The sequence below is a fragment of the Lissotriton vulgaris genome, unplaced genomic scaffold (assembly GCF_964263255.1).
Source record: "Lissotriton vulgaris unplaced genomic scaffold, aLisVul1.2 SCAFFOLD_4901, whole genome shotgun sequence".
Taxonomy (NCBI): Eukaryota; Metazoa; Chordata; class Amphibia; order Caudata; family Salamandridae; genus Lissotriton; species Lissotriton vulgaris.
Window position 1 is genome coordinate 596 of NW_028254548.1, and position 144179 is coordinate 144774.

Below are 144179 nucleotides of genomic sequence, written 5' to 3' on the forward strand. Positions count from 1 at the left end.
GGTCACATGACCTTTTACGCTTATGTTACACGTCCCATTACGCACCCGGAGCGCTTCCGTGGTGCTGCGCTTCATGCCTCGGTTCGCGCTCCGGAGCACTTCCGGGTGCGCTAACGCGGCGCGTCATAAGACGCATTACGCGGCAACGCGATACGTCGCGCTTACGCGACGCGTCACAATGTTGTTTTCCAACACGGTAGTTGCGCTAACGGAACGTTTCCCGGTGCGCGGACCGGGTCGCGGAACCAAATTGAGCTAACGGGAAGCTACCCGGTGCGCGGACCGGTAGCGAAACAAAAAAAAAATCAAAAAAATTATATACATTAAAAAATTTTTTAAAACAAATAAAATATATTTTTCCTTTAAAAGAAGAATACATTTTACAGCTTTTGTTATTTGCTATTAAAAAACCATTGAAATTCACTGAAAAAACCATAGGTTATAGACCATATATAGTTAGGAATTAGCATTTACAAAACCTTGAAAATTCACTGAAAAAACCATAGGTTATAGACCATATATAGTTAGGAATTAGCATTTACAAAACCTTGAAAATTCACTGAAAAAACCATAGGTTATAGACCATATATAGTTAGGAATTAGCATTTACAAAACCTTATTTTACTCACAGAAAACCATTGAAATTCGCATATATAGTTAGTTGCACTAACTATATATCGCGCACCCGCAATCCACTGCTGATGATGTCACATATTACATCATTCATGACATGGTCATTGACATCACTGATGACATCACTGATGACAACTCAAATGACATCACTGACAACATCACTGATGACATCATTCATGTGATAATACGATGAACCTCTTCAGACTCTAATATAACCTTAGATACACTCAGTGTAAACAGACACTCACAGATTGTCACTCATCCATGGAGTTACTCATACACCTAGTCAGTCATGCAAAGAATCAATCACACCTCCATCATATTCTAACACATATTTACTCTCTTATACAATTACTGATACAAGTTTTCAATGATCCATGCAGCCACTCACACATTCACTAGCTCTTATACACAGTAATTTATATATGTCAACTCTCACATGTACTGTGTTTTACATATGTACTTACTTTGACATGTAGCACTGAGATATCCATTCACTCACCAATACACTCATGCACACAGTCAACCACCCATACAGCTGTTTCCACATGCAGTTTTGAACCCATACATCTAGGGGGGCAAGCTCTACCTCAAACCCATGGAGAAACTCACAAAAGTAGATTGCAGAAAGGTCAGTCCAGTCCTTTAACTGCCCAGGACAGAAGCAGCCACTGCAGGCCAACACAGCAAAGTATGCAGCAATGTGGCAGTCTTCTTGGTCCAAAAGAGTTCTAACATTCATGGGTCTGGGCCCCAATATTTATATCCCAAAATCCTTTGATCTCTGGTGTGACTTCCTGGCAGGAGGTGGAGATGGCTTGGTCAGAGGCAGACCAGGCCCTTTGAGGTGCAAGGAAGTCTCCTCCCCCATCGCCAATTGCAGCCCAGGTCTATTCAGCCCTTTCCTGACCCAGCTAGACTATCTGGAGCCACTCCTGATCCCCAGCTTTCTGTCATCCAAAACCTAGACAGGCAATCCACATTCCAGCAGAGGCACACAGGATGACTGAGCAAGAAAATACCTACCTTCTAAAAGTGGTATTTTCAAAAATAGAATGTAAAAATCACTTTCACTAAAAGATGCATCTTTAGATTCTGAGTTCAGGCATACTAAACTATATTTCCCTACCTAATTCCCTGGGCCAGTTATGTTTATAAGATATATAAACAAACTCCCTGTTCTGTCCTATAGGGAACAGGTAGCCTTGCAATAGCGAAAAATGAAATTGGTCGTAATTAACTATCAGGACATGCCACACTCAGCACGGCATGTCTTACCTTTCACATACACTGCACCCGGCCTACAGGGGTACCTTGGGCCTACCTTAAGGGTGGTTGACATGTAAGAAAAGGGAAGGTGATGGACTGGTAAGTGTGTGTACTGGCCAATTCGACATGGCAGTTACAAACTGCATGCAGATTCCGACTTGGCGGGTCTGAGTTACCTTTTCAGGGCTACTCACGTGGGTGGCACAATCTGCGCTACAGGCCCACTAGTAGCATTTGATTCACAGGCCCTGGCACACTCAGTGCACTTTACTAGGGACTAACAAGTAAATCAAATATCCAATCATGGAAACACCAATCCATAAGACAATTTACCACAGGAGCAGTTAGAAATGTGTGTAGAAACACTACGCCAGCAAAAACAGAGTCTCCTCCATACCGTTGTAGGAGATACTGCGTGAGCTGTGCGGGCGGTGTGGCGGTGTGGTGAGATCTGCAGCGGGAGCTGTTGATTGGGACCCAGGAGACTCAGGGTCCAAAAGCTAGCCGTGGGAGCCGCTAAGAATTGAAACGCGGCCAGGAGCCGCCGAAAATCTGCAGAGCTCTGCAGAAAACCAAACGCGGCAGGAGCCGCTAACGACAAAAAAACTTCAAAGCGATTATTGCAGAGCGAATGCGGCAGGGGGCCGCCATTGCTTAAATTTCAAGGGCAGTTTCCGCTGAAGAAAAACAAACCGGACTGGAGCCGCCGTTACCTCCTGTAAGAAGCCTGTAAGAGCGAAATGCCAGCGATAAACATTGATAAACAATGAAGCGGCCCCTTACAATAACGAGGCTTGTGAGGTTTACAAAGTGGACACAGGCAGGAGCTACCGAGGAGAAGGTCTCCCTCATGGTATTTGCTGTGCTGCATTGTTCATTGTGCTACTTGCAGTACTTGCAGTGTCCCAGTTAGGATTAACAGTGCAAGACCCAGTGAGCAGTGAGCAGTGACCCACGAGTAGACGGGGACATAAGGAGACGAGGAGACGCGGTGGCAAGGAGGCGGCGAAACTGGTAAAACTGGTGAAACCAAAGTGCGGCTCCGACCAGGTGGAAGGCGGGACCTGGAAGCCTCAACACGGAGTCCGGCACCCAGCACCCAGCATTGAACACCGGGCGGTGAGCGACGAACAGACGGTAAGCAGGGGCAGACGGGGGAAAGACCCGCAGGCGCAGTACCCACGCGCATAGGAGCGGCGAACGTGAGGCCTGAGAGCAGCGAGACCTACGGGCGGCACTAGTACAGGTAGGGGAGCACAGGAGGGTTAAAGGGGCTGCTTTTGGGAGCTGCCCGACTAGGTTGCAGAGGATGTTGCCGCAGGCGTTGTAGACATTGTGCGAAGTACTATTGATTCAGAGCCCTGTGACTTTTGCCTGATAACCCTGCTAAAGATATAAAGATCTAAAACCAGCTAAGGAACCAACCTGAGAGTGTCTTAGGAAAGCTAACTACCCATTAGGAATAACCTACCAACCTTTAAGAAGACACAAGGCACAAGGACATTTAAAAGGACAAAACCAGCATTACTGGACTATCGGTGCTGGGTCATGGATGGGGCTCTCTGACATTGCCCCTTGAGAGAAGTAGGGTTTGTGTCTGTTGTGGAGGGTGGTTATTGGAAAAAAACAACTAAACCAGCAGTAAAGTAGCAAATACCAAAACCAACGCCACCACCATCAATAATCCATCAATAACCCAAAGAAAGGGTTAGCAATTAGAAAATGCGTTCTGGTAAAGAGAGAACAGTGAGCTCACCTAAGAAACGAGCTCGAAGAAACCAAGCACTCAACTCCCAAAAAAAGATCAGTGTTAAGGCGAAAACAAAGGGGTCGACTCAGTCATTAATTTCACCTATAGCAAGAATGTTTGAGAGATCGACAAAAATCCCACATAAATTTGACTTTATGAAAGATCCTACCACTGCACTAATGACTATCCAAACGGAGCAAGAATTAAACTCTTTACAGACCCCACTCAAACCAATAAAAGGTATGAAAGGGGGTTTGGATCTAAAAGCTGAAGTGGGAGCAGATCTGGACGCGAAACCCAATGAAAACCCAGAGGGATTAGATCTACGACTGGATCTAAGACCAGAATACCCAATACATAAAATACCTGTGCAGGAGAAGAAAAGTGGAATAACGGAAAGCTCAGAGGCCCACAATCACCTTAGCAATCCACAGGCAGCCAATAATGAACCTGCTCTAATACCCATAGAGGCCAACGTGGTCATAAAAAAGAATCAGGCTCAATTACATAAAGAATCGTTACTTAGCCTAGAGTGCCAAAATACCCTGGACGAAAAAAAGAGTTATCAATTATTGGGAAATTATCAAAAAATGAAAAAGGACGACCCATAATGGACAATTATGATCCACAAAAGGCAACTGAGCATGACAATACCTCCTATCCACAGACTGTAGAAAATACAAATACAAATATTGAAACATCAGGTAATATATGTCCACCAGTTGTAAACGGTATAGCAACAAAAAATAAATTATTACCAACAAATGGTCCCGCACCATTAAAGGAAGGTGCTCCAATCAAATGGAGACTTTTTTCTCCTACACACGCATTGTCAATAACACATAAAGATATTCCCGATACTAAAAGAAACGAGGAAGACAATAACACCACTACAAATACCAATCAATTAAAATCCAATCACAATGCAAACCAAACAGAAAAAATGGATGCTGGATCAATATGGGACATAAATTATCAAACTTCAGTATTAACTTTGGAAGCCTTAGTCGCACAGTCAAATAAAATGGACATTCAAATAGACATTTTGGGTCTTATGGCCAACACAGTTGCAGGAATTGAGGCCAAATTATCTGACCTAAACAATCTAATAATAAAAGCACAAAAGGAAAAAACGCCAACTTGCATAGAATGCACATGTGCACCAATAATAAACAAACTAGTACTCATACCGGAAGTTGTAAATACAATACTGGAGGATGCTAAAAAAGCTATACAAAAAAAGAAAGTGGGAAATAATAAGGAGGATGGATACCAAATTAATAAAAAACCAAGCTTAGAAGACAAACCGGAGGAACTGACAAAATTGTCTATTGAACACAGTAAAATGAAAAACGTGATTAATCAAGAGAAAACAATTTACGATATAAGTGAAAACAAACTAAGAAAAAAATCAGGAGATTCTATAAATAAACAGGATATAGAAGATGAAGATTTGAGGGCTTTTGAACTAACAAAAAGACAAAAAAAGAAACTTAGTAAAGCAAGAAACAAGGCAAATAAGGAAAGCTTTACGTATCCAGAAACAGAATTAACCAAACCTATTAAAGAAATAGAAAGAACTCCAGATCTCAAATATACTGGAATTACAAATTCTTTGGATCAAAAGAGAATAAAGAATAAAACATCTAGCGGAGGGGTCAAAGAGATGTCCGAAACAAAAGTGGCAAAAAATGCTGCAGGAGAGGAGAAATACTACAACATCTTCTCTAAGCCAGGTACAACCAGCTCCAAACAAAGTCAGACAGAAAGAAGCATTATTAGTTTAACTGAAACTTCTGACCTAACCACCGGTCCCGTCCCAGAGACGTCAGGCAAAATATAGAAAAGGCAGCTCAACCAATAATTAAAAATAACGGCCACGGCTGTATAATAAACGATCTCACTCTTCCAGGAATTCAAAGCCATGAAATCCAGAGTATGACTGAGGGAAATAGAACAAGGCCGTCACAGGAGTTAGGAATCATATCGGCTAACGAAAACGACGCACAGAGGCACATGTGTCCAATTAATCAAATTCCGAACGACTGGCACGAAAAAAACTTGCCCAGTGAACCCTTAACTTGTAACAAACAAGATGTTCTCCCCGAATGGAAAGAAATGGGGAATACTGGATTAACGCCAAACTGCCCCACAAGTAAAGAGATAACTGATGATCTGACATATGAAAAAATACAAGATAATTTACTTATTGTAAAAAAAGGTCTGAGCAGGCAGATTACCCTTACAGAAAACGGTAAAAAAAGGGAAAAAACAAGTGATGTAATGCCACATAAAAAAAGGACCGTACAACTAGTCCTCAAACCATTATATGAATCAAGAGGACCTCATGACATTCTTTTTTTATTTTTTTTATTTTATTTTTGTGCAGGTATAAAAGAGTACAGTCGCATCAGGTTCATATTCAGCATGGGGGAACATACATCATATTTCTATATCCACAGCCTTCATGCCCACAACCCGGAGGCCGGGCGGCGACATAATTTTCGTTAAGTAATGTGTAGTTATTCTATGACGGGCGAGCTCTTCACGTCTCTCCCCAAACCTGCATTTTGTGTTAAATTTTTCCCTCCCACAACTCCCACCCCCCCCCTATCTACAAAACTGGTTGGTTTCACCCCTTAACGTGGTAACAGTCCGATCACATGTTTAACAAACTAAATGCCACTAGTCCATCCGTGCCATTTGTGCCTACTCTACTGACGCTTTTCTCCTTCCCCATGTTACTGTATATCACCCTACCCGTGTGGTGTATCTAAGTTCCCAGTGTCTCAGTCTGCTACCGGGCCTAGATCGTGATCGAGTGCCCCCCCCTTCCGTTTCTGTTCCCTGTTTGTCTATGAAGCACCTCCCAAGTGCCCGGCTTCCAGGCCATGGTATTGTCTCCATTTACCCCATACCTTCCGGAATTTTTTGGGACAGCCTCTCGCTTTGTACGTCACTCGTTCTGCAGCCATATAGAGGTCCAACCCTCTCCTCCACTCTTCTACTTCCGGCCTTTCCGCTACCCCCCAGTATTTTGCAATGTCCCTTTTTGCCACTACTAATGCCAGTACCAGGAAAATAATATGTGGGCGCGGCAGGTCTACTTCGGTCACCATTCCCAGTAGTGCCAGTTTCGGGTCCAGTGTCAGCTCTACTCCCAGTACCTCCCCCAGCTCCGTGAAGACGTGGGACCAGTACGTTTGAATCTCCGCACAGGACCAGATAGTGTGGTAGAAGTCCCCTTGTTCGACCCTGCATCGAAGACATGTGTCGTCTGTTATCCTACCCATCTTGAGGAGACGTTTCCTATCAAAGTAGGTCCTGTGCAGTACATTCAATTGAATTAGCCGTAGCCGTGACTTAATGGCCACTTCTCGGGGGTGCATCAGGATCAGCTCCCAGTCTAAATCTTCGAATTGCCCCACTTCCGCCTCCCACACTCCCCTGAGTTTCGCCAAGTTTCCGAACATATTATTTGTGAGTGTTTTGTATGTGAGGGACACTGCCTGGTGTATTATTTGTTCCTGTAAGAGTCTGCCTTCTAGGGGTGAATATTCCGGTATATCTTGTAGTGATATCTTTTGTGCTTTCCAAGCATGTGCCAGCTGCAAGTATTTGTACTGTTGTGTGTGATGTAACCCAAACTCAGCCTGTAACATTGCGAATGTCTTCAGCTCACCTTGCCTGATCACGTCCCCAATAGTAGATATCCCTATGTCGTCCCACCTTTGGAAGCCTTTCAATTTTTGAAGTTCCGTGAACCAGTTGCAGTGCCACAGTGGTGTCTGACGCGTAGGTTTCTCCTCCCACCCCGTGGATCTCGTGGCCCGTGTCAATGCTCGAATCGTGATCATGGTAGCGGGTAGGAGCTTTCTCCCCGCCCTCCCCCCATACAAGAAGTGGAGTATATTGTGTGTAGACAATTTATGTCTCTCTAATGCATACGTCGGGTGGTCCGCTGGTGCATGTAACCAGTCGTTTATAGGGGTTAAGTGTTCCGCCCAGTAGTATGCCTCCAGGTTCGGCAGTGAGATCCCTCCACTATATTGGTGTCTTTGGAGTGTTTGGAGTGCTATGCGCGGTTGTTTGCCTAGCCATAGGAACGATCGCAGGTCTGCATGGATTTTGGTGATCGTGGTGGTCGGGAGCGGGTAGTATTCATTCTGAAGTGCATAGAGGAATTTGGGTAGGGTGATCATTTTGTACATGGCCGCCCTACCCAGTAGGGTGAGCGGTAGCTGCCTCCATCTCGTCATATCTTCTACTGCCTCTTTCATTATTCGTTCCACATTATTCTGAAACGAGAGGTTCTTGTCCAGAGTGATATAGACCCCAAGGTACTGGAACCCCTCCGTGGTAGTGAGTAAACGGTCCGGTAGCGTCACTTCCGTCACTGGTCCCCGCGGCGTATACAGGACAGATTTGTGCCAGTTGATGGTATGGCCTGCCATCGCCCCAAAGCCCTCTAACTCCCTAAACAATGTCCCTATTGAGACCTCGGGTTTCGTAATGTACAGTAATACATCGTCGGCATATAATGAAACTTTTTCCTGTGTTTCCCCCGAATCACTCCACATGAAACCATGTATCCCTGGGTTTTGCCGAATTTTGGCCGCCAATATTTCTATCGTGAGTGTAAAGAGTAGCGGGGACAGCAGGCATCCTTGTCTGGTGCCCCTCTCTACATGGAATTCACGTGATAACCATCCATTTACTCGTACCCGTGCTTTCGGTGTCGTGTACAGCAGCCCTATCCATTTCTGGAAATGTGGACCAAAACCAAACCGCCTCAACACCGCCATGAGAAAGGGCCAGTGTACTGCATCGAACGCTTTTTCAGCGTCTAAGGACAGGAACCAGTGGGGTTCCGTCCTATCTTTCACTTCTTGAAGCCAGTTGTGTGTCCGCCGGAGGTTGAGCTTTGTCCCTCTATCCGGCAGAAACCCTGATTGGTCCGTGTGTATAAGGTCTGGAACGACTGTCCGGAGACGTGCCGCTAGAATCGTGGCCAGCACCTTCACCTCCATGTTCAGCAGTGAGATGGGGCGGTATGAGGCACAGTCCTCCTCTGGCTTGCCCTGTTTGTGTATCGGTACTATGGTCGCCAATATTAGGTCTCGTGGGAGTGTCCCTATCTCGTAGGCTTACACATACATGGCCAACAGGTGACGCGTTAGCAGGTCTGCCGTTTTTTTAAAGAATTCCACCGGAAACCCGTTGGGTCCCGGTGTTTTCCCCGTTTTTAACTTATTTATGGCTATACTAATCTCCTCCAAAGTGATATCCGCCTCTAGTGGGGTGCTGAGTTCTGCATCTAGTAATGGGATGTCCACATTATCCATATACTGTAAGGCCTCGTCCACCGTTCCAAGGTCTCTGCCTCTATAGAAAGTCTCATAGTGGATTGCGAATGCCTCTGCTATGCCCTTGTCCGTGGTTTCCATGTCTCCCCCATCCCTCCTGATTTTTTCCACCCACCGTGCTGCGCGTTCTTTCCTGCTAAGCCATGCCAGAAGTTTGCCTGACTTGTCACCTACATCATATAGGCGGTGCAACGTTGCTAGCGATTGCGTCTGTGCCTCGTTAGAGACCAGTTGTCTATATTCCCTTTGTTTGTCCTGCAACTGCCGCAGTATGCCCTCCCCTTTGTGTACAAGGTGTTCCCTTTCTAGCGCTAGGATTTCAGTTTCTAGCCCTGTAGCCTCCCTGTGCTGGTTATTGCGTTCGTCCCTTAGTCTCCCTCTAATTCTGTCCCTCAACACCGGTTTCATGGCCTCCCAGAAGATAATATTGGAATCCACGGAACCCTTGTTCTCCGCCACATACACCTTAATATCCGCCCTCAATCCTCGTGTTACCTCGGGGGTTTGTAAATCCCATGCTGCCAATCGCCACTCTGTCTCCCGCCTCACCGTGTTTTTCCCTAAATGTGCATACAGAGGTGAGTGATCTGATATCCCCCTTGCTTTGTATGTGAACTCATCCCCCTCCGCCAGGTATTGCCTTGCAATGAAAATGTAGTCTAACCTGGAGAAGGCTTTATGAGCCCCTGAGTAAAAGGAGAATGCCTCCAGTGTCGGGTGTCGCCATCGCCATGTGTCTGTGAGTCCCATCTCCGCCATGTATTTTGCCAATGCCGTTTGCGTCCCCCCTCTGCGTGTTGTGCCTGAACGGTCCAATTCTTCCGACATGACGTCATTGAAGTCCCCCCCCACTATTTGCATCGTGTCTGCCGTTTCCAATAGGATGGATGCTACTGCTTTGAGTGTGCGCGATTGGAGTTTTGGCGGGGCGTATACAGAGATAACTGTCATGTTCCGTCTATTCCATGTCCCCTGTATGCCCACGTATGTACCCTGTGGATCACTCCATGCGCGTGTGACAGTAAAGGGGTGTGTTTTGTTAATTAGTATTGCGACTCCCCTAGCTCCCGACGTATAACCCGCGTGTGTCAGAACTTTATATCTCCCCCTCGCTATGAATGTACAGTGTCCCGCCCTAAGGTGTGTTTCCTGTAGGAGGATAAGGTCTGGGGCGACCCTTTTGATGTATGAATTTACCAACCCTCTCTTTATTTTGGACCCCAATCCATTAACATTCCATGTCAGAATGGAAATCCCCCTCTGCGGACTTGCCGTAGTCGCTAGTGTGTCTGCCATACTGTGTTGCTCGTCTGGAGGTCAGTAGGAGGCCATAGCAGCTGTGTGTGACAATGTTGATTCTCGTGCATCTGACTGTTTCCCAATGAGTGTTCCCGAATCCAACAACCCCCCCAATGTCCCCAACTTGTTTTCCTACCCACTCCCCCACCCCAACAAACTAGAAAACCCCTTCCCCCCTCCCCCTCCCCACCTCCCTCCCCTTCCAGATGTGCCCCTACGCGGGACATGACTTTCAGTAGGAGTAGGCCTGTCGCCCACCCACTATACCCTCCCTTACAAACTCTCAAAAACACCACAAAAGTGCAAAACAAAACATATGGGGGTGTCAACTTGCGTGCTTCCCTGCGACGAGCTGCCATTCCCGTCCCACGGAACTGTTTGGTCCCAAAGAGTCTGTCCACACCTCAATGCAATTGGGCGCTTGGATAATCGTAACTGCGGGTCCGCATCTGTTCACGATTTAGAGTCTGGAATCTCCGATTCTGGTGCGCTCTGTTGTCCTGACAAGTCCTGTTCCAGTACACGAATCTCTTGTACCAGTGGGTGGTCAGATTGTCCCTCTTCCTCCTCCTCCTCTCCGCCCGATGTGCGACTGTCCAGTACCTCGTCGTCGTCACCCTCCGAGCGGGCCGTGATGTGCAGTGCTGCAAATCTCGATCCTGAGCCTGTCGCCCCGTTTGGCGAGGCCGAGCGCCCCCTTCGCACCATTCCTGTTTCCTGACCCCTATATGGTGTCGCTGGGGTCCGCCTCTTGGATCTTCTGGCCTTCAGTCTCTGTGCCCTGGGGATTTCCCAGTGGGTGGCATTTCTCACGGACCTGTCCAGCAAATCTCGATTGGCTATCTCCCTGCTGTTTAGGATCGGTCGCTCCTCCAGCCACTGCCAGGCATCCTCCGGGTGTGCGAAGAAGAGGGCCTGTCCATGAAAGAGCACCTTGAGTTTCGCCGGGAACAGTAGCATATAGGCGATTTTCTGGTCTCTCAGTTTCGCCTTCACTGCATCAAAGGATCGCCTCTACTTCTGCACCTCCTGGCTATAGTCTGGGAAAATCATGATGTGCGTGTTTTCAAAGCGGATCTCTCCCAGCTTCCTTGCCTCTCTCAAGATCAAGTCCCTGTCGGCAAAGTTCAGGAAGCGTGCAATGATCGGACGTGGCCGTGCTCCCGTAGGCGGTTTGGCAAGGAGAGCCCTGTGCGCCCTCTCTATTACGAAACAGTTTGAGAATTGCGTCTCCGGGAAAGTGTCTACCAGCCATGTTTTCAGAAAGGCCACCATGTCGGACTTCTCGCATCCTTCTCTAAAACCCACGAAGCGCAGGTTGTTGCGACGTGCCCTGTTTTCGGCGTCGTCTACTTTCCAGAGGAGTTGGCGATGCGAAGCCTGTAGTTCCGCCATGTCTTTACGCAAGGCAGTGATAGAGTCCTCCGCCTCACCCATCCGCGTCTCCGCATTGGTGACCCTTTCTGATAGATTCCGAAAATCCTGTCGCAGGAGCATTACTTCCGATCCCACCTCGCCGATCTTGGTCTCCAGAGCCGCTCTCGACTCCTGTATGTCGGTACGCGACGCCCGGATGGCTTCCATGAGCCGGTCCGTGTCCGAGTGTGGACCCGAGGTCGTCGGGGGTCCAATCACCGCCTGTCGCGGGGCAGCGAAGTTATCCATTGGGCCTTGCTTTGGCCCTTTCGGTATTGTCTCCCTCTTGTCCATGATGAGTCGCGGTAGTCCGGGTCGTTCCCTTCCCACGTGCTGGTGGTCTATGGGCTAAGGTTGTTCCCGGGCTCCCCACGGGTGTTGGAGGCCCAAATCCCCTCAAGAGTATTGCTTAGATCCCAGTCTGTGGTTGCCCTGGGGGTCCCGGTGCCCCGCTTCAAGTGTCTGGCCCGTAGCGCCTGGGCCACCCGGGGGGGGGCCACCGCCACTGTCAATTTACCGGCGCCCCCGTGGTTTCAACTGCCTCCGGACCACGGGAACACTCCTGCCTGGATGTCCTTCGGGTTATGAAGGTCTCGGGGCCTCACTGGTCTCTGCCCACCTCCACGCAACGAACAGTTCAGGGGGGGAAAACAGCTCCCTCGCACTCACTCTTCCATGGTCCGGGGTCCGGACCTCGCTGGGGTTCCACAGTGGGGATAAGCCTGTCTCCGGGCTCAGTCACGCCTCCCGCCCTCAGTAGGTGCCGGCCGGTTGTGTGGGGGGGCGCACCCGCAGTTAGATGCACCCGCGGCGGTTGATGCCTCTCCTCAGCCGGGATTCCCGCCCAGGTGCTTTGCAATGAGCACCGCTCCCTTTAGGCATTCCGCACCAGGCCTCCGGGGATCAGGGTCGAGGATCGTGGTTGTGGGCGGGTCCCGATCCTCACCTCTAGGGTGCTTCGCTCGCCGCGCGGGTAGGTCGCCTCAGACCCGCGGCGGTGCTCCACTCAGTCCGCTGTATGCACTAGCCTCCTCGCGCCAAGCAGCCGGCAGGCCAGTCTGTGCCTCTCAGAGCCGACGGCTCGCATTTCTCGCTCCGGGCGCCATGTTGGTGTAGGTCCCCCTCTGATTCCCGGTCCCCCAGAGGACAGGGGGGGGCGGGGGGTGCGTCGGTGCTAGAGCTCGCCCTAGGTGCGGCTGTTCTCCCCTGCTTCCCTCACCTCGGCACACTCGATCGGGGTTGGAGCAGGAAACCAGGCTCACAGCGCACCGAGCACTCGGGAGCCGACGGCCGCCATGTTGGTGTAGTCAGGTGGGCGAGCAAGGGACTCCGGAGCGTTTTCTCGGTCTGTGGCGCCGGAGATCTCAGTTTTCTTGCCTCGTACCGGCTCAGGACACCTTCCGCCACAGATTAGTCGATTTTGGTGGGTGCAGGATGGGTTTCGACGTCGGATCATGAGGCAGCCGTATAGGAGCTCTGCAGTTGCACGTCCTAACCGGCCATGCTGTTGGCCACGCCCCGACCTCATGACATTCTTAACAGATGAAACATCCTCCGCCTTCTGAAAAATTTACCAACTCTTGCAATAATAACAACAGAAGACATCGAATCAGTGGGCTTCCATGCAAATCCTGAAGGCACACTGCCATTAACACTGATAACAGTCCCCACCGGGCCAATAGCGGATTCTATCCTGAAAGAGCATGGATGCTTTCGTGATTGGGGTATATTGATTAGTCAACTCCCGCCAGTAGTCTATCCAACACCCCTTTTAAATACGGGAAGCAATACAAAAAAAATCAGTCCAGTGAAAGGAACCCAGTTTTTCCATATTAAAAAATCCCTTGGGAAAATCAAATAACGAAGTTAGATTCTGTTCGATACCATTAGAGAAAGAGAACACAAAAGAGGTAAATAAACATTGGATTAGGGAATCCCTCCATGGAACAAAGGATAACTGACAAGAGCAAGTGCAAGAAAAGACCACGGCCTTCACGAAATTGAAGATTTGCTCATGGAACATAAATGGGATCTGTGGAGAAAGGAAGGAAGCAAAAATCCAAGGATTTTCAACAGAAACTCAAATAATACTACTCCAGGAAACTTGGTCAATAGACCCATTTATGTTGAAACATCATACGGGATACTTTGAACCTGCTGTTAAACATCACAAATTTGGACGCCCTTGTGGAGGGTTAGCAATATTTGTATCAAACGACCTACAAGCAAAACATGAGTTAATCCACACAAATAACTCAAACCTACTTGCATTAAAGATTTGCTATAAAGCTTGTAAAAGTACCCCTTAAAAAACACTGACTCTGGTAAATGTATACTTACCACCAAAGGGGGCCTTAAAGAGAGAGCTGATTACTACCTTAAATGATCTTCTATTGGAACAAATTTTAGAAGACCCACTGGCAGACTATATTGTAACAGGGGACTTTAATACAAACTTGCTAGTGCCTATGGTACGGAGTGACTTTGTTCAATCGCGAAACCATCAATGGGCAATCCCTGACCCAATAACGGGACTTAAAACCGATACTTGTCAAAATAAAATAGGGATAAACTTGGTGAAGGATATGGAAGCGTTGGTAGATTTCGAACGGATTCTCCACCGGCTTGCTCATTTCATTCAAAAAATGGCACTTCCCGAATTGACTATACGCTGAGGTCCTTATCTATCTTTAATAGGGTGATATCATATACCTTGAACAAAGTTACGGACAGTGATCATAGCCAACAAATTATTGCGATAAAATATCGTGCCCAAAATCTGAGACTTTCCAGACAATCCCTGGTGAGATCTGTACCATTAATTATAAAAAGCGTATATGGAAACCGGAAAATACGGATGAGATCACCGGAAGGGCAAAAAAATGAGTGAAAGAATGCATGGATGAAGAAACATGTATAGACCTTATGGAACGATGGGAAAATTTCACCCACAAAGTAGTCACTGATAATGTAAAAACAACAGGAATGCAAAGAAGGAAAGATGTGACCACCAATAAAAGAGAAGGTAGAGAAAGTTACATCTTTCTTCCATATGCTGTAAGAAAACTCAGATGTACACGAAATCAGCTGAGAAGACAATTAAAGAAGTCCCCATATAATAATGAATTAGCTGCTTTACTGAGAAACACAAACTCCAGATTAAACAAATTGATTTGGAATGAAAAAAAAAAAGCCAGACAAGATCTGTGGACAAAAATATTCCATGCAAGTACATCGGCAAATTCAAGGGAGTTCTGGAGTCTAATTAATGGCCTAGCTCGACCAAATAAACATGGAATTGGAACCAGTCTATCCGAAGAAGATTGGGTGATGTTTCTTAAAGCGCATTTAAATCCAAACCAACCGTCTTTGGCACAAAGCACAATCGCCTCAAGCTCCAGAAAAGTTGATAAAGAAGGGGATAGCGAGATCCTAATAACCAATAGTCAAGTGGCAAGTCTGATAAAAAAGCAAAGGGATGGCGCCCCCAGACCAAATGGCATTCCTTTTGCTCTTTTTAAAGAAGCGCCTGACTTTTGGTCAAACTACCTAACAAATGTTTTTGATGAAGTGGTCTAGAGGGAACAAATCCCGAAGTCATGGAAAGGATCATTTATAACCCCTATATATAAGAAAGGAAACTGGCAACAACCAGAAAACTATCGCTTAATTACCTTACAGGATACGGACGCAAAGCTGTTTGCTGGAATTTTATTGGCGAAACTAACTGACTGGGTAAAAGATAACCAGGTACTACCCCCAAATCAAACAGGTTTCGTCAAAGGCCTCGGTACGACCACAAATCTTTTAACATGAACAATATTAATTGAAAAAGCAATTCTAGCTAAACAACCCTTCTATTTGTGTTTCGTAGATTTCAAATCTGCCTTCGATTGTGTTGATAGAGAACTTCTATGGGTCAAACTAACTAAACAAGGTATATCAGAAAACCTACTAAAGATGATTAAGCTTTTGCATTCCGAAACCTGGGTTAGAGTCAGGACGGGTAATGGCTCAACATTGACTAAAATAGTTCCAACATCGAGTGGCCTTAAACAGGGATGTGTGTTGGCTCCCTTACTTTTCAATTTATTTCTAGCTGACCTTACCACGGAATTAAACACAATTAACGCCCATCCCCGAGGTTAGCTCAAACTCCAATATCGAATCTATTATATGCGGACGATGTCATACTTTTAAGTTGTACAAAGGTGGGGATGCAACGACTAATTGATGGCATATCTAAATACTCTGCGGCAAACGGTATGCAGATAAACGAAGCCAAATCCAAGGTGATGGTAATAACAAACGAAATACAAACGCACATAAATGGATCCTGCAAGGAAAAAACTTGGAGCGAGTAGCTGACTATAAGTATTTGGGAGTAACTTTCAACGATAATGGCAAGTTCGAGACTCAAAAACTTGACATAAAAAGGAAAGCATACTCCCTCATTGGTGAATTTAGATCAATCCAAAGAACCATTGGAGACTTGTCTTATCGTCCCTTACTAAAAACAATTGCAGCAAAATTATTGCCAACTCTAGCGTATGGCAGTGAGGTTCTCAACGGGAAAGACGTAGACATCATTAACACCTCAGTCGCTAAAACGTATAGTATTTTATTTTCCCTTCCGAAGAATGCCTCTCAAGCCCAAGTGAGATTGGAATTTGGGCTAATCAAACAATTTTATCCAAGGAAAGGGCACATAATGAAAGTGTGGAACAGAATAAAAAACGATAAGGACAACAAAATGTCTCGTTTACTGTGGCTTGAAATAAAAAATAACCGGTCGCTAACTGCCAGCTCTTACTTAAGTCTAGCAATCGAAAATTTGGTACAACACCCATCTGGAACACCACTGTTGTGCAGGAGAGTTTTAAGAAAGTAGTAAACAAACTAACTGATTATCTCTCCTTGATAAAAGACAAAGACATTTTCGTTAAACGAAAGCACGTATGGCCAATTGTGAATGGTTTAAAAAAGAAGAAGATCCAAACCTACCTGGAAACTTCATGGTCAAAAAAAACAAGCAAGTCTTTATGAATGCTAGGTTCAGTTACTTTCCAGGCTTATGTCACTTGGCACCGTGGAAATGATCTGACGAAAATTGCGTTTGTAGGCTATGTAAATCAGGTCAAGAAGCCATCTTACACTTATTGTGTCTTTGTCCTGACTTGGTAGCGGAAAGAAAAAGTATACTTAAGAAAAAGTTTAATGAACGTGGTATAAGGACTTGTAGGCAGGCACTAGTGGCTAGTTTAAATCCAGACGACTTACCAATGAATTCAGCTTTTGTTACATTTCTGTTTATGGTCCAAAAAAATTGGAAGCCTGTGCTTGACTAAATTAAGAGTTGTGTGAACATGAGCATATTGAATTAACCAAAAACCTAATTTTAAACGATTGATTTTTATATCAGATTGATGAAAAATATTTGAATATATGGAAAGTTTTCAGCATCTTATAATTGTATACGTTTTAACTTGTTTTTGTAAGATTTTAAATAATCAAATAAATTAAAAATAAAAATAAAAAATTGAGTCAAAAACCAGGAGGTCAGAAAGCAAAAACTCAGGGGAAACATGCCAAAAGAAGCCATGTCTAACACATGTCCCCTCCAGCTGAAAGTAGGGAGAACTACCAACCCTCCTGGGAGTTCTCTTCACTAAGGTGGAAGAACCTGGACAGACCATATGCATTGGCATATTCTGTGCCAGGACAGTATTCCAATGTAAAGTCCATTCCCTGTAGGAAGATGGACCACCCCAGCAGTTTTGGATTCTCACCCCTCATTTGCATTACCATCTGAGGGGCCTGCTGTCTATCTGAACCCGAAGTGAGTCCCAAACAGGTATGGACTCAGCTTCTTTAGTGCCCAGACCACAGCGAAAGCTTCCCTTTCTATGGCACTCCACCTCTGTTCTCTGGGGAGTAGTCTCTGGCTAATGAAGACTGCAGGCTGGTCTAGGCCCTCTTCGTTCAGTTGTGAGAGCACTGCTCCCACTCCATGCTCTGAAGCATCAGTCTGCACGACAAATTCCTTGGAGAAGTCGGGTGCCTTGAGCACGGGTGCTGTGAACATGGCGGCCTACAGGGCATCAAAAGCCTTCTGGCAGGATTCAGTCCAGATCAACTTCTTGGACTGCTTCCTGGAAGTCAGCTCTGTTAAGGGGGCAACAATGGTGCCATACCCCCTAGCAAATCTCCTGTAGTACCCGGTGAGTCCTAAGAAGGCCCTCACCTCTGTGTGGCTCTTGGGGGCTCTCAAGCCAGAATGGTGTCAATCTTGGGTTGTAGTGTCACCACCTGGCGGCTTCCTACCTGGTGTCCCAAATACAGCACCAAACCCTGCCCGATCTGGCACTTACTGGCCTTGATTGTGAGGCCTTCCCTCTGCAGCACCTTCAACACATCACCGAGGTGATGCAAGTGTTCTTCACATTTGGAAATGAACACTGCAATGGGATGTATGACGTTACAACGCATACTTTTACCACGCATACCATTACAACGCGTTTTTTACAATGCATACCATTACAACGCATAGCGCTTTGGGGTGCTGGATAGTGAATAGTTTAATTTACTATTCCAACTCCAGTCCCCGTGGACACTAGGGAAGGTGTTGGATAGTAAATTAAACGTATTCCCTATCCTAGAGCGTCCCCCAGCGCAGTGCGTTGTAATGGTTTGCGTTGTAATGACTGCATTGTAATGGTAGTGCGTGGTAAAAGATTCGTTGTAAGGGTTGTATACCCTGCAATTTCATCCAGGTAGGCGACACTGAAATCCTCCAGCCCAGCCAACACTTGGTTGACCAACCTCTGAAAGGTGGCAGTTGTATTCTTCAACCCAAAGGGCATCAACCGGAACTGGTAATGATCTTCTGGGGTTGAAAATTCTGACCTCTCCTTGGCCCCATCGGTTAAGGCAATCTGCTAGTACCCAGACGTTAAATCAAACGTGCTGAGGAACTTGGCAGCTCCCAACCGATCAATGAGCTCATCAGCTCTGGGGATGGGGTGTGCGTTAGTCCTGGGGATGGGATTGAGGCCACGGTAGTCCATACACATTCGCTGCTCTGAAGTGGCACCGTGTGCAGCAGCCTTTGGGACCAAGACCACTGGGCTGGCCCAAAGACTGTTGGAAGGCTTGATCACCCCTAACGCCAACATCTTAGAGAACTCCTCTTTATTGCTGGCCTTGACCCGGTCAGTCAACCTGTAAATCTTGTGCTTCATAGGAGAGCTGTCACCGGTGTCCACGTCATGGTTACACCAGTGAGTAACACCTGGGGTCACAGAGAACAGTGGAGCAAACTGTCCCAACAACTGGTGACAGTCGCTCTGCTGCTCTGGAGTCAGTGTAGGGGAGAGGATCACACCTTTCACTGACCCATGGCACTCCTTTGTAGACAGGAGGTCAGGGAGAGGTTCACTCTCCTCTCCCACCCCATCATCTGTGGCCAAGAGCATGCTTACTTTGGACCTCTCGAAGTGGGGCTTGAGGCGGTTCACGTGGAGGACCCTCAAAGGGTTCCTTGGAGCCCGCAAATCCACGAGGTAGGTGACATCACTTTTGTGCTCCACCACCTCATATGGCCCAGTCCACTTGTCCTGCAAGGCACAAGGTTCCACTGGGGCAATGATCCACATTTTTTGCCCAGGTTGAAATTCGACCGGAGTAGCATTCTGGTCATACCACTTCCTCATTTCTTCCTGACTTGGTTCTAGGTTTGCCAGATCGAGTTTCCAGAAGCAGGCAGTTTGGTTTCTGAAGGCCAGCATGTAACTTAACACATCCTGAGAGCTTTCCAGGGGGCTGCCTCCCAGCCTTCCTTCACCAAACTCAGAAATCCTCTCACAGGGTGACCATACAGAAGCTCAAAGGGACTGAGCACAAGAGACTTTTGTGGTACCTCCCTGTATGCACAGAGAAGGCACTGCAAGAGAGCGTCCCACTTACGCCTCATGGGTTCAGTTAGACCCTTCATCATGCCCTTTAAGGTCTGGTTGAATCTCTCCACCAGACCGTTACTTTGTGGGTGGCAAGGGGTGGTGAACTTGTAGGTTACACCACACTCCTTCCACAGGGATGTCATATACTTGGATATGAAATTGGTCCCCCTGTCAGAAACCACCTCTCTGGGGAACCCCACTTGGCAGAAGATCCCCATTAATGCCTGGCCCACCACTGGCTCCGTCGTTGTCCTGAGAGGGATTGCCTCCGGGTACCGGGTGGCATGGTCCACCAAGACCAGGATGTACCAGCTGCCCATGGCTGTCTTGTGATCCAGTGGCACCACAATGTCCATCCCTTCCCTTTCAAAGGGTGTTTCACCCACTGGAAAAGGTTGAAGAGGAGCTTTGACCTTCTTCCCACTCTTACCACTTGCTTGGCAAGTTTCACAAGACCTGCAATGTCCATTTGACTGCCTTCATATTTGGGGCCAGAAAAAGTGGGTGTCGGGCCTGTCAAAGGTCTTGTCCTGCCCCAAATGTCCTCCCAAAGGCACGTCATGAGCCAGACCCAGTAGGAAGGCCCTGAAAAGCTGGGCCAGGCTCAGCAACCTGAGGCTCACTATACAGGAGATCATTCTCCCAGTAGATCCAATGTGATCCGGACTGATCACCAGTTGCCTGGTCTGCAGCCTGCCACCGCAGACCCTCCAGAGAAGAGCACTCTTCTTGCTGCCAATGGGTCAGCTCAGAGATGTCCCCCAGTTCAGCTACCTGCTCCCCTGTAGGCTCCGGGGCGTCCCCCTTGAGGTCCACCTCCTCCTGGTCCGTGGGAACGTCAGGGGACAGTTTCCCACGCCCCTTGCCCTTTCTCTTGGCAGGGACTTGGCCCACTGTTTCAGGTTCCAAGTCCTCTTGATCACCCTCTCTGTCCGCCATTGACCGAGTGGACATGCATTCCAACTCTGGCAACCCAAGCATCTCCAAGTGAGACCTGAGCTCAACATCCTTCCATAAGGCCTGCTATAGGTTGTTACCTAGCAGACAGTCTACAGGCATGGAAGGGCTCACAACCACCCTTAAGGGCCCTGAGACCCCCCCACTCGAAGGGAACCTGCACCACCAGACACTGGCGCTCTGAATTTTCCACCACAATTACTTGGTGGAATGCCCCTAAGACTACCTGATTCTCAGAGACCAGGTGATACCGGACTGAGGTCACACTGGCTCCAGTATCTCTGAGAGCCTCTACCCTTTTCCCATTGATGGTCACCTAGGTGCTGTATTTCTTTGTGTTAGGGGGCACTGGGTTTCCTGGGATGATCTCACTGTCCCGTAGTGAGACGAGGGTCATTTCTGCTGGGTCCCCACCCTCCTGTGGGTACTCCTCCTCCCCAAGTGCTACACTAGCCAATACATTGGACTGCCCACCGGTAGGTGGCTGTGCCCCCTTAGGGCATTTGGGGTCCCCCTTCATGTCACCCACCTGGGCACATGCAAAACACTTGCGGGCCGGTCTCAGCAGGCTTTTCTGACGAGACCCCTTGTTTCTTATCTCCTGGGGGATGGGAACCTTTACCCTGGGTATTAGTTTGGGGCCCTTTAGATAACTCCTGTGTTTTACCCTTGTCTCCCCCACTTTTCTGCTGGGGACCCTGCCCACATTTGGCTGAGGCTCCCCCATACGTTTTCCTGTGGACCCTGGTACTCACCCAGCGTTCCGCCTCCATAGCAAGCTTCCTGGGGTCAGTCAGCTTACTATCAACTAGGTGCTGGCGCAGATCTGCAAAACATAGACTAGACAAGTGCTCCATGCAATCAAATTGTAGAGCCCCTGAAAATCTGTCACATTACTGCCCTTCACCCAGCCATCCAGTGACCTGCAAAACCTACCTACACATTCCAACCAAGTGTTGGCATCGGACTTCTTACTGGAGCTGAACTGATTCCTGTACTTTTCAGGAGCGAGACCATACTTAGTGAGAAGGGTGTCCTTCTTGTCTGGATAGGTGAGGTGATACCCCTTACCTAGAGCTATTAAAGTATTGCTTGCTTCTTCTGGGAAGAGAGGCAAAAATCCTGCTCCCCAATTCTCCTCAGCGCCCCCATTCATGTGTATCGCTGCCTCGTAACCCTGAAACCACCTTTGTATGTCATCCCCCTTGAATTCTTTGCCTACATTCTTAGGGAGGTGCACAATCCTGTCTGTCTGTCTTGACAGGTTGCTGCCACCATTTGAGCTGGCTCTACTCGTCTGATACAGCTCCTTTATCCTGAACTCATGCTCTAACATCATCCTTTTCTCCTCCATGGATAACTTAAGCTTCTCCAGTACTACTGCAACTCTCCTTGCTTCCTGCCTGTCCTCCAGCTCTCCTACGGACAGGCTAATGCTACCTGGCCCGGGTTCCCCCCTTCCAAAAGCACATCCACCCTAGGAATAGGCTCCTCCGCCTCTCCACTGAGATCACCTGACTTCTCGCTGGCATGCCTGGCTGCTACCCAGGTCCTCAGCGCATTTTGTACCTCCTACTTCCTCGTGAGGCCTCTGACTTGGACTTTTAGGTTTTTGCAAATTGATTTCAATTCCCTAACATTGTAAGATTCCAACCTATCCTCCTCAAAGGCAATTTCCGGGGATGCAACAGATGATGCTCTTGATTCAAGCATGATAAAATAGCAAGTTCAAACTGGCAAGATCAAAAATAGGCCAAAAAGAAAAAGAACCAGTATGTGGCACGTAATGGTCAGCGACATGGTAGTAGTGCACACCAATCACTGTAAGTCAAGTGCAAACGCAAGTCCTATCCTCACTGCTGACAAACAATGTTAGAAATGGGATTTATGGTAGGCTAGGGCATGCAAACAAAATACAAGTATAGAACACCTTAAGTCTAGGACATGTGTATGCAAGCCAATGTTTAGTGCCTCTCTCAAACGCAATGTTACAGGGGTAAAATGACAGGGGGAGACATCCCTTAAGGATAAGAACCCTCACTCACCCGAGGGTGACATGCTTCATCATATGGGTCCTCCTTACCAGTGTGGAAAACCTAGTCACCACTGGGAGCTACTACTTCGGTGTTTAAAGAAGGAGCTCAGAGATGTTTAAACAGGTAAGGAACAGGATGATAATCCCATATGTGAGATGATAGGTGTAGTAGGGTATGCAGCGCTGTGTGAAGGAGTGGGTAAGTGAGATTAAAACTGCCTAAGTGGAATCACTGAATAGCTTTATTAATGTGTTCAACTTGACAGGGTTAAAAAGAACAGCACAGTGGTATGGATATAGAACCACTGTCACTTGATGGTCGACATGTTTCAGCCTGTTGATCTAAACCAGAGTATCAGCGGCTTTCTTCAGGACCAGCTATACTACGTGCTAATGCTGCTGCAATTATGTGAAAATTATATAGTAATAAAGAAAAGTTTTATACAAAACCGGTATCCTGCTTTTCATTTTCTCTGTCAGGTCATACCCAGGTATCCTCAATTGTAGGATAGTCCTGCCTCACCTCTACCTGGCTGGCTGCTCTGGAAGGAGGCCCCGCACTGTCCGTCGGTACCTCGATACGTAGGAGAGCTACTGCTAGCTCTCCTACGTATCGAGGTACCGACGGACAGTGCGGGCCTCCTTCCAGAGCAGCCAGCCAGGTAGAGGTGAGGCAGGACTATCCTACAATTGAGGATACCTGGGTATGACCTGACAGAGAAAATGAAAAGCAGGATACCGGTTTTGTATACAACTTTTCTTTATTACTATATAATTTTCACATAATTGCAGCAGCATTAGCACGTAGTATATCTGGTCCTGAAGAAAGCCTGTGATACTCTGGTTTAGATCAACAGGCTAAAACATGTTGACCATCAAGTGACAGTGGTTCTATATCCATACCACTGTGCTGTTCTTTTTAACCCTGTCAAGTTGAACACATTAATAAAGCTATTCAGTGATTCCACTTAGGCAGTTTTAATCTCACTTACCCACTCCTTCACACAGCGCTGCATACCCTACTACACCTATCATCTCACATATGGGATTATCATCCTGTTCCTTACCTGTTTAAACATCTCTGAGCTCCTTCTTTAAACACCGAAGTAGTAGCTCCCAGTGGTGACTAGGTTTTCCACACTGGTAAGGAGGACCCATATGATGAAGCATGTCACCCTCGGGTGAGTGAGGGTTCTTATCCTTAAGAGATGTCTCCCCCAGTCATTTTACGCTTGTAGCATTGCGTTTGAGAGAGGCACTAAACAATTGCTTACATACACATGTCCTAGACTTAAGGTGTTCTATACTTGTATTTTGTTTACATGAGGGAACGCACACCTATTAGTCTATAATCTATCATCCCTCTAGACCCCCAATCTACGGTAGTGTTACATAACAGGCTAGGGCATGTGCCAAACCAGGCAGAAACCACCACTCTAGTCAGGATAAGGGAGTTACACTCCTAAAATAATGCCTGCTCACCCCCTTGGTAGCTTGGCATGAGCAGTCAGGCTTATCTATGAGGCAGTGTGTAAAGCATTTGCACCTAACGAACAGTAATACAGTGTACGCACTACAAAAGGACACCACACTAGTTTAGAAAAATTTCCAATATTTTTATATTCTTAAGACAAGACCAAAAACTATAAAAATCCACAATACAGTACTTAAAAATCATCGGATATCAAAATATGCTTGTAAAACAGTTCCTTGATCTTGATAGGTCCGTCAAGGACTATCACAGCGTCGTGAGCAAACATATCCAAACAGTTCCGGCTGACCGCGGTGTCGCGGGCCAGCTACGGTATCGGGAAGACCCACAAAGTACCTTTTAGAAATGCAGGTTGTCGGCGACCTCTTGTTGAGTTTCCGAAAGCACGGCATCCACAGGTGTCGTTTCTGGAGGCCGGTGCAGGAGTCGTCGGCCCTCGAAGTCACATGCGTTGCGGTCGAACTCCTCTCTGTTGAAGTCAGGAGCGCTGGCACGCATCGGGTGCTACGGTCGAAGTGCGGGGGTGCAGCGTGCAGTGCCTTCAGGTAACGCGCGAGCAGCAGCTCAGTAGCAGCATCAGCTGGCGTCATCGGTGAGACCAGGGTCGCTGTGCAAAGTGAATGCGGTGCTTGTCGCAGTGCTGGCAGGTCGTGGTGCAAGCACCGCCGTCATCGCTGCTGAAGCGCTGTCGTCAGCTGACAAACTGGAGTCAATGGCGCTGGCGTCGGTAGGCCCAGGCTGCGTTGCGTGATGAGGGCGGGGCTTCGTGTAACTTTGCAAGTGGTGCCCTCGAATCATGGTACAAGCAGCGACGTAGATTTCGGCGTGGAGCGGCGTTATCGGGAATACCAAAGCCTCGTTGTGAAGTGAGGTGGTGCGGAGTGTGGTGCCCACAGGTCGCGGTGCAAGCAGCAGCTCGGTGGCAGCATCAGCATGCTTCGTCGGTGAGACCAGGGTTGAGGTGCTGCGTGGCAGTGGTGCCCTCCGTGGTACCTCCAGGACACAGAGTCGGCAGCGGGTCGTCGGGTTGCTTCTGCTTCTGTTGCAGCACAAAACACACAGTCCCCAGTGCTCAGGGCAGAAGAGCTTGAAGTCTTTGCTGGTCCTGAGACTTCTTGAATAGGGGGCAAGCTCTACCTTAAGCTCCTTTTGCATTGGCCTCCAAACGGCAGTCGGCAGTTTCTGAGTTTTGCCTCTTTCTGAGCGTTCCGGGATTCGTGCTATGCTTCCAGTCCCCACCCCTCTTGCGTGAGCCTCGTCGCCTCATTATCCTGCATTTTAAAACCTGTGGAGAAAAGAACAAGAAAGACATTAAAGAACCCAAGCCTCTTCTAATGGTGGTAAAGCGCTTGCGCTGCATTTCAGTTCGAAAAGCTACTTACTAAGGCAAAGTTACTTATCTGATTATTAGCCTGTGTCTCTGTCTGAACGGCATCTGTATTCTTTTTGTTGCTTGTTGAAGGCTGAGTCTGAGGAATGCAGCCTGTGAATAGTTTTCCTGCTTAAACATATTATAGCCTGCACATTTTTGCACCTTTTGTTTTTGATTATGAATATGTGCATGTATCAACTGCACTCTGTGACTATATGTATCCAAGAGAATTATTTGTAGGCTATATTTTTTATTTCCCCATTCCTATTTCAAGAGTAAGCGAGTTGCAAAGCACTCTTTAATTGCATAGGGACATGTGGACACTGGCTTTTCTCTGTCTTTGTCTTTGCATCTTTCACTACAGATCTATATTGAACTCCTAGGGAATCATTTTTGGATTATAGTGGAAGAGGGAAATAAATCAGGTAGTACAGATATTAGGTACCTAGTTATTGCACACAATCTACTACCCATTTCCTCTTACCCAGTCTCACTCTCGTTCTCTATTTCAGGGCCACACATACCCCCCCCAGTGACAACTTTTTTCTATCCTGGTTTCTCTGAGGGACCTTCATCATTTCTATTTGCTTTGTTTCCCCTCTTCCCGTTGTGCACTGCTTTTGCTTTGACTGTGTTTGGCATTCTAGTGTTGAGTGGAAGTGGGGGCCTACTCTTCAGCTCCTTGCATCTCGTTCCTGCGGAAACTTCAGGTGAGTCCTGTTACCCATATAGACCAGAGTGACTTCCTGGTCAGGAATCCGTGACCATTGAACGGTTTTGTCTTAGTGAGGCTCAGTAGTTGCTGAGATCATCCCTGCTCCTACCTGAGAGAGGCTAAGAAGTGCTTGGAAAAGATTACAGCAGCGGGACCCACTGAACAATGTTGGTGGGCGCTGCGGTGGTGCGCGGCCTAAGCCTGTTTCACACAGGCTTAGGCCCATGCCCCCAATGTACTAAACCTCCGCACCTCACAGTGACATTTACTGTCTTTAGCCCTTTGCCATGGTTAAAACTGCTGTAGGTCCCAAGCTAGTGCCGCCATTCTCCACTCTGCATTTGAGGTAGTGAGGCACCTATGCAGGCACAGTGTCTTGGGTCACGTGGTGAATTTATAAGGCTGTGGGAAGACACATCAGAAGCAGGTGTAGGGAAGCTCAAACATCCAGCACAGAAGTATGTTTGCATGGCCCAAACCAAGGTGGCAACCTTTTCAGTTAACACACAAAAGACTTGGCAGTTCTAAGCAGCTGCTGTGCCTGCTTTCGTTTGTTACAGAGGATAGTCACGCCGTGTGTCTCCGGTTACTGCCCTTCCATTTCTGGTGCTTTGTAGCAGTTTTAAGATATTAGAGTTTCTTGTTGTTCAAATCGGTGTAACTTATGATATTAATATGTTTTCCTCATTTTCATTGCTTGATTTTGCTTGAGAAAGTGTCACTCCTAGTCGTTGAAATGTCACTTATAATTACACTGAAATTATGAAAATGTCACACATAGCTCTCTGAAACCTTGGCAGCTATGAATTGTTTCCTTAAGCAAGCATGTATTCCTGAATCAGACTGTTCTACCCAGTGTGTAGTAATTGCATAGATCATCAATCTCTGACGGCCCCGCTCCCAGAAAAATTGTGCTGCATGGCTAAACACTTAGAAAGTCCTAACCACGAGAACTATTGGCTATGCCAGTGCTTGTTTTTAAATTTTGGAAGTTCCGCCTGACTCTAACATGGCCGCTCTACAGGACAACACTCGAGAGCTTGTGGCGAGGATGAGTCGGAGAAATAACTAAAGGACAAATAGGTGTAAACTAGCTCAGTTGGTGCATGTTTTTGAATCGGCCATTTTTGAATGCTCTACTATACTACGTGTTTAGAGTTTCTCCAGAGTGTCTCGCAAAACTTGGTATATAAAAGTTCAGAGTGTCTCGCGAAACTTGGTATCTAAAAACACATTTTTAAAACGAGTTGAACCACTAAAAATATACATATAAAGTTATATCAGTATTTTTTGTTTGACTTATTCCACATTGTATATAATCTTTTTCATTTACGCATTTATTACGATTTAGGGAAATGTGTTTTTGGCGGCGTTCCTCACCCAAGTTATCGAGATGTATTCATTTGGAAATGGACGCAGGGATTGTTTTACTCGGAGGACAAGTAGAAACGAACCCCGTCCGTCTTCCATTTCTTATGGCTAGAGAGTAAACTGCAAAGAAAATTGTGAGAAACTGCACAGAAAATTGGGACGTGCTCCAGTCTGCAGTGTAACTGTGTGAATGAGTCCTGTGAATTAAAACAGAAGTCAATGTGAGAGAAGGGCTGCGGAATGGCCTGTGGGACTTGGGTACTGAGGAGCTGCAGAGCACGAGGCTGGATTCAGGACAGCCTGACACAGACACGGAACTACGAACACAGGTAACGGCGATGCCAGTGAGGAAGAGCCCCTCCCCCTGACCACCCTGGGCTGCAAAAGCTGAGCCTCGCCCCAGGTAGGGCATTTACTTAGTCTAGGATGCATGGTCACAAGCCGCTCACTAGATAGTGGAGGGGTGGTGGGCATGTCACTACAAGTAAAAAATTGTACAGCCTTCCCTGTCCTGGTGAAAACATAATAAGAATGTTGCCCCTAGAAGCAAGGTAATTCCATTAAAGTGATTGCAGGAAATAAAAAAATTAAAACATTTTTATGGATGGTGATGGAGGTTTACAAAGAATGTGAACTAATGTAAGTAAGTAGCCTTTATTGTTCGATTAATGAAAGTCATTACAATATGAATCATATCAGTTGAATACATGCAATAAAATGTGGCGTTCAGTGAAATAATTTTGAGATCAGAAATGTTAAAATCCTTCTGTACAGTTTGCAAATAAGCAGCGTATAAAGTGAAGTATCATTGTCAGTCCAATCATACAGTATGATTTGTCTAAAGGGCATTTGCATTTCTCTGTCTGACCCAAGTGGGGACAGGATCATTGTCGTCAAAACTTATAAACATGTCCCTACTTGAAGCCGGGATAGTTCAAGAGAAAAGTGCTTGTGCAAAAAAGAGAACTTGGGTAAAGGACTATTTTAAAGCAGCATTTAAAAGTGGTTGGCTGTACTGCAGTGCTATGGTGGGGGGACTAGTCCCAAGGCGAGCATGGTTTCGTATGGCGAGTTTAGATCCTGTCTACCCCAGATTGCCAATATGAGTTGTTTAAATGGTGACACTGGATGTTTTTATTTATTTATTTTTATTTATAGTATTTTATAAAGCGTGAACATGACCATCAAGGTATCGGAGAGCTGTACACAGCGAGCTGATGTGAGTTACAGTACAGTAAAGACATGTTTCACTTAAACCTTGGGTGCTAAGGGTTTTCCCCCCTGTGCGCTGAGAAATGCAGGATCCCATTGTTCATGACAAGGCCAACTCGTCATAAGCACAGGGCAGGTAAAACCCATGACGAGTTGACCTTGTCATGAGCACTGAAGAGGTTAACTCAATACATAGAGTTCAAAGAGCAAGGTATAAAACCATTTGCATACAATATCGAGTAGGGTGGATGACAGTTCTCTTATGACACATGTTTTTCTAGTAGTAAGGCTTTTGCTTCCTTTTTGAACAACCTGAATGAGGTAATTGAAGGGAGTTCCAAAATTACAGAGCAGTTCTGGCGAAAATGTGGCCTTGAGTTTTCTTTTTTTAAATCTGTCTGGGTCTAGTATGAGGGATTTAGCACTTTTGGAGTCTCTTCTGCCTCCTGATAGCTTGTTCCTGTTCACCATTGATTTTGGTCCTAAGTTGTGTAGAGCTTTGTGTGTTATGAAAGCAATTTTCAGTTGAATCATTGCTTCAACAGGGAGTCAGTTGAAGGCTCTGAGTGATCGGAACATATGATCACAACGACAAGTGCCTGTTAAAAGTCTTGCTGCAGCACTTATTGTTGCTTTCATTGAGGCTAGGCTGGCTTTCAGTAGACCAATAAGCGTAGCATTCTCATAGTCCCATTTTTTTTTAATAAATCATTTTTATTAAACATACGTCAGCATCAAAATATAGCATTATCATGAGTCTCATATTCTATGCATCCTCAGTACACTAGTGCACATTCGGCAATAAATATTCTTATATGACAATGAACACTTTACAATCAGAATCTCAATCTAACTTAAACCTCTTCTCCTACCCTCTCTCTCATATAGCTTCCTGAAATCTCCCAGTTGCCCCTATAAGATTCCCACTGTTGCCATACTTTTTCCCATTTCTTGGGACAACTCCTGCTTTCGTATATAGTCTTTTCTGCGGTACAGCACCAGTCCATGTCTCGCTTCCATTGTGTCGCTGTTGGTGTTTGCTTGGCCCTCCAAGCTCTGGCAGTGTTCCATTGGGCAACCATTGCGGCCACTAATAGCCATAGTTTTTGGTATTTAGGCCAAGCCTGTTCCCCTGGTACCCAAATTACATGCCACCGGGCTTCAAGAGGAACCTCCTGACCCACCACCTCTGACATTATGTGTATCACCTTCCGCCAATAACGCTGGATGACCGGGCATTCCCACACCATATGAAAGAAGGTACCTCTTTGATTGCATCCCCTCTGACATTGTTCCGTAGAAATGCACCCCAGATTGAACATAAGTATACTAGTGGAATAGGATCTGTGAATTATTCTTACTTGAACCAGCCTGAACTTTGCTCGAATCGCCACCGCCCAGTCGTCATCTTCTAGTAGGCCTAAATCAGTTTCCAAGGACTCACTTAACTTTATCAGGAGATCAGGGGCATTATTGATTATCTTTCTATAGGTGCATGGCAGTGCTTTTTCCGGTATTGGGTCCAGTAGCAATCTATTTTCAAGTGGGCTATATTTGGTTATCTGTTCCCCCTCCTTTAAATATTTGTTCAAAGTATGTCTCAACTGTAGATACCTGTAACGTTCTGTTTCCGCTAACTGGTAATCAGTCTGTAAATCAGAGAATGTAAGCATATGTTGCCCTGCCACACATCTCCCAGTCTTATTATGTCGATCAGTTTCCATTTTCCAAAACCCTGCAAGCTACCTACTTCACTGTCCCTGAGAGGGGTCTGTTCCGTTAGTTTATCAGCCCAAGCGAGAAACTGGTTGGCCTTTGCCCATATTTCAACAACTATCTGAGTATGTGGTGGCCTGCCTCCCGATTTTTTCCGACTATATAGTGCTCCCATTTGCCCAGTGGTCAACCCTATACGCTGGGTCGTTCCTATCTCCGAACACCCAGTCGTTAATTACCATTAGATGTGAGGCCCAGTAATATTTTAGCAAGTCCGGAATAGCCAGCCCACCCTTGTAGACATCCTTCTGTAGTTTGGCTAGCACGATTCTCGTACCCCCACCATCCCACAGCATCGTATCGTATCGTAGGGGGAACTTATAAAGCGCGCTGACACCATGGGTTTCCTGGCGCTGGTAAAGAGTACAGAAGGCAGAGAGACTAGACAGATTGGGGAAAGAGCCAGGTTTTTAAAGACTTGCGAAAGAGGGTTAGGGAGTTGGAAATTTTGAGGGGGAGAGGGAAAGAGTTCCAAAGCTTGGGGGCCAGGTGAGCAAATCTCCGGCCTCCAGATCTACAGAGCTTGAAGGGAGGAACAGTCAGAAGGTGAAGGTGAGAAGATCTCAGGGTACGGGATGGGCAGTAGGGACTGATGAGGGATTTGACAAAAGCAGGGCAGGGGCCGAGTAGTGACTTAAAGACAAGGCAGCCGGTCTTGAAGGCTGCCCTGGAGACGACAGGGAGCCAGTGGAGTTTGACAAGGAGGGGCCTGGCAGATTGCCACTTCGGAATCCCTAGAGCTAGTCTCGCCGCCTGATTTTGGACCACTTGTAGTCTAGCCATCGATGTTTTGGGCAGGCCGTGGTAGATCGAATTGGAAAAATCTAGGCGGGAGAGGACGAGGGCCATGATGATGTGCAGGAGGGCATCAGGTGTGAAGAGGTATGCCACTTTCCTGATCCTGCGCAGTTGGTAGATGCAGGACGAGACCACGGTCCCTACCTGCGGCCCTAGGGATAAGGCGGAGTCAATGGTGACCCCCAAGCTCTTCACCGAAGCTGCAGGGGTGGGAGGGGGGCCCATGTCCACCGGCCAGAATTGAGGCCCCCAAAAGGAGGCACTCTTGCCGGGGAGGAGAAGCTCCGTCTTTCCGGGATTCAGTTTTAACTGATTGTGGCCCATCCACTGGAGAATGTGGGACATGGCTGCTTGAAAGTTGGGGATAGCAGAGGGGGAATTAAGAGGAAAGATGAGTTGCAGGTCGTCCGCGTAGTTGAACACGGTGACGTCCCACTGCCTCAGAGAAGAAAGAAGGGGACGAAGATAAAGATTGAAAAGAAGAGCAGCGTCTTAAGTTCGCTGTCCACTTCTCCCAAAAATTTGTCAGGGATTGGGCACGGCGTGTTTTGTACAACATGGAGCATACGGGGTAATGATATAATCTTATATAGCACCGCCCTCCCCATCAGGGTCAGCGGCAGCTTTCTCCAATGAGTAATGTCCCTCCTGAGGCGCTCCAGCTGTGGTTGTAGGTTTTCAGTCAGGAAGTCTGGGTCAGTTTTTGTTATTCGTATACCCAAATACTTAAAACTATCTTTAACCATCAACTGTGTGTTGGCACCAGGCTGTGGAGGTGGCCCATCTGATAGCATGTACAATAGGGACTTATCCCAGTTAATTTGGTACCCAGAATACCCTTCAAAGAGTTTAAAGATCTGCACCAGTCTGCTTATAGTAAACCGCGGTCGCGTCGCATAAAGAAGGACATAGCCAGCGTAAAGCATGGGTACTCACAAACTTTCTATCAGGGGGCCAAATTTACAGTGTGGTTTGTGGCCGAGGGCCGCACCAGTGGGGGTGGGGTCAGAGGGGGAGGGGCGCTGCTAAAGAAGAAAAAAAACGGTGACCATGAGGCTGAACACAGGTCCCTGCAGCAGACGCCTTTGTCCACTGACCCGGCATACACATCTGTCACCCTCCCTCTCTCTCCCTCCCTCTCTCTATCTCCCGCCCTCTCTCTTTCTCCCTCTCTCTATCTCCCTCCCTCTCTCTATTTTCCTCACTCTCTGTCACTCTCTCTCTATCTCCCTCCCTCTCTGTCACCCTCTCTCTATCTCCCTCCCTCTCTGCCACCCTCTCTCTCTTTGTCTCCCTCTCTCCCTGTCTCTCACCCTCTGTCCCCCTCCCTGTCTCTCACCCTCTGCTCCCCTTCCTCTGTCTTCCTTTCACCCTCTCCCTACCTCCCTCTGTCTCCCTCCCCCTGTCTCCCTCTTTCCATCCCTCTCTGCCTCCATCTCTGTCTCCCTCTCTCTCTTTCTGTCTCCCTTCCTCCCCTTGCCTCTGTCACCCTCCGTCTCTCTCCCTCTGTCTCCCTCCCTCTGTCTTTCTTCCTGCCTTTCTCTCTCTCTCTCTCTCTCTCTCTCTCTCTCTCTCTCTCTCTCTCTCTCTCTCTCTCTCTCTCTCTCTCTCTCTCTCTCTCTCTCGCTCAATCTCTCTGTCTCCCTCCCTCTGTCTCCCCCTGACTGCCTCTCTCTGTCTCCCTCTCTCTGTCTCCCTCCCTCCCTCTCCCTCCTTCCCTCTCCCTCTGTCTCCCTCCCTCTGTCACCTCACCCCGCATGTGTGACCGCCAAGGCTGAGACAGTTTCCCCAGCGTGCACACAAACAGCCGCACCTGAGTACTTCACAGGTCTTTAAAATACCATTTACATGTTAATAAAGCGTTGTTGTATTTCACCTCTACTCAGCGCCCCTGCAGCTCCACTCTGACAATCACTGGAATCGCCAGGCCCCCACAGAGCAGAGTCTCTCAGTCTGGCTGGGCTGCTGCAACCTGCAGTGTCTGTAGAAAATGTAAATAACACAGGTACGATGTCTGCAAGGTCCGCCGGCCGCCAGGGAAGGCTTGCCGGGCCGCTGGCGGCCCATTGGCCGTACTATGAGTACCCGTGCCGTAGAGTGATATTCGTTCCTCCCACAGCTCCCCCCCAGCCCCCCTCCCCCGCCCCCCGGAATACCAGCGATCACCGGGTCACCTCTCACCCAGGCCGCAAGCCGCTCGAGTGCCAACGCGAATAAAATCGGTGATAGAGGACATCTCTGCCGAGTGCCCTTGTGGAGCACAAAGGCGCCCAAGACCGTACCATTTACCCGAACTCTGGCTAGAGGATGTGAGTATAATAACTTTACAAAAAAAGATCTGAAACATTCAGATCCAGAGAACCTAGCTAGCTACTGAGACATTACACCATTGGGTCTGTCTTAGGAAAAACAAAATAGGGCAGGGAAAGACATTTTTTTTCTTTTAGTCCCCTCACTCACCGGAGTTTCCTCACGGTGACATGCTTCATCATAGGGGCTTCCCAACCCGCTGCGGGTTGAGGCGTGCTACGACTAACGATATTGCGTAGGAGCACTTTTTTGTGAGGACTATGTGTCGTGTGATGTGAAAAGGGGAAAGTGAAGTGGAGTGATAAGGGTTAAAAATATCCTACTAGTGAGCTAAACTAACTTTATTCAGGCGCCTAGCGGATACATTAAAAATGGGGTGGTTTACTAGGTGAGCCGGTTCTATTATGAAACACAGTACCCTAGTAAAAACGACACATAGTCCTCACAAAAAAGTGCTCCTACGCAATATCGTTAGTCGTAGCACGCCTCAACCCGCAGCGGGTTGGGAAGCCCCTATGATGAAGCATGTCACCGTGAGGAAACTCCGGTGAATGAGGGGACTAAAAGAAATGCTTTTTCTTTCCCTGCCCTATTTTGTTTTTCCTAAAACAGACCCAATGGTGTAATGTCTCAGTAGCTAGCTAGGTTCTCTGGATCTGAATGTTTCAGATCTTTTTTTGTGTACTTAATGCTGTGGAGGGCGAACCTGGCCATTTTTTCCTCTACCTTCCCCCCTTTTTTGAATTTTTTTTATAATAACTTTAACCATGACTGGCAGTGTGGACCAAACTGCCCTAGGACCTCAAACAAGTAATGCCATTCTATACTATCAAACGCCATACAGGCGCTGCCTCCATCCCCGGGTTTGTCTTCACTTGGTACATCACCCTGTAAAGGTGTCTAAGATTGAGTCTGGTGCTTCTGCGGGGCATAAAGCCTGATTGGTCAGGGTGTATCAGGGTCGTAATGGGGACCTGTAAACGATTAACTAGGACCTTGGACAAAATGTTAATTTCCGCATTCAACAGGGTTATTGGTCTGTAAGAATTGCACTGGTCCGCCGGGTTTGGGAATAACCATGATGGAAGCCGTTCGCTGGTCAACCGGTAATCGTCCCCGTTTCCGCGCTTCATTGAACATGTCTAATAGGTATGGGGCCACCATACTTGCTGTACATTTAAAGAGCTTGATGGGCAGACCATTTGGACCAGGTGCCTTGCCAGCTTGTAAATCCTGTATAGCTCCTGCTATTTCTGCAGTAGTTATTTCCCTATCTAATCCATCTCTATCTTCCTCAGTTAGTTTTGGTAGTCGCCTTTATTCCAATAATTCTCTAGAATCAAGGGTTGACCTGGTGGGGCGGCGCTCAAAAAGTTCCTCATAGTAATCTGTGAATGCCTGCGACATCTCCTCCTCGGTATTATTTATCCGTCCCTGGCTGTCGCGTATTTCCACCACCCAGCTCCTGTCCCTGTCCCTCTTTTCGAACCAGGTGATCATTTTGTTGGCTTTATCCCCTGGGTCATAAATACGTTTCTGAGTTGTGATCGTAGCCGCTCTAGCCGCATTGTGACAATATAAAAAACAAGGGGACCCGTCTAGGTAGTTGAGGACCTCGGGTAGTACTTACACGGTTTATTTTAAACACTCGCGGTCTCACCGCCCAGCACCTAATTTCTTTGTATCTGTCCTTGGCAGATCACACCTCCTGCAAGACTCTTCTTGCTCACGTCGTGGCTGCACTACAAATCAGTGCATAGGTCAGTACTCCTGCACCATGTGACTCTGGGCAATAGCTTGCTTAATCTTCCCGACGGCCCCCAGAGCCTAGAGACCCTTACGGGTGATTGTCGCGCTTTACAAATGTGGATTATTAACTCAATTAACCATCACTATGTGAAAACACCACAAACCGGCCCTTTTGAACGTCCACACTAGTAACTGTAAATACGCCGTTTTGCTGAACCCTCACAATCCACATCCCATGTCTTGTCGTAACGTACCTATCATCATTAACGCGCCGAATTGTCGAACCTTCACTCACTTAGACATGGTCTTGCTCGCATTACATTAAGAGCAAGCACACGTTGTCATTCACTCCACCATCTACTTAAAAAATGAGCACAACTACACCTATGCCCTTTTAAGCAGTCATGCACCAGGTGTGCACACTGCACAGTTGTCTCCTTAATGTTTTTGCACTTTATGGCACAGAACGTTTGAATTACCAAAAGTGTGACTGACATGCTGTATGTAAACAGAAATTTCCCCTTGAGATAATTTGTCTCTTTTCCCTCTTCCTTCCTCCTGTTCAATCCCACAGGCTTTTATACAAACAATCAGGCAAAAAGTAAATTTGATAGTCCTGAAGATGATCCCAATTAATTTTTGGAGATAGGGATCGAAACGTCACTTCAACTGTTTTAACAGTACTGCTTCTTTCGATTGTGTAACATGTGTTGCAGTTACTGTTGGTTTGAGCTTACACAAGATTACATTGTATTGTAAGCCACCTCTTGCTCCAATCTGTTTGCCTGTTATTCTTTCCCCCATGTAATGTTTTCTCTTTTCTGACCTGGTACAGGCTTGTGCCCAGTTATCATTTAGTGGTTTGTTTCACTTAAACTCCGAATTTTTTTACTTAACCTTTTGAAATAAACATCCCTCTGTCCGGCTGGACATTGGAGAAAAAAGATACAGAATTCTTATTTCAAGTCTGTGCTCATTATTTTGCCTTGCATCAAAAAGTTTAGGACCTTTGTCTTTTCAAAAATCACTAGCCGCATTGTGAGCCATATCCTGTAGTTCTTGCTTCCTAAGTGCTATCCAATGTGCTGATTCCTTATCTGTCCCCCCCCCCCTTACCCCCCCCTTCCAGGTATGTTGCCTCCAGTTCCAACACTGTTGTCACTTCTAGGTTATCCCACTGCAACCTCTTCTCCTTATTAGCGCCCCTATACATGCTTGAACATAGCCCCTCATAACTTACTTGAAGGCCTCACGCAGAGTACATACCTCCGCCACTGTCCCTTCATTTTCCTGAAAGTAGAGCTGTGCCTGGTCCCGAACCTTTTGAGAATTGTCCTTATTTAAAAAAAAAAAAAAACAAGAAAAATCCTGTGGGCCAATATGAGCGTGTGAGAACCAAGCATCCTCCCCTCTGTGTGTTAGTATGTAATCAAGTCTGGAGTAACTTCCATGTGCGGCTGAGTAAAAAGTGGGTGCGAGGGTTGTGTAATCGCCAAAGGTCTGTCAGACCCATCGCATCGACAAATACACCCAATGTTCCCCCCCCCCCCTCTGGTCACCATGGATTCCCGATTAATCCCCAGGGCGATAGTGGAGTTCATAGCACCTCCCAACATTAAGAGTCCCCGCGGATGGTCAACGAACAATGCCCACAGGGCTTCCAATGCCTCAGATCGCATCGCTGGCGGAATGTAGCACAAGACCCTGTTAATCATTTGGCCTTCCCATGTCCCTGTGATTGCCAAGTATCTACCCAGAGGGTCGTGCCAAACTTTCCCCCCTACGAAAGGGAGAGCCGTTTTTATTAATATCCCAACACCGCGTGAACCAGTCGTGTAACCTGCATGTGCAATCATTTTATAGCCATACCTATCCGGTGCACAATATCTGTGGCCCTTTAGGTGTGTTTCCTGAATAAGTACAACTCCCGGGGAGTGTCTGTGCAGGTATTGTAGAACTATGCTTCATTTAATACGCCTCCCCAGACCATTAACGTTCCATGACAGAAGTTTGAGGCTGGTATGTCCCTGCTGGCACCCCCAGAATTTCCTATAGAAGCCTGATTCTGTTCCTGTCTTGGTCCTCTTGTGGGTGTCCCCATTTGTGTAGTTAGTGACCCTCTATCCCTAGCTGAGTGTATCTTCTCATCTTCTTGAGTGTGTAGTGTAGTGAAACTGACTGATCTAGCAATTCTCATAAAACGTAACATTCCTGTAATCCTCTCGAATTGTACCACTCTGTGAACCTGTTTGCACCTGATAGAATAGCTGACCTTACAACAAAAAATCCCTATAACACTTAACAGTACCCCACCTCTCCCCACCCCCCTCCTTGCTATCCTGCTGGCGGGTACAACAACTCCCACCACCCCAACTCGCAGAGTGCCTGTCGCCCTGAACATAACCATCAACAGTGGAGTTGGTCGGTGCCGAGCTCCTAAGGCTCCTGCCCCAGATCCCCATCCCCTATACAATAGCAACCAAGCGTTTCAATCTCTTAGTGGCAGCAATGACAATTTTGAGAGCAGCAGACCACACTGGTTATTTGGCTATATACATATATATATATATATATATATATATATATATATATATTCCAACCACCACCAAGCAATGTTCACCCCCTTATGACCTCAACTTTACAGTTCGTGGTTCATCTTGAGGCAGCTTCCGCCGGTTCCAGACCCTCCATACATCCCGACTCCAGTGCGACAATTAGGCCGTTAATCATTTTCTTTCAGGATAACATGGCGCGTTTGTTCTCCTAATGTTTTATTACCATCTCCGCCCTGTCTCAGGGAATTTTCTTAATGCCATTTTCAAGTTTTGATGGGCCCTTGACTAGTTGGAGTCAAACCATCTCACACCTGTACTTTCCCTCTGCCTGCAGGGTGGCACTAAGGTTGTTATCAATCTCTTTGCTAATTCTTCAATATGCTTTCAAAAGTAACTCCTCATCCCCAGAGTCTTTCAAACAGCACTGGAAGTCAGTTTCACAAGTAGCATGGAGGAAATGAAAGAAAGAGTATTGTGGGACCGTACTCTATTTTAATCTACGCCCCTGATCATAGGGGACAATCTCACTATAATTTGGGGGCGCAAAGGCAGGCCCGCCTGCGCCCATCCGCGACCTGCGCCAGGACCCCTGTTCCTCCGGCCCGCCAGAGCTACAGCTCCTCAGCGCTCCACACACTCACCGCTGGCAAGAACTACAACTGCAAGCTCTCATCACCTCTCGACACCTACGGACCCTTCACCTGCCATCACTCCCACCATCCCTTCACCTTTGCGGAGACCCAGGACCCTCCACCTCCCCCAGCAACAACTACATCGCACCGCAAACCCTAAGATGCATCCACCCCAATGTCCGCTCCCTCCGGAGACACGCCACAAAAATCTGGGACTTCCTTGACAGCATCGCCCCAGACATCGCCTTCCTCACTGAAACCTGCCTCCAGACCAGATATCGGGATCGCCATCTCTGAAGGATACAAGTTCACCCGAAGGATCGCCCCAATGCCCTGGAGGAGGCATCACCATCTCCGGCTAAGCACCTATTCCGACGGGCCCACAGACCTGATGGAACACCTCCATTTCAAAATCCAGACCAACCGGTCCTCCACCCTCTGAAGCTCCCCCATCTACAGAGCCCCCAGAACCTGCGCTCCTTTCTCTAACTCCATTACCGACGTCATCCTGCCGCATGCCATCACCTCCACCGATTATTTTTTTTTTTTTTTCTTTTTTTTTGTTGCTGCTAGGAGGCCTCAATTTCCACCTCAACAACCGCCAGGACCCCAACTCCGCATCCCTCATGTACAACCTCCACACCATAGGACTCCAGCAGATCGTACCAGAACCAACACACTTAGCTGGGCACATCCTCAATCCCGTTTTCACACCAGGGAACTCCCATCACCTTCACCCACACCTCCGAACTCCCATGGACGGACCACCGCTGTGTTCACCTAACCTTCAAATCCAACATCCCCCGCCAATGCCTGCATCAGCTCAAGCATTGGAAGAATATCTCCGACGACCAGCTTGCCGCCGCCCTCTGCAGCTCCGCTCCCACCACCACAGATGACCCCACCACCGTCGACCGCACTCTACACAACTGGATCACCGACTACGCCAACACCATCGCCCCCCTCAAGAAAGCCTCTGCGCCACACGCCAAGAAAGCCAGCTGGTTTTCCACAGAACTCCGAGACTCCAGACGCACCTGCAGACGGCTTGAAAAACTGTGGAGGAACTCCAAATCCCCGACAGATCTCGACAACTTCAAAACAACCACCGCTGCTCACCACATCTCATCAGACTCTCCAGGAGGAAAGCACTTGAGGACAGAATCTCCACCAATGCACACAACAGCAAGGAACTCTTAGCATCATCAAAGAGTTTACCCAACCCAACAGCAGGTCCACAGACCTCACTCCCTCCCAGGACCTCTGCGACAGACTCGGCGCTTTTTCCCATCACAAAATCAAGACAATCTATGACAACTTCAATGACAACCCCCCATGAGGAACCCACTCCCACCGATCCCAGCAGAATGCAGCTGACACTAGACCGCTGGACCGCCCTCTGCATCGAAGACACTCTGAGGATAATGAAGACCACCAACTCGGGGGCCCCCACGGACCCTGCACCAACCACATCTACCGCAAAGCTGCAGACATCATTGCCCCGAGCTTCAACGTATCATCAACCTATCATCCGAAACTGCCTCTTCCTCAACGACTGGAAACACGCAGAGATTAACCCTCTCCTGAAAAAACCTTCAGCGGACTCCACAGACCTCAAGAATTTCAGGCAGATCTCCCTACTCCCTTTTCCAGCCAAAGTCATGGAAAAAGCTGTCAACAGCCAACTTGCAGCCTTTTTCGAGGAAAACAACTACCACAGCAACAAAACCACACTTCTCGCTGCACCAGATGACATCCGCACCCTCCTTGACAGAGGAGACTTTGCCCTCATCCTCCTAGACCTCTCTGAGGCCTTCAACACAGTCTCTCACCGCACCCTAGCCAGCAGACTCCACAACGCTGGAATCCAGAACAAGGCCCTTGACTGGATCCTCTCTTTCCTCTCTGGCAGAAAGCAACGAGTCAGACTCCCTCCATTCAGCCCAACCCTGTTCAACATCTACATGGCCCCTCGCATCCATTGTCAGAGCACACAGACTCAACATCACATTGTACGCAGACGACACCCAACTCCTCTTCTCCCTATCAAACGAACCCAACATCACCAAACACAATTTTCAAGACGGAATGAAAGCCGTCGCCAGATGGATGAAGAACAGCTGCTTTCACCTAAACACAGACAAAACCGAGGTACTCATCATGGGCCCACACCCCGACGCCTGGAACGACACCTGGTGGCCCCCACCCTCGGAGTAACCCCCACGGACCACGCACGCAACCTCGGAATCATCCTGGACTCCAACCTCGAAATGGACCGCCAGATCAACACTATCATCACCTCCTGCTACCACACCCTCTACCTCCTCAGTAAGACCTTCAAGTGGATCCCACCCCAGAATACAGAAACGGTCACACATGCCCTCATCAGCAGCAGACTGGACTACGGCAATGCCCTCTACTCCAGGATCGCCAAGAATCTCACCTGCAAACTCCAGAACGCTGCCGCCAGACTAGTCCTCAACCTACTGCGCCAAAGCCACATCAGCGAACACCTACGGACCCTACACTGGCTCTCCGTCGAGAAAAGAATCGCCTTCAGGCTTTTCACCCACGCACACAAGACCCTCTACAACACCGGACCTGCCAACCTGAACCACCGCCTTGCTTTCCATGCTCTCTCTGCTCGGCCCAGCTCTCCCTCCCAGCAGTACTGAGGATCAAGAAAAGCAGAATAGGAGGGCACGCCTTCTCCCTCCTCGCTGCCAAGGCTTGGAAACCCCCCCCTCTACACATCCAACTGACTGCTTCGCTCTTTAAAATTCTAAAGGACCTCAAGACCTGGCACTTCGATGGAACTCGGTGAACCTCCAGGATCTGCGGATCCCCCCTGTCCCCCTTCCCTCACCACCTTGAGACCTGTTCCAGGTGAGTAGCTTGCGCTCTATAGACCCCTGATTGATTATTTGATTGATAGTTTATCAAGACATTGTCTCCCCCATTGCAGATCTAAAATTAAGGGGTTGTGGTCGGTAAACTCGGACCACTGAACTTTAAAATTAGGCACAAACTGGGCTAAGTAGGCCGAAACCAACAGGTAATTTATAACTGTGTTAGCCCCTCTTCCCTTAAAGGTCAAAATAACATTCACTTTCAGGCCTTCTCTAATGGAAACCAGATTAAATTCTGCCAGAACATCATCAAGCAAACTTCCTTCACTTCTGTAGAATGTTTAAAGTGGCCACCCCAATAGGGATCTGTTTTGAGGGAGCGAATGATAACCTAGCAGTCCAAGGGGCATAAATGTACACCCATGAAAATAACCAAATGAGGCAGTTTGTACTTCCTCTCAAACTGCCAAACGGACCTTGGAGCACATCAATATTCTGTAGGGGTAGATCGATTAAAGGAATTATAAAAAAGTTAGCAATAGAATGCTCTTTAGGCCCTCAAAATCATAATTGGACAGCGAGTAGATTCCTGTGTTCTGCAATAAGCTGGGTGGGCATACACCATATACACAATTATATCAGTGTGAGCAAGCTACCCCTTGCTCATCCTGCTGTTGAAGGGTTTGCTGGTAAAAAGAAAGAAGTGTACCCGTCTAGGTTATAAGAGTTATGAATGTTCCTTGTCTCTTGTAGAACCACAATCTGATATCTTCTAGTTGTTTCTGTCCATGCCTCAGACTTCTTTTTATTAGCGATCCCAGCGATGTTACAACTACATGTTTTTAGGGCTCGCTGATCCAACGTCCATGCGTTGGTCTGCAAGAGTTTAGAAGGGGCTCTCAAAAATGCTCCCAAAGTCTGCAGGCAGATCGGGCACAGTGCATGTGCGCCGGGAGCACGCACCATTTGTCCACCTGCAGACTTTGGGAGGACTTTCACGGCCGCTTTGATGTTCTCAGTGAGCCGCGCGGCCACTGAGAACATCAAAGCGGCCGCGAAAATGCTCACCATTTGCCACCCCCTCCCTTATTCCACTTCCTGCTTGTTACATTTCATTCTTCTCCCATTTCATCTTTCTTCATTCCTCCCATTTGTCTGCCCTTCTTCTCCCATCTGTTCCTTCCTTCTGTCATTCATTTCTATGTCCTTTTCTTGCTCTGTTCTTCGTCACTTTCTTTTTTTAATCTTTTTTCTCTCTCTCCTTTATTAATGCCTTCTTTTCATTTCTTCTCTAGATCTTTCTACTACCTCCTCTCTTTTTCCGCCTATCTTCTGCTATCTGACTCACTCTCTTAGCCTTCTTCCAGACTCTCCCTCTCACCTTTTGCCTTCTTTCCCTCCACCTTTCCTGTGCCCCTTTATTTTCTCTTCTTCTCCACCCGCCTTACTCTCTTTCACCCTATTTTTCGTTCTTCCACTCCTCACTTTTGTCTTTCTTTTCTCACGACGTTGTCCGGTTGTCTTTTCTTTTGCCGTTCCTATGTTCATCCTTTCTCTTTGATTTGCTTACACCTCTGACCTTGACCCCTCTGCTATCATACCCTTTTATTGATGTTATATATTAGCTTCCCTATGCAGCCTCTGCTCAGTGTTGATGCTCATATGACTTAGTGCGAATTAGAACATCTACATTTCTCTGCCTGATCCTGAGGGACAAGTGGCAACCCCTACTGTACATGCTGGAGGTTGCGCTTGACAACGCCACTGGGGCAAACACATTGAACTCAGTATGCACTATATGCCACATAATTACTGCACACAGATAACCAATTATAAGTGACTTAAAAAATACACTAAGGGGGCGGCCACTTGAATTATGCAGCAGGGGAAGACACATTTATGTGCCAGGATTGACTAAATTACGCGACCAGAAAAGGAAAGTTATGTGGTGTAATGTGGCACATTTTGTAAAGGTGTAACTTCATTATTGTGTTTTATTTTTTACATGTTAACCCCTTCGATGCTCATGACGGAACGGTTCCGTCATGAGCGTCGGTTGGCCTGTGCTCATGACGGAAGCGTTCCGTCATGAGTCCATAAGCCCAATGGAACGTTCAGCACAGCGCACGAATTTGCGCCGCGATGATGGGGTTAACACTGTTTGCACAGATGTTTCACTTCATTAGTATCAGTTTAAGACCCCGCTACAGCTCTAAGCAATTTAAAATTGACCAGTCAACTTTGCCAAGGACCTTCCACTACACGGCAACAAATAGTAACATGTGATCCGTTTCATCTAAACACAATTTTTTGGGTAAAATCTGCAATTTGTGATTATGTGGTAAATATTGCAAATCCATAATGATGAGGAAGAACGGCACAGCTTCAGAATTTCATAATTATAGTGGCTCTCTCTGACTATGGGGTTCATTTCAAGTTCAAGTGTAAAACGATTGGGCAATACCACGCCCATCATGAATGACACCACAAGATGTGGTGATACCCACTATCAATATTAAGGCTTTCTTTTTCCTGTCCAGGACAAGGTGTGGCATGCGGGACCGGAGTTCTGCACATCAATTATTGCATGTTTTTCCTTCTCTCCAGTTTCCTCCTTTCACATTTCACTAGTGTTTTTTTTTTCTTGGCGAAACTCGATAGGAGGAACATCTCAGAATTTCTTCTTTTCCCGTAAAATTCAGATTCCAATGCCGCGTGCCGATTTCCGGTGGTGCCCAAATCGGTAATCCGTATGCCTTAGAACTCAGGATGAGCATATGCGAAAATAGATTTCACAGCAGTGGCAGTTGAGTGCTATTCAACTGTCAGATAACACAACACAGTACGTTGTGGACAATGCCAGTAGTAAGAAGTGCAGTTCAAATGCCAAAACACAACACCATGACACAGCATAACATAAAGAATGCCACACTAGCGCTATAAAGCGCTGTACAAAAGCTACCATACAATAACATAAATACACATTATATAATGTAAACAACATGACATATTTTCGCTTGGGCAGGGAATGGATTTTCAGCACAAAGGTGAAATTTGCATTGTGCTGACTGTCTAATTTTCCAAACAGAGGTACAACGCCGCACATGGACTTGTGGGAGTGTTCGTATAAGAGGAAGCAGCTGGTAGCGCACGTTGTCATGCACACGTTCATTAGTGAAGACCTTGTCACATCTGTGCGCCTGGGGCTGTGTTAAGGCGCAACGCGTCTACCAGCCGCTCTCAATAAAACAACAATGTGCTCTTCGAAGTGCCGCACTGCGAGAAGCCACTGGGGACCACGCGGGGTGTGGGGGCGTGGCCTGCCATCTGCGTGCGCACGCGGACGGACAATTCCACAGAGGCTATATCGTTTATGGCGAATGGCGTGATAATACGCTCACATTAAGCCTCTATTTCAGATATGGCGGAATAAGCGTAGCAATTACCGCCAGGGTCGGACTGGACTATAGGCAGCGTTCCAAGGGCTGGTGTTAGTTGCAGTTTTATATTGCGGGAACTGGACCCAAAGGTATTGGAGCCTTTACATAAGCACCAGTTGCATGCTTAATTTGAGCCGGTGCTTTCCGTGCTCAGCTCCAGCATTGGTTTCCGGTGCTGGGCTCGGCATCTAATTGTCAACACCATACTTCGAACAGCCCACCACATGGGGTGGCAGAGTGGGCTAAAGAACGGTGATGTATTAGATCCAGATCTGTTGACTGGGTGTGAGTGTTTGATTGGTTCAGATGTTCCGTCCATCAAACCCCCTTTTGTACCACATGGTGGCAGCTGTTCATCTAATTTAGAGATGAGCAGAACAAGGGTAGTTTGGGACTAAAATATACATTAAAATTGCTAATACCTGCCGCCCCAGCCATTCCTTTAGCTTTGGGGACCTGTAATCTGAACTGTCGCATTTACATGCGAGAGAGATGGTTAGTAGTTGTTTTGGCAGATGGTTAGTAGTTGTTGCGGCATCCATGACAAAGGCATGGGTGGTGCAAGCTGCATTGGCCTTATGGGCAGAGCCCTGGCATTTAATAGTTTACAAATTCAATACTTAGATAGACACATTCATTTTTTTCTTAAACATCATTATTTTTAGGCATGGGGATTTTGTTTCTTTTATTGCCTGCTGAGCAGGTCTTTCCTGATATTAAAACAAACAATGTCTGCATCAAGCTTAAGTCCATGCAGTCTTCCATACCTTGCAAACCACTTACACAACATGCCTATACAAGTTCGCAATTGCCTTGATTTTCAAGTTTTTATGTATATAATTGTGAAATGGAGGCCACTCGTATCTATCGCCCTTACTCTATCTATCTATCCATCTATCGCCCTCACTCTATCCATCGCCCTCACTCACTCTATCTATCGCCCTCACTCACTCGTATCTATCGCCCTCACTCGTATCTATCGCCCTCACTCGTATCTATCGCCCTCACTCGTATCTATCGCCCTCACTCGTATCTATCTATCGCCCTCACTCGTATCTATCTATCGCCCTCACTCGTATCTATCTATCGCCCTCACTCTATCTATCTATCCATCTATCTATCGCCCTCACTCTATCCATCGCCCTCACTCACTCTATCTATCGCCCTCACTCACTCTATCTATCGCCCTCACTCACTCTATCTATCGCCCTCACTCTATCTATCTATCGCCCTCACTCGTATCTATCGCCCTCACTCGTATCTATCGCCCTCACTCGTATCTATCGCCCTCACTCGTATCTATCGCCCTCACTCGTATCTATCTATCGCCCTCACTCGTATCTATCTATCGCCCTCACTCGTATCTATCTATCGCCCTCACTCGTATCTATCTATCGCCCTCACTCGTATCTATCTATCGCCCTCACTCGTATCTATCTATCTATCTATCTATCTATCTATCTATCTATCTATCGCACTCACTCGATATATCTATCCGACCACCACAGCATCACTCAGCACCACCACTGCATCACTCGTCGCCACCACAACATCACTCGTCGCCACCACATCATCAATCTGTGCAACAATTCAACAACAACTGATTCAAATATGTTCTCTCAATGTTTCAAGCTTTATTACAAATGTCACGAAAAGATGTTAATATTTCACTTCTGTTCTTGGATTTTCGTCACAATAAAATACACTGAACATAATCTTCACAACAGTTATTTACAAAAGTTTAAGCTATTGCCATTATAAATTACAATAACTTTTATTTAAGTATTAGATAATAAAAAAAATTAAAAGCCATTGTTATTTGTAATATCAATACATCTAAGTCACGTAAATACAACACATATTGCATTACAAATGCTATAGGTGTCACATTTGCGAAAGTTAAAACTATTGGCATTGTAAATGACAAAGCTATTCAATTCGCTATTTTCAAAACCAACACATAAATACAAAATTTGTCATTTACAATACCAATAGCTCAAACTTTCCTAATGCGAGACCTATTGCATTGCAAATGCTTGTTATGGGGTCTAGTAGATTCTCATAGTCCTCGCCCATGGAAATCTTGGTTTACGGTGGTGGGACCAACCTTGCTCTGCTGGTGTCTCCCGGTTGCTGGAATAAATCAATCATTACAATCCAAGCCCCCCAGAGGTTGATACCTATTCCTCCACTCCACTGGTGAAACCAGACCTCTTATAAGGGGAGCTATCCTACCCATATTTTGATGAGACCTATACCTTCAATCCCTTGTCCCTTGCACAAAAACTTAGTGGTTAAAAAAAGTCTAGTGGAAGCACCTAGATACCTGGGCCTTGAGCCCCTTTGGGGAGATTGTGCTGGATCAGTCGTCTTACTGCTTCGGATCACCTAAAGTTTCACACAGTACGATCCCCTGTCAATGACTTTTTGCCAGGACCTAGCCAGCCCACTCGTCTGACCATGATTAAATCATCACAGTAATGACTACTAACTCCCCTGTTGAAGAAGCACCAATGTATGACTTTGCGAATTAGGTTGTTGGTGCATTCTGCCGCTCCCTGGGTTAAGGGGGGGACAGTAAACAAGATAGCCACAAAAGGGGTTGATTCAGGAGGACAGTGGAGACTTTGAGTGGGGTCACAGGGCTGCGTACGATCTCGTTTAGTGGGGATCACAGTTCCTTATTTACTTTGTTCAGTGGGAAGGGAGGATGCCATGCTAGAATGTGATAGTTGGAGTGGTTAGCGTATGCCCATCTCTGTCTCTTCCCCGATTGGGGCCCAAAGGGATCCTGTCTTAATGGGTAGGCTGTGTCTTATTTGCTGAAGTCTGTAAGAAAACACGTGTTTCCCCAAGATTAACCCATACACAATTAGTATTATTAGAGTGCCTTACCCCAGGATCAGACCGGTTCAGAGTATTGGAGTTAATTAACTCCCCTTTGGATGGATGATGATGGACTTTATATAAAGACACTAAGGGTGAATCTGGTAGGTCCAAGCATGCTTGGATAGGGCTGAGTTGGGCGTCTATGATTTCTACAAGCTGCGTAAACATTTCTTCTGGATCAATATTTCTCATAGTCAAAAGGGCTAACCCTTTTCCAGGGCCTTTATATCCAACTGTGACTTTAGCCCCTACAGGTTCAGAGGGGGATGCAGGGCTTTTGGGTCTCAAGGATACCCAAGAAGGGCCTATATTATCTTTGTATGGAGTGTTGCCTTGCCGGAACACCAGAGCGCCTAAATCTATTAGTACTCTGCTTTTCCTTTGGGCAGCTTCCTCTGTTGGACCACAATTGTTAATTTTGTCTAAGCAATTTGCAACTAGCTCAGTACTATTTGCCTGTCCCATTGACAGCCTACGGTCAGTCAGGTGAATTATCTTGGACACCACCTTGATAACTCGCTCAATCATGGTATCAATTCTAGTGGGCTTTTATTGCATGACAGGAACTCCATTTGCTTTGCGCTTACCCATACTACAGGAATAGGCGGGAGAAATGTGAAATAACTCGCCAATAAGGAACAAAGGGTCAAAAATGCCATGTCAGAAGGATGGCCTAACCTTGTCCGGCCATGTACAGGCGCAGATGAGCTCGCCCAGGGCCCGGGCTTCGCCTAGGTGCGCCCGTGCAAGTCTTGCATCACAGGACTTAGAAGGTGCTTTTTTAGAGCTTAGGTCCCACTAGTTGCAAGCAGTCACCGTAACAGGGCTCCACTTCCTGCTCTGATGCTGTCTGGTACAGGGAGCCCCTACTGTGTCTCTGCTGCTCCCGCGCCGCAGGACTTGGAAGGCGCTTTTCTAGCGCTTAGGGCCCACCAGGTGCAAGCAGTCGCCATAGAAGGGCTCCCCCTTCTTCCCTGATGCTGCCTGGAACAGGGAGTCCCCACCATGTGTCTCTCCTACTCCTCTGCTGTGTTACTTGCAAGGCATGTCTCTAGCGCTTCGGGCCCACCAGGTGCAAGCAGTCACTGAAGCAGAGCTTCGCCTCCTGCCCTGATACTGTCTGGGACGGGGAGTCCCCAATGTGTGTCTCTGTTTAGCACGTGATGGTGGCCCCTCTAGTTCAACAGGCGCAATATTGAGGTAGTGAGATTGGGAAGAAAAAAATATTTTGTCTAGCCAGTATTACAGTTTTGATATTCCCTTCAGGGCCACTGTAATAGTGAACCGCTCTTGAAAACAAGTTATATGCAGAATGGAGTTGCTCCGAATTTCGCTCACCTTGGTCTTCCTGCGACGGCTCTGACTGGCTCTTTGCTTTCCTGGGGTTCTTGCTGTGGTTTCCTCCCGCTGCCGCCGCCATTTGAGAACAGGCGCGGCCGCTGAGAGGGGGAACAGTCCCAGAGACTACATTGCCCAGGACCGTCCACTGCACCCACGGCCATAACGCGCCAGGAGGCGCTTAAAAACGCGTCAGATTTTCGGCGGAGAGGGTTGCTCCGAATTTCGCTCACCTTGGTCTTCCTGCGACGGCTCTGACGGGCTCTTTGCTTTCCTGGGGTTCTTGCTGTGGTTTCCTCCCGCTGCCGCCGCCATTTGAGAACAGGCGCGGCCGCCGAGAGGGTGAACAGTCCCAGAGACTGCATTTCGCAGGACCCGCCACCGCAACACAGCCCATAACGCACCAGGAGGCGCTTAAAAACGCGTCCAATTTCCTGCTTCATGGGACGCGCGCGGGACCAGCCGGGCTAAGCCCGGGCAAAGGGCAGGCCGTCTACGGCCATCCAAGGCAGAACAAGGCTAGGCTGGGCCACCCCCCGAACATTTTGAAAACTGTAAGACATTCCATTATTTATAACTTTGGCTTTTAATGTATTGTTGGGGCCTCGAGCACATGTGCATTGCTGTCAATATTGAATTTAGATAAAGTTTTGATATGATGCCTAGGGGGAAAAAATAGGGGTGGGGGGTTCGGTAAGTGGCACGCTGGACAACTTCATTACTAGGGCTGTATTAGTCCTTGAACACAAGATTGCCATCACCGAACGGCGTCTTTCTGCTGAACCGATGTATATCAGACGCTCATCACTGGGGCCGCTAATGAAAGCCATGTCCCCTACCGGCCCAGAAGGGCATATTAATTTACTCATTAATGAGCATGATAGACAATCTAGCCCAGGTGAAACTCCTTCGATAGCCCGGGCTCCCTCAATCGATGTTCAAAGTGAAATTATAGCTGCACATCCACAGACACAGGCTAACACGAGAGCAAATATAAAGAGGAAAAGAACGGAGGCCATAGATAAGGGGAGAAACCCTAAAGTATTGAAAATTACTCAGATTGCAACTTTGAATCCAGGCCCATCTCCGAGTACAAAGCCAGTATCATCGGATGACGATTCCCTTGTCGACATCCGAGCGAGCCCACTTGATAATGGGGTAACTAACTCTAATTCTATCCCTCTGCAAGTTGGAGGATCAGTTATACAGATAGAGCAAGTTGTAAGATCACTGATCCTCCCTCTCCTGGAGAGGATAAAGGGGGTAAGCGAAAGACTAGAGAGATTCGAGCAAACGACTTTAGATAACTTCTTCATTCTAAAAAAACCTGTTAAAAGCTGAGGCAAAAGAAAGAACGAAAAAGGATACCGCTCCTCTAAAAGAAATTGTAATGGCACCAATGGCTGTAATCAGTGAAATTGTCATACAACCCCAAGTTATTACGGCAAAACCTAGTTCTACCACCAATACACATACAAATATAGCTCTATAAATTTCGCGAAGGACCCAACAGTAAAACAAATCGATCCAAGTCGGGGGAGGTAAATAGCCAGAAAAATACAACTAAAGAGAAGGGCAACAACGATAGCAAATTAAAGCCATTGCTGGCCACTGTTGACCTGCCAGTAGCAAATATGATGGACCCCCTCAAGATTCAATCAGGCAGGTAAATAGCCAGAAAAATACAACTAAAGAGAAGGGCAACAACGATAGCAAATTAAAGCCATTGCTGGCCACTGTTGACCTGCCAGTAGCAAATATGATGGGACCCCCTCAAGATTCAATCAGGCCAGGGAAAGGAGGGGAATGAAATATCACAATGAAGAGAACAGATTTCCCTTAATGGCCACACAACTCTAATGCAAATATATCTCTAATTAATAATAAGATATTGGTAACAAAGGCACAACAATCTATTTCATCCTTTCAAAAGATATGAGTTTTATTTCATTTTCTCTAAATTATCATTGCTTTTTTTGAATGAAAATCTCTTTACTAATTTTTTCACAAATAGAAAATTACCATTTTTAAAAAAGTTTTTTATACATAGACTTTTTTTAAAATAAGACAAAGAAAAAGATGGAGGAAAAAAGCATGGTAAAATACATACAATACATGGCTATTTACAAAAACGAATTTGTTATACATTACACACAAATCATTATGCCCCTGGTAATAGACAATCCATCACAACATTCTCACACAATCACACCCTATCTACATACATCACCACACCATCTGAAACAAGGAAACGGAATCATAAATGCAGGTCTCAAGATTAAATGTGAGACCCCGCACTTGGTCGACGCGCGTTTCGGCGGCTCAAGGCCACCTTCTTCAGGACCTCTTCCAGTAAAACAACCCAGGTATCCAGGGGACATGAAAGGAATACATTTAAAGACTCAGGAAAGGTTTCTGTGATAATATCCTGTACTTATTTTGGGTTTCCTAATTTGTACGTCTTCCAGTATGGTTTTCCATATGGAGAATGTTGAAAGATCACGCTAAACCTCTTCATGTGGTAAAGTCATTGCATTCTCTTCAGCTCTGTGAGCAGGCTAGTATTTCCATAGTATCTTTTATGTACAGCTTCTTTTCCAATCCTACGTGAGTAGACGCCTACGGGTACCTCCAAACGTCTCACTATGTGTACCGGCGTGTCCTTCTCCTAGTCAGCCCGGTTGACCTGCCACCAGAGTCCTTACCTTGTGTGGTTTTCCTTACTGGTGTTCCCGAATTGAAGAGCGGAACGGTCGAATCCTACCAACAATTAAAAAATAAAGTGACATTCTGGCTAAACAGGAATAGGCCGCTCCCAAGAGATATGAATGGGGAAGTCCTGTTTGCCAGAAGAGCTCACTGGGTAGGTAGAAGATCTAAGGATATACCTGGGAACACAATCATTGTAAACTTTAGGGATAACCGCGTAGTGAGGTACATTTGTAACGAAAGACACCCTATGGACAGGAGTGGAATTGGTATGCAAAATCTAACTTATTTTTACAATGCGGAGGCTGCTCCATCACTGATCAACTGCCTTGAATGGGGGGTTCATGCAGGAGCAGCGGGTTGTTTAAACACTAATTTCACAGTGGCCACAAATAATCGTTTTGCAGAGCTATATGGCCTAGAGGAGGTGGATTGACTGGGCGCAGAAGAAGGGTGGAACCCAGTAGTTACAGGGGCAGCAGCGTTAAAGCAAGCCGACCCCTTTATAATTATCAGTGACCAAGAAATGACTAAGCAACACTAGGAAATGCTGACCCCAACATAGTAATGATTCCAGAAGCGCAGAACTCGGAAAGTAACATATTGGGCATTGGGTTACAAGGTGATGTTCATTTAACGTCCTGGAACATTGCGGGCATACGGAAAAATCTGAGTGATCCCGCATGGCGCGACTATATCGAAAGTAGGGATATTATTTTATTCCAAGAAACGTGGGGTGTGGAAAATCACTTTAAAATAGGTTACAGATCTTTTTATACTCCTGCAGTCAAATTGACTAAAGGAAGACCGTCTGGTGTTAATCTGGTTAAAGATCACACTGGGTATTAACTATAAACAAATAGATTGTAATAATCCTGATATCCTGGCTATAAAATTCAAAGATACTAATAACAAAGAAGTCTGTATCATTAATATCTATAACAGACCTATGTCTTCTCATAAGGAATCAGAGACTATAGCTCAATTGGATGCCATTATTTCCAGATTTGATCATAAGATCATGATGATCATAGGGGGTGATTTCAACCGGAGCTTTAAACCTCTATTGGGTTTAGAAAATATCACGGAGCTGGAAGATAACGCTAATAGCATTCCTGGTGCTGAGTCCAGCTCACCAGTACCGTGTTCAAAAGCTGCACTCCAATTACTTCGTCTGACAGTGGGATATGGCCTGCGTTCTTGTAATGGCCGCTTGCCGTCAGACTCCCCGAGAAAACCTACTTTTAGACGTGGTAGTTGTACCAGTTATCTGGACTATATAATGGTCTCAATAACTTTGTGGCCATAGATGATAGATTTGGGGGTAGATGACCGTACAGAGAGTGACCACTATCCTCTTAACTTGACTCTTTCAAAGTCATTATTTATGTTACCTACAAAGGGGCTACCCTACTCCAAAATTATGAGGATTGATCCCCTTATGTCCAACAACCGTAGAGCATTGAAGTGGCCTATAGTTCTGGGAAATGATTCCACTAATAAGAAAATTTATGAGATTTATGTGAAGTTAATGTCCCCATTAGATCTCAACCCAGCTGAGAAACTACTAATAGTAGATGTCCATGGAAGAATGACACTGGGGCTTCGCGAGATACTCACCAAAGTAGCTAAAAGGGCAAATACTGGACAAAGCAAGACACTGAAAAATGGGACATGGTATAACAAAACATGCCGTCCATTACCACCCCCTGTTGTACCGCTTTTGGCCGCCATAAGTGTGGCAGGGTATGCTCGGACGTGAGTCCCTTGCTCACTTTGCCACTGGATTCAAGCAAGCCGGGCTGAAGACGGCTGGAATGCCAGAAACCGGTCCTCGGAAGCTTGTTCCGGTCCAGGGAAGGCATGTCTTGGCAGTTCGGGCTGGACTGTTCTCATGAGGCACAGGGTCAGACTGATTTGCATATAGCCATGTCTGAACTGGGGTGGCAGAGTGGGCTAAAGAACGGTGATGGATTAAACCCAGATCTTTTGACTGGGTGTGAGTGTTTGATTGGTTCAGATGCTGCGTCCATTACCACCCCCTTTTGTACCGCCATGCCAAATCAGAACTGATAGAAGCTGTAAAAGGGAAAGATATAGTAGCCGTAAAAGAAAAAAGAAGGGAATACAAAAAAGTGTTAGTTACGGCTAAAAAGGGCTCGGATGAAAAAGTATGGTCAGAACTGTTGGAATCATGTAAATCAAAAGATCAATCCACATTTTGGGGTCTTATAGCCAGGGGAAAGAAAGAGGGTACACCATCTAGGGACTTGTTTTTAGAAGCAAACGTCTGGGTCACACATTTCTCTACATTATACTCTTACGATGGAAATGACCAAACGGGCAATGAAGAAGATGTAGGAGCAAACGTAAGAGGGACACCCCTATCGTTTACTATTGCAGATACTATATCAAACCAGGGAAAGCACCAGGTCCGGACAAGATTCCGGGGATCTCAGGAAACATGAGAATATGTTGTGGCCCCGTATATTAATCTACTTAGCAATGAAATTGCAAGAGGGGCGCCAATCCCGGAGCCATGGAGGGATGCTGAAATTGTGACTATTTTTAAAAAGGGGGACAGACTGAATCCAGCACATTACAGACCGATCAGTCTGATTGACGTTCTGCAAAAAATATATGCTTGTCAAGTTCTAAGTAAGCTAAATGACTGGATCCAAGAGAACTCTATTTTAACTAAGTACCAGGCCGGTTTTAGTGAGAAGATTAGCACTGTCGATCAGGTTTTTAGATTTTTATGTTTAATTTGGAAATACATAAATGTAAGGAACTCTCACCTTTACGTGTCATTTGTTGACTTCAGAGTGGCCTTTGATCTTGTTCCCAGGGACAAGCTGTGGACAAGATTAAAGAACCAGTGTGTCCCTATTGAAATAATCGAACAAATTGTTAGGCTCCATGAGGCCAACTATGCTAGGGTTAGGTGGGGTCCTAATGGGGAACTATCGGAGCGCATAGACATTAAAAGAGGTGTAAGGCAAGGCTGTGTGCTGGCGCCGACTCTTTTTTATTTGTATGTTGATGATATACCGACCACCCTCTTGGGCTGCGAGCAAGTTGGGTGGCCAAGCAGTGCCGGCTTTGCTATTTGCTGACAACACTATTTTAATCTCCCAGACCCCAAGAGGATTGCAGAATTTGCTTGACAAATTCCAATCCTATTGTGTGGATACAAAGTTGGAGATTAATTCGTCTAAAACAAAGTTTATGGCAATTAGCCCCCATAAGAGTTTTAAAAGATTAATTACTGTTAATGGTGAAATGATCGAGTACGTACAGAGTTTTAATTATCTGGGTATTACTCTGGATGTAAAAATGAATTGGAATCCACAAATTGATAAATCCAAAACAATTTTGATACAAAATTTAGCACCCATAACCAAAAGGCACAGGAATAGTTATTCCAGAGCCGTATCCCCGCAATTGAGCTGTTTAAGTATAAGGCTCAATCTGCCACACTTTACGGTGCGGAATTATGGGGCCATGCTGCAAAATAAGCCTTTTCAGTGCATGAAAATACTTTCCTCAGGCAATTGCTAGCAGTACCACGCCGTACACCTCTTATTCCATTGTTCCTTGACCTAAATATACATCGTACTGATGATCATGCCATTTTACGTCCATTATTATACTGGATCTGTCTGTGGGCAACGGACAAATTAATTGACTATAGAGAAGCCTTAAAAGAAATGATAACAATAAGGAACACAACCCGGTTGCTGTGGTTGGCCCATATTGAGAATTGGTTTTTCAAACTGGGGTTATAGCATTTTTGGACAGACCCAGGATCCCTGACCCTAACTTGCAAAAAAATACTGCGAGAAAGGTTCTGGGATTCTCTCCTAAACTCCACAACACACAATTCGAAAACTGGAGTTCTGACACTCAAATTTCTTGAAGTTAAAAGTGAAAGTAATTTTGAAAGTCTTATGGACGAAATACTGCCAGTTATGGCGAAAATCCTGTATTTAAAGTTTTGTTATGGCATTCTCCATATTAAAGCTAATACAGGAAAATGGGCATGTAACAAGGTTCGCACAGGAGATGTTTCGCTTTAAATTGTGAGTTATGCAACATGGGCACAAGGGAGGATGAGGCCCATGTGATATTTATTTGCCCAGCATATCAACATAGCAGGAAGAAGTGGCTAAAACCTATTTGCCGGCTCCTAGGATTCAGACGTATCAAGGAGGCAGAAAGAGTGTTTAAATCTGATACCACACAGACTATTGTATTTAGTTTAAGCCGATGCCTTTTTGCTGTAGCAAAAGTACGAAGAAAACGAGGTCTGAAATTTTAATTGTAATAGTGTAATAAACAGGGTAAGGCATCAGACAAAAAGAAAAAGATTAGTGATGCTGATACGGTTTTGGCTTAGTGGTGGATATGTCACTGAATCATTTCTACATCTAAATCTGGTCATATGGAATGGATGAAATACCCTTTAAAAAAAATAATAATAATTTTTATCTCTTTTTAACATGTTTTTATTATTGTTAATATTATCAACCAATATAAGTACCTGGTTTTTATTAATATTAATGTTTCTTAATATTTGTCGTAAAATTTTAAACACTGTATTTCTCATGCATCTAGTAAACTAGGGACCGACTGATTGTAATTGTGGACTAAGAATTCTAAAATTGTCTGGTATGTCCCCCTAGAAAAATGTCACACTTCTTTTTATGACCCCTCTTTCCTTTCCATGGCCTGCTATTAATTGGAAACTGAAACTGATACTATTGGTACCACTTGTTTTTAGAGATTGTATTGTTTTATATGTCCATGATTCTTTTATGGTTTGTTTAACCGAAATAAAGATTTGAATTGAATTGATATGCAGAAACCCTCTACCAGTTCTGGCTAACCCACCACTTTTATGTTGTTGCTACTTAGGGGACCCTACATCCTCTGCTCTGAATTTAGGTATTTTGATCATCTGTATGCAGGAGATGTTTGTAAAGTGCGGACCTAATCAAAAGGCAGTGTTGTTGCACCTCATTCATCAGGAGCTTATGGGTCTCCTGTTTGATCACTAATACCTTTGTGACAGCCACCCTGCTTGAGAAGTTCTTTATATTGCTGCAGAGCAAGTCAGTCTCATCAGTGACCCTGAACATTTTGTTCCTCAGTGGTGTGCATATCTCATTTATAGGATAACCTATCTTCCCCCCAGTTGTCAGATGGTAGTAGATGCCAAGGTTTTCTTTTTTTTTTAATGTCCTTATTTACCATGCTCACTTCTGACTGGCCACCTAGACCTTTGTCGACTACACTTATCCACCCTTCAGGAGAACTACGTTTTTCAGTTGTGGAAAAAAGGGTCTAACTTCCATGGGCTCAAATTTACCCGGCACCACGTCTGGGAACTCAGTTGGCTTAATCATCAAATCGATAAGGGAGCAGAAACATCTCACTGGCCGGTCAAACTTGCTGTACGGTTCACCCCCCCGCCTTCTCCTCCCAGCCATGTGATTCAAGTGGGCACATAGTTTAGTTCTTTTTGCCTGGGTGCAACTTGTGTTTGTCTGGCATACGTAAATGACTGAGTTCAAACATTCAGTCTTAGAAGGACCAGAGGTAGATATCGACTGCTTACAAACTTCTCTTCTCCCCAGTAAAATTAACTAAAACACCAATTTGCTGCTATGATCAAGGGGTACCCTCAGTCCTGGCGAACACACAAAACAATCCATTCAGGGCTTACTTCCATGCAGCTCTGGAAAATGCCACTCAAGACTTTACCAACCTCTCCCCAGAACTGCTGTATACTGGAACAAGCCACAAACATAGGAAAGTCATCGGCGTCGTGCAGCCCGCACTTCTAGCAAAGGGCCTCCCCTGACCCTTGCAACGTAGCTATTCTCCTAGGTGACCAAAATGCTATTTGGATTGAGAATAAATAGTTTCTTCTCAGAAAGGTGGGGTTTACCGTGCTATACTAAGTACACATAGATACTTGCCATAAGTGCATTATCTGTGGCTTCGGCAAGTTCTCTTCCCACAACATCACAGGCAGGCTGAAGTCTCTGTCCATAATTTCCAGAATTGACCAATACCACACCAACACCCCCTTCTTTTGCTGAGGGCCATTGATTAAATGTCCCAGCAGCTCATTTGTACCACTATTATCCTCTCCCAAAGCCCGGGCCCAGCTATTCAACTGATGGATCCCTTGGCCATTGCTTGAAACTTCTCCCAACAACAGAGTTTCCCAGCCTGGAGCAGCTGTCCCCCAGTCCAAAATTCTGACTTCTGTAAGCCCAATTGCCATCCTAGCTTCCAAACACTTAGGGGTGCCTGGGGAATCCCAGACTGGGGCATGCCTGCTGTAGTACGGCAGACTTGTTGCTTGCCTGATCTGTGCCCTCAGTAGAGAAGCCGCCTGTAAGACATTTAACCTCACCTTTTTGAAATATTGAATATTGCCAAACTTGTACATGAACTTAGACTCTTCCCCCTTCACCTTATTTAACATTGCTTTAATCAAGTGGTTACCCCAGAGCCACCCAATCAGTCAGAAAGGTCCTGAAGTTTTTAAGCTGAATGGCCCAGGCATAGAGTTGAAAGTCTCCCAACCAATGCCTCCCTTGTCGTATTTCCTAACCAACCTTTTCCTTGAGATTCTTTAACCTTTTGGAGGCCCTTATAAAGGAATGTAGTTTCCCTGTCTAGTTTATCTAACCAGGCTCTCTTATAATGTAGGGTAATAGCATTAGAAAGAAAGGTTAGACATCTTCACTAAGTTTGCTCTCCCATATAGTGTTAATGGTAGGTGTAGCAACTCCATAATAACCCATTTTTTCACTAGTGCCCTATCTGCTATTTTGTACAGAGAATAACGGATTCTGATGCCTAGATCTTTTAGTTCTCTTTTTACTAGCCAATTTTTCTTTTTCTCATTCCACACCATAATTTATGTTGTTAGCGAATTTGCCTCTTACCTGGATACTTTCTCAAAGTCAGAAATCAGGCGATCCAAACTAGCTAATGTGGGGGGATAGATCTGCAGTATAAATCATCTGCGTATAAGGAGATTTTCTTTTCCTAAAGGTCACTTTTGAAGAGCTTTATATCCCTCTCCTCTCTGATCCTACAGGCTAAGAGCGCGATATACAGTTTGAATAGTAATGGGTAGAGCCGACAGTCCTGGCTAATCCCTTGTGTTATATTGAAACCCGCCTTTAAGTTGCCATTCAACATAATTCTAGCTGAGAGTGCATTATAGAGCTACCATATTGACCTACAGAACTTGTTCCCCAAGTTGTACTGTCCCAAGTTAGTGTTCAAATATTGCCAGTTCACCCTATCAAAGGCTTTGGTGGTGTCAAGCATTATGATAGCAAGTGGGGCCTTTTTCACCAGGGCCAGGTCTATCGCCCTCATCAGTTCATGGGTCAAATCATGCATATACCTTCCATTTATGAAGCCTTTTTGGTTATCTGCTATCACCCCTCCTATTACCTTACTCAATCTATTGGCCAGTAAAGGGTATCCTGATCAGTCTCTCTGTCCAGGAGAATAGAGAGTTAAAGAAAATGGTTGTGGAGTTAGAACAGTAGGTTGTTTTTCTAGAATGGAAACCGTGGGCTCCACATCACTTAGTGGAGCCAAATGAGGTCCTCCTTAAGGAGATTCAAGAATGGATGTCCAGTTTGGCCGCAGTTTTGGAATCTAAAGTTAGGGCTAGGTAGGAGGCGAGTAAGGTAGCGCATTTTGAGTTCAGTGAAACTTCTGGCCTGGAAAACCAAGATGCATTTAGTAAGGAATGAGATCAGGGGTGTTAAATGTAGGGCCACCCACTGGGAAAACTCTAATGAAGACCAGGGAGGTGGAAGTGGCATTTTTGGAATTGTTTGGCTCTCTTTCTACAGAGGATCTGAATACTACAGAGGAGCAGGTTAATGAGGGTCTGGAAGGACTTGCAATAGCTAAGCTTTCAGAGGAGGAGGAGAAGTAAAACTTAGAACAACAGATCACTTCTGAAGAAATTCTGCGGGCAATAGATAAGGACAAGAGAGTGAAGGCAGCGAGCCTGGATGGGCTTCCGAATAAATTCTACATGGCTCTAATTGGTGTAATCACCCCTTTCCTGACTCTGCTTTTTGTGAAGATTTTAGAAGGGGTTACTCTTCCTAATTTATGGGAGGAGGCTATAGTTACTTTGATTTTAAAACCAGACCAAGATCTCACTGTGTATGAGTCTTACTAACCCATTCCTTTCCTTAATTGTAGTAATAAGTTCTTCACAAACTTACTGGCCAGTAGATGTGAAGGGTTTTGAAACCTTGTCTGGCATATGAACAGCAGTTTTCGTGAAATTATACATTGTTAAATTAGACTAGTGCAGAGGCCAGAGAAGGTTTTAGACAAGAATCAAGATGGCAGCAACAGAAAAGGAGTATATTAGTAAACGCTACGGGGCCCCTGCCTAAACGGATAAACCCTAGCAAGGAATAACTGTTTTAAAAAAAAAAAAAAAAAAAACACAGCACCAGGTTTTGTGCATACATATATAGACTAACAAAACGTTAATCACATATATATATATATATATATACAATAGGACAAAAAGATGTAGAAAAATATTCTTTTTATTCAATACGATTTATTTTTATTTTTATGGATTTTCTTCCTTTTTAAAAAAAAATATACATCTGTTTCTGATATATTTTTGGTAATTGATCTCATTTATATATTTTGTCTATTATACATCTTCTTTCAACATCATATATACATAATTTTATCATATAGATAAACCAATAAATCCAAGGATTGGATTTATTGGTTCTGTATACTAGCATTGTGACTGTAACTCCATTTCTGTATCCTTGCTTATCTATGTGATAAAATGATGTATATATGATGTTGAAAGAAGATGTATAATAGACAAAAGATATTGAGATAAATTACCAAAAAGATAACCGAAACAGATGTATATTTTTTTTTTAAAAAGGAAGAAAATCCATACAAAAAAGTATTGAATAAAAAGAATATTTTTCTACATCTTTTTGTCCTATTGTGTGTATATATAAGTGATTACCGTTTAGTTAGTCTAAATATGTATGCGCAAAACCTGGTGCTGTGTTCTCTTTTTTAAAAACCAGCAACAGAAAATGAGTCCATGACATCAACAATCTAGTGTTACAGAACTGCGATCTTGCCACAACACACAAGCACACAAAAAAAATTACATTTCTCGCCCTCAGCACAACAATTGCAAGACTTGGATAACAACTGGCATGAGGAGGACAGAAGCTAAGTTTGATTTCAGGAGTACAACATGATCTCGCAGCTTGGGCCTGTCACCTACAGAGCCCATCTATGTTCTTCAGGAGTAGGGGTAGCAGATGGAGCCACACACTGAGGCAATCTTAGCATGCCAAGTGCTAAGCCACTGAACCAGAGTGTCAGAGCATGGTCTCTGCCACCTCTTGATGAAGTGGTTGAAACTCCACGCCTGAGGGAGACTTTCCATAGCTCTTGGATCCCAGTCGCAATACGATCACAGTTAAAGCTTGAGCCATTCATATCCCCAGCACACTGTCCGCTGCACCATGGATGCCGACAAATGTAAGTGATGTGGGGGCCTGTGCAAGTCCTCAACATAGTAACCCCCAAATGGCATATTGGTGCAATGTAGTCACATTGTTCATGCCATACCAGGATGGGGCTGCACCACTACAGCAGTGTCCACTCGCAACATACAGACTTTCAAACACCAATGCGGCACTAAGGAAGCTTCTGCTCCCTCTGGAGCAATCATTTTATCATTCATCTCCCACATAAATAGAGGTGATTAAGGTGGGCCTGGGGGGTATTGCTCAGAAGTAGTCTTGCCTTGAATGATGAAGGGACCCTCCACCAGTTGGAGGACGAGTGGTGTCCAGTTCCCAAGATCTCTCTATGCTCTGATGCGTATTCAAGAGTAGGAGTTCAGGAGGTGTGGCTGCAAGGTCTTCTGACACCACACCCCTGAAACCCCATCTATAATGGCACTACTAATATTCTTGGAAATCGCAGAATTTTGCATTTCTCCAGCGGTACTCTTGAGATAGTAAATCCACAAAAAATTAGAAAATCTATTCCCAATGCTGCAGTGGACTTGTGACTTTTCAAAGTCCGATTTATTAGTTGGACCTTTTATGCTTTTAGCTTACAGATTAGATTCTTTGAGTATAAAAATATAAAGTTTGTTAAATTCAGTATTACACGTATAATAGTGTAAACATTACGCATGCCATCCTTGCCCTGTTTCTTCGCTATTTAGGCATCTCTGCATTGGTCACTGCTTCCATTAACGCACTCTTTCCTGCATTACAAAGATTAAAGCAGTAAATGGAAGTTGCAGAGTTGTGGTCTGTGTGGATGACTTTGTCAGGATTTTTAGCAGAGCTCAGAGATGTGTTGTAAAACGTGCAGGGTTTACTCTAAAACCTTTACATGAATTTGGGAAACACGAAAAGCCTTACCATTTAACTTTCACTTTTCATACCTATGACTGCTAAATTAAAGAGTACCTGTTGGGGGTACCTCGGGCAAATAAAACTGTTAAAATAGGATTGTTACACACACTTTCAGTGTCTTTGTTATATGTGAACTATTTTTATTTTTCAAAATATTTCTAAACTTTGTATTTTTTCTCAGGTTTACATTATTCACACAGCAAAGACATGGATTTCGGAAAGCCCCAAAAAATGTTGAAGCTCGAAAACCTGAGAAGCCATCTGAGGTTTTTAGAAGTAAAATTACTCCACCATTGCAGGAGACTGTTTTTCAGACCACCTCCAATTCAGTGAAGCGCCTATTTAAACCTTTTCTTTTTACTGTTGGGGTAAGACTTTACACTGTTTAACTATTTAATATGTGTTTACTATGCAGTACTAAACGTGTATCTGACTTTGCGGCACTCTAAAAGTACTAAACCAAACCAAATTTGTTGGAGCTACTAAATTCATCCCCCCCCTTTTTTTTTTTTACAACAAAAGTAGAGTTTTGAGGACACTCCTTTCAAGCCTTTCTTTGGCAATAAATACAATTCTATGTCGGGACAGGAGGCGAGGATTATGCTTCTTTTTCTTCGCTGTAATTTGATTAACATAGCACAGCAGCCATTAAAGCAAAGCAACCGACTTATCCCATGAAAACCAGGAAAAAAAAGTTCAACAGTCCTCCATCAGTGCCCATGACCAGGTCTCAACAAAGTCCACTCTCTCTGCCAGCACTCCCTCTTTCATCGCTGCTTAGCAGCCAGTAAGTGCTTCTTGTTTTTCTACAGCAATGTGGGATTGCATATTTCTTATGTATTGACTCTGGGCGCATGTTTAACAGCGCACTGCAGCACGTTTTTTCCCCCCTAGAATCCAGAGATCGCGGGCCGCTCCCTGTGCTTCATACGAGATTTAGTCCAGTTCTTCTACTTCTCCTGTGCACACCTTCAGGAAGAGCCTCAAGACCTGGCTCTACGGCTAAAACGGAGCTGCTCCCCACCCACCCCCGTGCCTTGATTGAGTTCTTAGACCGCAATGCAGCACCCCGCCCGTAGATAAATCTGTTTCAAGAGTTTGTCATCAGTGAAAACGAGCGATCTTCCAGGGGTTCATCATTGATTCCACCTCCTCATCCCTGAGTCTGCCATCTCAGGTTGCAAAGATCAGGCAAAGAGCTCCGCCAGACTCTGCATGTCTCTCTGGCAAATCGGTCCTCTGGTAGGGCTCCTCTCCTCTGCGATCCAGGCAATTTTATTTTTTCCAGGCCCTCTTCGTTATCGAGCCTTGCATCGGCTGAGAGCACAACGTCTCAGGAACGGCCTTACATATTGTCAGTCGGTCCAGCTGACGAAGAAGCCAGGGAGGAGATAGTGTGGCGGCTCACTCATATAGAAACCTGGAATGGAACAGCAGTCTTTGGCTCCACTCCTGACCTGGTAATTGAACCAGATGCCAGCAGATCTGGCTGGGGGCCATGTGTGCTCTCCACTTGAACAATATTTGCATATAAATTGTCTGGAGCTCCTAGCAGGTTCCTTCGCAGTTCAGTGTTGGACAAAAGATTGCATTCATTCCTTGGTCCTGTTAATGATGGACAATGTCTCAGCAGTGAAATATATCAATCACTCTGGGGGCACCAGATCACAAGCCCTAGCAACATGGCAAAGGAGGTTTGGAACTTCTGTATGGAGAATCTGTTCTCAGTCACAGCTGAGTACCTCCCAGGACAGGAGAACCAGGTAGTAGACTGGCACTCACGTTCCCTTCGGGACTCAAATATTTGGAAACTGGATCCGCACGTATTCCAGGGGTTAGCCGACAAATTGGGTCAGTTTTCCATCAACCTGTTGCCTCCTGCCACAATCATAAGTTGCCACGTTTCTTCAGCTGGAGACCTGATCCTCTAACGGAGGTGACAGGTGCATTTTTCTCCAAGACTGTTGTCAGGAGAGGGGTTATGCATTTTCCCCCCTTCTCGATTATCACCCAAGTGTCAGCTTACTTTCTCAGGAAAAAGGCGGAGATTGTCCCGATAGTACCCAAATGAAAGTCACAAGCGTAGTTTCCAGTTCTTCTGGATTTTTTTGGGGCTTCTCCAAACTGACTCCCCCACTTTCATTAGATTATGTTGAGTCCAGATGGTGAGCCGCATCAGCTAGTGGTAGAGGGCTCTTTACAGCTCGTGGCCGAGGGCTCTTTACAGCTCATGGCATTGCAGATTACAGGCAACGCTTGATGCTCCTTGGCCTTTTGAGCCCTACTGTCTAGAGCCTGGGCATACTGCACAAATAAATACTACCATTCATCTTGGACGAGATGGGTGTGTTGATGTCTGCAACGGGGTGTGGATCCCGTGGGATCTGATGTAGTCCAAGTCCTTAATTTCCTTTCAAGTTTAGCGGAGGATGAATTAGCGTATCGCTCAATTAATGCTTTTCGCTCAGTGATCTTAGCAGGGCATGCTCCCATAGATGGAGCTCCAGTTGGTTAACACCCGTTTCGCAGATTACTCAGAGGAATTGGTCTTCCTCCAGAACCGAGTTATGTGGTGCTTTGGGACGCGAATCTGGTGCTGAACCTTTTCTTGTCTTGCGTTCTTGTTTTGCGTTACTGCGGATGGCGGTCACAGTGTTCAATTACGCTGATGACCTCCAGCTTATTTTTACTTTGTCAAACTCACCCTATTCTATTCATAACTTCCAGTCAGTGAAAGTTTTTATCAGGGTTTGTGTGAATTCTAACCATCTGAAACTCAACCCTGATAAGACTGAGCTTGTCCTGACTGGAGGTAAACTTAATCCTTGGTCTTCGGCTTTTTGGCCTTCCTCGCTTGGTCCCCCTCCTCTTCCTTCTTCTTCTGTCAAAACTTTGGGGATCACTCTTAATCAACACCTCACCATTCACTCGCACGTCAGCACGGTGGTTTCTTCTTGTTTTTTTGCGTTGCGCACTATTCGCAAGATTTCAAGTTTTTCTCTTCCTCAGCCCTTAAACTTATTGTCATGGCGATGGTTCTCTCTCGCCTTGACTATGGTAACGCACTGTACAATGGCATTCCTAGTTATGCCCTCCGCCGGCTCCAGCTAGTGCAGAACCAAGCTGCCCGCTTGGTTCTTAGTTTGCCTAGGTCCCAGCACATCACTCCGTCCCTCTGTTCCCTACATTGGCTCCCTATAAAAGAAAGAGCCCTGTTCAAACTCGGAGGCCTGACTTTCCAGGCTCTTGCCGGGACAGCTCCAGCCTTTATCAAAGCTAACATTCACCATTACATTCCTAGTAGGCAACTACGCTCTTCTTCCCTTTCTCTTAGTGGTACCTCGATTTAAGAAAAGTAGGACAGGAGGCTGCAAGTTCTCTGTCCTTGCCCCGTCCTTTTGGAACTCCCTACCCTTTCCCATTCGAACATCAGCATCTTACATGGAGTTTCGTGGGAGACTGAAAACCTTTCTGTTCGCACAGGCCTTTTCATCTTAATCCAACTCAGTCCCTGCTCTTGAAGTTGAACTGACCCCGCAGCGCCATGAAACCGCTAGGTAAGCGTGCGCTATACAAATATTTTTAAATTCAAATTGGCAGTTGAACTGGTTTTTGTCTTGCAAGGATCTTTCAGCCAAGTTGGCAATGTGACTGTGTCTTATCTTGTGCTGGAGGGTTTCAGACATACGAGCCTCGGATGTAAAGGCCAGGGTGTTTTCCCCCGAGGGGGTAGTTTTCACAGTAAGCAGACTCACCAAGTGCAGTAAACGCACAATTTCTTATCCATCTTTCACGGAATCTCCCAAGGTATGTGTGGGAAAATGCCTCAAGGCATATGAGGAGATGACTAAGGAAACTCACTCGCCGGGTGAGAGACAACTCCTCATTGCACTAAGAAAGCAGTACAGAGCGGTATCCTCACCTACTATAGCCTGTTGGGTTCGTTGGGTGATGAAAGAAGCTAGCATTGACACTAAGGTCTCTGGGGTGCATTCGGCAAGAGGAGCAATGGCCTGGAAAGCTTTTTGTCTGGGTGCACACTTAGAGCATCTCATGCGTGCAGCGGACTGGTCTTCAGAGTCCACCTTTAAGAGATTCTATTTTAAACATGGGGTGGATACAGCCCAATTGGTGGTAAGTAAGCTTTGAACTAGCATAATCCTTGCCTCCGGTTCTGACATAGAATGAAAATGTGCTTAGATTAAGTGAAGTTTCAATTCTATTAAGGACACAGAGGTGAGGATTATCCCATCCGGTGGTCAAGCCAGACATAAATCCGCCCGTAATGAAGTAAGTAGTCTGTTTTCATTTACAGATTAATAATGAAATGTTATGTGACGTGGGCTTGTTATTACCGTATTGGTTATCTGATCGTAGTGTTACAAGACCTGTTAATATTTGTGTGCAAGAGTTTGTAGCAGAATGCAGTCACTGATGCAATGTGCCTTTACAGCGAATGATGGAAAACGATTGGCGTGATTCACGCAAAGATAGAGAGCTGGCAGTGATAGAGAACTTGTTGAGACCTGGTGATGAGCATTGAAGAAGGACTGTTGAACTCTTGTAGATTTTTTCCCTTCTGTTTCTGGGAAAAGTAGTTTGCTTTGCTTTATTGGCTGCTGTGTTATGTTAATGGGATTAAAGCGAAGAAGGAAAAGCATAATCCACGCCTCCGTGTCCTTAATAGAATTGAAACTTGCCTTCACTTAAGCTAGTCAAATTTTCATTCTTGATGACCTATTGTAAGAGAAGACTGATAGCTGCTGTTCGTCTGCACCATATCTCAAACACCTCTCTAATCTACTCGAGGGATAAGGCAATGCACTACTTTAAGTTTTGAATTGTGATCCTACTTCTTTTCAGTGCGGTGCCCAACCATTGTGCCTGCTTATTTTAGCAGATAATTTGTATCATTGTTATTACGTTGTAAGTACATTTATAAAGTGCACTATTTCCCAGATACTGGTTGTCCTGGTACTAAGATAACATTATCCAGGGAACAGCTTTAACCCTGGAGACTGCCTCCTGCACTACCACACTCTCTTGCACCACCATCTTCTACTGAAGAGCCACTAGAGGAATCACCACAAGGGTCTCCACAGTCAGATACTGGTGGGTATGGGTGGGGGGCCACAGGGAGATGACATCTGTGACTGATCCCCTTGCCGACACGGATCCTGATCTTTATCCTGCGTGCTCTTTTCCACATGACGATGCTACCTCTTAGCAGGAGGTTAAAGCAAGGGCTGCTACATTTTATATTGTGGAACTCTATAAAGAGACTTTAGAGGAAGACTTCCTCTTCGACACGGTTTCCATCACGCATAGTGCTACCCAATACCTGCCCATATTAAAAGGCATGCTTAAGCATACTGATGACATATTAAAAAGACACTCTTAGGTCTATGGTTGTAATTCCTAGGGTAGATTAAAAAAAAAAACCTGCACCATCTGACCCTGTTTACATTAAAGGGCATATAATCAAGAGGTTAGGGAGGAGGAATTAATGTCCATTTATTTCCCCAGGTAGATATGAAGGTAATCAAGTGGAAGAAATGGACACTTGTAACAATTCTAAACCATTGGTTAGAAATACTATGGTATCCTCAAAAAACTCAATGTGTGCTGGTGATGCTGTATATTTCTTTCATCCGCCCCTACATTGTAGTTTTTGGCAGTTATCATCGGATACCATAGAGAGTGTGGGTGCCTGCCTCATCCAGAGGCTCCTCTGGTCTAGATTGCAGTGTCCAGAGATGCAAAAAGTACCCCCATGAAAAAATAGGGTCAGTGCAAAAAGGAAAGGAAAAAGATAAAATAAGATCAACACCTAAATTTTTTTTTTTTTAATAAATTGGTGAAGATCTTTTGATTAAAAGAAGATGAGTACTTGTACTAGATCGAGTTACTGGATCTAGAAGTGTGGGTTTCCAAAGTGTGTCGACATGTTTCAGCCCCCTTTGGCTCAACGGAGTCTGTGGGGCTTTCGTCAGGACAAAGTAGACAAACAAACATAGAAAAACTACTCACACTATTCGTGTAGTGATATTGGGTTGATTAGTGGAGGGTATACATTAACCACTCTAATCTTTTTAACCTGGAAAAGATATAAACATAGACATGTTGTACAAGGATTAATATCCTCAAAACTCACTGTACTAAAGGAGAAGGGGTAGGCACCAGAGTTAGCTATAGTCTAAACTACTGGGTGAATGTTTATTAACAAAATATAGCATGTAGATAAGCATGGTAGAGGAAAACCTGGTTAAGGCAGAGGAAAAAGTGGCAAAAGTGAACAAAATACTGGGCAAGTTAAATGAGAAAAACATTGCAAGTAAATAGCAATGAGGAGAACATTCGTCAGGTCATGGTGATTTAATAGTCGGTCCTGCCTAGAAGGTACGTTGTTCAGGTAAAAGCGGCAGCAGCTCAATGTTTAAAGGGAGCAAAGTGTAGCGTAGGGATCCCTATGCAGTTAAAACTGACTGCGCGAGGATGATGCCGGTGACCTCAGTGATCGAACTAATAAAGCACATGACTGTATTCAATGAGGAAAGATAATGACTTAAAGGCCCCCAAAATATCAAAACGCATGCCTAAATATAGCGTTTAGATGCTACCGTAGCACCTAGTTAGGAGGAGCAAGGTGACGCGCCTGGATCCCTATGTGGTTAGGAACTGGCAGCGCATTAGAAAGCTCACTCGTGAAACATTAAGAGTACATAGACTTTAAGTACAAAAACTTTCTTAATCTTACCCCAAATTGTAAGGTTTTGTGCTTTCATCAGGGAAGCCCAGAGCTGGAAAAGAGGGGGGGAAGAAAAGGTGAAAATCTCCTTACCTCATGAGAAGAAAGTACTTTCCTGTCTAATAGACGCCGCCATTACCCGCGTGTATTGGCGCATTCACCGCTTGTGCTGACTCTGCCCCCGGATGTGGAACACGCGTCAGGGAGGCGTTTTTAGCGGTGTTTTTTTGAAATAGCAACTTTATTGGCTGCGTGTGGAGACAAACACCAGTAGTGCTTTTTCTTGATATCAGGAGGCAGCCTGACGGTCTTTGCGATCTATGTATATTTATTTAACAAACTGGTGAGGAAAAAATGTTAATGAAATTGGTATTGAAATTGGTAGGGGATACAGGAAGTATTTTGGTTACTTAGCTCAGTCTGGATGTCCTATTTGATGATGTCAAATTAATGGGCAGCAAACTGATGCCAGGGGACATTATCGTTCAAGCCCATGACGTTGGTTTTCAAGCGGTCTACCCATCTCTGCTCTTTTTCGTAAAGCTTTTTCTCAGCATTGGTGGTTTTCTCAGTGAGCATTTCAATTACGGTCCATCTGATGTCATCACAAGAATGGCCAGCCTCTACAAAATGGGCACAGAGTTTGCTAGATGAATCACCACAAGGGTCTCCACAGTCAGATACTGGTGGGTATGGGTGGGGGGCCACAGGGAGATGACATCTGTGACTGATCCCCTTGCTGACACGGATCCTGATCTTTATCCTGCGTGCTCTTTTCCACATGACGATGCTACCTCTTAGCAGGAGGTTAAAGCAAGGGCTGCTACATTTTATATTGTGGAACTCTATAAAGAGACTTTAGAGGAAGACTTCCTCTTCGACACGGTTTCCATCACGCATAGCGCTACCCAATACCTGCCCATATTAAAAGGCATGCTTAAGCATACTGATGACATATTAAAAAGACACTCTTAGGTCTATGGTTGTAATTCCTAGGGTAGATTAAAAAAAAACCTGCACCATCTGACCCTGTTTACATTAAAGGGCAGTCACCACCAGACACCCTAGTTACCACCACAGCGCGCATGCATGCCAACTCTCAGGCCACTCGAGACACCCTGTATAGATGCTTGGGTGGGAGGGAAGAGTGGCAGCTCAGGATGCCAACCATTGGCGTATTGCCAACTCGCAAGCTCTCATGGCACGCTATCATTGCGCCCACTGGGAAGAAATGAAAGATCTACTCCATTATCTCCTGGAGGAACATAAAAAACGCGGCCAGCAGTTTGTTTCTGAGGGGAAAATTATTACTAACACCTCCATACGGTGCGTTTCAGATGCTGCTGACTCTGAAGTCAGAGGAGTTAACACAAGTATTTTACTTCGTCAACACGCCTGACTTAGAATCTCTGGGTTTAAACCTGAGGTGCAACAAGCCATGTTATATATGCCCTTTGATAAGGAAAATCTTTTTGGTCCTCAGGTGGACTCCACATTAGAAAAGATAGACAATGATACTGAGACGGCCAAAGCTATGGGAGCCCTCTAAACACCTGCAACTCATGTTTGTTTCATCATACAGGTTAGCCAGGAGCCTCAAAATCCACCTCTGCTAAGGCCTTAACCTCCCAATAAAAACAGCAAGGTCAGGGCTCCTACTCTAAGGGCTAGTATCAAGGCTCCTTTAGAGGTAACCACAACAGACGTATAGATAAGGATGCCTCCCCGCCCCCTCCTCCTGTGAAGCAACATCCTCCGCCAAGCAGTGACTATCCTCTCCACCCCTCTGATCACATAATACCTGTCTAGGACAGAATTGACCATTTCCTACACATAAGGCAATCCCATCACAACAGACAAGTGGGCATTAGCCATTATCCTGCATGGCTATTGTCTGGAGCTCATTACCCCACCACCCAACATTCCACCTCTCATTCACAGGCTATCACATGAGCATCAAACATTACTCAAACAAGATGTTCATGCTCTTCTCCTCAAACATGCCTAAGAGCTCATCCCTCTTCAACATCAGGGTTTAGGTGTATACTCGCTGTACTTCCTAATCCCCAAAAAGGACGGGTCTTTAAGGCCAATCTTAAATCTCAGGCCCTTAAACAAATACATCCTATCAGAACGCTTCCAAATGGTTACCTCACTGTACGCTATTCGGCCTCTTCAACAGGGCAACTTTATGGTTACGCTAGACCTAAAGGACGCCTGCTTCCACATACCAGTATACCCAGCTCATCGCAAATACTTAAGATTTGTCATAGCATGCAAACATGACCAGTTCAAAGTTCTGCCATTTGGGGTAAGCACCGCACCTCAAGTGTTCACCAAATTTCCTAGCAGTAGTCACAGCTCATATATGCAGACAAAATGTCCACGTATTCACTTGGCTCATCAAATTCAGCACTCTTTATCATTGCCAACAACACAGTCAGGCCTGATTCTATTGTGGAAAGAGATTTTCATACATTATTTGTCAAAAGTCTGCTTATGTTCTACACTGGTAGAACTATAACTTTCAGAAACTCTAAACCACTTTTATCACCTTTTTACCACCACACAAAGGCAACCCTATATCAAAATCGTGCATTGCCAGATGGATAGTAAAATGCATTCAGGCTCGCTATGCTAAGGCCAAAAGACCTTTACCTGTTCCTCCCAGAGCACACTTTACTAAAAAAAATACGGAACAGCCTTAGCCCTTTAGGATCTAGTCCCATAGTTGGCATATGTAAGCAGCTACATGGTCCGAACCACACACTTTCACCAAACATTATTGTGTGGATGTTTTAGCATGCCAACAAGCTAACATAGGAAAAGCAGTGCTACGTACCCTTTTCCAAACAACTGCAACGCCCACAGGTTAGCCACCGCTTATAAGGAGGGATTGCTTTACAGTCTATGCAGAGCATGTATCTACAGCTACACATGACATCGAAAGGAATATGTTACTTACCCGGTAAGCATCTGTTTGTGGCATGTAGTACTGTAGATTCACATGTGCCCATACTCCTCCCCTCACACCTTTGGCCATTGCAGGTCATTGCATTTACTAGTTTTCACTATTTATACATTTAGTATGGTCATTTAATTACTAACACACTTTACACTCCTTTCTCGCCTGCCTGCGAGAAAACAATGGAGTCGATGCTCATGCGTATTACCACCGAGAAGAGGAGTCAGTCAGCTTCGTGATTCGAAAGACCTCTCCGAAGAAAAGCAACTTGCACGAGGCCATACCCAACACTAGATGGCAGGAGTATGCAGAGCATGGCAGGAGTATGCAGAGCATGTGAATCTGCATAACTACATACCACGAATAGATGCTTGCAGGATCATAAACACATTCCTTTCTCCCACTTCACTACCAATAACTACTAAACTAGCGTTGTTTTAATACCCAAAACATGCAGAAAAACATATTCATGTTTTATAGGCTATCCTAATAGTATTCCTTATTTATAGACTGTGCTCAAGTAGAAATAACCCTGAATCTTGTTCACTGTATTGGAGGAAGGGCAGTAAGTTTGTTTGATTGACAAAGGAAACGTCTGCACAGTCTAAGATCATACAGTGGTTTCACCTTGTTTTGGCAAGGAAATGGAAAGTGGGCACAAAAGAAGAAATCGACTGCCAGTTACCCAAAACTTGTATGAAACTATTTGTTAGGTGAGGTCTGTAAAGGAGCAGGCCATTTGAATAAGACAAGTGGTACGTCTTCATTTTAGAGATTTTCGTCAGGTAGTGCAAGTGAACCTCGGCACTAGACTCCCCAGCAAGATTTAACATGTACCAAGCTGAGTAGCAGGCTGAGGGGGACATACCGTTTTTCCTGACGAAAGTGACATACTTTTCATCACCTCTGAGCCCTACAGCGCACAAGCAGTCCTGAAGAATACATGTTAGTAAAGTGCCCGTTGTGAAAGGCGAAAGTCAGGGAATCCCTCACAGGTTGTACAGAGGGCACCTGGCACGTGGTTACCTGTCCAGTAGGTTCCTTTGGATTCCCTCCCTGACCCTACATTTCAAGCCCAGCCATACTGTGAAGGAAATACCATTGCATGACAAGGACCTGGGATTGTTGGCAGCCCAAATTTGTCTACCACCTCTAGTCCTGCCAGTTTGAAGAGACCGTTCGAGAGGGCAATGCTAGCTGATGTCTGTCACTACAAGCCACAATCAACCTTCATCTCAATTTAAGGGTTAACATTTCGTAGGAGGTGGCCTTTAAACTTGGTGGAGGTACTTCTCTGTCACTGACCAGCCAGGAACCCTATTGTCAATATATCCACATTGTATCCCACAGAGGTAAGTCATGGAAGGTTATTCCAGGAGGTAGCGGTTATCTCACAGGTGCTGAGGATCTTGCAGTGTGGTGTATTTTTCTTCATTTGTATTGCTGTTGTACTTTGTCTTTGCATGGGCCTTTCTCTCGTCGTCTGGCTGATTGACACACACTTTTTGTGCTTTTTGTTCTCATATGAAACTTTTTTTAATTGTTTCTTTTTCATCTAGTTTACAGGTTGTGCATTTGCTTCTGCTTCTATTTGGCAGTATGAAGCTCTGAAATTCAGAGTCCAGAACTACTTTGATGAGGTACAGGCAGATTGGCTGGATAGCAGGAGGCCAAAAAAAGAACTGGATTTCAGAAAACAGGTAATGAAATTACAAACAAATGTGGGTAGCCCTATGGATATTTATATTCATCATTTTTAAGCATTATAAAAATGTTAATCTACAGATTTCTGTTCCTGTCAATCATTAACCAACCATATAGGGAACGTATCTTTATAAAAATGTTGGTTAAACGAAATGTTTGCAATTTTATCTTCTTTAATTCGGCATGTATAATTTTGAGCATTAACTTTAAAGAATAGAGATCACAGCAGAGCTGCACACGGCGTAGAAAAATGCTTTACTGAAAATCTGAGCGATTTGGGGGTTGTGCCCAATTCAGATATCCTTCTGAAGATAATACAGTGCTGTCTTTAAAGCAGTAGTCCTCACAGTGCTGATGTCCAGTGAATAATAGCATACAGTCGGATAGAAAATTTGAAGTTTGCTTGGGAGCACAATATTTTTTCATTTGAGGTTGAATTTCGATTTACATAGCTGCATTGGTGTGAAAAGGTGGTTAAGCTGCTTGACTACTTGCATCAAACGTAAATTAAGAAAAAAAAATACAATTTGACAATAATTATCTCGGAACCAGTGTGGTAAGGGAACAAAAATCTTGCGCTAACTATAACAAGGCTCATATTGATAGCAAACAAGTTTGTATTTCTTTAACGTACCCTAAACTTGTAAAACTAACACACTGAATTAATCATAACTGAAAGCACATTTTTCAAATTGGTTACTATTTGTACAGAACTTTATTCTTTGAATTAAATTAAATATATTCATGCTTAGGGTTGTAGCTATCAGTAGTGCATACATGTGCAATGGCACTGGTGTACCCTGGTGTGAGGAAACCCACTACACCACAGTAAGTGTTGTCTCAGCAAGGGGTCAGGAAGTGATATTTTCTTTGATGCGTTAAGGTCAGTGCTACCATTTCTGTGCCACTGTTGCAGCTGAGCTCATAATTATCAGTCTCCTCTTCCGTTTTAGTTTTCTTTTGTACTCCAAGGTCCTAGTGCGACCTTATAGCCCCACTATATTAGTTGTGGTCTTAACAGCCCAATTTCACTAATAGAGGTATTGCTCAGATCCATGAGCACTTCAAGAAAGTTTATGGTAGGTACACAGTGAAATGTGTGTGTGTAATATGTGTATCTCCTCCATATCTACAGATTTATAAATGTCCCTAGTGTTTTTTATTGAATGCCTTTCCTTTCTGCCGTACAGACACCAAAAAAATGAACCACTTGATCGTGATACCTATTTTTGATATGCGGACAGTAGGATAAGGGGCATAATATATTTTAATAAAAACTCAATCAAGTTAACATATTAAACACATTCCGTCAGAGGTAAAATGTATAGCTCAAAGGGATAGTATTATAAAATGATTTACTCGAAATGAAAACCAAAAAAGAGAGACTTGGGTTTTCCTTATTATGGTCAATGTAAGTTAAATGATTAGCATACAGCGACATGGTGCTTCCCTCAATGATGTCTGCTTTTACAAAAGGAATCTTGTTAATGTTTATGAACTGTAAACAGGATGCACGATTTCGAATGCCTCTTAAGATTTCATCTGCTGCCGCCTTGTTTGACTTGGTGATGCCTCGAACTGCAACAACCCATTTGCCATGCACTGGGTGCATAAAACGGCATGCCAGATCGAGAAAAGAATCATTCATGGACAACATGCTGCTGCAGCTCATATCCACTTGTTGGAAATCATTGAGTTTATTTTCAGTCCCCAGAGACAAGTCAAATTAATAGCCAATCAGAATTAGTTCGCATGAGCACTACTTGACAATATGCACAACATTGGAGCAAGGAGCTTTCCACAACTGTTCTATCAAATGATCTGTTGTTAAACCACACTTTGCGATTTCTCACTAGGTATGTTTTGAGTATTCACTACTTTGTTGGTTGAGGACAAGCTCTTAACGTGTAAATCAGAGGTAGACTTTTTTAGAAAGAGAACTATAATGCAGAGTTGTATTTTTGTATACTAAGTGTTTAAAAATCGTTTGCTGTATTTATTTCACTCCACTAGATACAACTACAAAATAAATGCATTTTGAAAATAGATCATTGTGCATGAATCTATTGATTAATAATTGTTGTTCATTTGTAGGTGAACAAATGGTGGAACAGCCTTACTGAAGGGCAACAGACGGTGGCAGGTTTGTTTAAACTTACTGTGTTAAAGGATTGGCTCCTAACAAGTAACAACAGGTATTGCCGTTGGTTCTACATTTATGATTAGGACTTTGGTTCTACATTTATGATTAGGGTAACTTGTAGCTGCAGGGAATTAGCATATAGCTATACCTGTCTCCACAACTCTAACCAACAATCTGAACATTTCCCACAAGTCCTGGTTCTGTGTGGAATATTGTTTGTATGGTTTTGTTGCAAATAAATATACCACTACAACTGTTATGTCTAGGATAGACCAGGAGAAGCCAATTTCTGATAATGATATTGCAGACCTGGTATATACCAAACAGTAATTCTCCTGAACGCAGGGATTACATTGACTTCACACAATATTTTAAAAAGTACCTAGGTTACTTTGGCTAATTGTACCCATTCTGGTTAAGATATATATATGTGATTTTTATCCAGAGTTTAAATACTCTTCTATTGATGTAATATTACCCTTGTTAACTCCTCCGTTAGTAGACACACATGCATCTTCTTAATTTGTAATGGTTGGCTTGGTGAAGCTACAATGTAGCTAGCAATACAAAGTATTAAGTACAACAGCACTAATTTTAGTTTCGTGTTTCCAAAGGCAGTCTGCCACTTTGAACACGATAGACGCTACCTGTACCCCCTTGCTGAGCAAACACAGAAGACTATTGGTTAGATACAACTCAAATTCCACAGTGGCACTCAATATTTCTCCCTGTACATTGGTTCAGAAGCCCTGTAAACTTTCCTCTATAAGACAAGCTGTGCCGTTTGTAGATGTTTAAAATATGAATGTTTTCCGAAAAAGGAGGACACTCATGGTACCTGAGTCTAATGACTTTCACAGCAGAGTCCGCTTTTTATACTCTCCTCAATTATGTATCTGAGTGCTCCGGGAGATGAGTGAGTAGACGTCTATTGTACACATATAGAGAGTTTGTTCAAACTCCCACTTCATTTATTCTTGGCTCATTTGAACCATTCTCCATACCTGTGAAATAAATTATATCTCTCTTGTTCATATGACTTTTTCAGGAGAAATTTAGTGAAAGCGCAAGCACTGATCTATTTTATGGTAACCAACGTAATAAATATTTTAAAAAGCTGTGCCTTCTCAAATGTTCTTGAAATTAATAAACCTGACCTTAAATTAATGTCCCGAAACGTTGCTCGTCCAGTCATTCAGTCTCATCAAGCATTCTGATTATGTGCATTAGGATCAGAAAAATAATACACTCCTGTCTTCATCTTCAAACAGATGGGAAGAAGGCGTGTGGAGGCTCAAGCTTGGTTAGGGCCCAGTGAAAACAAGAGAAGGGCTCTAGCAAGACCTATTTAGCAGTACTACTCCTCTACTTTCTAATAAACTTTTTTTTTTGAAAAATCTTTGTCAAGATGGCATATTATACAATTACATTGGCATACATAGATCTCGCTCGTGTACCATTGGTATTTTCAATCAAGAGAAGTGGAAAAAAACATGTCGTGATCCAACAACTTACGGTTGCCACCTTGATATGTGCATGGAGCATTCATAAGACTCTGAGAAATACAGGTTTCTTGTCATACCTTCATAACAGTTCCTCACGGTAATCTTTGCGTTTCTCACTCTTGGTATGTTTACCCGCTCCTAATAGTTCAACTTTTAAACATAACAAAAACAGTTAACCCAACTAAGGTCATCAATTGGCAAGGGGTAATTCCGTATACAGTCAGCAGTCGGCCATTCCACACATGCATTACTAATCCCCAGATAACTTTGCCACCCCGCACCCTCTCAACCCATCCCAGTGCTCAGTGTGTGGACTCATTCCATCTAGTCGTCATCCTCTTCAGACTCTGAATCCTGGCCCTCCGGCAATGGTGCACACGGTTCTCCCCTATATTTGTTCCACGGCGTCCACACCTTATTCCACTTACGGGGGCAAGCTCGCATCACATATACTGCCCTCTCTTTTACCATTAAAAGGTCCATGTTCCTGATCCACCCAGCTACTGTAGGCAGTTCCGGGGCACCCCATTTTTGCGCTATATCTCGTTTGGCCACCGTTACAGCCAGCGTAACCCACAGCTGCCCATACCGGTCCAGGTCATTAGGTTCCCAAACGTTTAACAGGCACATACGGGGTTCTGGCAGGACTGACACTTCCATGGCTTGGGAGACAGTGCGCATAATTTGCCTCCATACATCCTGGATTCGTGGGGAATCCCACAGGGTGTGGAGCAGAGCACCCTCCTCCCCGCAGCCCCTGAGGCAGTATGGGTGTGGCGCCCGCTGTATTTTATGTAGGAGTGGTCTGGTGTAATAAGTGCGGTGTAGAATCTTGAGTTGTACTAAGCGGAACCTGGCCGATATGCCTACCTCCCGTGGTGATGCAAGCGCCTCGTTCCATTCCGTCTCATCCATCTCGCCCAGCTCCCCAACCCATTTCTCTTTAAGCTTCTGTGTGGGGTCCGGTAAATTGTTAACTAGTTTTTTATATGTGAGAGAGGTAGCCTTTTGTTCCATAAATTCTGTCAGTAACCTGTCCTCCAGTGGTGATGATTCTGGGAGTGTGGTGTCAGGTGGAATTGCCCGTAGTAGGGCGTGCCGGATCTGTACATATCTGAACGTCTCAGTGGGTCCTAGCCCATATTGTTGTTGGAGTTGGGAAAATGCGAGCACTGTACCCCCTTCCCAAAGGTCTCCTACTACCGAGATCCCTATGCTGTCCCACTGTGTGAATCCCTTACAGGACCTTAAGTTTCCCAGCGCCTTAGTGTCCCACAACGGTGTTAACCTGGTAATTCTTCCCTTCCAACCCAGACGTGATTGTGCTGTGTGCCATAGTGTTGCCGTGTGAAATGTCGGGCCTAGTAGGTTCTAGACTTGTGAGTAGTTGTACAGCACCGCGAGCATGCCGTCTGTTCCCAGCTGAGACCAGTCCGCCTTACATGCGGGATGTGGATCCAGTGGTTAATTATTTTAAGCTGGGACGCCCAATAATACAATTGAAGATTGGGTAACGCAATCCCCCCCTCATACCAGCTCTTCACCAATTTATCCTGCGCTATCCGCGCTGGGCCATTACTCCACAGCAAGCTAGATATCAGTGCAGCAATTTGCTTAAAGTAGCGTGGATCCACGATATAGGGGGAATTCTCAAGCACATATAGAAACCTCGGGAGAGCCATCATTTTATACAGCGCCGCCCGTCCAAGGAGGGTCAGCGGCAGTGTAGCCCAGAATTTAACGTCCGCACGTAGGCGAACTAGAGGCGGTAGCAAGTTCTCGGTATAATATCCCTTAGCATCAGTAGTAACGAAAATTCCCAGATATTTAAAAGAGGTGGATGTTATCTTTAGGGGACAGTCATCATGCAACAACGGGGCTGGGCCCTTGAGCACGTATATTATGGATTTGGACCAATTCAGGGTGTAGCCCGACGCCTTGCCGTGCTCATCGCACATTGCCAATAGGGCAGGGACTCCTTCGGTGGGATTGCCCATGTAAATTAGCATATCGTCTGCATACAGGGAGACTTTATCCTCCCATCCTTCCTCCTAGGAGATGCCCCGGAACAGTGGCGTTGCTCTGAGCAAGATTGCCAAAGGTTCCAGCACTAGTGCAAAGAGAAGGGGTGATAGCGGGCATCCTTGTCTAGTTCCCCGCCCCAGTGGGAATGGCGGTGAAATGTGACCATTCGCAACCACCTGCGCAATTGGTGACGTGTACAGTAACCGTACCCATGCAAGATATTTTGGGCCGAAGCCCATTCGGGTCAGGACAGCGAACAACTATTCCCATTCAACCAGATCGAACGCCATCCTAGCGTCCAGGGATATTATCACTGCCTGGTCCGTAAGAAGATGCGCCCGCGCCATTACCCCATGTAGTCTCCGCAGGTTCAATGCCGTGCTACGGTGTGGCATGAAACCCGACTGGTCTGGGTGTATCAAGGTGTGTAGGTGTTGAGTCAGGCGACTGGCTAGGAGTTTCGCTAATATCTTCGCTTCAATGTTGAGCAGGGAAATGGGTCGGTACGAGTTACAATCAGTTGGTGGCTTGGCTGGTTTGGGAATGGCCACGATCGTGGCTGTGCGCTGGTCGAGTGGGAGCATTGCCTTCTCTACGCTTTCAGTGTACATATCGAACGGGGGTCTTGCCAGCACTGAGGCCGTCGCTTTATACCACTCTACAGGTATGCCGTTGGGTCCTAGCGCTTTGCCTGATTGTAATGCCTGTATTGCCAAGTGGATCTCGCCCTCGGTCAGGTCTGCGTCGAGTTCTTGCTGCGTTTCGTGTGACAGCACTGGGATATCAATGTTACCAATCGAGGCCACCGCCTCCTGTTCCGTGACGGACCGCTCCGGGGTGTATATCCCCTGAAAGTGGCGTGCTAGGGTGTGTACTATTTGTTCCGGGTGTGTCTGTAGTTGGCCCTCATGGTCGTACAGCCTCTGTATCCCTCTATTACTACCGCCTCGTTTGTCTAGCCATGCCAACATCCTCCCGGCCTTGTCCCCCACATCGTATATTCGGTGTGCGGTGTTTGCTAAGTGACCCTTAGTGATCGTTGTCAAGTGAGCCTGGTATTGCTGCTGTCGGAGGTGTAATGTATGAGCGGTGTCCGGGGTGGGGTCCGCCATGTGGGCAGTGTTCGCTGCGCCAAGCGCCAGTTCTAAGTTTGTAAGTTCTGTTCTGGAGTCCTTTTTATGCCCTGCGATTGCCGCTATGGCAGCGCCACGTAAGACCGTTTTGTACGCCTCCCAGAGCACCGAGGGCGAGGAGACCATTCCTGCATTTTCGGTAAAGTAATGTGTCGTGGCAAGCTTGAGTTTCTTCCTGACCCCAGGGATCTGTAGGTAGTTGGGATATATTGGATATATTCTGGCGCGCTTTGATTCTTTGGTGGTAAGATGTAGTGATACCGGGGAGTGATCTGAAATGCCCCTGGGTAGAATTTCCAGCTTATCTATGGAGCCCAAGCCTACCCCTAAAAGGAAGAAGAAATCAATACGTGAGAGGCTGTTGTGTGAAGAGGAGTAGTGCGTGTATTGATGTGCTGTGGGATTCAGTTGACGCCATACATCCGTGAGGCCCAGTGCGTTTAGGAAGCTTGGAAGATCAGAGGCCCCTCTCGGGCGGTCCCGTGTGGGAAAGGTGTCTAGCAAGGGGTCTGTTATAGCATTAAAGTCCCCCCCAATGATTATGTTTCCCTCCGGAAGTTCTAGGAGAAACTGCCCTAGTGCCGGCAGTGCAGTTGAATGCAGCGCCGGGGGGATGTATACTGACACCACATTAAGGGTTCTTCCCTCCCACTGGCCAGAGATCGCCGCAAAACATCCCTGGTCGTCCGTCCTGTGGCTGTGAACCAGAAAGGGTGAGTTTTTCTTAATAAGTATCCCAGTGCCCCTGGAACCCGTAGTAAATTAGCATGAACTGCCATGGTGTATCCGCGTCTATTTAAAGCCTTACATGTATTCCCTGTCAGGTGTGTTTCTTGAAGCAAAACCAACTCAGGCCTGTGGCGTTTGATGGTGTGCAGTACCAAACCCCTTTTTATTTTATCTCCCAATCCCCTGACGTTCCACGTAAGAAGTTTCAGTGGGGGCACCATTGTTAGTGCGGGAGCGCCCTCAGTGGGTGCAGCTTGTTCTCGTCTTGCCATCTGAATTTAAAATCCGTGACTCCAATGTGCAGCAATGTGGCGCAAACGGTAAGGAATGATGTGTTTCTGTGCGCCAGATGTGGATGGCCCACAGTGCGACCGCTTTCTTTATATAAGTAGTGATGACCGATAACCATAACATTACAACTTCCACCCCCTCCCTGCTCCCCTGCTCCACGGACGACAACCCGCCCGCATCCCCAACTTGGCAGAGTGCTTAGTCCCATCCCTATCTATCTTACTTGCTCGTGGGGTCGGTGAGTCCCCCACAGGCATCGGCCAATGCCTGCCCTACTCAGCTCCATCAGCTACAAGGTCCCAATGGCAGCAAATGTGCCGGTCCATATGTATCACAATCATTCAACCCCTAGCAGGTTGTCCTGAGTCGAGAGGGTCTCTCTCTAGATCCGAGTCCAGCCCCGCGGCTCCCTCTTCAGTTGTAGGGCTATTGGTATGGTGCTCCGTCGTCCTCCCGTTACGTTGGTTCTGGCGGTCCCTGTGCGGGCGTTGGGGTTGGCCCACCTGCCTCCATCCATCCAGCCATTCTCGTGCCACCTCAGATGTGTCAAAAAACCATGTCTTGCCCTCAGCCACAATCCGCAATTTGGCGGGGAAAAGCATCGAGTAGGGTAGGCCCCTATCGCGTAGCGTCTTTTTCACTTCAGTGAATGATTTCCGGCGCCTAGCCACCTCTGCCGTATAGTCCGGAAAGAAGGCCAAAGTCGAGTTCTGAATTTTTACAGGCGGTGCGACCCTAGCTGCCTGCAAGATGGCGTCTCTATCTCTGAAGTTAAACAGCCTGGCCAGGACAGGCCGCGGCGTTGCTCCCGGTTTAGCCGCACCTCCAGGGACCCGGTGCGCCCTTTCAACAGAGAAAAAATTGGACAGGCCTTTCGGTTGTAGCTTGTTTTTGATGAGGTCCTCTATGTACAGGTCCATGGCGCCTTTCCCTTCCGACTCCGGAAGGCCTAAGATGCGAACGTTGTTTCTTCGGGAGCGCCCTTCCTGGTCATCCAGTTTGTCTTGTAGTTGCTTCGTGACCTTTTCCATTCGCTCCATCGCCACTTGCAGGTCTGAAGTGTCTTCAATGAGTGATTTTGTGACCACCTCTACTTGGGACACTCTCTCTGACATCTTCTTAAAGTCCGCCCTCAGCAAATTTACTTCGGAAGAAATGGTGCCCACTGTCGCCTGTACTATATTTACAACAAGGGGTGGTGAGGGACAGAGTCTCTGAATTAAGCAGAAAGCTCTCACCCAGTCAAGAGATCAGGGCTAGATCCAACACCGTTTTTTAGCTCACTGCACCATCCCAGTTTCAGAACCTGGCTGTATGCAAATTAGTCTGTTTCTGTCCCAGTGCATGATGGGAACAGGGCAAACCAAACTACAAAAGCCAATTCTTACACTGGGAAGGAAACAAGCTCCCGGGGACCGGTTTCTGGCATTACAGCCGTCTTCGGCCCGGTTTGCTTGAATCCTGATGGTGCAATGAGCAAGGGTCTCACATCTGAGAATACCCTTCCACGCTTAGGGTGGACAAAAATATTTACAACAAGGGGTGGTGAGGGACAGAGTCTCTGAATTAAGCAGAAAGCTCTCACCCAGTCAAGAGATCAGGGCTAGATCCAACACCGTTTTTAGCTCACTGCACCATCCCAGTTTCAGAACCTGGCTGTATGCAAATTAGTCTGTTTCTGTCCCAGTGCATGATGGGAACAGGGCAAACCAAACTACAAAAGCCAATTCTTACACTGGGAAGGAAACAAGCTCCCGGGGACCGGTTTCTGGCATTACAGCCGTCTTCGGCCCGGTTTGCTTGAATCCTGATGGTGCAATGAGCAAGGGTCTCACATCTGAGAATACCCTTCCACGCTTAGGGTGGACAAAAATATTTACAACAAGGGGTGGTGAGGGACAGAGTCTCTGAATTAAGCAGAAAGCTCTCACCCAGTCAAGAGATCAGGGCTAGATCCAACACCGTTTTTTAGCTCACTGCACCATCCCAGTTTCAGAACCTGGCTGTATGCAAATTAGTCTGTTTCTGTCCCAGTGCATGATGGGAACAGGGCAAACCAAACTACAAAAGCCAATTCTTACACTGGGAAGGAAACAAGCTCCCGGGGACCGGTTTCTGGCATTACAGCCGTCTTCGGCCCGGTTTGCTTGAATCCTGATGGTGCAATGAGCAAGGGTCTCACATCTGAGAATACCCTTCCACGCTTAGGGTGGACAAAAATATTTACAACAAGGGGTGGTGAGGGACAGAGTCTCTGAATTAAGCAGAAAGCTCTCACCCAGTCAAGAGATCAGGGCTAGATCCAACACCGTTTTTTAGCTCACTGCACCATCCCAGTTTCAGAACCTGGCTGTATGCAAATTAGTCTGTTTCTGTCCCAGTGCATGATGGGAACAGGGCAAACCAAACTACAAAAGCCAATTCTTGTACATCAGTGAGCGTTCTCATAATGTCCTCCAGGGTTACTTTCTTCGCCCCTTCTGTGTCCGGAGGTGTACCAGTGGAGTGGCGCCCGCCTCCCTGAGAATGGCCCTGTTGACCATATGCAAATTTATCAAGTTTTGCCTGCGTCGTTGTACTCCTCAAGCCTTTGCCCGCCATGGCGTCGCGCTCTCCGTCGTGCGACCCGGTCCCTTTTATGTATATGTCCAACGCAGACTGCCCGTGGGCCGTGCCGTTCTCCGGACACCAGGCTACGTGTGGCCTGACGGGATTCCTACCGTCAGCAATATCTTGCACCGTTAGCTATAGTCTTCCAGTTCACCGCGGCCGAGGGGTCGCACTTGCTAGAAGACCTGTCTCCGCGCCCCTGTCGTGTGGCCCACCACGTGTGTACTCCGTTCCTCTGCGCGCTACAGCACGCTTATCGTCTGTGCCTCGCGGTTTCTCCGGTGACCCCAGGACAGGTAGCGCCCAGTAAATAGCGTCAGGGTCTCGGTGCGGTTTGAGCCGCTGTGCCGGGGGTGTAGTCTCCGGGAGGTCGCAGCCCCCACCAGTAGTGTAGATTGTATAGCATACGCCTTCTCAGGACAGCGCCCGCGTTCCACGGGACAATGATCAGCTCCAGCCCCCCAGGTGGGCTTGAGCCAGTGTTCGCTGCACGGATCTGTGGGCGCGCTGCTGTCTCACCTCACAACCGGAGCGGCAATATCAGGCTTCCTCTCTCCCCATAGATGGCGTCGCCGATGGTCAGGGATTTCCCCGCTTGCGAGGGTGTTCAGCCCGTCCGGGGTAATGCAGCCGATGTCGCTCCCTCAGGGGTTCAGGCTGGTGGCATGGAGCGTCGGAGCGTTTCTTTTGTCCGGGCGTCTGCAGGTGCCGGCTGGAGTCAGTGCGCCTCAGCCGCCCAGGGCGCACTTCCGCCCGGGTCCGCCAAGTACGCCAGTCCGGTGCTGCCGGACAGTGAAAGGCCGCAGCAGTCCGCCTCCGATCGGAGCACTTCTCGGCATCAGATGGTCGCCGGGAGCGGGTCGGTGCGTGCCGCTTGTTTCCCCCAGCCGATGTCGCTCCTTCGAGCGGGCGATATCACGGATGGGACTACGGATGTGTGTTCAGGCCGTTACGCCTTGCGGAGCTCCCTCTTCAAGCTGCCGCCATGCTCGGCAGTTGGCCACGCCCCCTCCCTTTCTAATAAACTTTACCTGCCCAGCACTAAGGACTTTTCATAAATGTATATTTTAATGTCCAAAGAGTTGGAGTTGAAAGTTCAAGGGTCCCATTCACAAATCTATCTTCTAATAATCTGTGTTGTTCAAAGGATGTCTTTTAATGACTACACACGGAGGTCCCACTGTGTTTTTTTACTGTTTATTTGTCCTTACTGTCCCGGGGCTTAACTTATTGTTCCCAGTACAGTCCTAGTTGCTGAACATGATCATACTTATGTAATATCCCTTTCTGGAAATTGTTTCTGATCAACAAGGATTTGCTATGGAATGCCTTGAGACATAAGACATACAATTCCCTCAGCTGTATCCTTTCTGATTCTTTGTTGTACTATTGACCTTTTCTTAACTTTTGCAATGTGATATTCAACCATTCACACTGAGCTCAAATTAACCTACAAAGCAAAGTGGAAGAAACCTCGAAAGTCACTAGGCATTGTTCCGAGCTTGACACCAAACTCTCCACTTGCAAGACCACTCACCCCAGCCCTGGCAAAGAGATGGGTTATACTGTTTTAGATTGTTTTATTTGTTCCTTTTCCCACATACCAGGGATTTGATCCAAATGTGCCTACTGTACTATACATGATTTCCCTAGATTTTATCCTTGTTGAAAATATAATTTTCATCCAAAGGTCCAGCTATTCCAAATTCAATAAAAATTGAAACCGGAATAACTACCTGTTAGGTTACCTTCATGGGTTTGTATTTCCCTTATCTCAAGCGAGTATTTGATTTAAATAATACCGTAGCTCAATTGAAAGACAGCTAGAGGAGCTCTGGTTGTAGGGAAACCTAAAATGATGGGCTTCATGCTTGAGTGTAGTTCTCAGATGCAAAGCTGAGAATGAAATAACCATTCCCTGGTCTATCTCATCAGATTTCCTTAATAACAACTAACCTCTCAGTTATTGAACAGCTCAGGACAGTCCCCATGCTCTGGTTGGAGAAGGACAGAAATGTTATTACCTGATAGAATTGACAGCAGGTTTTTGCCTTAAGATCATTTTCTCTTTTTAAAGGGAAAGTGGTTGGAAATTAGAGGGACAGTGCCACTGTGCTCTTTCTAAAGAAGTGGATTAGGGCCATGGTTCCACCTACTCCACCATCTGGCAATGTAGTTCTGGGAGCGTGAAGAGTTCAAGGGTTTTTGGCACTATGACCATGTGCAATACGTATTTCCAATAAATCATTATTGCACCCCAGCATATTTGCATGTGCTGGAGACCCGTGTCATAAGTCTCCTAACAAAGCTCAGCATTATTTTGTATGTTGCTCAGGAATAGAGTGCTAAACCCTGATGAGTGATGAGAGTACAACCCATAACAGTACTCATTTTGACATAAGTGGATGCAACTCCTTGGCCTCATGTAACTGTGCAAACTTGGATTCAGTCTTATAAAATACAGTCTTGTGAGTTTCAATGGATGTTTTACTCTAATCATGCATCTTAACGTGCGTTTTACATCCTCTGGTGTTGCTCTGTCCTCAATACCTTTTTTCTTCAGACAGCTTAGTAAAAAGGTCCATTAACAATGAAGAAGTTAATTAATTAGCTTTTCTTTTACAGGCATCATAGCAGCAAATGTCGTGGTATTCTGTCTCTGGAAAGTGCCATCCATGCAGCGCACAATGATTAAATACTTCACTTCTAACCCGGCCTCCAGTAAGTAATTGCATACTGGGTTTGTATGTTCATACTGTATCTGTTTTGCTGCATAGATTGTCAGAGTTTCTGCAAAAGTAAAATAATTTCGTGTACTCGGGTTCAAGAAACGAACATGGAAAGATCACTACTAACTACTTTCAACATGTACCAGCTCCTTAAATGTACAGTGACTGCTCAAGGGACTGTCTGTGGCTAGGTCTAATTATTTTGACTCTGAATGTAGGCCAGACTCAGCTAGCTCTCGTGAATATATCCTTAAGGCATCCTCCCCTGCCAATGCTAGATGGAATTTTTATGTAACATTAGTGTAGAGCGCCCCCAAAGAACGTACCTTGAGTAGGCCATGTTTCAGGTGCCAGAGTCTGCAGCATTGTAGAAGGTGATGGTAACAGAAACCAGGTATTAGGATAGAGTTACACCTGCTACCAAAGTATTTCCCATGCAAGGAATATCAGTTGCTAAGTTGTATGTGCGAGCAGTTGATCTGAAGGTGCTTAGTTTTGCAACGGTACAGCTACTAAAGTATTGTCTTAGTCATGTATCGTCTAATTTCACCAGGACTTCAGTAGACTTGTCAGCATCATATTTTGGTGTCATATGGCTGGCACTGGTTTGGGAATGCGAAGGTTGCATTTTTGTGAGTAATAGAAAAGGTAATTGCTTGTAGGGTCTTTCCTATTTGTGCCTTGTGTTCTTAATGTTTTAAAAGGCTGATTATGCCTCTAAAGATATTGCATTTCAGAAGTGAGGGTTCTGGGGATGTTGTTCCTAGAGCAGAAGGCGAGGTGGGGCAGAAGGCAAGGTGATGGCTGACTTAGTCCTTTTTTGGCGTTCCTGGCCTGACTGCAGAGGCCAGTCATTACTAATGTGACATCCCATAGTGGCAATAAGCAGCTGAATTTCTATAGAATATTGTTTTCCCTTTGGTAGTTAAAGTGGTCTCTACTACTTCTACTGAGGGAATCGGTCATATCAATACAGTTATTTCCTGGCTTCAACAGACTAGCAGTTGTTTATTTATAGGGATATATGCAGGGACACTAAATTTCCTGGGTGTGGGAGAGATTGCTCCTCCTTTTGGGGAACCTCCTACGGAACCAGATTCAGTGTGTGTTGAGATTGACAACCATGTCCAATCCAGATGACTCCACCCAACACACTACTCACCCTGTCCTCTAAAATTGTTAAACAAGGGATGTTTTGGAAATTAAACATTTCATACATGTTGCTTCTTCAGTTCATTCTGGAAGTTTAAATTCTAGAATAATTTACTTGCTAACTTTGATTACCTCCTATTTTGGCTAAAGCCTTGTAATATCATGCAAGTTAATTTTTTGTTTTCTGTCTTGTAGAAAATATTTGCCTACCAATGATTCTGTCAACATTCAGTCATTTCTCCCTGTTTCACATGGCAGCGAATATGTATGTTTTGTGGAGTTTTTCTTCAAGTATAGTATCCATATTGGGAAGTGAGCAGTTCATGGCAGTTTATTTGTCAGCAGGTAAAAAAGCTTTTTTTTCAAATCTTTCTAAGCACATAGCATGCATAATATACATTTGTAATGCCATTCTATTATATTAAATGTGTGTACGTGTGACACAGTATTGTTCTCATTGGGTTTTAAAATTGGTAATGTTGACAATGCCCTTCATGACTCTTTACAGGACTTGAAGATATTAAGTAATCTATTTCTGTTTAAGGCATCATATTTTCTTATTTCTAAATAGTTTTCTTCGCATGAGATTTTCATACTGATTAACTTCAACGTTTGTTATGCGTTCATTCCCCCGGCAAGAGAATGTCATCTACTGCAGAACATCCATTGATTTCTGCTTTACTGTGGTAAAATGTATACCAGGATTCATTTTGAAAACATTTATTACTTTCTCTTTAGAGAGGGTTCTATTTTTTTATTGTCATACCTTTTCAGAGCAATATAAAATTAGAGAAATTGAGAGAAGCAGCACCACAATATGTACAAGTGAATAAAATACGTTTGTAATAACAACAATAACTAAATGTATGTGGGAATTAAAAAAATGTAAACTCAATTTGAAACAGCCATCCAGCCTCATAGATTTAAAGAGGATTGCTATGCTTTCCACTCAGTATTGCCTCTACGCCGGTTATGGCAATAAATGGATAATATTTTTTTAAGTAATTATAATGATTTCAATCCTGATTCCATTGGTAGATAGATATGCAAAGCTGATCAGTTTACAACGTTTCCATAGTTAGTCTAGCCATTGCTAAATGACAGGATCAAAAGGTTGGAGACTTATAGAAATCTTAAAATCCCACCACAAAATATTATAGCTCTTAATTTAGGCCAAGCGTTCCTTATGAATGTTGATTGTTGTCTGAAAAACCTACTTCCAGAAAGTATTCAGTGAGTTACAGGTAGCCTGCATATGGAGAATTTGTGCCCGCTTGCTTACATTCAGGGCAAGCCAGCTGTTCTGTTCCGAAGTACAATATTAGACCATTATCTCAGGACATGCATATATTCTGTAGCTGGAGGTTAGCCGGTTTCAAGCGCTGACCCAGATTGCAGAGATAAAGAAATGGTGTTTGAAGTTACTGGCTCTCTGGGTTCCTCCGACTACCTCTCACGGAGTAGTTCCAAGTGATCTTCTTAAAATCAAATCAGATTTCATCAGCATACGGAGATGCATTACAAAGGGCAAAGAAGCATAACTATTGTATTCTCCATCAGCAAGTGATTCCTGCCAATGAAGGACACCAGATGAAGGTATTTGAAAAGAGTTGTGCTTTGGGAACAAGATACTAGATTGCAGATCTTCAAAAGTGGTGAGACTGTGGCTGTCTTAGAGTCCAGACGGCATCCCAATCTTATTTTGGGAGACTTCCTTTAAAAAAATGTGTGCTGTTACTATATGTCAGTCCTCTTACTTTGATTTCTTTCCTTTATTATCCTCGGGAAAACCTCATGTTTTTCCTGTTGCGATTTCTTTTCCATGTTGTTGGAGTAGCTAATGGAGAGCTTGATCGCTGCAGTTGCAAGGGAATTTGTCTGAAGTGAATGACACATATACCTGCACCTTCTGCCTGGAAGAGTGGTCTAAAGCTGAAACCAGATTAGTTTGGATAGGGACTGGATAGAACCTGAAAGCTGGAGATGGTGGGCATCGGAAGGATAAGCACGAACTAGTTAATTCATAAACAGTACAGCAGAAGCTAAAACTAAGGTGAAGCAACATACACCTCACAAAAGGGAGAGTAACATAAGCAAAAGGTAAGTATCAGCCATAGTAACTGTTGACTAACTACCATGAAACATTGTTTGTATACTTTGTTGAAAATGATTTCTCTGTAACCAAAACATGTCGCAAAATGGCATCTAGAAGTTATTTTGACAAGAGTCTTGAGAGACATCCAGCAGCTTATAGGGAAGAAATGAGTCTCTGTAATGGAGGCACCAAGCTTTGCGGCACCAGCAGCTTATATCTAAATAAGGTTCTTAAAACAAGTACAATTGAGGACAGGAGGTTTGCAGCAAGTTGAACAGGATGTAGAGGTTAGGTTTAAGCATATGTTTGGCTGGTGATTAAAAGTTTGATGTTACTGGTGGGGCACAAACTCTACATGCTTAATTACTGTTACTGCGCTGTAGCTGTCTGCCACTTTGGTGCAATTACGAGGCAAACTTTTCAAAATTGGGGATAACTTTGTGAACAGTGAGTTTCGTTGTGGTATTATGCATGGTATTCCCTTTTCCAGAGGTTTTACAGGCGAGTTTCATGGGATTATATAGCTAGCAACTCATCAGTGGTATGCGGAGCCTAAGTAGGAATAACAAATGTTGCAAGTTGTTTGTCCTCTCCTGTCCTTGTTGGTGTGGTTCCTTTTGTGAGATCTTGTGTTTGGCGAATTCAGTGGTCATATTTAAATACTGATCGGTATTTATTGGATAGCACATCATGCATCCATGATAAAAAAAAGGTGTTTTATCATCCAACTAACTCAAGAGTGAAAGCTGAGGCGCCTATAATTTGGTTAGAGCCACATGGTACCTCACTCCCTCTGTCTCTCCTACAATGGGTACACCACTTACTGATCACAGAACCAGCATACATGAGCATTCAAGCAGAGTAAATTGAGAAATGTAGCAAGTCATGATAGTGTTTGCCCTGACTGTCTCCCACTCTTCTTTTTACTGGTAGTTCAGCGTGGCTTGAGCCTGTTCTGCATTGTGGTAGAAAGTTCTGAGTAGGGAGCTACCCTTTCTAACAGGAAAAGGATTGGGTCAACAATCATCCAAAATACAGAGCTCCTTCTCCTGGATATAATAAATCGTGAGTGATGTACATCCCTAGGGGGACGTTCTTATTGGAAAACTTTTGTCCATGCGCATGAGGTTTCCATAGTACTTGTGGGTCCAACAGATTGTTTAGTTGTAAATTTGGTAACCCGTACAATATTGCAAACTCCTTGTTTTCCAATGAGAACGTCCCCCTAGGGATGTACATCACTCACGATTTATTATATCCAGGAGAAGGAGCTCTGTATTTTGCCTGCATTGTGGTAGCACACTTGGTCAATGATGTCTTTGGTGCATTATCATATTACAGAAATTATTCAACACCATAGCATTGGCAAAATATATGTCCACAATAGACCTGAAGGATGTACATTTTCACATCCCATAAACACAAGACTTATCCACACTTCGCATTTTCTTTTTCCTTCCTCTTTTTTGCTTAACTAAGGTTAAAGTAGTGTCTTTCTTAACTTACATGTAATGTATTCCTTTCTCTTTTACCACTGTAGTTTTTATTATGAACGTCTTCCTTCCTTTTGAATACAGTTAAATGTGAAACCATTGTTTTTAAGTTTATAAAAACACTGGATAATAATAGACAGTAATATCTGTGTTTGTGACAAAACGTTTGGCGCAGAAAATAACTTGTAGAACTTTGAAAAGAGAGAAGTCTGATCCCAATAAGAAACTGCAGAAGGATCTGCATTCACCACAGGATGGCGCTCCTCATTGAATGAGTCACCAACATTAACATGTCGAGTCTGACACTATTAATGGTTAGTGGGGGACGATTATATGAGTGAGATTTGGGGCTTTTTTTCTCTTGAGTCCCACTGTGGGGTTTGCCTACTGGTTCTCCATTTTAAATCCATGAAGGTAGTCATAACTTGTGCCCCTACCTCCACCCGAGTATGTGCTGTGTGTATGTGGATACATGTGACTGGCTTGCAACCAACATTTCTTGGAAGGATCTTTTGTGTTCCGGATGAAAGTACAGACCAGTACATACCAGTTCCAGCAGGTATAGGTATGATCTGAGGCTGACTGCAACAATGTGACAGACTTTACCCGGATAGTTTGGCCAAGTGACACATACATCATAGAAAGCCCACATATGTGGAAGTGGTAAGGTGTAAGTTTCTCTCCCAAATGGTCACATTGTGATGTTGCTTCATGATGGATAAATGCACTCTGTATGGATTGCATCCTCCTAAAAGTTTGGGCGTTATTGTTGTCACCAAGACTGCATATATGAGCTCCTTTCGGCTACCCATTATTCACCGTTTGCCTCCCTGAAGGTCTGCACATCTATGAGTAGAAAGGAGAGAGGCCAGAAACCGAATCCAAGGTGGTCTTCCTTTCATGAGTTATGGCCACATCAATAGGACTGTGGAAAAGATTCAAGCTGCAGCGCCATGCTGAAATGGTGGTAGAATGATAAGCTATGTGTGTTTAGAACCTTCCTTGAGTGTCTAGAACTTCTGATACTATGTGACCCTGCTGCAGTAAGTTGCTTAGTTGCTGACCAAGACAGGAGATGTCCCAGCCCAACCGAAGTTCCAGTTTCAAGAAGCCCACTCGTTGAACCACTACAGTTGTGAGGCCAGTTGGTGGCTCTGAGTAAGGCACCTTTTGCAGGTGCCCCCTCCCCACGACACCTCAGTCAGTCCGGCATCAGTCGGCTTGTGTCTGGAGTGTGCATTTACACAGTGCATCCCTGTGAAAGCTAGCATGTGTGGTTGCCTAAAAGCTTTGCGAGTACCTGCACTCCTCCAGTCGTGAAGCCATGTTTAACACTTCATGTGGCATCCTGTGTGGTAGCCCTTAAACCTCTTGAGTGCCTTGCTACCAATCCAGAAGGTGATAATGTAAGTTGGTGTTTCCAAAATGATGACCCTTAGCAGCACAGAAGATGGTTTCTCCCCTGCACGTCCGCAACAATCCCGGAGGCCAGTGATTCTGTCTTCAACTGCAACTGTGACCTGCCTTCACTCCCTTTTCGTTAAGAGCATGAACGCTGGCACTGCTGCACATCGACTGACCCTGCCCGGTCTGCCCTCTGCTGCTGAGCCACTGTGTGCGTTTCCCCCATTTCCATATAGCTGTTGGGCATTGATGACCACAACCACAGAGTCTTTGAACTGCCTCAAACTCCTAGAAGCTCTTGACTCATGTAAACTATTGTGCTTATTGACAATAATTACTGTTTGTTTAGAAACTGCAGACCGAGTTCCTGGTAAAACTTGTATAATCGTCATCCTGTTTTCCAGTGCACATCTTTCCATCCCCTATGCTTAATGTAGGTGGTAGAACTGTAGTTACTGTGAGAACCTCAAATATTTTGATGCTGTTGAACCGCATGTTACTGTGCTTGTTTGCTTAAAACCATAACAGCTATGGTCCTTTTTTTATATATATATATAAAAAAGTTTGGTCAGTCTATTTATTGTGACTGATACTTGCACTATCTGATCTAGAGGTTCTTATCTGACACCAGCCTCCAAGAATAAGCATAGTATATCCGACCTTACTTCCTCGTGGAAAGTAAAAAGCTTAAGAGGAAGCCCCCTGTCATTTTTGTGAGCTTGCATTAGTGTTTACTTACTGCATTTCTGGTAACAGTGACAATACTTCCAGCAAGGATTGTATTGCTACCCTTGGCATGCCCAGGGCCTGGAGAACAGGTCTGCCATGATGATAAAGCATTGTAAATCGCAAGTTTTACAGCTGTGCTAATCGTGACTTGATTGTGTATGAATTTGCAATGATTGTAGGAGAAAAAACCTAAGCCAAGTTTAAATTAAACTATTTTTGTACATATTACTAATACATACCTGTTGGAGACCTAAATGGTGTACTGGTGTCCTTCCCTTTTTTGTGACCAGTCGTTCTTTGCTACTTTAAAAAAAAATGTTGATGTGCAGCATGTGCAGTTTTTATTGATAAAACATGGGTATATCGATTAGCCGCATCTGTAGCTAAAAATATACAATCAGAGAAGAAATTGATGTTTTAATTTTATAATGCAAATCTTCTTTTATTGTAGGTGTTATCTCAAGTTTTGCCAGCTACGTTGCTAAAACGGCCACAGGACGGTTTGGTCCATCACTTGGTGCAGTAAGTATTTAATTATGTTTGTTTTATTTGACTATAAAATGAGAAGGCTTCTCATCCAGGGACTTATCATCTCGCGGCTGGACTTCAGCAACGCGTTATTCTTGGGCGCACCCGAATCTACCCTGAATAAACTGCAGCAAGTGCAGAATGCGGCCGCCAGGCTCTTGACGGGTCTTCCCAGGCGTCAATCTGCTCGCCCGGCGTTGAGGGCTTTACATTGGCTCCCTGTTAGGGACAGGGTGAAATTCAAGTCACTCTGCATTGCCCATAAAGTCCTGCATGGGGTAGGTCCACCGAAATTCAAGTCACTCTGCATTGCCCATAAAGTCCTGCATGGGGTAGGTCCACCTATTCTAGGGGAGATGGTCCAGCCTTACAAGGCCTCACGCTGTCTCCGTTCCGACCACCTACATCTTCTTCAGGTTGGGAGGGTGAAGAAGGCCAGAGCGGGTGGCAGAAGGTTCTCGATAAACGTGGCCACCCTGTGGAACTCACTGCCTTTACAACTGCGTTCGGAAGCCAGTCTTCTTCGGTTCCGTAAACTTTTAAAAACTTTTCTGTTTTCTGCTTAATCACTGTATTCTTTTGGTAGTGTTATCTTCTGGTAAGCGCTGGGATGCCTACAGGTAACCAGGCGCTATACAAAACTCAGAATAATAATAATATATATTCTTGGTGTCATAGTAACACACTCAAATATAGATTTTGGATGAAAAAGCGGATATGTGTCCTGTATATTAAATTATAATGTATTTAGTACGCTGAAGACTACACAAACACTGTAAATCTGCATTGCATTCATTTCTTTAGTCGGATTATTTTGAGAGCGTATTGGAAGGGAGGGCTTGTTGATGAAATTGTACATGGTGGCACAATGCCTTATCATTCAGTATTCAAGCACAATGCCCATATCCCATGTCTGTGCACATTTCATTGTGCCTAAATAGGAGGTTACAGCAAAGGTCTTCCAGTCTCAGTGAGTGTACATTCAGAAAAAGAGAAAAACAGTTTTCTTTACTCAACATGAAGCATATTCAAATGAGTAGCACTGTACATATCTGTCCTCACCAATGCATTCCAGCAAGACAGTCACCGGCTAGTATACCTCCGATCTAGTGCTCTTTTAGTCCAAAAGATATATTGCATATCTGTTGCAGAGTTTGCTATCTCAAACTTTTTTCTTCTGGTCATCTTGATTCCCTTTTGTAGTCCGAATACTTCCTGACTCTCTACTTACTTGTGGAGTTTCTTTGGCACCTACTCACGGGAACCAGGTATTTTAATTATGTACAACTAATACTAGGAGGAGCTGCATTGGTCTATTTGAGAATTCATAATTGTTATGTCATGCAATGATATTCTGATGTTGAAAGACAGTATCATTGCTATCTTGTATATCAATAAGCAGATGGTGGATTATTCAGACCAGTGCTTTTCCTTTTGTTAATGAAAATAGGATCATATTTGTTGGCATTGGTTTAAATGGCAAATTCAAACTAGTAGTTTGAGAACTGCCTTTCCAGGCTGCAGTTGCAGGCTGGGACCATTTTGGACTTTGTCACACACAGGTGGCACAATCCGTGCTGCAACCCTGGATGGACATTTCAACTTGCATGCCCTGGGTACCCTAGGTACCATATACTAAGGTATTTTAAGGGAGGCAGCTTATGCAATTTGAGGGTAGCCATTTCAACATTTTGTAATGGGTTAGAACACTGGAACTGAGGTCTGGTTCACAGTCCTCCATGTCATCTGAGGCGAAAAACCAGCAGCATTTGTTCAAAACTGGGGCGATCATACAAAAAAAGCCCTGGTAGTTCTCATCATCTAAGTGGAAGAATGTGGAAAGCTATCTGCATTTCATGGTCAGTCGCAGGTCTGAGTCGCAGGTCTGTGTTCCACTCTGAAATCCATACCCGGTAGGGAAATGGACCGTAGTTTGGGGTTCTCTCCTCTAATCTGCATCAGCCACCTGAGAGGTCTGTGGTCAGTCTTAACTGAGTCCTATAAAAGTAGGGTCTCTGCTTCTTCAGGGAATAAACCTCAACAAGGCACTCCAACGCTGCTCTCTATGAAGGAGTTGACTCCTGATAAAGGCAACTGGTTGATCCTGACCCTAGTCATTCAGCTTTGACAACACTACCCCAATCCCATGTTCTGAAGCATCAGATTGGACAACAAACTATTTGTTAAAATCAGGTGCCTGTACGACAGATGCTGGGCACAAAGCTTCCTTTAGGTTGTCTACGGCCTTTTGATGTCAGTCCAATTGATTTTCTGGGCTGTTTCTTAGAGTGGAATGGAATGGAAGGAATGGAATGGAATGGAAGAGCATTTATAGAGCGCATGGCTACCCGGAGGCCTCCTAGCGCTAAGTCACTGGCACAGGAGGCCATAGGGACTAGGGAAAGATCAAGGTCTTTAGTTGCTTCCGGAAAGCCATGTGGTCCGAAATTACGCGAAGGTGGGGAGGCAGGGAATTCCAGAGTTTGGAGGCATTATATGAAAAAAGTCTGCCACCACTTCTGGATCTCTTGATCTTAGGGATCTCTGCCAGATGTAGATCTGATCGAAGGTTCGGACTGGCTTTGTAGGGACGAATCATAGTGGAGATCGTGGGTGGGCTGAGTCTTTGCCATGCTTTGTGTACCAGGCACAGAGCCTTAAACCTGATCCGCTCCTGAACCAGGAGCCAGTGGAGGGAGCGAAGCGCCGGTCTGGCCGATAGCCTGTTGGAGGTTCCCGTCAGCAGTCTTGCTGCGCTGTTTTGAACGGTTTGCAGTTTCCTGACTGCGGAGATGGGAGGGCCTAGGTACAGTGCATTCCCGTAGTCCAATCTGGAGAGTATTAGTGATTGGACCAGTACTTTCTTCACCACCGGGGAAAGGAGGGGCAGGACCTTTCGTGCCATTCTAAGTAGGCCGTAGCAGAGGGCTGCTGTTTTCCTGGCTTGGGTCCTGAGACGGAGATCCTGGTCCAGCCATACCCAGAGGCTCTTAATTTCTGATTTTGGGGTAGGGGCTGGACCCATGCTAGAGGGCCACAACAGACTGGGATTAAAACTGTTAGTGTTACCAAAAATCATAATCTCTGTTTTTCATCCATTGAGTTTGAGCTGGGAGTCGTCCATCCAGTTTGAGATGCCATTTAGACAGGAGTAGAGGGTATGAATTTCCTGCTCGGGTGGATTGAGCCCGACCACCAGCTGAGTATCATCAGCATAGGTGACTATACGAATACCATGTGGATCTATTCTGGCTGCTAGCGGGGACATGTAAACATTGAAAAGGGTTGGGCTGAGCAAGGAGCCCTGAGGCATCCCGCACCGGTGGTGTGTAAGTTTGGAGACGATATTTTCATTAAACACCTGATAGGTTCTTCCCTCTAGAAAAGAGGATAGCCATCTGAGCGCCGTGCCATCCACTCCTGTGTTCCTGAGTCGCCCGATCAGAATCGAGTGATTCACCGTATCGAAAGCGGTGCTCAGGTCAAGGAGTAGAATGGCCGCCACACCTCCAGAGTCCATGATTTTTCTGCTCTCCTCTACCACTGCCAGTCGAGCCGTTTTGGTACTTTGGCGTGGTCGGAAACCAGTTTGGGAGGGATGGGAGGGAAAGGTTAGCTCTGTCAAAAGTAACACTATTTTACCATAAACTTTGACACATTTTCTGTAATACCCAGTCAGACCAAGAAAGGCTTTGAGATGGGTCTGTGTCGTTGGAGCTTTCTATGCCAGTATTGTCTATTTATATCCCTGGTCCTCTCTGAACCCTTTCCATTGAACTGACATACATTATTTGCCATGGGTATTAGTTGATCTAAATTTACAAGATGAGGAAACATGATAGCAAGTTTCCTGATCCTTGTTCTAATATATGAATGCATAATTTATATATAAAGAAGATTAATCGTTTTTTTTCCATTTAGTGCATTTTCGTGTGGGCGTATGTTTCCATTTAGTCTGTGTAGTGAGTTGAGTACTTGGTGTAAATTGATGAATATATGTATGTGGTAGGCTCAGGTTTCATTGAGACTGGAAATAGAATTTATTCACTTGGAGCGTTTTCATGCAAATTGAAGAATAAGCATTTGTTTTTAAATCTGTGGGCATTTTTGAGATTTCTTGGGACTTTTTCACCTTCGAACTTGATAATTCATATCTATTGTTCCACATATTGGAATTTGGACATGTTGGTCTTATTCTACCCAAAGGTTATCTCTTTATTTTTAAATTTGTTGTGCTCTTTTCGTAAGTTTTTCTAATATGTATGCACTGCTTAAATACTTTACATTGTACCTTTCCATTCAGCTTGACTGCTTTGTGTCTCATCACCAGGAATTGAACACAGGTGTATTTTATGTAATTTGTGTGATAACTAGTGGGTGTTAGCCATATTCTTTGAGGTGGACACTTTTGCACTCCAAATAATAACCACATTTTTGTACAGCTATGCTTTCATCAAGTAAGTTGTTTTGTAGGAGACAGTTATCGCTCGGCCTGTCAATAAGGCACTAGTTTGACAATTTAGGTGCCATTATTTTAGACTGAGGTTAGTGGAGAAGGAATTACTGTGCAGTGCACAGTCTTTAATGCATAAATTATTTGGTAAGGTCAATATTCATGTGGCAGTTTAAACAGTATTTTCTTTTGACATTATATTCACAGCCCTGTTTTTCGTTTTGCGAATCAGCTTTTGCTTCAATCGTTTTTCTGCCACTTTAGGGTGCAGGTTAGAGAAACAAGTAACCTGTATCTGCAGAGCCTTTGTGTGCTTGAAGGTGCTTGGCCATGACCCCTTGTGATCAATGAAACAGTCGTTTCTCCCCTTCCACAGATTAGGATTGGCCAGATAAAATAATAGTGGAAAGCAGAGACTAACTAGAGAGCTACAAGGTGAAACCACTTTTGTCCAAAGCACTACTTTTTGCCGCGCCTAGACCGAAACAATGTCACCTAAACATTTACAATGACCCAAGTAGAGAGAACTCTTGATTACATTCCCCAGCTCTGTGACAATAAAATTAGTACAAGATGGTGGATCCATCATATATTATAGGAATTGGTAGCAGATAACTGTTGGGATGAGGCGATCATGCAGTCACACCACTACCTACCTTCTGCCACCATGTACAGTAGTAAACAAATGTGCAATCACAATGTACATGGCAATCCGAATGCTAAGACGGATTGTGCTACACATGTTCCCAGAAGTCTCATAGGAAGTTTGGTTTGGGGGCCAAGCAGAAGAAAGATATTCCTGGGACATGATTTCTTCTAAGACTCCTCTTGTTCTCGATCCACCTGCCATGCAGATGTGTGTGGTTTCCGTTGTTGAAAGTTGGCTACAGGCCATCCTATTACAGCTCTCTATATGCATCTTTTCCTGCAGTTGACTTCTATATTCTTGCCACTCCTTTTCTTTTCTTCTCATCCCTCTGCACTCATTCTCTTAGTGTTGGCCTTCTGCAGATATAGAATAGGAGGTTTAATTATTCTTCCTGTCCTCTGCCCGCTTCTCTTCCTTGGGCAGGGATGGCAGAGGTCGGTGCTGTCCATAAGTAAGCATCCATCCTGATGTGCCATCCTGCGCGTGCCTGTATGATTTATTTAGAAGTGAATTTCGAGGCTCCAGCCTTGTGTTTTCTAATCTGTCACCATCACTGACTCAACGGTGTACATATATTTATTTTAGTCGCATTCATGACTTCCGGCTGCTGCTGAGAGAGTGCCCCTGTTTTAATTCCTATACTAACAGTCTTCATTTTCTGATCAGCTGGCCCATGTTCCATATGGCCCTGACCTGTGGTGGCAGGGGTGGTAGAGAATACTTCTAGTTTACCAGACGGCCAGTAGGTCTTGGGCAAATGTTATGTTATGTTATGTTGGGTTGGGTTGTTATGGGCAATAACAGGTTCACCTAGCCCCTGCTCAGCTGCCTTTCCAAGTGAAACCTCTTGGGAAATTGGGACTTTCTAACAAGTGACTGACCCGTCAAAGGCCCCAAGGTTGCTAAAAGGCTCCTGCTACTTGTTGGTAAGTGTCTCTTTCCTGTTAAGTCATTACCCACGCCTTAGTGGTACATTGGCCTTTGGCAAAACATGAAGCTATTTGACATGTGACTGACTGCTCTATCCAACGTCCCCTACTAGGAAATCTATGTCATGTGGATGAATCGGTACTAGCACAACCTAGTAGTCATTGTTACCGTTTGGTAAATTCTTAACTGCTTCCCTATTTCTACCAGCCTCCTTGACTCTAAGGTGTGGCAGTCTTTGTGTGGTGCTCTTAACAACCCATTGTAATGCGGCTATTGAAATCACTTTGTCTCAGGCAAAACTACAGCATACTGGCCAAACATACAAAAAGTTCTACTCATGCCAGTGGGTAACAAGCCATTGTTAAGCCAGTGTGTCTGCCATTAACGTGCTAATACATGTAAAGGGAGGCATAAAGAAATGCCAGTTTCATGTGTTAGCATATAAATGTCTGACCTGTTGAGCTTGACAGTGTTTGTTCAAAGCACTTTCTTTTAAAGTTTGCCTGAAACAACCATCAGTCACCACATATTGATTTCAGTGTCACCTCAGGAACAGTGACTGTTCAGGAAAAGATATTTATTGATTCAGCTGGAAAGCGGAGTCACAAACTATTTTAATGCCTATGTATAGGACAGACCAATCCCATTCCTTTAGTTCTGCGCACTGTTTTACTAACTGCTTTCGCCAATTGAACAGAATTATGTCAATAGATAGTTACATTTTAGACCTTTTGTGATTTGTTGATTTTTCTCCTGGATGTGGTCCACTAGGAATGTGATAGGGAGTCAGAGGACTTGGAGATACCTTTTTAAATGCTTTGATTACTGTATGAACGCTGTCACTATGATGAAACCAACATGCGGTAAAACAGATAAATATATATGTATATATACATATGATTGTTAATATGCTTTCTCTTTTTCAGTCAGGGGCCATTATGACTGTCCTTGCAGCAGTATGCACAAAGATGCCAGAAGCAAAACTAGCAATAATTCTTCTGCCTATGTTCACGTTCACAGCTGGAAGTGTGAGTGCTCGATTGGATTACTCCGTTTAATGTTTCGAAATATAACAAATATGTCTTAAAAGAATATGACAGACTAATCTACTGAGGAAAGACAGTAGTTAGTCCTGGTGTCTGTACTTAGCCTATTTGGAAATTACGTCTCCATTTTTTTCTTTTAAGTTTGTACCAAATTATGCCTTTTGTCTGTTCAAAAATGTTCTGGTATGCTTACCACGCTATGTACACCATCCAGCTAGGAGTTAAAAAGAGTAAAACCTTTTAGTTTGTTTGCTTATTTCTATGCTCTACTGAGAACTTTCCTATATGACAGAATTAGCATTGATTGTAATACGCATGTTAATCGGTGCTGCAAAAAAGCATCTCTGAACTATTCTTCATGAAGCCATTTTACAATCCTTCTGTAGGGTTTTTCCATTGACTTTGGTCAGACATGTTTGGAAATTTCATACAGGCCCAGGTCCAACATTGTGTGTGTGTGTGTGTGTGGGGGTGTGTGTGTGTGTGTGTGTGTGTGCATACACATATATATTCTCTCCTTCTTCCTCGCTCTCTGTTTTACCCCCATGGAAAAATAAAACACTGTCGCTCTGACATCTGGGGAAGGGGCTATCTTGATCTGCTAGTTGGCTTGTCAGTACTAAAAAAAGGCAGTCTTGCTTCAAAGACTATAAGTACATTTTGCAGCAGGATCATAGGACTCGGGGAAAAAAAACCCAGGTGCTGGGTATAATGCCCCCTAGGTCGACACCACAACCCCCAGTCTTTCTCACAGTCCTGTCTGTGATCAACTATAATTATTATGTTGACCCTGGATGGAGGTTTTTACTTGTTTGGAAACTAAGATTTCCTAAACGCTTAATCCTCCTGGTTTTTTACCAGAGCATCACAGGTATCCGTAAGAGTTCTGTGTTGTGTAATGTTAAAGAACTGGAAAGAAAATATAATGTATTCTCTCCTGATATTTATTTGGTTGGCGGGGGGGGGGGGGATCTTTGTATACCTAACTCTAATGTTTTCAGATGTCAAAAGAGTATAGTATGATGCATACTTCTAACCGCAGAATCCTCACCTTGTGAATACCACCAGGTTCCAGACTGGATCCAGATAATTTTCTCAGTCATTCCTTTGTGTGCTGATAGGTGGCATTATGCAGCTCCACATCATCTTCATCCTGCCCCTGAAGCGACATTGAGGCCACATATAACTGAAACCCTTGCGTGCTGATGTTGGTTCCTTTCTTTCCACGCCCCCAACGCGCATCGGTAGCTTGCTCCCTTGATTTCTGTCACTGAGAGGAACATTGCTCTAAATCTTTTCATAGTGAGCAAGGGATATGTCTCCTAAAACTTTAGAATTCAAATCCTGCAAGGACTGCCACATACAGGTCACTGTGACAGATCTTCAGCAAGTTTTCATCTGCTCTCTGGTTTCCTCACACAACTCGAAGTGAATGCGACAACTGCGTCAGGATGAACCAGATGGCCACCTGCAACTGCAAGGCGAAGCTGTAATGTAGCAGAACACTGCTGGAAGGTGCTTAAGGGCCAATATCGATCAAAGTTGAGGATGCAGATGCATTTGTGCTCACTGGGTTGTTCTTGAGAGACAACCTCTTCCCATTCCAAGTCATCAGGCAAGTCAAAGTCCAAGAAGAAGCACAAGAAGTAAAATCATGACTCGCCTTCCTCACGCCACTCGTCAAGAGAAGTTGCATGGATGCCGGAGTGCCAACTGATCTTGGTCGTGATCTCCTACAGCAGAGCAACTTCCTCAACTGGTTGCTACTCTGCCTTAATTTCCAGGGACTTTGACGATACTGCAGAATGTTGAAGCTTTTAAAGAGGGTATATTGCATTATTTAGGCACTCTACCTGGGCTGTCTGGCACGCCTCAGGCCCCCATGGGACAGAGGAGGCCTCCAGTCAGATTACTACCAGCAGATCTTCCGAGATGCCTTCTGAGCCTCTTAACCCTGCTACAGGGTCTGCCGACTCCAGGGCTATGCAGCGCTGAGATCTTTGCTGGTCCCCATGTGTTGACACCACTACTGAAGCCACAGCCCCTTTGGGAAGAACCAACTGTCCTCCCGACTCTAAAAATAAATCAACCTCGACCGAACTTGCAGCAAACTAACTGGGGGTGAATTGTAAATTCTTACATGAAGTGTATAGTTTATCTGATTCAAATCAGATTCAAGTTGCTGAATAATTACTACCAGTTTTGTAAACTGAAGTACCATTCTGAAACAACACTTGTATCATTAGCTGAAAAACTAGTGTTCCTTCTGCAGATTTAGTGTTTCAGGTGTAACAAAAGACTGCATCGGTCAAACACAATTTGGCCCTATCCGAAAAGAAATGCAAACTATTATGGAATATCTCATCAAAATCTTAGTGTTCTGGGGCTGATTCTGGTATTCTGTTTCATTTCAGGCGTTGAAGGTTATCATGGCACTGGATACCGCAGGTTTAATTCTTGGTTGGAGGTTATTTGATCATGCAGCACATCTTGGTGGAGCTATTTTTGGAATGTAAGTGCTATTTTATTTTGTTAGAAATATAGTAAATAGGCACTGTTCTATAAATCTTATTTACATCATGATCATTAGTATTTTCTGTGTGACTTGTTATTTGCTTGGAAATTATGAATTTAAAAACTAGTGATAATAATCCACAATCTTAAAAATATGCATGTGCCCATAAAATGTTTTGGTCCTTTGTCACAATGAATCTAAGAATGCAGCATACTAACACCACCAAGTTTCTAATGAATAGTTCTAACTGCAGATTACTCACCTTTAGAATACTCTAAGGAGCCAGACTTGATGTGGTGACGTTTTCCAGTCATGCCAGTGCGTGGTGCCTTGAGGCTCCACAGTGACTCTGTACCGCCTTACAAGTGACTGAGCAGAGCTGCGTATAAGCGCCCCACCTAAAAAGTAACATCAGTTTCTTTCTGTGTGTGCCTTTCGACAAATATTCATAGCTCCACTAACAAGTTGACAGTCTTCCAATGATTTCAGAAACTCTCAATGGCCGTGTGCAAGGGAAAATGTCCAGTCTAAAAATGCAGGATTCAAACCGTGCCAAGGCTGCAGGCGGCAGATGTCTGGTGTACAGCAGTGCAACACTTTTTTGTGGTGCTTGGGCTCCTGTCACAAGTTTGCTGTGTGATAAGTGTGCCCTGATGCACTCAAAAGTGATCCAGGAGCTGAAGGCAAAGCTGTACACCTCTAGACATAAAAAGAGGTAGTGGTTGATGCACAAATTCTACTCAGTCACAGGCCTGCTTGCTGTCTCTGTCACAAGACTATTCATGTGAAAAGCCTAGCTCAAGGCCGAAGTCTTCCATAAGTCCAAATCAAAGATGCGCCACAGGTGGAAAAAAACTAGCGGGACTAGGTGCCATCCTGCCACTCGAAGACTGGTAAGAAGACCCAAGAGTGTCAAGCTATACATCTAAACCCTCCGGCGCTATCCAATCCATCAATTAAAATCTTTATTTGGTTAAAAATATAACCATACAAGAAACAATATAATAAAACATAATGCAGTATATTTCATAAGAACAGATATCAATGTAGAATATATTTATTTGTAAAGACAAGCTATATTAATAAAATTACTTAACATACTAAAACAATCTCATCATTAAAAATGTTTGGAAACAGAACAATTGCTCGGCACAAATATATTTAGACCGAAAACATTACAATACCTAATGCTAAATGGCATGACCCTACAAAGCAGATGCTCAGCATACTAAATATCTCATCTTAAGAATATTTAAAAACAATATAATTATACAGTGCAATCTTATTGTGATAAAAGACAGTGCAGTGACGGAAGGTACACAACATAACCCTACAGATCAAGTCAGAGATCCTTAATTGAAAAAAATGATGCAGGTCTGCACTGCCAAAGACCAGCATGCTTCAGAATGGGAAACAATAGACTCTCTCTTAGAACTGTATAGAATTTTCAAAATAGCTTGGAATTAATTGGGCCACGCAGTGCGCAATCATCACATGGGCATACTATGTGCTTATCAAAATATTGACCTGGTGTCGGAAACGAATCCAGGTAGCGTAAAGTCTGAAGCCTGATGCGTATCAAAAGATATCTGTGCTGTTAGTATGTTACCCAAGTAAGGTATGAAACTGTTCCAAATAAAGGTTGAATTAATTGGTAATTTGTAAGAGTTTGCTTCTGACATTCACAGCTGGGTCTAGCATTATTGCTCAAATTATAAAGATGGACCTTAACACTGCTCTTGCAAAGGAAATGTGTTTTGTGTTGCTGACTGAACAACTTGGACATGTACCAACTGTGGCATACGTTCTTTATGTATTCCAGTCAAGGAATTTTAAGGCCTTTTTTAGTTTAGGGCATTCCTGCAGAATGAGCCTATCAAGACCAGTTTCATGCTTAGTCCAAATGGACAACCGCAGATGCAATGGGCACAATTTAATATAATCAGTCATATAACCGAATCCTAGTTCAGCATGGCAAACATAAGTCGAAGTAATCAAGTAACCTCCTCAACAATCCATTTTCCAATATCTGCAAGTCTGGATATTCCTACACACCCAAAACAAAAAACCTGCACTATAACTTGCAATGAATGTGTAGACATTTAAGCTTTCTATATTGCCTTCAGCTCGTTTAGCGGTTTGATCCCCAACTTGAAGGCAATACCGAAAAGTCCCTTGGTGCTCCTTGCAAACTCCTAGCTCCTAATCAATCCTAGTGCTTTCCATTTTCAAGCTTCGTTAAATAAAAAACCCCAATAAGGAAAAGTAGGTACTGATCCAATCTTAGAATTGTTCAAATAGTAACCCTGGTTTTTCAACCTAGTCCTGGCCAATGGAGAGATCTAGATCTCGCATAAACGATCCAGTAGCTTTTGAAGCCCTACTAGAGTTCTGGCAATGAGCACCACTTCGTCTGCCTAGAGTAATACTAGGAAAGGGCAGGCGCCTACTCAAGGCAAGTCGAAATTCAAATCCATAAACACAAAAGGAGAAGATGTGGCGTACGTAACACTAGAGCTGTAGACTTTGGAACTGAGGAATCAGGTTAGAGTCCCGGCTCAACGTCCTGAGATTTTGGACAAATCACTTAATCTCCCCCTTACCTACAAAAACATGAACGTGTCCTTGTGTAATGTAACTGGTGCTCATGTAAAGTGCTCCAATACCTTCAGGTCGAGTTTGCACTATATATAAAATTGCAAAAAAAGTTACAAATTGCCCAGCTTGGATATGGTATTCTTGCTAATCAGTGAGTACAGGTTAAGGCATTGTTTGATAGTACAGATGCCCGACCAAAAAACATTCAATATGCATGAAAGAACATGATTAACCTAGGCCCATGTTTCAAGGTGATCTAAGACAACCCTGGTCATAATTTTAGCTGTACTATCAATTAAAGATATGACCAGTAACATTTAGGGTCAGATGTATCCCCCTTCTTAAAAATGGATACAATTGTAGCGTGGACCAATATCGTGGAGGGCCTTGCTTAGAAATTGTCTTTAATACATTGGTCAGTAATGGGGCCCATAGATCAATGTCACCCTTAAATAGATCCACCAGCACCCCATCTGCGCCTGGTGCGTTACGACCAGGGCACCTGTTTAGAGCCACAATCGCATCTAGTAATTCAGTAACCATACTTCTGTGGTCCCTATCCATATCCTCCCCCTTGACGTCAGAACGATCTGTACTGATGGAGGAGACAAAATATACGTTGGAGAAATGGATCACCGATTTACTAGAGGGAAGCAGGGTGTTGATAACCAATTCTGGGATCCCTGAAAAGAGGGGGATTGACAGTCTTAAAAAAGGCACAATATTCTCACCACAAACTGGCTGTCAATAGAGATTTGCACGTTCCATTCTAGTAGCCTTTTTTCTGCGTTCAAGCTCCCTTTTATGTAGAAGCCTGTGTTGGCTCACATCATCAGTACTCCTAGATACTGGTTTTAATGCCTTAAACTTTCATTATATGCCTTGGAACAACGTGATTCAAACTATCTGTTCAACTTACCCCCCAGCACCCAGGCAAGCAAGGGTCAATTGGAATCTCCCTAATGGAGCTTTACAGTCTAGCATAGGAACATACGAGGTGTATCGAATTCCAAAGTAAAGAAGTATGCAAAAATGCAACTGAGGGATACAGACATATTTTTCACTACATGAACCATGCGCCCTTCACTCAACCCCCTGGAATGATTTCACAGTTTACGTAACCCAGCTATTGAATCGAAGGGAGGGGGGCATGCCTTAGGGAATTTGTTTATGTGAAACATTTACTGGAAGTAACCACAACAGTACTCCGTAAGGGAAATAGAGACATTATTATTATTTTGGTAACCCAAGTCAACAAAGCAAACTGGAATTTGACACCATCACTCACAATAGGGAGTATCTACCTGCACCCAACCAAGGGCAAAAGGGGGTTATCACTAGCGTCTCTACTCCCAGCATTAAGAAGACTAAAATGATCCCATCCAGAAGCAGTGTGGGTAATTATGGGATAGTTTAACGCCAACTTAATGAGCGCAGGGTGAAGTGACACACTCCAGGATCTTAGTGATGAAATATGGGCTATACCACCCATTCATAAACAATTCTAAAGGCCCGAAAAGCAGGATAAAGTACTAGGTGATACATTTAATCAACTGAGCCTTCGTATATTAAGTGGCAGGTTTTGCAACAGATACACCAGCTGCTTACACCCACATCTCGTGCTTTAGGATGGCCACTTTGGATTACATCTGGTTGTACGTAGCCCACTTTCATCACATTAGGAATTTTAAAGTAGTTCCAAGCCTGGCAAGTGACTACGTAATGCTAAAATGTGACGTCTTGGCCCTAAGATCTCGACACCCTAAAATGAGGTACATTGGAAGGCAAAGGGATTTGGAACCCATTAAAAGAATAAAGTGGAATACAGATGTCCAAGCAGGGTTGGGTGCCCAAGTGGAGTGTTTCCTAGAAGAGCTGCTGAGAAGGAATACTGATTAAAAGAAAATGTAGGCTATGGGGGATCGCTGGCCTACTTTCTGACCAACAGTGATGATTCAGGACAGCACAAGTTCATGCCCAACAGAAGCATCCTCAAGGGGCAAATAGCTGGCTTAAAAACAGACTTAAATAAAGCGCGTAATGCCCTGAGCCGTGACAAGAAAGGAAACCTATGATTGCGGAGCAAAGTTGCAATGATAAGGACAAGATATAGGAAAGCTCTATACACCAGAAAAAAGGAGGAGGAATCCTTCAGATGGGCCTAATCACACAAGATCATGAAGTCAAAAGACTGAAGGTATTCTGGATATAGATAAACAGTGTATCAGACCCAAAACATGAGCAGCAAGCATCTAATGTTCCCCCTTTGAATGTTAGAGCTACATTGGAAGTTTATACAAGGATCCATCTGCAGCCGGTTCCCAGGTCATGGAGCCCCTGCCCGGCAAAGACAGGAGTCCAACACTTATAACCCAGGATCAAATGGAAAAAGTAATTAACGCAATGCGTTCAAATGGCGGCCGAGGTCCAAGCGGCATCCCGGCTGCAGTATTTAAATGGTCACCCAATGACCCCAATATTTCAAGCATGCATGCTAGGAACATCAATACCAGATACATGGAGATGTTCGCTCCTGGTACCTTTACACAAGAAAGGGTACGGAAAACTATTGACTGCTTGCTCTTATAAAAAGAGGGTTGTGGTTTATCCAGGTGAGTGCGATCCAAGTAGTGGATGCCTACAATACCTTGGGGTGTGGTTGGATAGCAGGGAACGCTCAGCTCCGCATATTCTTGCCTAACAGGCAGAAGCAAATGCATTAACGTGGGCATTCCATAAACTTTCAGGAGTGAACCCCGACATGCAACCCCTTCTGAAGGTGATGGTCAGCAAGCCCCTCTTAGCAATTTCGTACGAAGCGACGGCATTCAGAGATAAGTTGACAAATTAGTTTGACAGGGCACACACAACCTGTTACAGAAGAATTTTCTCACTACCAGACTGTACTTCAAATGCCCACATTTGTCGACAATGTTGTTTGTCTTAGTAACATCTGATATTGAAGGCAACTTTTTTAGCTTATTTACTCAAATCTAAACAGGCAAAGAATGACACATTAAAACAAGCAAATTTGGGGAGTAATAAAGACCCCTTAAACAGAATGGCACAGATACTTGAATACTATAAAGAACACCCTGGCCGCATGAGAGATCTAGGCAAATGATCCTCTGGCACCCCTAACATTGAAACTACTGTAAAACAAGCAAAAGTAATCTCAAGGAAGCAGGATATGTGGGCATTGAAGGAAAATCCCACAGCAACTAGACCGTAATACTGTATGAGCCAAGCGTTCTCCCAATCTATCTCTCCCTACCTCTTGCCAAGGAAATCCACTTAAACGCCTACTGGCGTGGCCGGAGAAACTTTGTCTATGACAATGGGCAATGCAGATTTTGTACATGGGCAGACCCATTCTTGTCTCACATTCTCTGCATCTGTCAATCGTTGCTCCTGCTAAGAAAGTTCTTACTATGTCCAATATTGCGGACAATAAACATCAGGACTTGCCAGGATGCCGTACAACCTCGACCTCCGCTGGAAGACCGATATCATCACTGCTACAGATGGTCTGTTCTGACTGTTTGCCCAGTACCATGCACATCATCCGGCCCTCAGTAAAGGATCGTCTACTAGAAGCCTGAAAGGCAAACCCCCCAGCCAGCTGCTTGATTTGTGAGGCTCCTCAAAAAGAAAAGCGTTTTTTTCAGATGACACAATCTGTGTTGGAGGCCAGATAATACTGTTGCTTGACGTGCTGGTAAAAACCTTGCACTTTACTGGCCTCTAGGAATGGCTCTCCCTGTTAAATGGAAACTGTGCACCTTGGGCACCTGACAAACTGTCCTTTAGTAAATGCAGGTCTTGTAGATTTGCAGCACTTCACTAGCAACATTCGGACAGCGCAAGCTTGTTTGAGGACTATGGGCTTCTGTTTTTATTAAAGGAATAGCCCCTTTTTTAATTTCTTAAACGGTATCTATGGATTTACTAAAAACGTAAGTTATGTACTAACCCATGATGAATCTCTGTTTAGATTTCCTGTAGGGATTTTAATTAATCTCTAAATAAAGAATATCTGTCTATCTAACAACAGCCTCAGACTCCAGTTCATCGTCCAGGCAATCAAGGAGCAGGTTCGGGTTCCTTGGCACCAGTTCAGCAAGCACATTGGTCTTATCAACACATTCCCATCGCAACAGAAGTCCCTTGTTCCCCTCTACCATCAGGGGTTGGATTAACACGGGACTCCGGATCCTTTCAAACATCACTCCAGATCGTTAAGAGATTAGGGTCACTAAACAGGTTACCACGGACCGCATAATTCGAAAAAAAGCCTTATAGGTCATGTGAAAAAAGTATAAAATCAATAATGCTGGGGGTTATCACTCCCTGTAAAACTTGGTTTTCGAACCGGGAAACTAGAATAAGAATCAGAAGCAAACTGTAATCAGTTAGTGGTCAATAACAAATGTAGGGCTTCACCATAAGGAGGAGCATGTTGGAAATGATCAACAGGCTCGACAATAATCTCTAAAACACCAGATGTGCTACCATTTGGAAAAATACAATGATGAATAAAAAAATTGCCCATCTAGACTACTGAGAGTGAGCCGGCAAACAAATTAGGGAGCTTCTCCAGCTCCCTCCCCCCAAGGAATTACTAATATCAATATTGTTCGAGTCAAGATTGTTGCAAAATGAATTAATAAAAATTCCTTAGATCTGCATTGAAATTGAAACAATTGAAAATGCGGTGGGGGGTGGGGAGGTTGGGGTGGGTCAGGGAGGGTGAAGCGGAGCTGGGGGTGGGAGGCCTCTATGTGGAGTAATAATACCTGTGTTCCCAAAAGATGGGTTGCTAATCATATCGTTTTCTAGTGTAGATATAGATGTAGTGGATTGAGTAAAACTTGCACAGTCTTTTTGAATACAAAGCAGAGGCCTCTTATTAGGGTGTATGCATGCATCAAAATTCAGAATACATTGGTCAATATCGCTCAAGCAACCAATAACCGATCTAAAGACTCATAATCAATCCCTCCAAACTGTTGGTTCTCATGGATAGAACCTAGAACAGGCTGTCCACCATTCACCATTCTCTCTGCGTTAGCAAATACTGCAATTCCATTCATAGTAAGTTTAGACGCAGGTATCCCCATCCCCTTTTTAACTGGTGGTAGTGAACAGGGTGAGCCAGAACTCGATTTTGCCCCAGCTACTTCAGCTAGAGCAATGGATAGTGCCTTTAAAACGGGTGGACTGGCCCTTTCCCCACTAATTGAGGGGCAGCCAGAGGCTTAAAGCAAAGTAGTAGCAGGGTTGTGATTGACGATGTTACCAGAGTCCTCAGACTCTGCTCTCTTGGTAATGCCCAGTCTTTCTTCTACAGAATCAATCTCTTGGTTAGTTGCTCTCCCATTGCAATAGTTAAGGAGCTAGCAATAGAGATAGGTAAAGGATGCTCCTTACTGGTGATGTCTGCAGATTTCTCTTCACTATTGTTCAAAGCATAGACTCAAAGCAGTGCTTCAAGTCTGGCAGCAAAACACAGAGGGGTAGCCTGGCCTCTTTTTCGGCTCTGATGGTCGCAAACAGGCCCACTCTTGGCCCTGGCATATTCTGCTGGGAATCAAGTTGTTAGAGGTGCTCAACCTTCCACTGCTACCTATCCTGCTTTGACGGACATGGCCGAAGTTCTTTAAATCACCACACTGGGCAAGAAGAGTATTTTAGCCGGAGCTCCTGAGCATTTGGCACCCGATCTGGCTACCACTTTGAGAGAACCACCTGTCTAAGCAAACAGGGCAGAACAGTGACATGCACCCGAATCTCCACAAACTACACCTCCATGTGTGGAGATTGGGCCTTGGTAATTAAATGTTTTTGACTTGCTGACCGAGTTGTTTGATACCCTCCTCACAACCAGAGGACGTTCCTCAAATTCCATCTACACTGGGAGAAATGTGTTGCCTGGTGGGGTGTCCGACACACCAACCCTCTGCAAACCACACTTTCAGATGTTTTGTTATTTGATTTTTATTACCCCAGCTAGGCTGTCAGGTGGGCACAATAAACGGTTCTTTGTAATATATTTTGCCCTTTTTTTGTTTGTCTGGCCAACTATCTCTGTTCAAATCTCTGGTTGCGATGTGTTTTATAAAAGACTTAATCAACATTTTTCCCCAAGCCATTTGCTAAGACACAATGGGATTTGAATTTACTTTTAGCATTTCTCAGGTGCACCCCCTTTTAGCCAATGGCCAGCTGCTCTTTGCGAATATTGATGCTGAAAGCTGTCGTCTTCATTGCCGTCATATCTGTAGGTCACATGAGTGAAGTTCAGGTACATTCTTTGTCACCACCCTACGTGACCTTTTTCCCAGACAAATTAGCAGAGTTGGCCTTTTTACCAAAGGTTGTGACTCCATTTCATGTTGGTCAATCAATTACTCTGCCAAAATGTTCTGCTCCAGCCCAACCCTTGAAAGAGCCTTACCCTAAAATGGTGCTGAGCTTTTATATTAACTGCATAAAGAACCATTGAGTGGATGACTATCTCTTTGTGAGCTTTTCTGGGGCAAAGATTTGAACAGTGGTGCAGAATAGGACCCTTTCAAGGTGTATAGTCATGTTAATCGAATTCTGTTATGCAGTTGCCAAGAAACAACCTAATGGAGGTATGCACCCCCATTCGGCCAGAACCAACGCCACCACGACTGCATTGGCCTGGGGGATATTGGTTTTAGACTCCTGCCTGGCTGCAGCATGGGGATCTGTGCACACATTCACAAACTACTACTGCCTTGACAGTCAGTTCTGACCAGAAGGCCATTTTGACCTCTGCACAGTTAGGCCACTCCCAAGACCCTCTACAGTTTTGGGGGGTACGTTCTGGCACATTTTTTTAAATATGAGGATTCCGTAGTTAGACGTATCTATAAAAACATGAAGGTGCTTACTTTTGGTATTGCTGTTTCTGCTGGATACCCGGTCTAATAACAGATTTCTCCATGCACTCTTTCCAGCCTTTCCGTAGAGCGGCCTCTTTAGCATCTAAAACGGCCCCAGGTAAAAGATAAGCAAACTGTCATCAATAATTTATTGACATATCTTGTGTTTGAGGGCGGGGAAGGAGAAAGAATAAAGAAGCTGATATCGGTGTACCAGGGTAGCGCTTCTATATAGCACCGCTCTGTCACTTACAGGACCGTATTGAGTCTCCATGAAGCCACACAGCGCCACCTATTCGTGCAGGGGAGCATTGCTGGAAAACTTATCTGGTTCCAGTATGGTACAGTGTGATATGTGTAAAAAAAACTTTAAGTCCTGTGTTTAGGGTAAGTACTTTTATCTTTTTTCCACCAGAAAACAAAATCAAATTTAGGATCTGTGCTTGAAATTTGGTTTTACATCCCTAATTTGCACAGCTTTCCCCTTTTGCCACAGTCGGAAGGAATGTAAACGATTTCACCGCAGAGAACAAGACTGCTTAGGGGCAGGGTCAATATGGCCGGAGTTTCCAATTTCTTAAGTAGTTTTACCAATGAAACGAATCGTTTTTGTGGTCATCGTAGGTTTTATTTTTCACTAGGGATTCCTCATGTACTTTGTGCATTTACCAAATGACAAATTACTCCAGGCACCAGTGTTGTTTAGGAATGAAAGACTTCCTGGCAGTCCTGCACAGACAAGCCTTTCAATACTTCATGGGGGCATGGGCAGTGGAATAATACTAAGTATTGTTCTTTGAAGGGTGAAGGAGGAGCAGTGTGCGGCCTAGACAACTTCTGCAGTCAAGTTTTGCTTCCAAAACTCAAACTTTCTGTGGATCGGTGAATCTCGTGCTCCTAGCAGAATGGGGAAGCTCAGGGACACTTCAGGTATCTTTACAGGTCTGTTGCTCTGTTTGTGGTAGGATGACAACTTTCTGGTCTTTGATGTGTGGTTCCCACTTTGGTTTGCAGCTGTCAAATAGCCCTGTTGAATCTCTTCCTTGTCCCTCTCGGATGTGTTAGGCAGCCTTTTCCATCAACTGGTGTGCAGTGGAGCAATGGGTTCAGCACTGAGCAGTTATCTCCTGAGAGCACAGCACTACAAGATATGTAGACACTGAGAAGGTCCCAATGCAATCCAACTGCCTAGCCTCTGTTGTCATATGAGCCAAATCTGTATCCACAGCAATTGCCCCAGCTGAGGTTTCTGCTGCTTGGGGCTCTCGCTAACATTTTTTTCATAAAGCAGAATTCAAGTATGTGGAATGAGCTCCTTTGGTGAAAAAACGGACACTTCATGAATATCAGGTTCCAGCGACGGAGAGCATCCATCTCTGAGCTCACAGTGACATTCCCCCCCCCCCCAAAAAAAATGGTGTTTGTGTTGAAGGAAGTCTAGTGCAGCATTAGTCTCACCATGTGGTAAGCTGGTGTAAATTCTTCCCTTTTTCTTTTAAAACAACCCCGCTAATGCTAGTATTGAGTAAATACTTAACCCTTTTGATCTTAAATTCATTACATGGTCCATATTTTCAAGAGGTCGAGGAAGGGAGTTACTATACGTGCTGTCTCTCGCAATGTAGATATCAGCTTGGTTTTGTTGACAGGGTATGATGTTGGAACACCGATCCATGAACAAAGTTGATTTGACAGATGCAGGCCGATATTAGGAATTATTGGGAAGACTGTAAAGATGCTATATTTTTTGATAATGGTGATATAATAATCTACATACACCCATAAATCCCACTCTGCTAAATTTATGAAATTCAGTTCCTCGTTGTAAAGTGTATGCTCTGCACAGACTTAAGGTGGTCAGAAAAAATTTCATTATGTCAAATGATTGATTGATGATGAGGTCAGGAATCCCATAATCGCCCATCACTGTACCAGCAAGCTTAATCCTTTGATAGTCATTTTTCTTACAAGGGTTACCACATGCATTGGTGGAGTTTTTCATCTATCATATTGGCATCTTAACGTAGATTATTTGCCTGTCCTGCTTGTACGGCCACAATTGTGATGTACATTAAAATAGCATCAAATAGTGAGGTGAACATTCTTATTCAGTATTTTACTGTAATAATCATGTATCGAATTTTTTGTGTGCAGATGGTACGTGACCTATGGACATGAACTGATATGGAAGAACAGAGAACCACTTGTGAAAATGTGGCATGAATGGAGGACTAAAACCCCAGGAAAATGAGACTTTTAGCGTCGTCATTGTAACTTGACACATTTTCTTATATTTTGAGGGGTTTTATCTGCTGTACAGAACGAATTGGACTTCCTGCTTTTATGTATGTGTAAATTAATTTAATAAACTCTTGGAAAACCACATTTTATTAAACTTTGAAAACGGATACAGTATTGCACGCATTTGATATCTGCAAAGTAAATAGGTAGAAGGTAAGTATTATGCAAAAGAGCTGAAAAAAATGGATTACATAATAACTTCTTCAGTTTCTGTGTACTGCTTTTCTTTTCTCCATTAAGGAAAGTCGTAGATGTAAAAAAGAAAATGTCTAAACATTATGGTGAATAGATTGAAGTGTGTGATATAATTGTATTGTCACATATTTGACACATTTCACAAACTTGGGACATAAATAACGGAGGTTTTGCAGCATGTATCCTTTTTTTCCGTTATGGTCATTGTTGACCACCATTTGGTGGTTAGCCCATCCATTGTGTGATATTGGACCGCACCCCGGAAGTTCCTGTGCATGGACGCAATCTTCAGATTCTTTTTACTGCCATTGGCTCTGCATTTAACATGGAAGAGCTCTGAAGAATTCCAGGGAATACCAGGAAAAAAAATCTGAAAAACACAGAACACCAAAAGCCATGGGAAGAATGTGCGAACAGAGAAGGGGAGCCTTCTGAACCCAGACAGTGGACCCTGCCGGTGAAACCCACATGGCCAGAGAATGAAGAGCAGAGAGTCAGCGGACGGTCATGGAAAATACCACTTTTGAATTCTGCCCCAACTGCCACCACAAGTTCTCACAGAGGGACCCACACGAGGTCTGCAGTCTGTGCCTACCAAAAAAAAACCAAGTACGAACATTGTGAAAGACGCTGAAAGAAATCTGCAGAAGGTAATGAAACTGCCAAAAGGCGTGGATGCGAAGTCCTTGGAAGCAGCCTTAGCGTCGAAACACCCGGAGACAGAAGGACATCACAAACCTAAGGAGCCGCAAGAGTCCTGACCAAAGGACTTCGTGAAGTAGTGTGGCTCACTGGTTAGAGGCGGCAGACCCGAGAGCAGAGGACGGCCCGGTATCAGGGTTCGATTCCCGGCGCGGCAGGTTTCTGGACCAGGGTCAGCGGACTCGATAATTCTCTCGCCTCGGTGCCCACTCTGATCAGCGATCACACTCTGCAACTCTGGGCATTAGCTTGCCTCATCTTCACTAACGGCCCCACCAGACCGCCGGGGATGCCTGGTCTCACCCTGGAGATACCCATTAAGGGACCATCTCTCAGGGAAGCCAGGAAGGGTTTCGCAGCGGTCAAAGCGCCTTGGGACCCTACGGGTAAGTAGTGCGCTATATAAATGCCTATACATTTACATTTACATTTACACTTCAGTGAGGGCAAATCTTCAACTAAACTCTTGACGCAAATGAGTGCTCAAGAGGGAACAAAGGAGAAATGCAAAGACACATGGCAGGGGAACCACCAATGCCAAAAAGGTAGACGCCGCCTACTCTCAACGCCAAACAAGGATCACTCAAGATAGAGTGGAAAACCAATGACTCAGTGCCGAAAATATGGACCTTCTCTGTGGTAAGAAGTTCAACAAATCCCTGAGAGAGTTTCTCATCCCAATAAGGCAATCTGGATTCACAGAGGCGGCAGATGAGCAGCCACGCATTGAGGTGCCGTCAATCTCGGAGCCACAGTGGAAGCCACACGAGGAAGAACATGAGGAATTCTACTAACTCGAGGTTGAAGAGGCAGCAACATCCGAGGAACCTAGCCAGTCCGAGGAAACATTGGCACAACTTTGACATCAAGCCAAAATACATCAATGGGAACATCCCTGCGTTTTCCATCATTGTGATGACGGCAAGGAAGAGAAACAATGCCACCACATCCATGGGGACACCACCAGAGAAGGAGAGCAAAAGACTGGACCTGGTGGTCAGAAAGATGGAGAGAGATGCCTCTACACAATGGAGGGTAGCCCAGTCCAACACGCTGCTTAACTGCTATGGGCTCCAACAGTGGCTCTAGATCGAAGGGCTGATACAACACCTTCCAGAGGAGTTCTGCAAGAGAGCCAAGGCCTCAGTCCAGGAGGGTAAAACCATTGCCAACTCTTGCCTCAAATCTGTCTGCATGTAGCAGACATGGCCACCAGACAGATGCGCACGGGCACCACAATCCGTCGGAACGCCTGGCTCAAAGTCTCAGGCTTCAACCATCAATATGCCTTTCAAAGGTGAGGCCCTGTTCGATCAAGCCATAGACGAGGTGCTACAACAAATAAGAAAATACAATGACACTGCAAAGGCCATGGGGCACTGCAGTTAAAAAGGTTTTTGAGAGAGGAGGAACAACTACCAGAAGACTGACGGGCAGGGTGGTCTTTGTAACTGACCAACAACGCCAGAAACACACCAAAGCGTCACTCATCAAGCAACATAACTGACACACAATCAGTGGCAACACCCAGCAAGCAACCGTTTCAAGGAAGGCCAAGAGGAAGAGGCCAACTTCCAAAAGGGTGTTGGAACTACAAAGAAGTGAATCATTTGCCCCACAGAGCACAAATGGGGGCAAAATAGGAGGGTCCTCCAAGAATCGATGTTAATCACATCAGACAACTGTATTTTAAACATAATTAAACATGGATACTACATAGAACACACTTAACCACTGCCACATGTAATTCAACAGTAAATACCTTAGGGGTACAGAAACTCGCACAACTGTGAAGAGAAGTCAAAGAGCTAAAAAAAAACGAGCCGAAAAGAAGGTTCTCCCAAGGGAGGGAGGCAGTAGCATCTACTCACTATATTTCCTAGTACCAAAACAAGACTGAACACTGAGGTAAGTCCAAGACCTCAAGTATCTACACAAGTTCATTCAAACTCAACCCTTCAAAATAAGAACGCTACAAGAGGTAATATCACTCCTAAGGAAAAAGGATTACATAGCATCCTTAGATCCAAAAGGACACCTACTTGCATGGACCAATAAACCAGAGACACAAGAAATATCCCATATTCTTCCTGGACAGGGTAGACTACCAATTCAGAGTGCTACCATCTGGCATAAAATCTGCACCAAGAGTATTTACAAAATATCTAACAGCAGTGACAGCGCACCTGAGAAAACATGGCATCCTTGTCTATACTTGGACAACTGGCTAGTTAAAATAAAAAAGTCGAAACAGAAATGCCGCCAACACATATCAGTAATTGCAATACTACTAAGAATCAGGTTCCCCATACCTACGAGATTTCTTCAGCACAACCGGAATAGGTGAAACGGCCCTTGTGAACCACCCTTGGTTCGGGAACTGCAGGCATACAAAGCCCCTAAGCAAGGAAGCAGTTGCAGAGCAGACTCCTCTTTAACAGAAGGGTCAGTCTCTGAAAGTGAGGACTGTCATGAAATTGATGGGCATGAAGGCACCACAGGTGAGACTGTGCATGCACCCCATACAACAATTAATCTGCAGTGGATAGTCACAAGCCACAGGGAGCTGGGAGAATCTAGTGGTTTGTCACAGCAAGGGTGCAAAAGGAGATAGTATGGTGGAACCTGACGAATGTGGCCTGGCGCTCAGACGGGGAATGGGAGGCTGGGCATGTTCCTCACCAGGCTGCGTAATGCAATCTGGTTGGAAACATGCAAAGTGTGCAGGACTGCTACTCTGGCCGACCAAGCAGTCCTGCGCTCTTTGGAGTTCAGCAACCACTCCTCCCTGATGTCACAGGAGTCCCAGCTCCGCCCAACCTGGCCACAAATGATAACAGAAATAACTTCTGTTATTAGAATTTTCTTTTCTTTTTTTTTACACTGCTCTGCAAGCAGTAGGGCAATGCTGCTCCCCCTTAGCGGAGAAACCACCACTGTGTCAACCAACTTGGATGTCAGCAAATCATCATCAGAAAAAAAGGAACATGGAAATGAGACAAGTGCTTGGATCTCATACAGAATGTCTTCTGAGACCACATAAGAGACCTTACAGTTACCAAAAATCAGTAAACGAATGGGTTCAAAGAAGAACCACAGAAAACCGATGGCGAAACTTCAACCGCCAACAGTTGTATTGAGCTTGTGTCACTCAAAAGAACATGAAAAACTAAATGATAGATCTTGAGCGTTTTAGTTATTGTAGATGTGATTTTTCATTCACCCTAATCATATGGTGCTTGGAGGGGTTGTATGTCCATATCATATAGAGAAAAATGTGATATAAATGTTATGTCCTAAATATTATTACAAAAATATTGGAGAAAATATATAGCACAATTAAACCAATGGAGCCATGAAGTTGATCTTGGGCCGCTGTCTGCCGCCATTGATGCTCTGCTCTGTTGCTGCCACTCCCACTGTGGAAGCTGCCGCTCATGGCTAGCTTGCACTGAATGAATGTATGGCAGAGACGCAACTAGAGCCAAATGTGGGGGTGCTAATAAAAATTTCGGAGGGAGCTAATGCTTCTAGCAATAGGCAGAATGAAGATGCAGGGTCTCTAAGAAGGGGTGGAAACACAACAAAGCCTCATTAACAAGTGAATGGTCGTTTAAAGACCTGTGACGTACTTTGGCGCGGCTGTAATAAGACCGACGCCAGACCAGCCAGCCCACAGCAGCTCAAAAACTGTCTGTTTGATGCTGGGGAAGCTGTCTCAGCGATTGGGGGTGGGGGAGGGAAGGGAGGTCTGAAGCCCTTTGAACCCTATGGGCGTTGCGTGGCTGATGTATGGTTACCAGGCGCGCAACACTCATTGGGCTCACCAGGCTTCAGCCCCCCCCTCCCAGCCCCCCCCCCCCCCCCCCCCGTCGCCTACTCTGCCCGGGCTAAGATGACACGCACTGAAATGATGCAAGAAGGCTGCGCATCTGATCCGAGAATGTGATTTTTATTATGCTTTGAGAGGCCCAGCAGCCCGAGCCAATACAGCCAGCCACTGAACAGTTTCAGTAAGTGAACCCCCCTGCCCCCACCTCTTGTTTTCCTTTCCAGTGTCGCCGCCGAGGTGAAATCCTTGCCTGAAGGCAGGGATTTCACCTAAGCACTTGATGGGTTGTGAACATGGGGTGTGAAGTGCACAGCAGGGATAAAGGGCTGGCCAGTTAAGGTGATGCTTTACCTTTGTAAAGGAATTTCTGCTGGCCTCATAGCCCAGGGTGTGCTGTCTGTGCACTTGTATAGATGTGTATTCCATACAAGTGCACAGACAGCAAACCCATCGGCTATGACGCCAGCAGAAATTAATTTACAAAGGAAAAGCATCACCTGCACTGGCCATCCCTTTCACCCTGCTGTCTGTGTACTTGGATGGAATTCACATCCATGGCGCTGCTCACCAGATAAATGGTGAACAGGGCCATGGATCTTTCTATTTTCGTATCCAAGGGCACCGCGAAGAAGCAGAGGCCCAGGCAAGGAGAATCCAGGAGCCATTTGACCCCCACCTATCTACTCTGAGACCTTCGAGGGGCTGGATGCCAGGACACAGTGCTGCTGATCAGCCAGACTCCACAGTATAGTATCAGAGGAGCAGGCAGCAGTTTTTTTTATGTAAGTTCCAGTAACTTTAATGCATTTTTCAGCACAGCATTACCTAGTGCCTGCATATCTAGGTTACTGTGAATGTTGTTCTTGACTTACATACATAGAAACGTCAAAGAGGACAGTCCCCTCCAAATATGCAAATGTGGTGTAAGTTTGTAGTGTTATTTTTTTTTGGGGGTGCTAGTGGGTAACTTTAGAGTTCAGGGTGGGTGTGGGTTTTAGGGTGCCAGTGAGTAATTTTATGGTTCAGGGTGGGTTACGGATTGGGGTGCCAGGGGGTAATTTTAGGGTTCTGAGCGGGTATGGGTTTTGGGGTCCCAGGGGGCAATTTTAGGGTTCAGCGTGGGTATGGGTTTTGGGGTGCCAGGGGGTCATTTTAGGGTTCAGCGTGGGTATGTGTTTTGGTGTGCCTGGGGTAAGTTTAGGGTTCAGGGCAGGTATGGGTTTTGGGATGTCAGGGAGCAATTTTAGGGTTCAGAGTGTGTATGGGTTATGGGGTGCCAGGGAGAATTTATGGTTCAGGGTGGGTGTGAGTTATGGGGTGCCTGGGGGAATTTATGGTTCGGTATGGGTTTTGGGGTGCCATGGGATTCATTTTAGGGTTCAGCGTGGGTATGCGTTTTATAGTGCCAGGGGTAATTTTAGGCTTTAGGGCAGGTGTGGGTTTTGGGATGTCCGGGAGCTATTTTAGGGTTCAGGGTGGGTATGGATTTTGGGGTGCCAGATGGGAATGTATGGTTCAGCATGGGTATGGGTTTTGGGGTGCCTGGGGTAATTTTAAGGTTCAGGGTGGGTATGGGTTTTTGAGGGCAAGGGGGGAATTTATGGTTCAGCATGGGTATGGTTTATGCGGTGCCAGGGGTAATTTAAGGTTCAGGGCGGGTATGGGTTTAGCGGCTCCAGGGGGTGATTTTAGGGTTCAGGGTGGTAATGGGTTTTGGGGTGCCAGGGGGTAATTTTAGAGTGTGGGGTGGGTATGGGTTTTGGGGTGCCAGGGGGGTATAATTTTAGGGATCAGTATGGGTTTTGGGGTGCCAGGGGTAATTTTAGGGTTCAGGGCGGGTATGGGTTTTAGGGTGTGAGGAGGTTAATTTTAGGGTTCAGCGTTGGGATGTGTTTTGGTGTGCCAGGGATAATCATAAGATTCAGGATGAGTATGGGTTTTGGAGGGCAAGGGTGTAATTTTAGGGATCACTGCGGGCATGGGTTTTGGGGTGCCAGGGGTAATTTTAGGGTTCAGGGTGGGTATGGGTTTTGGGGTGCCAGGGGTAATTTTAGGGTTCAGGGCGGGTATGGGTTTTGGGGCTCCAGGGGGGTGATTTTAGGGTTCAGGGTGGTAATGGGTTTTGGGGTGCCAGGGGGTAATTTTAGGGTGTGGGGTGGGTATGGGTTTTGGGGTGCCGGGGGGATCATTTTAGGGATCGGTATGGGTTTTGGGGTACCAGGGGTAATTTTAGGGTTCAGGGCGGGTATGGGTTTTAGGGTGTGAGAGGGTTAATTTTAGGGTTCAGCGTGGGTATGTGTTTTGGTGTGCCAGGGGTAATTTTAATATTCAGGCTGAGTATGGGTTTTGGGGGGCAAGGGTGTAATTTTAGGGATCACTGTGGGTATGGGTTTTGGGGTGCCAGGGGTAATTTTAGGGTTCAGGGTGGGTATGGGTTTTGGGGTGCCAGAGGTAATTTTAGGGTTCAGGGTAGGTATGGGCTTTGGGGTGCCAGGGGGGCAATTTTAGGGTTGGTATGAGTTGAAGGGTTGTAGGGTTTTAAGGAATTGTTGGTGGGTGTATATATATATATATATATATATATATATATATATATATATATATATACTTTACTAAAAAAAAATAAGCTATTTACAGGGATATATAAACCTATATATATTTGTAGCGTTTATACTTACCTGTAAAATAGTTAGATTTTAAAACAAAACTTTTACCACGCATATGCTTTTGTTGTAAAGGCATATGCGTGGTAAGAGTTTGCATTGTATTGGTATTGTGTTGTAACAGCCCTTGAGTTGTTGAGTTGTTACAACCGTGTTACAAAGACATGCATTGTGATGGCATGTGTTGTACTGTCATACATTTGTGCGATGCTGAAGCACTTATCCATGCATGTAGCAGGTTACACCTAGTGGGTGTGTGGTTGGAAGAGTGTTTTCTTTACTTAAGCCTCTGTGAAAAGCATCTCCATGCAGTTCATGATGAATACCAAGGTGCAGTTATTGAGCTATGGGACTCCGTGCTTAGTCGTGTGATTGATGAGGAAGTGTGCAAGATAGGAAACCATTTCTATAATATATTTTATGCTGGCAGCTCTCATTAGCTCTGCAGGTCCCTTTATTATGCTGGTGGTTTATTAGGTTTCGACCTGGCGAGGGGCAGTGCCCCTCCCAGTTTGAAAACTTTTGTCTTCAGTAGGGATGTTTGTCCCGCCTCTGTTTCCAATTGGCTAGCTCCATAAATGGAGGCTAGCCATTGGGAGACAGAGGCTGTCAATCACGCTTTCTCGGGGAAAACGCGATTCGGGGGCGTTTCTCGGGCTTTTTTTAAGCCCCGCCCCTTTGTCCCGGGCCGCGCTGTGATTGGCTGCCGGCCCGGGACACCCCCGTGACATCATTTCCCGGGCCGCGCTGTGATTGGCTGCCGGCCCGGGACACCCCCGTGACGTCAGCCAATCACAGCACGGCTTGTTCATAATTTTCAATCTGAGAAACTCTTTCCTTTTACAACTTACTTGTAATATTACACATGGTGTGATTTATACATCATTTGTGAGCCTTTAGGATCATTTTTCCACTCCACATTAGTAAATATGCAATCAGCAACATAATTTACATTGGTAACACACACCGAGATCCACCGATTTCAGGATATAAATATATCGCTACATTTAAATACCCATTTTTGTGAATCCATACATGTTTGGGTTCTCGTTTTGCTAAATTCGAACACCACAGTCTTTTGACCCAAGCATACATGTTTTCTTGTTACAAATTATTTGGTCCGTTTTTCCCGCATGAGCGGGATTCAAACCCTGTCAGCCAGCTCCTTAATCAGACCCTCCAGGATATCGCGATTTCGCGATTTGCAAAAAAATCGCGAAATTTGCATCTTTGTGCAAATCCCGCGATTTTTGGCAAACCGGCCGCGAAATCCGCCGTTTTTCGATTGGACGACAGCCAATACGTCCTCCACGTCTTCTAAATTGAATTTAGCAGCTTGTGGGACTGGCTAGCAAAGCAACAATGTAACATTTTTACCCTCGCGGCATGATTCAGGATAGATGACATCACAACAGTGAGAGCGCCATCGAGAGCGGGTGGTTGTGCCACGGAGTTTGCACTGGTAATGGCAGGCAGAGCTCAACTCAACGTGGTAAATAAAAAAAAAACGAAATGAAAATACAGATACTGGCCGGAGCAGACCGCGGACCACAGCGGCCGATGGAACCCTCATTAATAATTGCTGAAACTCGTTCATGCCCGGAGTCCGGATGATGTTTCCCACGCAGGCTGCGCCACACTCACCTTGCACAGAAAATAAAAGACCTCATGAAGTTGCCCTAAACATTACATGTGTGATCCTGAACTACACATTCCCTCCATCGTCCAACGCTATTCTCTTTTCTGCCTGGAAAAATAAGTTTGTTGAGCAGAAGGATAGATGTGATGGTTAAGTGGTTAAGTGGTACGAAGCCGTCTGGTCTCCATTCCATCCTACATTTCATAATGTAAAGGTGATTTTCCTTTAAGCAGGGATTTTGTCGAGAGCCTTTCCGTGAAAGTCTGGTCTGCTTAGTCACCATCATTTGTTGATTTGGTATGCACTCCTCCAAAATGATGTGCATTGCTGCCTTCTAGCTTTCTCCGATTTGCACAATAGAACCACCACTGCAACGCATATGTGTTTTAACCAATTTCATAGCAAACAGGGGATTTCTTTTCTGCAAGGCAATTGGGCAAATAACGTGCAAAATGGGTGCAAACCGCCAATAGCACATAGAAAAATGCTGCCCATTGTGGGAGCCAACCTGCTACATGGCTAAACCATGTAGGGGAGAAAAACAGCAACATGACTCAAAGGTGTGGCGTGTGATCTGGAATAACATGGAAGCAAGCAGGATCATGTATTGCTGGGAAACAGACGGTGGTGTGCTACCTCCCTGGGGTTCTTCGGAATATTAGGACAGTAACTGGGTCCTGGGATCTCTGACAACATAACATTGTACTAGTCCTGGTGAGATTGTACTGCCAGACCCACCCTGAAATGGTGATTCAGGGTAGTTCTGGCACAGTAGCAGCTGGGGTGGCACAACTGAAAATTCAACCCTTGTTGACACAGACCTGGCATGTTATTATCGAACTAAACACTAGTAACACAATAGAGAAGTTTAATTGTCTTGATATCTGAATGAAACAAAAAGGTGATCACATTTTGTACGTTTGTAAAGATGGCAGCAGGTTTGCACACATGTTCACGTTGCTGCATTTGATTTGACCTGAGTTTTGACCGACGCCTTGCAGACTCATCCCCGCAGGTCACCAGGGTCTTCTTGCGGATCGGTGGTATTGTACCCACATCCTTTTGCACATTTGCAGGCCTTGGTGAGGGGCACAGACCTCATGTCAGCCAATATCCCAGCTCACCGATATATCTGCCACATTCCAATGGCACCAGTCAGGTTCCTTGCCCCAGGCAACTTTAAGCAACAATAAAAATGCCAAGAAAACAGCAACTCTGGTGATTAATGGACCGCCTGGGTATCGTCAGAGTTTTGTCTAGTGGAAATTTTACACAGAGTAAAGGTTAATATGCTTGCTGCAAAGCACGAGCACCGTGCAGATCACAGAAATGCATATCATTTAAATAGTTCAGTGCCCTACTGCTTTTGTTGGAGAGATCCTTTTAATAGTTGAAATGCATAAATTAAAATCCTAATGTAGCACAGTGAGCTATAAACTGTTATCAAACATCTGCATGCAAACTGCAAGGTATAGGTTTAAGAGTTGATTTCTCCCCAGACTTTCATTATCATAATGTTGCAAAATGGTAATTTGGGTAGAAATCAATTCTTATTAGTAAAGAGAACCCCCAACCATAGTGGCATATTTTAAATTCTGCTTCTTCAGATCAAGCACTCTTATACTATGCCTAATATAAATGACAAATGACCTATGACTCCTTTCCTACACCTCTTATGTGACATTTCCTATAGACTGCTTTACACACATATAACTCATTGTCACTGTGTGATGTAAAGTGCTCTGACACCCTACACTGGCATGAGTAGCTCTAAAAAACAAAACAAAAGCTTGTGAGAGAGAATGGTTATGGAGACTTGTGGGTCACTGTTAAAGGGTGGTATATTGCAACCGTCTACATTGCTTGATTTTTGATCGGAGAGAAAGTGTCACTCATAGTTGTTGAAATGTCACTCATAATTACACAAAAAATTTTGAAAATGTCACACATAGCAATCTGAAACCTTGGCAGCTATGATTAGAGCGCTGGAGCTGCGGTCGTAGAAGTTGTGGTGGCAGCCGAGTAGGATTCGACATTGGCTATTTTGACGGTGCTTGTTCTGTTTGCCGTCCCCCCCCTACTTTCCCCCTCGCCTCCTGTGGGTAAAGGACTGTGCTGTGCACGTAGTTCTTCTCTAATAATGCCACCACAGTGTAACACATTTTGAAAAGTGAGCCAGGAAAAATATGTCGGAGCTGAAAGTTGGGGAAGGTAGTTGCAAAGTAAGATGCACTTCGGAACCAAAAAGAAATTAGTATGGTTAGTGTTTTAGACAAGACTCTGCTTCCGTAGAGCCGCAGACATGTTAAACATGCCAGTTTCACAGTGGAATACCCTGCTGAATCAGTTTACATTGATTTAAGGCTGAAAAGGAATGATTACGAATAAAATACAGTGCCGCAATAATGCCGCTAAATTTCCACTTTTGTGCCGCTAAATTTCCATTTTTGTGCCGCTAAATTTGACAATCTATGCCGCTATATCCTGGGGGGTCTGCTTAATTCAGGCACTATGCCTTTAAATCGGCAAAGCACACTGGGATAGCATCTCTAACGCGGAAGCAAGGGAGAGAAACGCGAGCACAGAATCTACCCACGAAGGTACATAGAGTCATTCATAGATGTTATGGAAACATCGGAGCGTTTTCTTCCGTTGTATTCCTAACACAAGTCTTTCACCTGATTTGCACGCAGGTTGCAGCCAAAAAGAAATGCGGTTTTTGATGTTGTTGGGCGAACCCATATTCTAAAAACACATGGAAACTGAGATTCCATTCAAAGGCTAGCGGTAAGCGATTCATGATGTTCAAATAATACATAACTCAAGTGTTTTTTTCGAGTAGATAGATATATGATCACTTTTTTTGGCATTCAGATATTATTTCCAGTGACGCAGTTCACATCATTTGGATTTCTAGTGCTTGAATCTGGGCAGAATAACTTTTCTTCCCCATTGGCAAGGAAATGGGTAAGATACAAGCCTTTTCAACTAGAGGGGGTTAAGGCAGGTTGTCAACATTTTCACAGCATACAGCCACGAGCACGTAGACATAGTTATAAACATTCTGCACCGGCAATTATAAGTACTTTGCACAGAGCACAAATAAGTCTTCACCCTTAGGGCGTTTCTACGCATCTTCGATGTTTTCTTTCTCCTTTTTTTTCTAATCTTTTTTCTAATTTTCCAATTTTCATGCATGTTTTCTCTCAAAATTCTCATGAGTGCAAATTCTATTTCCTTCCCCTTAGTCAAAGACGCTCTCGTGGCGGTCTGTGAGTGCCCTGTGCTCGGGAGGTCTGTGGATGTGTGGTTACTAGTGAGTCGGGTAAAACAACAACCAGCGCTCTCTCAAGTGGAACAATTCTCAGAGATGAAAAACAAATGCTTTGAAAACACAAGATTCATTCTGATTAAATACGTTTATTTTAAAGCCGACAGTGATATTTAGAAATATTTCGGTACATTTCTCAATTTTGGTTCTTTTGGTAAAGCATCTAGAAAGCACCGCAGTGTGCGCAATGCACCTCTGAGAACGAAGCTATGTACAATGGAAACGTGGGCACACAGGTTCTAGTCCGTCGTCTGAACACTGGATGTTTCCTGTGCTCTTCGGGCGGGCACGCCCCACCCCCTCAAGACTGGGAAGTTTGTGTGGTCTCTGTTTCCGACCGGACAGTTTGCAAGCTCTTGGTAACTGCCCACAAAACAAATATCTAGGTGTGCAGTTGCGTGTGGCGTCCGCATCCGGACAGTGTTTCTGCCCTCTGTGTATAGCATTCTGACTCAGTACCAGGACAGTTTATGTGCCATACACTTGCTTGTGGCCACGGCACGCCAAAACTCGTGTGCACTTTCAGTGTGGCCTCTGTACACGGACAGTTTGTGCACACACTGTCCATGTACGGTGTGTGTCTTTCGAACCAGTGACACTGCGTGTCTCCTGTGGGTGATTTCCTACCCTGGCCAATTTGTGTGATCTGCAAGAACGATAGCGGGAACCCTGTGTGTGTGACATCCGAAACAGAGCGGTTTGTGTGTTTGCCAACCGAACTAGACTCTGTGTGCTGCAGCACAATCAACGCTGTCTGTGTGTACTCCGTATGTGACATTCAAACTCAAAGCAATTCCTGCACTCTCTGTATATGGCATCTGAACTTAGATAATGTGCGTGCCCTCTGTGTGTGGCATCCCAGCTTCAGGAAGTTTGCGCGCGCTGTGTGTGGCCACTGTATTCTGTGGTGCAGCATCACATTGGTAGATCGCCCCTGGATTATGCACGGACTCCTGTTGATCCGGGGGCAGGTTGTAGTTTTTCCCAGGACTAGTACAGATTTGGTAACGCCTGAACGCCTCTCAATGCTTATTTTTTAGGGGCAGTTTTGTATAGTGTTCCCTCACCTCCACCCCCCCCCCGTTTTTGCTTTAATATACAGTCACCCTTCTTCCCTCATCGTCGTACCCCTCCCCCAGCTGCATGCTTCCAGGACAAGAAACGCAGTAGATCTTGGATTTTGGCAGCACATTAATCATGTGCATCAGATGATGGCTTAGCGCGATAAGCTGAAAAACAGGTACGTGTGTGCTTGTGCAGGGTCTGGACATTGTTGATATTTCATTTCCACTAGGGGAAGGTTGTTGACAAAGTTATTGGAATTGGAAATTGTTACTAGCCACATTATAAGTTTTCCTCAGCATCTGTCATCTAGAAATTGTTATTTCAAATGTGACGTAATCCAGCACTGCTTTTCAAGTGCTAGTGCTGTCCCGTTTAAAGCACAATAACTGTGCTAAAAAGTGCCAGGCGTTACATTAACGGACTTGTGCCATGGAAGTATAGCGAGCGAGCTTCTAACTGCTGCATTGCCAAGTTAAAAGTACAGGGCTGGCTTTAGGGGTGTGCCTACACTGATTTTGATGTTGGCGCTGTCTTTAAGCATTTGCAATGCAATAGCTCTTGCATTTACGCAAGTTTAAGCTATTGGAATTGTAAATAACAATGTATTTTATTTATGTTTTTAAAACGGAAACAAAAATAAAAGGCATTGTCATTTGCAATGTCAGTAGCTCAAACTCACGTAAATGCGAGACGAGTTAGAGTGCAGTTTGGGACTAGTGTAGATCTTCTGAAGTCTGTAAAGGATGGTGAAGGTGACTTCATATTTGCTGATGTTATGCCTGTTTCAGTGTGAGCACTTGTAGAAGCTTTACAACCCCATCTTGCTGCACTTCACATGATGCTGCCCTGTTACCTCCGAGGAAGACCTGCCCTCTTGAAAAGAGAATTCACCATGTGGAAAGGGGACGTGGCCTTAGACATGCAGGGCTTTATGCAGATAAACTGCCCGAGGCCCTCCTTCAGTTTTCAGACCCACCCCATCGGTTTGCAAATCGAATGTACATATAAAAATTATTTGGACACATCATTAAAATGTTTAACTTTTCTACAAGAAATATTGTATATGTACTTTTTTATGCAAAGAAAATTTAAATACTGCATAAATGACTTTTCTACAACACATATTTTATATGTACCTTTTTATGCAAAGAAAATTAAAATAGCGCATAAATAAAAACATTGCCATTTACAGTACTAATAGCTCAAACTTAAATAATGCGAGACCTATTGCATTGCAAATGCTTGTTAGGTCGAGCATTCGAGACCTCTTGCATATACTTTAGTGAATACTTATATGTGTATGTACTTTGTGGGCTCTGGAGATCAGCCGTAGGACTTGTGTGCTTCCGCTTAGGGACTTTTTTTTTCCTGTTCAACTGCCTCTATTTAACTGTCTTGATAGAAAATGACCAGCCGAGGTCAGTAAAATACCAAAATTGTTTTAGCATTCTCTAGATTCCAGTCCATAGAAATTGTCTTCCACGAGCACCGGTAGACGATAATATTTTTTTCAAATCTTCTATTTTCAGTGATATGACCAACAAAGGCCCTGATTTTATATTAAGTAAGAGCTTTGGACTATACCATTCCCGTCTGAAAGGCAATATTTCTCTTCATGTGCTCCTATACCCGGGTGTCACACAGTTTGGTGCTTACTTTCCCTCCATGTTAAAGAACAGTAGATGTTTCAGCACCCAGACTAATGTGCTGCATAGCTAAATACATATAAGGTCCCAAAGGCGAAACCGATTGCATTGCAAATGCTTGTTTCTTGTGTTCTGGATCCTGGCTCCTGCCTATGATGGTTCAATCTGATCTTATGGATTCGCAAGAGTTAGCAGAACTAATACATGTCATAGTCTGGTAACTTCTTATCTAGTACTACAGACCTGCACATTACGTAATAATCTAAAATTAAATTTAGTTCCGGAATACCTTTCTAAAAATAATAGTTGCACGATTATAGACTCAAATTGCTTGCCCAGTTTGTGATGAATTTTTCAGCCCTTAATAGATGCAGACACCGCTCAGTAACTTTAATTTCGGGTGTCAAGAAGTTTCCGCTAGCAGGTGCTCTTCTGTTTCAATAAGGTTCAGATTATTTATGAGGCCCAATACACACACTTTTTTTTTAAGCACGTCCAAAGTATGTTGATTGGCTCTTCGAATGTGAGATTTTCCTGCAGGTAATGCAGTGTATCAAAAATGCATGTCAAGCAGGCGGGGTATTTGAAAACACCATCTTGGTTACTCAAACGTTACTAGGGCTGGACTTTTACATGAGAGCGCAGAGCTCAGGCAATTAAGGGCTCCATGTGTGATCCTCTATCCTGACTTGATACATGCAATCATATTGTGGTATTGAGCTATTTAGAGGGTATTTACGTTGCTTGCTGATGTGCACCACTCCCTAATATCGCAATTATGAGGGCATAATATCCACATTTGGTAAACACACTTTTCAATTAACTCTGTCCCCTGCTGGTACATCGGGTAGGTGTGTGTTATCCTATCTGCTATCCTTTCATCCATCAATCTAACCATCCATCCTTTCTGATTTCAATTTACTCTGCCAACCTTACACCGATCCTTTTAGCCATCATCTCAGATATCTATTTACTCTACCATCCCTTCACCAACGCATCCATCCTCTCACATTTAGATTTACTAAACTTTCACCCTTGTATCCATCCATTCTGATTTCCTTTTACCCTGTGTAGGAAGGGGGAGGCTCTAGTTGGCGCAGTGAAACACTAGCGACAAGCAGGGACTCTCTCTTCCTCGTCAGGGCTGAGGGTTACCTTCCAGACAACCTCTGCTTACCCTCTAGGTAGTGTGGCTTAAGCAGTCGTAGGCTAATCTTTGGGGCACATAGGGTTAAACACTTGCAATATTACACCATCACAACCAACCCACCACACAATGAGACCAAACTGTATTCTTTAAAAATATATATCTTTATATAAGTTTCAAGCAGGCTTATGAATACAGTTATCAGACTTTCAAATAGCGGTTCCAAGTTACTTAGTTCAAGTTGCCACAGTTCTTTCTAGCAATAAGAGTTCTTTAAGGCCTTCCGGCCAGTTCACCAAAGTTCTTGTGGAGCGGGCGGCTTCCAGGGGAGCTGTCCCACGTCGCGTTGCCTTCCCGGGGTCGCTGTTCGTTGCGGCTCTCAGCCGAGCAGGTCACGGGTCATCCGGGGCAGCGGTGCTCTGTGGCGGCAGGGTCCTTTCCTCGTCGTCCGCTCCGACCCTGGAGGCGGTGGCTGTTGTGGTGGCGGCCAGTGGCAGTACGGTCCCCAAGTGCAGGACGTACCCAGCCAAGGGCCGGTTGCAGCTGTGCGCTCACAGCTGAGCTGTCGGGCAGGATACCGACCAGAGGGGGGTTCTCACAGGGCGACTGTCCGTCTTTGCAGGTGGGCTGACGGCTCGAAGCAGTCAGCTCGGGAGCTTGGACCGGACGGGTCCTCCTTTGCTTTGCTCTCGGTTCCCGGTGCAGGTGCGGCCACAGTGCTCAGGCCAGCGGCGGCTGGACCTCACTTTGCTCTCGCTGTTGCCTTGGGTCCCGGTCACGGTGTTCGGGAGGATGTCGATACCTTAGATTACGGGGAGCGTGGCAGGATTGCCCGGCGCTCCCAGACCCCTCTGTCAGTACTGCAGCGATAAGCAGCATACACAGTCGCTTCCTTCAGGGTGTAGCGCCCACTGGTCCTGGGGCGCTGGTCAGGGGGCAAGTTCAGCAGCAAGCCCTTGGAGATCGTTTCAACAGAGTTTGGCACAAAGTCTTGTCAAGTAAAAGTCTTCTCGCAGTCTTTCCTTTTTCCTCTCCTTCGGCAGCAAGGCACCAGACACAGGCAAGAGACAGCACTCTTCCTTGTCCTTCACGGTCCTTCTCGTCGGGCAGAGTTCCTTCTGTAGCCCAAACCGGATCTAATTTTCAAGGAGCAGGGCTCCTTCTTTTATACGGTATTTCTTTTGTTCTCCCAGGCCAGGGGGGCCTTTGCATAGCCACTTTCAGTCCTTGAGTACCCTGGTGGGTGTACTCCGGCTTCTGCTTTCGGTGTGAGGGGCAGGCGCATCAGACGCCCCACAGGAGGTGGAGCCAGCATTGTGCGGACAGGGGCCGCCAGAGTACCTTGTTGATGGGGCTTCGCCCTTCCTGGGCCAGGTGTCGGCTGACTCATCAGTCGCTCCCCAGGAGGGTGGAGCCAGCATTGTGGTGGCAGAGCACAGCAAGATCCAGAGTCAAGAGCCACTCCTACCTCCCACTAAGGTGTAATCTGCGCATTCACCACCTGTCATCCCCCAGCCCTGTCACTCACACATCCCAGACAGTCAGATACACATACCAGCAGAGGCGGGCTGAAATGGTTAGGCAAGCAAACGCTAACTTTCTAAAAGAAGCGTTTGCAAACCCAGGATACTAAAATAAACTTGACTACAAGAAATATTTTATCATCCTGAGTTCAGGCATACTAAACACGACGCGCTACCATGCTCCTTGAGCCTGCTGGGATTATAGGGTGTAATAATTCCAGCAGCTCAGTCTGGCCTAATGGAAGCAGGTAGCCTTCAATAGTGAGATACGATTTTGGTTGTAAGTCACTACTAGGACATGCCACACACATCAGGGCCTGTCCTACCTTACACCTACAACGCACCCTGCCCGCAGGCCTACCATAGGGGTGACTAATATGTAGTCAAGGGAAGGTTCAGGGGCTGGCAAGTGGGTGCACTTGCCCAGCTAGCGTGACAGTACGAGACCGCACGCGGGTTCTGCGGTCGCAGTCCCCAGACACATCTTTACGGCTGCTTCGGTGGGTGGCGCAACCAGCGCTGCAGGCCCACCAGCAGTATTGGCATCTACAAGCCCCGGCACTCCTAGTGCACTTTACTAGGGACTGACAGTAAATCCAATGAACCAATCATGGATACCAATCGCATGTACAATTTACAGTAGGGAGCACTTGCACTGCGGCACGGGTCAGCCGTGGCGCAGTGCCCTGAGTATCGGAAAACCAGCAAAACATCGGAGGCACATCAGCAAAAAGTGGAAGGGAAACTCACGCCAAGGTGCCAGGTCTAACACCCTGCCATAATTTTACCCATTTAATTGGGATTTACTTAACTTGCACTAAGGCCACTTTTTGTGGTTTTGCGTGGTTTAGTAACTCCAGAGTAATGAGAGGCAGAGCATTGAGCTGCCTTGAGTTACCTTGCGTTGGGAAGTTGTTCCATGGGTGGAGCTAGGGCATTCCCACACATTTTTCTATGGATTTTGACACAATCCCACAGTTACTTCGGCCAGTACACCTGGGAAGGATGTACCATGTTACAACGCATACTATTACAACTACCTACCGTTACAACGCGACCATTACAACGCATACCATTACAACGCATAGCGCTTTGAGGTGCTGGATAGTGGTAAGTATAATTTACTATTCTAACTCCAGTCCCCGTGGACCCTAGGGAAGGTGTTGGATAGTAAATTATACTTATTCCCTATCCTAGAGCGCCCCCCAGCGCAATGCGTTGTAATGGTATGCGTTGTAAAAGTTGCGTTGTAATGGTAGTGCGGAGTAAAAGATGCGTTGTAACGGGTGTATACCCCTGGGAATGCTTCCAAATGGTGCGCCTCCCAGGCCCAGGCGTTACGAGGAGAATTATCTTTATTTATCCTTGTTGCTTCCTTTTTCCATGTGAGCTGCATTCAGGTATCCCTTCCTTCCCTGAAAGATTTTTGCTCATAACCCAGGCACGGTTGCACCATGATGTCTGCATTGGCACTATGCAGCACCAGTTGAGGGAGACAGCAGAAATGTGTCATATTTTTGTAAATATGGCACATTTCTGCTCACTGCCTTTGATGCAATACAGCACAACGTGTTCCCTTGCCAAGTTCTGGTGCATGAAAGCTTAGTAAATCTGGGCCTAAATATTTGTGAGGCCTGTTCTTTCTGTAGGTAAGCGTACATTGAAAGCATAGAGGGCAGAAGTCTTTGCGTCAAACATTAGAAACTGTAATCTTATAATTATATACCCAGATGGTTTTGCATAATTGTTTGGGGGTGATTTGCATTGGACATTTTCAGATTATAAGAAATTCCAGCCATTTCATTGAAGTTTTAGACATGTGGTAAGTGTGTGGTATCATAATTGTACAGAAAATCAGGCTACTTCTAGCTTGCATCTTTAAAGAGTTTTAGGATAATTTAGAGAGGTACTAGGTGTTTAACTTGTATTTCTTGGCTTTTTAATGTTGGTTTATTGTACAAACTTACAGTATTCTTTCCCCCCGTAGTTTTGTAATAATTAAGTAAGTGACCTGAGGGCCTTTTTTATATTTCACTAGAGATCGCTATCCGCATACAGCAGGATGCCGAACACCAGAGGCTTTGGACCACAAAATGTTAAGCGGCGAAAGATAGAGGATTTTTTCACTCGTCGGCCAGCCACTCAAGACCCTTTGACAGCATGTTCTGATTCAGGTGAAGAACCTTCCCTGCCAGCTTCCGGCTACACTCCAGAAGAACATTAAGCATTTCTTCATTCTGAGTCTCCTGCATACACAACCACTGGTATGCCAGCGACTAGTAGTCCATGTTTGGAAAAGTCAAAGAGTTCATCAATCTTAGATATAGGAGTATATATAGATGTCTCAAGACTCAGCACAGTTTCATCATCAATCCCAGATGATTTACGCTACCAACTTTTGCACTCCACTTCGCTTTCAACATGAATGGTTGAAAACCTATCGCCCATGGCTTGCCTACAGTGCTAAACTTGAAGGGGCCTTATGCAAGATGTGTATACTCTTTGCCCGTAAAGAAGTTGGAAGAGGTTCTCATCAAGCTGTGGGGAAATTAGTGCTTCGGCCCATAACAAAATGGAAACATGCTCAAAGTGATTTTCGTTTCCATGCTTCTTCCTTGTATCACAAAGAGAGTATGACAGCGGCAGTTAACTTCTCATCTGTTTTTGAAGGAAAGTCTGTTGCTGTTACAACTATGATCGAGAGCAACTGGAAGAAAACTATTTTGGAAAACAGAAAACGACTTGTGCCAATAGTGGAATCAGTACTCCATTGTGCAAAACAAGGTATAGCTCTTCGAGGACACAGACAGTGGACAACCTATTACTTCAAAGGAACCCGAAGAGAATGATGGCATTTTCCGTGCTGCTCTGCGCCTACGACTTCAAGCTGGTGATGAAGTTCTGGCATGGCATCTGGCAACGTGTCCCTCTAATGCAACTTATACAAGTTGGAAGATTCAGAATGATATCATCTCTGCTTGCAACATTCTAATGAGAAATAGAGTGGTGGAGCGCGCAAACAATGCAAACTTTTTTGCCATTTTAGCAGATGGAACAACTGACAGTGCCACTATCGAGCAACTTGTTCTAGTAATTAGTTTTATAGAAGGTACATCGGTGTATGAAGAATTCCTTGGCTTCGAAGAGCTTCAGGATGGAACAGGGGTTGAAATTGGAAAGAACATTTTCACTTCCTTAGAAACATATGGCCTGAATGTAGATCGTGTACGTGGGCAAACATACGATGGTTGTGCTGCAATGAAAAGTTCTGTTAAAGGTGCACAGGGGCTAGTTTTAGAGCGTGTGCCAAAGGCATTTTATGTACATTGTGGAAGTCATTCACTGAATCTTGTGATTGGACATTCATGTGAAATACGTCAAATCCATAATTGTCTTTCAACACTTAAAGAAGTGTCTAATTTTGTAAGAGGCTCTGCCAAAAGGATGGCTGTCCTAAAGGCGAAATTTGCTACTTTGCCAGATACAAAAATGAAACTGTTAAGTGGTTTATGTGAGACACAGTGGGTTGAAAGGAATGCATCGGTTGTTTGTTTTGTTGATATGTACCCAGCTGTGGTTGACTCTTTGCTTGAGATCTCTGATTGGCAAGATCACAATGCCTCTTCCAAGGCTGAGCAATTTCTCGCAGCTGTTCAGTCCCATAACTTCATTGTTGCATTACATATCCTGGCATGATTTTCTGGGCTACTACTTCCTGTTTCAGCTGCACTCCAAAATCCTAATACAGATATGTTGGAGTGCATAGGACAGATTGAAACAGTCAAGCAAGTGATTCAAGAAAGCAGAGACAAAGCTGAAGAAGCATTTAATGAGATTTTCGTTAAAGCCCAAACCACAGCAGGGGAACCTCTGGCAATGCCACGCCTTACTGGCAGGCAGACACAACGGGCCAATTACAAGACTAGTGATCCTGAAGCTTACTTTAGGATTTCAATATTTTTACCATTTATAGACAATTTATTGTTTGAATTGTCAGAAAGATTCAGCCAGCATATGAAAAAGGCCTGTACAATGCAGTATCTGGTACCAAGATTTGTCACCCAAGAGTCTTTTAAAGATTTGAAGGATGCTCTTGACAAATATGAGGACGATTTACCTGGTACACGCGAGGATCTTAAAAATGAATATGACATGTGGGTAATGACATGGCAGAAGGTACCTATTGAAGAAAGGCCAGGGAACATAATGGATACCTTAACTCATGCTCACATTGACTTCTATCCCAACATATACTGCCTGCTAAAATTATTTGCCACTCAGCCAGTGACAACCGCATCCCCAGAAAGGTGCTTCAGTTGTCTTCGCAGACTGAAAACCTATCTTCGGTCAACAATGGGGCAAGAACGACTCTCTGGACTTGCAATGATAAACATTTCACGAGCACATTGTCCTCCTATAAAAGCAATTGTTAATGAACTGGCGAAAAAGGGTCATCGCCTTGAAATGGCATTGTGAAAATTGGTTATAATGTGTTCCTCAAGTGCTTTGTAGTAAAATGTATTTAATTGGCCTTTTCATTCAGTACATTCTGTTCCTTTTTCATAAGACAATAGCATATAAATGCATCAAATTAACAAAAATATGTGCTTTAATTGCTGTCCAGTTTCAAATGCAGAATTCACCACATTTTTTTCTCAGCTTGACCTGAGCGTTAACCGATCCAGATTATCTGCCATTTCAGCTCCGCCCCATTGATTAACATTAGCCACGCCCCCTCATTTGCCATGTTAACCCCCCGAAATAAATTCCTAGTTGCGCCCCTGATGGTTACCCACTGATCATGGTCGTCTGTGACCTATCAGTGATTTGTAACTGCAGGAGTGCTAACAAACAGTGCGTTCATATCATTTTGGGTCATAAGAAGGCGAGACGACACTCGTTGCTGACCGTCTGCCTTAGCGCGCGGGCACACTGGTCAGTGTAACCAGGCGCTTTACAAGCTCAGTTTACCTAATTTCAGTTAGAGGCAATGGGAGTCACATAGGAATTTGGGACTCCAAATATCACTTTTGTACCCTGCGGGTTGAGTTTTTGCTATTCCAAAGCCTGACAACTTGCACAGAGCGGGCTTTGCATTTTCAAAATTCAATAATGCGTCTGTCCCAAGGCGAATGAATATCCAACTTATCTGCGTTGATTATGGAACCAGTATTATGTGCTAGTCTTAATTTACCTCCTTTACTGCGACACCTGCAACTTTGAACTATACAGCGTTTTAGTGCACGGTGTGAGAATGCTCCGGTAGTTATCACGAACATTGGAAAGAATTGTTTAGGAATCTGAAAAAAAATTCGGGAAATGTATTACTTCTATGGTACAGCAGTCTACATTCTATGCACACGCTGTCTCGCAGCCAGTCGCCTATTCATTTTAGTCTTAAACATGTAAAGTATTTGACATGTTTTATTTTGAACCAGTATCTAATAGCACTCGAGTAACAGGATACTGCGTTGTCAATCTATGAACCAAAGAACATTTATGAAGTTAGATTGCCATCTAGTGGAAAAACCCTTTGACAACAATCTGCGCGTCTGTTACTGTAACGCGGCAAACGAAGAGAGTTTGTGAATGAAAGTTCACAAATGACGATTGTGTCTCGTGCGGTTAAAACTGGACATTCTGTCACTTAGCGTGCGCACATAGATTCTCCGTTCCTTACCTGAAGAAAACGCTAATGATTGTTGTTGTCCGTTTTAAACACGATTCGAGGTAGGGCGCGCTTATGCGATGACATGAAGTTGCTCCCCGTGGTAGTCGAGAAAATGGTAGGAATGTAAACGAACATACCGTACAAATAATTTAATAACGCTTTAGAAAATATAGCCCATAGAAAAAATACATAAATTCTATCCCAGCGGCACCAGCAGCACACTGTAAATGGAAGCCCTTATGACGTCACAGACCCTGCAATGTGATATCACGAGGCCTCAAGTACCTGAAAAGGGGAGGCAGCAGAGAGAAAAGGGAAGACGACTGCCGCGGAGTATGTCGGGAGCCAGGTAGGATGGGCGACTTATTCAAAGGGATGTGGCGTGATAATATTAGTGCCTTAATAGGTGGAACTCGTTAATAAATGGGATCGTACCCATATTTCGCCTGCTCCCTTTTGAACTTGACCAAATGGTATCGCCCATAAAGTCGTGATGTATGATGACATGTTGAAAAGGTCTCCATTGTGACGTGTTCTCTGTATAAAAGGCTGGTAACCAGGGAGCTCCAGCATTGGACACGAGGACACCGGCCGGGAGCATGGAGAGGCCTAAACTGAAGGGATTTAGCAGGCAACAGAAAGGAAGGTGGGCAGGGGTGGGCCGCAAGGAGATCAGGTGAGCAATTAAACCAAATGAACTCGAAATCTGACTTGATATCCCCCTTTACCTTAACCCTTAATTTCTTCACAACCCCTTCTTCCATCCATTCCTCAAACTTCAAGCCTCTCGAACGTTGTCCTTTAGTTTTCCAATCCATATTCTTTTCCCCTTTCTTGCCTTCAGTCACCTAACGTATTTCTTATCTCCCGTTCCCTTGATTCAATACATCTTCCCCCTCACAACTGTCCAGTTTCCTTCCTACTGCTTCCCTCCTCATTTGATTCGATTCCCTTACCACTATCCCCTACCCCCTTCCGTCTACAGTCCTTCCATGTCCTAATCTAACTATTTGATAACCAACCCGTCTGTTTCTCTCTATTTCAATCTCTTTTACTTCACTTGCCTTCCCAACGCATCTATTACCGAATCTACTAATTTACTTCCATGCCGTTTACCTTCCCTTTCCTATTCCTTCACTCCTCTACCTTTTCTTGTCTTTCCTTTGTACTTTACTCCATTTGCCATTCCAGCTTCTGTTCTCTCTACTTCCTTCTTACATCTCCTTCATTCTTCTACTATAAACACTACTTTTACATCTCTCTCTCCACCCCTTCCAAGCCCCGTTCTGACCAGCGCCTTCCACAACAGTCCATACTCTTGCATACCGTTCTCCATCCATTTTTACCCCACTCCACTTCCCTTATCTTAACCCTCACCTTCTTTTCCGTTCCTTTATCATCCCTTCCAACACTCTTCACTCTCCTTGCCAGCGCCTTTCTATTATCTTATGTTCCCTTCACTTCCCTTCATCTTCTTTCTACAATCTCCACTCCTCTCCTCCAGAAACCACGCTCTCCTGTCTTAACATATCCTATCCCACAACTCCCCTTCACATTCTTTCTCCCAATCTTCCGCTGTCCGCAACAATCCTGTTTTCTCTATCCCCAAATCTCCTCTCATCATCCTCTCTTCATTCCACTCCACTCTACTTCCCTTCCCCATCCTTTCTCTATCCTTTCCATTCCCTATCCCTTTTAATTCTGTCCCTTTCCTTTGCCAATCCATTCCTTTCAGTTTGTATCACCTCAGTGTGTGTTCTCTTCTACACCTTAAACCACCACCACCTCCTCTCACCACTGTCCTTTCCTCTTCTGTCCTCTCCTCCTTCCTCTCTCTCTCCTCTTCTCCCCAACCCAACCATCCTCTCCTCTCAACCTATTATATCCCACCTCTTCCCTTTTCCTTCCATCCCCATTCCATCACATTGCACATCTCTGATGTCCCCAACTCCCCTCTGCTCTCTCGCCCCACTCTTCTCTCCTATCCCAATAATCTACTCTTTAATCAACTCTACTCCCCCTTCCTTTCTTTTCCTTTTCTTCCATTTTAGTTCTCTTCCCTTCACTGCCTCTCGTTCCAAAAGCCCTTCCCTTTTTTCAATTCCTTCCTTTCACTTTAAATCTCTTTGACGTTCTTTCCATTCTAGATCCTAACCCACCCCCTTCCCTCCTCTCACCTCTCTTCTTCCCTCTCCTCCTTATTTTCCTAACACCTTTGTTTCCCTCTTTTACCTTCCCTTCCCAAACCTCATACATTCCCTTCCTATAACACAATTTCTTTCCCATCATTTTCTGTCCTTCACCGTCTTCCTCTTCCCTTCCAAACACTTTTCTGTTACCTTCTGCTAACCCCCGTCTATTCCTTTTCTTAAACACCACTTTCATCCTCTTCTTTCTCCTCCAACTTCCCCAACCTTCCTTCTCCTACTCCACACCCAAACACTCCTCCTCGACCTAACCCTTCTTCTCATCCTCATCCACACCCTAACCCTCATTCTCCTACTCCTCCACCCCAAACTCTAACCCTCTTCTTCCTCTAACCCTCCTTCTACTCCTCCCCTAACCCGCCTTATCCTTACCCATACCTCCTCTTCCTCCCCCTCCTAGTCTAGTTAATCGAGCTCCTTCTTTGTCTCCACAGCCTAACCCTTCTCCTTCCCTCCCCTCCCTACCTTACCCTAACCTTCCTCCTAACCCTAACCTCCTACCCCTGCTCTATAGTCTCTACCCTACTTCTCTTCCATAACCTAACCCTCCTTCTCCTCCAAATCCTTACCCTGCCCCACCTCCTCCACACCCTAACTCCACCCCAACCCTCCTCCTCTCCCTCCTCCATACCCTAACCTCCTCCTCCGCACCCTAACCTCCTCCTCCGCATCATCCTCCATACCCTAACCCCCTCCACAACCTAACTCTCCTCCCCTAACCCTCTTCTTCTCCCAAAGCTCTTTCTCCTCTCCCATCTCCATGCTCTAACCTCCTACTCCCCACCTTCCTCCATGCAGTAAACATCCCCCTCCTCCATAACCTCTCCCACCCTAATATTCCTCCTCATCCCCCTGTTGTCGTACCCTCACCCTCCTCTTTCTCCTCCATACCCACCCCCTCCTCTACACCCTAACCCTCTTACTCCCCTTAACCCTCAGACTCCTCTTCCTACATCATACCCTGACCCTCCTTCTCCTCTTCCTCTCTCACCTCCCCTCCCATTCTCCTCTTTGCCCTAACACTGCTTCTCCTCCACACTCTAACACTACCCCTAACCCTCCTACTCCTTCCTTTCCATACCCTAACCCTCCACCTCCTGCTCTTCCTTCTCTTCCACATCCCTCCTCCTTTCACCCCTTCCCCTAACCCTCCTTTTCCTTCATAGCCTAACCCCCAAAACCCACCTAACACTCCTCCCCCTAATATTCCTCCTCTCATTCACCTCCCCTCTTCCTCCAACTAACCCTAACAATCCTCCTCCATATCCTCCTCTCCCAACCCTTCTGCTCCTCTTCCTCCTCCTCTATATACACTAGCCCTCTTTCTCCACACTCTACCCTCCTCCTCCCCCATCCCCCCTACTCACCCTCTATACCCTAATCCTCCCCTCCATACCCTAAATATTCATCTCATCCTCCATACACGAACCCACTTCCATATCCTAACCCTCCTATTCACTCTAACTCTCCTACTCCTCTTCTTCCATACCGTAACCCTCCTCTCCTTTACACCTTAACCTTTATCTTCCACTAACCCTCCTTCTAATACTCCTCCTTCATACCTCAATCCCATTCCCCCTCCCCCTCCTTATCCTAACCCGCTGTCTCCTCCTTTTCCATACTTTAGTGCTTCCTTTCCTCCTCATCTCCTTCTTCCTCCATACCCAAATCCTTCTCCTCCTCTTTCTCCTAATCTTCCTCCTCCATACCGTTACTCTAACCTTTCCCCTCTTCCTCCTCCAAACCCTGATCCTCCTTTGCCTCCTCCAAACCCTAATTCTCCTTTTGTTCCTCCATAACCCAACTCTCCTTCTCTTCCTATCCCTACACCTCCTCCTCTTCCATCTCTTTAACCTCCTCCATCTCCTCCTCTTCACCTTAACCCTCTTGCTTCACATCCTAACCTTCCTCTCCTCAACCCTCCATATACCCTAACACAACTTCTTATCTTCCTCCACCTACACCTCCTACCCCTTACCCCGCTTCTCCTCCACACCCTAACACTTCTAGTTCCCATAACTGTACTTCTCCTTTTCCATACCCTAAGTCTCCTTTACCTCTCCCTCCTCTTCCTCAATGCCCTAACCCACTTCCTCCTCCATACTCTATCCCTCCTTCTCCTCCTCCCCTCATATACTTCTTCCCCCACTTCCACCACCTCCTGCAGTTCTTCCTTCACATCCACACCCTCCTCCTCACGAACCCTCATTCTTTTCCTCCTCTGCCATACCCTCCTCCTCCCTCTAACCCTCCTTCTCCTCCTCCTCCTCCATACCCTAATACTCCTTCTCCACAACATAACATTTCTTCTACTCTTCCTCTTCCTCACCTTAACCTTCCTCCTCCTCCTGTCCCAGACCCTGCTTTATCTCCACACCCTAACACTCCTCCCCTAACTGCCCTTCTCCTCCCCCTCCATGCCATATATCTTTCTCTTCCTCCTTATCCTCCACACACTAACCTTCATCCTCTCTCCAACCTTCATTTTCTTTCTTATCCCACTTCCCTCTCTTCCTGCTGTTCTTCCTCCTCATCCACACCCTAGCCCTCCTCCCCCCAACCTTCCTTGTCCTCCTCCTCTTCCTTATAACCTTCCTTTTCCTCATCCATATTAACACTCCTCCATACCCTAACACTTCTTCTACTACTCCTCCTCACCCTAACCCTCCTCCCCATATCCTAAGCTGCCTCCTCCTATCCATCGTCCCCCACTTTCCCTCCTCCTGCTGTTCTTCCTCATCTCTATCCTAACCCTCATCCTCTCCAACCCTCATTCACGTCCCTTTCCTTCTTAG

At 45.1% G+C, this 144179-nt stretch overlaps 1 protein-coding gene across 2 annotated transcripts; it reads left to right on the forward strand.

Annotated features, from left to right (window-relative positions):
• The first annotated feature begins 27723 nt into the window (after positions 1–27723).
• On the forward strand, positions 27724–115870 carry PARL (presenilin associated rhomboid like). Of its 2 annotated transcripts, none has more exons than XM_086951688.1 (10): positions 27724–27962; positions 62559–62745; positions 73650–73790; positions 75889–75937; positions 86856–86951; positions 88307–88456; positions 94284–94354; positions 101319–101420; positions 103853–103950; positions 115617–115870. In XM_086951688.1, the coding sequence occupies exons 1-10, from the start codon at positions 27874–27876 to the stop codon at positions 115711–115713; spliced, it is 1080 nt and encodes a 359-aa protein (XP_086807814.1). In that variant the 5' UTR covers positions 27724–27873; the 3' UTR covers positions 115714–115870. The 2 variants fall into 2 exon arrangements, with proteins under 2 accessions (XP_086807814.1, XP_086807815.1); XM_086951689.1 differs by lacking the exon at positions 27724–27962 and adding an exon at positions 28009–28272.
• The last annotated feature ends 28309 nt before the right edge of the window (positions 115871–144179 follow it).

Excerpts from the sequence above, each read along its gene's own strand:
- PARL (XM_086951688.1), top strand. The coding sequence starts at position 27,874 with ATGGCCTGTGGGACTTGGGTACTGAGGAGCTGCAGAGCACGAGGCTGG. Across the intron at positions 27,963-62,558 it reads ACACGGAACTACGAACACAG|GTTTACATTATTCACACAGC; the intron begins GTAACGGCGATG and ends ATTTTTTCTCAG. Across the intron at positions 73,791-75,888 it reads AACTGGATTTCAGAAAACAG|GTGAACAAATGGTGGAACAG; the intron begins GTAATGAAATTA and ends GTTCATTTGTAG.